This window comes from Oreochromis aureus, linkage group 3 (genome assembly GCF_013358895.1).
Source record: "Oreochromis aureus strain Israel breed Guangdong linkage group 3, ZZ_aureus, whole genome shotgun sequence".
Taxonomy (NCBI): domain Eukaryota; kingdom Metazoa; phylum Chordata; class Actinopteri; order Cichliformes; family Cichlidae; genus Oreochromis; species Oreochromis aureus.
This window is the reverse complement of record NC_052944.1, coordinates 44,584,414-44,726,878: the sequence shown is the minus strand read 5'-3', so window position 1 is coordinate 44,726,878 and position 142,465 is coordinate 44,584,414. Positions and strand designations below refer to the sequence as shown.

The following is a 142,465-nucleotide window of genomic DNA, read 5'->3' as shown; positions in this document are numbered from 1 at the left end:
TCAAAGTGATTCATTCATTTAAAGGAACTCTAACAGAATGAGGTCCGCACAGTGGCCACACTGAAAAGACAAGATAGATAATTACATGTTAAAAGTGAAATCACTTCCTATCTGCGTATAACAAATCTATATTTCTGTTCTTCTTTAAATATTCTGCTTAGAGTACGCTGTTTCTTTCTACAGAGGTAAATGTAAATGATTCATGAAGTTCTTCCATTTTCTGAATTCATTTGTTATTTATAAAACTGAAACTGGTTTTTAAGTAAATCACACCTGAGAAGACTCTGCAAACATAAACTTTGATCCAACATGCGTTTGTTCCCACATTGAAATCTAACTCCATCTCAGACTTTGCACCAACAGCAACATGACCCCAGCTTTCAGCACACAGAGTGAGTGAATTCAGTCAGAGCCTCAGTTGTTTACAGCTCTGTTATATTCAGTCAGGCATTTCTGACCCCTTCACATTTTTTTTCACCATGTGGGCTACAGATTACTACAAATTAACAGAAACAAGAATAAAAAAACCAAACAAACTTATAATAATTATGGAATTATTATCTATAATGTAAATTATGGAAACACTTTACATTATAGAATGACTATGATGCAACCCTCAGATGAATAACTACAAATGGCATTTTGCAAAGATGCAATTAACAAAAACACTTCGATTGAGTAGCTTGTAGAATCACTTTAGGTGAACTCAGATCGATGACTCCAAGTTGCCTGGGCCTTGAGATTGCAAAATAGTCATGAGGGAAATGAGATTCAGCTCATTGTTTTTATTTTTAAAACATTAAAAGAATACAGTGCCAACAGTAAGTCATGAGGAACTAGACTGTAATCTAATACATCTGAACTTTGCTCTGTTAGTATAACCAGTCTGAACCATGAAGGCGTGTCAGCACCTGCAAAACATATATAAAGCATTCACATGCTGCAGAAAGTGAAGCTGCAGACTGAAGCACAACGCTGATGAAGATTTTTACTTTTTAAATTACTTTTAAATAGAGAAAAATATTATACATGGACCCATTATTCTTGATGATTCTTTATTTGGTGATTGTTGGAAGTTTCCACACAGACAGACTGAAATCGTTCTCTTTGGAGAGTCAAAACTGAGAAAGAAAAGACGGAATAGTTTAAGGATAGAGTTCTGTTACCTTTAGCATGATAATAAAATTAAAGAGATGACACACTGGTCATCTGAAAAAAGAAAAAAACATGTCTTATATAAAATAGCTACTGACTCGTGGTCTGTTATGAAAGTCCTGAGCTCTGTAGGTGCAATTAAGAGCTCAAAACATAAAATCTATATGGAAAGCAAGTAAAGTTAAGTAAAGTCTGGAAATGGTCAAAAATTCTTAAGCAAGGATCAGACGTGGTTTCAAAAGAGGAAATAATGAAACCAAACAATCTGATGAATATATCGAATTAAATGTATGAACCCTTCCTCCATCTTTTTCTTGCTTGCATAACATTTTTTTTTTGAAAAATCTTATTTATAAATTCAGAATCAGCAAATATGGTTTGAACTACTTGTTACTACTACATGCTGTTTTGGGCTTTTTTTCATTGTTTGAAATTGTTAGAAAATCTCATTTAAAAAATTTTCAATTATAAACTGTGTATCAAACGTAAAACAAAACAAAACATAACATAACAAGAAGTATGGCTGTCCAGCTTTTCATGTGTAAATTGCTGATGGAGAAGAAGCAGAGCATTTAATGGTGACGTCTCAAAGAACTGTGGAGTGACAGCATCACATTTGTTGATGTGTGAACCCAAAGAGCATCTATTGTTTCATTTGTGATTTATTGTATTGCTTGTTTCTAAAACAACTGACATCTCATACTCCAATTCAACTATCATATATAACAGCTCACTGCATTTATAATGAACCAATGTCCATCATGTCCTGACACTCACCAGCTCCGGTATCAACCTGCTGGAAGAAGAGCAAACAGCCTCACTACAGATCGAAGAGTCTTTGGCAATACACTTCTACCAGAGTGCTGCGGACAAGGCCTTACAGAGTCCAAATGGACACCTGGATTTGTTCCTTCGCTTCCTCCTGGGTCTCTCACTGCAGACCAATCAGACTCTCTTACAAGGCCTGCTGACACATAGGAAGCAGCCCAGAGACCATTCTGTTAGGGTGCCTGGGTCATCGACACAGTGTTTTGTGGTTTTGATTCTTAGATTTTGTTTATTTCATTATGTTCTAGTTTTCTTTGTTTAATGAGTTATTGCATTATTCTAAGTTTAGATTCTCCGTGTGGTTTATGTGCCTTTGTTTATTTCTGTGTGCTAGTAGTTATGTTTAGCTTCCTCTGTGTCTAGCCGTGTCTTGTGTTTTGTAAATCTTGTCTCTGTTTCATTCCTCCAGTCCCTAGGGTTAAGCTTAAGTGTCTTGAGTTCAGTCTGTGTTTCCTGTATTATTTTGATAATCCCTATCCTGTGTGCAATATGTTGGGTTTTGCTTCCCTTGTCTCATCAGGCCTGATTTGTCCCAGCTGTGATTCCATACTGTCTCCCATTCCCCGTTTGCTCCCTCTGTGTATTTAAGCCCTGTGTTTTCCTTGGTCTGTGTTGCTCCCTCATCCAATACTGTGCAGTCTGTCTGCCTGCTTAGTTTGTTTCTAATTTCAACTTAGTTTTTGTATTCTCATTTCAGACAGCTTTTTGTTTTTGCCATCCAGCATTAGAGCTGTGTTTGAGTTCACCTTTTAACCTCTGTGAGTCTGCACTTTTGTGTCCACCATTCCTGCCTGCACACAGCACATGACACAATAAGGAAAAAATCCACTACAAAAAGATCAGTCCATCTGTAGTTCTGTGGTTGCCTCCATAACAGACAAGAAAGTCCTGGCTTCAAATCCACTGGGAACTTTCTGTGTGGAATTTGTATGTTCTCATCATGTCCATCTGTGTTGTGTCCAGCTACTCCTGCTTATTAGGTTAACTGGTGATTGTCATCTGTCTCTCTGTGAAAGATTGGCACCTTTAACTCATTACAGTTGGGTAGATGGGACAGATCAGCTCTAGCCCAACTGTCAAAATATTTACTAGTCATTAGTCAACTGATGATTTTGAATTTACACATAACATCAGTCCTGGTTTTCAAGTTTCTGCATTGGATGAGTTTGAAAACTATTATGCAAACAAAGTAAAAATCAGTAGGCTATAAAGTCTTTTTCTGCATTTTTCAGTCATCCATGAAAATTTTAAATTTAAAAAGAACAGCAGCCTTATGAGTGTTTTGTTTTCTGGTTTTCTCTCTTTGTGCCTCTCCTCTGTCGACTCTTTATGTGTCTGTATGTTCTATGATGGTTATATAAGGCAGCAACCCCACTCCACAAATATGCCTCCTAAATTGAGTTCAAATGTTATATTTGTATTTGAACAATAATGTGAGAATGTCAAACTGACTTATGAAAAATAAACACATGCATAAATAAGCTTGATAACTGATTAACTGTTACATAAACTTTAATGAATATAAATACAAACATGCATACACAGAGTAAGTGATACAGAATTTCCATGCTGAATTGTATTTGTTTCTCTATTGTTTTTATACTTAAGTATTTACTATTGAACACACAAGCGGTAACTTTTATCTTGCTATTCAATTTTATTCAAGTCAATTCAATTTTATTCATATAGTACCAAACCACAACAGCAATTGTCTAATGGCACTTTATATTATACCATAAATAACCTGCAACAATACAGACAAAACCCAAACAATCAGACAACCCCCTATGACCAAACACTAATATGCAAAAAACCCACTGTTGTTGCTTTTTTATTATAGCTTTTTAAGACTGCTTCTAATCCACACAACGATTATATCATTCTATTACAAATGTATACTGTAATATACAGGAAATGTTTTATGTGTATCCTATGTGTGTCTAATCAAACGCAGGAAATAGGGCACAGCAGGGGAAGACTGTAAAGTAATCCGAGGAATGCAAAGAGAAAGAGTAATAGAAATTACTATTAGGGTACCATTAGAATTAGGATCATATTGAGAGAAAAAAAAATATTATTGATCATTTTGAGAATAAAGTCAAAATGTAAAGGTTTCATTACAAACTGCCACGGTTGCTGTACCCTCTGACTTAATGAAATCTGACCTCAGAATCTCTTTTAGCAACAAGGAATGAAATGAGTTCACTTTTAACCACTGAGGGGTGATCAGGATAAGGACGTTTAAGAGTTGTACAGATTTGTCTAAAATTAAATGGCTGGTAAAGGTCAGATGAAAGATTTTTAACTATTACACCCTCATGCAACAGAGGGGATGAATGTTGTATCACAAGATGACTGATCCATTTGTTTCATTAACTCACCTCATAAAGAAGGCATTTTGTACAGAGTATCGCAGCGGTGCCAGTCTGTGTTAAAACAACAGTAATCTCCTGATTTTAACTAATCAAGAATAACAATGTTTTTACTTGAAATTTCAACTTTGTTCTCAAAATGATCAATGATATAGGCAATTTATGTTGAAGCAGCAACAGTTTTCAACTATTCAATTCAATTTCAAATTTTCTCTCAAAATGAACATTGATGATCAATTTTTTTCTTAATGTACTCTAACACACGTGCTCTTTAACTTCATTGCATGTTGTTCTTACAGCACACAAATTTACCCTTTCTGTATAAAAACAGCAGAGGCAACAAGAGGTTGCTGGGAAGACTAAACCAGGGACTCCATGACATTAAAATACATCCATTAAGTCCTCCTGTAATATACACTACAGCCCAGTTCAGATCCCAAAAAAATTTCAACACCAGTATTCCCAGTATGGTCACAATGGTGTAAAATGCCCTCTTCTTTGACTGGTCAATCCTGTCTCTGTTCCTGTTCTCTTCTCTTGGGCCTGGATGAATTAAAACACAGAGAACAGAAAGGCTGCAGAAGGAGGAGACGATTAAAAACAATATCAAAACACATATATTCACAATGACGTGGATGATATCTTTTACCATTATAAAACCTGCTATTGCAAAGCAGAGCAGCCAAACACAGCCTATGCTGATATTCCTGATTCTGACCCCTCTTTCTTTCCTTAAGCTCAGATAAGTGATGGGATGAACAGCAGCCATGTAGTGCTCCACACAAGTCAGCATGTGAAAGAAAATCAGTCCAAACCAGCAGACAGAGTAAAGAAAGAACGCCCAGGATAACATGTTTAAATATTTCATGACGCTACCACAAAAGCTGAAGACACACGCTAAGACAGCAAACAGGTCCATGATGACGATGTTGTAGGTGAAGCAGTCAGAGTGACTCAGTACTTCCATGAAGGTGGAGCCTTTTTTCCTCCATTCTTGGAGACCATGTTGGAGGATGAAGATGCAGACAGGGAGGATGAGGAAGATGGCGGTGATGTTAAATCCACGATAGATGAAGGAGCTCGGTTCAGAGATGAGGCAGTACAGATGCGAAGAGGACTGAGAGGAAAATGATGAGTTTGCCAACATCTGAAAAAATAAATAAATATATATATATATATGTATTTTAAATTGAACTCTACTACTCCCACTTTGACTCAGTTAAAAAAAAAAATCCAAAATGAGACATTTATTTATCAACTTTTTATTTCATTGAATTTAATATATAGGTAGATTTTTTTTTTTCATTCATAAAATGTTTTTAAGTACAGCATCATTGCCCAGCCTGAAGTGTGACAATGACAAACTGGGAAAAACAGTTCAGCAATGGAAATTATTTTGACATACACATGCATAACATAGACACACACACTTAAATCTTCACCCATGTCATGCATTTCTTTATTGACTACCACACACTACACAAAATGCAAGATGTGCCTCATTTGGCTTGATTCACCTGCTGCAGTTTATTTTGTCCATTCATTAGGACAAAACGTGTTTCGTATTTAAATCATGTGCAGAGCTTGGCATATTCAAATGAACCAGAGGCATTAAAGGCATCATCTGTCACTTTCTCAGCTCTGTTGTGATCTTAGTTTTGCATGAGATATTTCCTCAGTAGCAGGAAATATGCAAAGCTGCATGTGTTTAAAGCACATTAAAATATCCCTCAAGAAATCTTTTCAAGTTTTTTTATTTTCTTTCACAATATGGTGAACTTAAACTTAAAGAACACATATAAACTTTGTGGTACCCTTCTTTGTTTCTAGTTGTGTTTATTTCATGCATAAGCATGACATATTACTACATGAAAGATGAGAAGGCATTTAAACTGTCTATCCGCAGTGTTCATGGTGCACAGTTAGTCAGAAAACTGCAGAATTTTTTAAAAACCCATACAGTACTATTACAAATAAATATTGTTTTGGTAATTTCACTTAATTTTATAAAAATCAAACGAACACCAACCTTTCATTATGTTCTCTTCTCTTCTCTTCTCTTCTCTTCTCTTCTCTTCTCTTCTCTTCTCTGTTGACTCCTGTTCATGTGATTCTTTGCTCAAAACATATTAGAGCTGCACTCCACCCCACTCTGTCTCTCCAAGTATAATTCAAACATAGTGTATTTGCATTCAAATAAAAACATGTGACAATGATGAATTAACAATGAAATAGTTGCACGATTAATGAATTGATCAGAACCCTATGTTTACCTGTAATCCCAGATTGTCTTGCTGCATGCTCAATCACTCAGGTAAGTGAATCTCAAAAGGCTGATTCTGTTCATCTGGACGTAGCGTTTTCTCATCATCCACTCATTGTCTCATCGTGGATTTGTGTCATCTGCTTGTCGTCACTCATCCAAATGACTAATGGAATGTTTCGCACACTGAAAATGCAACGTCAAGATGAACAGAATCAAACTTTTGGGAGTGGAGCGAGTAATGTTGTACATTCATTTTATTCAATAATGTATCAGCACATGCAGTAAGGTCGGGTATCGTCACTGATTTCTAGAATCAATTCCAATTCACAAGTTCCCGATTTGATTTGATTCAATTTTGCCTCAGACGGTCAGAAATATTATAATTCTGATCATTTATTAGTACTGACACTTGTGAGACTTCAGAACTGTAAACATCACAGCAGATGCCTTTGTGTCAAAGTAACTGAGGATAAAACACAGAAAACATGAAGGAGATTTTTCTAGGCTCAATTTTTATAGCAGATAACCTTAAAAATATTCTGCAGTAGAACTAAAATGGAAGAAAATCATGAATCAACATATGAACATTACCTGATGCTGCTGAAGTGAAGCAAAGCAAAGTTAGAGGTTGAATTAGAGATACAGTTAAATGTTTTGCAATTTGGCATCATCGTGGATTTGTTGCAGGTCATTTCTAAAAAAACCCCCAAAAACAAAACAACAACAGCAGCTAACAGCACTGTACACAGCAGTAGACTGGTGTGTGATAAGGAAGCGCATAATGCAAAAAACAGAGATTTGAAATGGGAAACTGTGCTTAAAGTACACTGAGAGAGAGAAAGCGCTGTGCAGAAAGTGTGATTTTATCGTTGTGGAAGTAAAACAGCCAAAGTAAGAGGGAATTCATCACAATGTTTATCAGACGTTGAAGTTTGGATCTTCTTTTGCTGCTGGCACAGTGAATTTTGGCCGGAGTGATCAAACCTGCAGCTTCAGAATCTGTGAGATGTCGACTTCCAGCCCCGACCGCTTCTCTGCATACTTGCCTTTGGGAGAGAAATCCAACATCTCACAGATTCTGATTCGCTGGGTCTGCACTTTGTGTGGAATCTGTTCACCTGCTCTCATTTACAGTTTTAGCTGTTTGGTGGTTCTTGAAATAGTTTTCTGAGTTTTATATCATGATATGTGCTGCGTGGCAGGCAGGATTGGACCCAAACTCATAAAACAGTCCAAAACATAAACTCACAAAAACTAAACTTAGAAAACTGGAAACTAGAAGCAAAAGCACTGGGAAAAGAAAACTCTAACACCCTGAAACTAGAAACACAGGGAGATTCACATACATGAGGTGGTATGATGCGACAAAGGGCTACGGCAAACACAGGGCTCAAATATAGAGAGGATATACAGAGGAGTAATGAGGGAATGGGAAACACAGCTTAGACAAAACGAGACAAGGGAAGCAAAACTAGAAACACTGACATGAAACACAGACTTTCAAAGAGGAAACAGGAAATATAACACAGAGATGCAGACTAGACACTGAGGCAGAGAGACCTGACTGACCGGGGGAACATGAAGCACAGAGACAAAGGGTAACCAAACGTGAAACACAAGGGGTACAGAAACAGAAACTCCAAGCTTCTCTAACACTACTCAAGAAGTATAAATCAAACACAAAACACTGGGTCACCTGAGATTCTGGCGTTTATGCCAAAATACATTTATATTTAAAAATCGATTCAGGATTTAATGAATCAATTTGGCTTTATTCAACTTAAAACATGTACCTCGCCCCGCATTCCAAGGGCTGCAACCTGCAGCTGTTGTATTAACAAAAAAAAGGCGTGGCAGCTCATTAGCTACACTTCACCTTATAATCAGAAGAATTTTCTTCCTACATACATCATTGTCATTTAATGTTGGATGTGATACAGTCAGAAGAATTTTTCATCAAAATACTTAAGCAATGATCACAGCGTCTCAGAAAAGGTTTTACTTGCAAGCAGTTGTGCTCTCTACAGCGCAGTGTAGAGAGCAGTGGACAGAGTAGGACTAAAGCACACTATGTCTTCCACTTATTTATAGTGGGGTTGAATTCTGAGTTTTACGAGTACTTAAATGTATGGAACTTTCCACTGCCCATGCAGACATGCTGAGAACGGTGGTCTTAATTTTATTTAAACAGCTCTCTTGCTTTCATTTCCTTCAAACAGCCTTTTTTTCCGTTTCACAAATCCCCTTTCAAGATTGATACTATTGATATTTGGATCAATCCGCCCTGCCCTCTTGGTGTAAGGCTGAAGTCATTTAATGTGGCAAAACAAAACAAAGATAAGATAAGCTGGTGAACTTGCAGAACAGTTACAGATAAATCAGTTATAATAAATGCTTTAAATAAGTTGCTAATGCTAGAGGCTCTGATCAGGCGTCCGTGTGGATCTTCTGCATTGAGGATAAGTTATTTCTTGTATAGTACATGTGGCATAACTCCATCTTACACTTTAATGTTCATCTGCATTCATCTGGGAGTTGTCAGAAAACACAAGGCAGTCTCCGATGACTTCTCAGAGCAGCAGTGTTCTGTGCAATAAAGCATCTCAGATCAGCTGGTGCCATCTTGAGGTCACAGTTGGTTATTGTGTCTGAAATCTGTTTAATTGTTCCTGTTTTCCTGTCACGCTGAAAGGGAGAAGTATTTCTTGTGTTCTTCACACATGTTCATTTTGTTCTGATGGTCCTGTGATCATCCATGGAGACAAACTTCACATAAATGTGTTTAGCCTGGTTAGTTTTTCTCAGTACAGCGGCTTGATTTTTCAGAAAAAGGATCTTTTCATCATGAATTGTTTGTTGATTGTTAATGTTTGTTTTTATTAGTTTTTTTAAAAAATCATTCATAAAAATGATTCCAAAGACAAAACAAAGAAAAGACAGAGTTAATCATGTGATTATGGCAATCCAGTATTCAGAAATATTAATTACAGAGAAACAATAATCAAAGTTTATATTGGACACAGTTTACATATCACAATGCATCATTCTAGAAACATTATTTCTTCTCCAGTGTACTTCTATTTAATAAAGTTCTATATATCCTATCTCTCCTTATACTTTAGTTCCATCATCAAGGTTATAAATGTAATTTTGTATTCACATTGCCCATACACATTACATGTATTCAAAAAACTGCCAATAAAATAAACAGTGTGCTGCTGGTTGGTCAGATAGCTTTCTAACTTCTGACATCATCACAGATTAGAAACTTGATGAAATTTTAAATGTAGTTTGGGGATCATTCAATGAGAAACAGTAAAATGATTTTCCAGGTGAAAAAGTGGACGGCAGAAACAAAGAAAGAGTGAGAACAGTGTGAGTAATAAAGATCTTTGGAACAATAAGGCAGCAGGAGGACAGCTGCAGTTTAACAGGTTTGTAACAACATTAAAATATAATTATAATGAATTAATTTACACTGACACCTTCTACAGCAGAACCTTCAATTTACCAACCACAGTGTTAATGAATGGAAACATCCTGTCAGTGAAATTGTGTGTGAAGGTGTGTATGTGTGTGTTAGTATCAGGATCAGAGAACGACAGCTTTCCTCTGTTACAGTTCAGATTCACTCTGATCCTCTGAAACTTCTTCTGTACTGAGAAAGCAGTGTCTGCAGCTGATGGTGACCATGCGTAATATTTACCTTCATAGAACCTTATTCTCCATAATCCAGACAATCTGTCTCCCTTCCTATTCTCAGACTCTGCAAACACACCCAGGTTCCACCATGTGCTGTATTCAACCTCAACATCCCAGCTGTGATTACCACAGTCAAAGCCTTCAGAGCCCAGGACAGAGTAGAACCGATCAAACCTTTCTGGATTATCAGGAAGCTGTTGTTCATCTCCTCGTCTCACACTGGTCAGATCCTCAGACAGGATGAGTTCTGGATGAGCAGTGTTTGGGTCCAGAATGATAGGAGTGTAGGAGACCATGTCCTTCATGTTGTTCCAGATGTTGAAGGTCAGATTGGCCAGGTGTTTGGCCTGGTCTATCAGAGCTCCTGAGGGCAGCTGTGGATCATCCAGCAGGGGGCAGCACTGGACTCTTTCCACTGCAGCCTTGTAGTTGTGCAGGAATGAGACGTCTTCAGCTCTCAGCTCCTCCTCTGTGGCTCTGACTGTGTCTGAAAGAGCTGCTCTCTCTCTGCTTAGAGCCTCCATGTTCTCCTTCATCATCCCACTCTTCTGCTCTTCTTCCTCCCTCAGTGCAGCCAGCCTGTCCTCCTCTTCCTCTGCTAGAAACTGGTGAAACTTCTTAAACTGCTTCTTAATCTGACTCTCTGTGTGTCGGGCCTGGACATTAATGTGTTTTGCTATTTGATCAAACTTCACTTGAAGTTCTGCACAAACCTTCAACTTCTTCTTTAAGGACTCCAGAGTTTCCTGAAGTTCCTTCTTGTGTTGTTGTGCAGCTTCATCGATGGGTCTGAATCTGTGGTTGGTGTGTTTTTCTGAGTCTCTGCAGATGAGACACACTGGCTGCTGATGGTCCAGACAGAAGAGTTTGAGTTTCTCATAGTGCAGACTGCAGAGAGCCTCTGAAGCTCTCTGATCTCCGTCTTCTAAGAACAACTCACACAGGTTCTTTAAAGCCAGGTTTACAAGTGGATCATTCCCTGAAGATCTTCTCTGACAAACTGGACACTCATGTGTTGTTTTCTTTCTCCACCATCTCTTCAGACAGTCTTTACAGAAGCTGTGGCTACATGACAGAATAACAGGATCTCTGAAGACCTCCTGACACACCGGACAGCAGAGATCGTCCACTGATCTGGAAGCCATTGAGTCTGTGAGTGAAGCTGAAAACAGCAGACAGGAGTTTTTCTCAAACTCACATTCAGTGTGTGGAGCGTCAGCAGCTTTAAGCAGCAGTGTGGGAGTTTTCCAGTTTTCTCTCCTGTAGCTCATATGAAACTTCTAGTTTGATCTGAACTCAGTCTGATCGTCTCTGCGTCTCTCTTTACTATGTATGAATAACAGCCTAGTTTTTCTCAGGTGAGTCATGTGAGGGGCGGAGCTTGGCTGTTGCTTCACTCATAAATAAGAGTGTTTCTCATTCCTGAGTTCAGATATTTCACCTGCACATGTCCCAACATGAAGACCTTTTCTGAATCTTAGAAAAGAAAGTCTCATTCAGTGGTGCTGCAGAAACTTCACGTTCAAAAGGGACGTTTTTCTGGTTGTTTAGCAGACTCATCAGCAGATTATAATGCAGGAAAACAAATACGGATCATTTCATGTGTTTAGTCCTGAGGACACTAGTCATTGGCTCATATATCAAAACCTCTGAAGTCTCCTCATTTCTCAGCCTCTCTTTCAGCTTTTAGGAGACCCGATGAACTTCAGTTAATTTCATTTCAGCTTATTTAGTGAGAAATATTTAATTATGATGCTGTGAATCTTTTTAACACTGATGTTTGAAATTTAAGTTCAGCTAAATGTTTTTTTTTTCCTATGGAAAATTTCACACTTCCTTTGAATATCTCACATGAAAAGCCTTGGAATAGTGTTGCAATTTGGAAGTGTCATGGTCCGGAGTCTGTGACTCCGTGTTTATGTTAAGTTTATTATTATTCTGTGGTTTTGGTTATCTTGGGTTTTTGTACTCTTCTGTTTCATGTTCCTATGTTGGTGTCCCCCAGTCTGTGTTCAGTCGGTGTGTTTCCTGTTTTACTTTGAAGGTCCTTGTCTTATGTGAGTGTGTTCAGTTTACGTTTCCCCTGCCTCATCAGTTGTGATTTCACCCAGGTGTGCTTCCGTCTCCCATCCCCTGATTACTGCTGTGTGTATTTAAGCCCTGTGTGTTCTCCTGCCTGTTGCTGGTTCGTCTGTGTTATTTGGTGTTTTCGTGTCTGTGAATCTCCTGCCGTCATCCTGTGAATTCTCCCTGCAAGTTGCTTTCTCTCGTGTTCAGGTTTGGTGTTTAGGTTTTAGTTTTCCCAGTGTAGTTTATATCTATGTTGGGTTTTTCGCCACACTCTCCTTTTGTTTGTTATCACTCGGGTTCTGTGTCAATAAAGCCCTCTCACTTCACTGCATATCCACATCTTGGATCCTTTGTTAAATTCCCACGGCTTAGGAAGACTGCTGCGGGAAAAGGAACATCTTCCAAATTGACATCCTGTAGAAACCAGTTAAATAGTAGTAATAAAGCCAGTAATAAAGGAATCATCTTTTAAAATTAGGCTGCTGCATAACTAGTAAAAAAACTGAAATGGTGGTAAACTGCTGTAAGAACACTTTGTTTTCCTACTAATAATCTTTGCACTTAACGAACATGTATCCAGATAGTCAGACATCAGTTTAGACAGTTATATTTATCTTTATTCACAACTCAAATAAATAACACGGAGGAAACCAGACAGAATTTGTCTTTTGGATTCCTGAAATAAACAACCAGCATTCCACACACAGATATTAGGAGTTGCAGGTATTTGAACAGCCACTGAAACATATTTAACTAATCATGTCAGCATGCTCTTATTTTGATAGTTTAGTCAGCAGAACCTCGGCCCTGTTTCTTAACACTTCTTATCTGTTTTTTGCTTTTTAATAGAGCTCAAGCGCTATGAAGATCTTGATTCCTGTAAATAAAATCTGTAAACCGGTCTCTTCTCTCTGGATTCTGCTTTGCAGTTGCAAACACTGGCATCATGGCACAGAACAATAAACCATCAAAAGCTCTCCCCCCGCTCCTCCCAGGATTCATTTATTACCTGAAGAGAACAGGTGACCGTATCCCACCCTGTTGGACTCCATTCATAAACATCCTATGGCACCAAACCATGAAGTCGTCCTTTAAACTGCTTCCTGTGAAGTAGACATAGGATCTTCTTCCTGGAAAGGGACAGCAGCTCTTCTTTCTGGGTGTCCTCCATTTACGAAAGCTGCTGACAGGCTAAGCTGAGGAGCTCTTTCCCGTGATGCGTTTCAACAGAGTCCACTCTGACAACCACTTGCCTTTGAAAGGTGCTAATTATATTTCAGAAAACATGAATGGCAGAAAATATTACATTTTAATGGGCCAGTCATACAAGAGTGACCAGAAAAACACAGAAATTGTCTGAGCACTATTCACCCACTCCATTTTCCAGCACTTATGGAGTCACCAGGTGAGTAATGGGAAACCACACCCATTCCAGCAATTACCAGAAATTGATATCACTATGGTGCCAAATGTGAATAAGTGGTTGATAAAGCGTGAAGAAATTAACCGAAGTGTTATGCAGAGCAGGTTCACAAAACTTTTAAAAACCAGTCAGTTAAATCAAACTAAAGAGTGTATTACTGCTGGAGCAGTAAAACTACTGCACAATAACAAAACTCCAAGTTATTCTCCTTTGTTTAAGTGAAAATAATTACACATTTGGTCCCTAACATGTCTAAAGAAAATCAAGTACAGCTCTAACAGTCCCCTTAAGTTTGTCCACATTATGAAATGCTGATGGAGTGAATAGGAGAAACCTGCAGCACAGCTCTCTTGGTGTCAGAAGAAAAGCACTGGCAGCTCATAAGCTGGGCTTAGTCCCATCAAGGAGCTCTTTAAAAGAGGAGTGGTGTCCTGAAACTTTAACATCTGTCCTTGCCGTAACACACCTGAATAAAATTTGTAGGTCATTAGCAACTGCAGTCCGAGGTGGCAGCCCCTAACCCTACTCACGTAAATTTAAATAAAAGTGCAATTTAAAAAAATGTATTTCTAAATCTACTTTTATTGCACCATGTTCATTCACGCTTGAGGTGCTCTAACATGAATCAAATAGCTGAATTGCCACCTCAACATGCAGTCAAGTTTTATAGTCTTGCTAAAGACCTACAAATTTTATCCAGGTGTGTTGCGGCAGGGACAGATGTAAAAGTTTCAGGACAATGGCCTTCGAGGACTAGAGTATGAACCCTGTGGTTTAAAAAGTGTAGTCTGTGATGAATATTACCCAGCAGGCAGTGCAGAGCTAGGATGGATCCATTAGGTTTGGAGATTTGGTAGTTCTAACTGCATCTATTCTGTGGCTGTCTACTCTGATATAAACCCAGCCCTGTGTAGTCTCGCAAGCCCAGTGTCCTACCACAAACACCCGTTGCGGCAGCTCCCCTCTAGATCAGTGTTCTTGGAATATGACTGGGCTTAATATAGTGGTTTGGAAAAGCAAGCCATGAGGGTCTGTTACTTTTAGAAGGCTGGAGTAACCTGTAAGAGTCACATATAAGATGTAAACTAGTGCTCAGATTTTTATGTTTCACGGAGGGTTGAAAAAGTCCACTATTTAGAATTTTGAATGCAGGATATTTTATTAAAGCAATTAAACAGGAGCAAAGCAGGAGAAGGCAAAGTAAAAATACATTGAAGCTTATGTGTAAGTTCAATAAGGTCTATGGTCTCACATATGTCTGCTCCCAGATGTTGCCGGCTAAATCTGCAGGCTTCACTTCCACTTTCCCACGCTGTCAACCTGTTTGTGACATCACTGGTCTAGTCCAATCATCTTTCTCACGGCCTTCTTCAGGCCGTTTAGCATTCCTGCCACATATCTGTGTTTCTTCCTTGCAGATGCCTTTGTGCAACCCAACCGGACATCTTTTCCTTTTTACTAGGGCTCCATTCAAGCCACCACCTTTATCTCCACCAAGAGCGTCTGGGCTCCAGGGGGTCCTGCTCTGCTCCCTATCACAGCTGGGGTTTGGAAACGGGCCATCAGAGTCTAAGCGCCAAATACCTCCATGTAAATTCTGTACATCAACAAAGCATGTCCATTTTTTTCTAATGATCTCTCCTTATTAAAATAATAATCTTCACACAATCAATTCATGTGAATTATATCTAATTAACCTACTCTGAGCTAATGCTGATTTTGTGCTAAGCACCCAAACACCCCTTGGAAATGCACTCCCACAGGAATACAGTGGAAAGCACTCTTCTTAAATTCATTGCATGTTGTTCTTGCAACACACAAATTTACCCTTTCTGTATAGAAACAGCAGCGGCAACAAGAGGTTGCTGGGGAGATTAAATAGGGCATCCCATGACATTAACATGCATCCATTAAGTCCTCCTGTAATATACACTACAGACCAATTCAGATCCCAAGCAAATGTCAACACCAGTATTCCCAGTATGGTCACAATGGTGTAAAATGCTCTCTTCTTTGATTGGTCAACCCTGTCCCTGTTCCTGCTCTCTTCTCCTGGGCCTGGATGAATTAAAACACAGAGAACAGAAAGGCTGCAGAAGGAGGAGACGATTATAGACAATGTCAAGAGGCAAAAATTCACAATGGAGATGATCATATCATCTATCATTGTAAAACCTGACAGTGCAAAGCAGAGCAGCCAAACACAGCCTATGCTGATATTCCTGATTCTGACCCATCTTTCTTTCCTTAAGCTCAGATAAGTGATGGGATGAACAGCAGCCATGTAGTGCTCCACACAAGTCAGCATGTGAAAGAAAATCAGTCCAAACCAGCAGATAGAGTAAAGAAAGAACGCCCAAAATAACATGTTTAAATATTTCATGACGCTACCACAAAAGCTGAAGATACACGCTAAGACAGCAAACAGGTCCATGATGACGATGTTGTAGTTGAAGCAGTCAGAGTGACTCAGTACTTCCATGAAGGTGGAGCCTTTTTTCCTCCATTCTTGGAGACCATGTTGGAGGATGAGGATGCAGATGGGGAGGATGAGGAAGATGATAATGATGCTCAGTGCACAATAGATGTAGGAGCTCGGTTCAGAGATGATACAGTACATGTATAAAGAAAGGGAGGTGTTCATGGAGGAAAGGTGCGGATCCAAAGAGGAGTTAGTGGAGAATGATGAGTTTGCCGACATCTGGGGAAAAAGAATAGAATAAAATAGAATAGCTCTTTATTGTTATAATTTTTTTTATACATGTGCAACAAAATTGTGGGTGCTGCACACCAACTGTGCAGACAGAAAATGTAAATACTAAGACAACAGGAATAAAAAGAAGGAATAAAAGTCAAGTCATTGGAATAAACATGAATTAAATCTGTCTGTTTAGTCTCTATTTACCTTTTTATATACAACTTTTTCTCCTTTTAATTTTGTATTTAATTTCTTCCATTATAATATTTTGTAATTTTTCTTTTAGAAAAATATAACATTGAATAATATACGTTGTGGAGGTATGCAAAGACAACACGAAAGTTCGAGAGGCTTTTCTGGGAGGATCCTTTCGTTTTCGCCAGCGGTCCTGGCCACTATGGAACGCTGGCGGGCTCATTTCCCTGCAAAGGCACCACATCGTTGTGCTGCAGCCACCATCGATGAGTCAGAGGCCAACGGGAAAACTAGTGGGGGCACTATCGCCTGGATGCCGAAACTCCTGGTAGCCAAGAGAATGCAGTCTACTTCTTCTGTGAGTGAGTGGTAATCTTTCGCAGCCAGCAGTGGGGAGTTGGCGAGGCCAGCTCGCACTGGAGCTGGCAACTGTCAGAGGAGTAAAGAGGAATCTGCTGTCATCCATTCCTAACAAGGACAGCCAGCTCTCCATGAGCTCGAGAGCGGTACCATCACCCAGGCCCGACAGAGAGATTCTCAGCACGCTTTGCGACGGAGAGGGAGTAGCGCGGCAGCAGCAGCGGCTTGAGAGCGGTGTATTTCCCTTGGGTGGGGGGATCCTGGATCGCACAGTGGGTGGACAGCAGATCCAGCAAGGCCACAACATATTGTTATTTCGTGTCGTCGGCTGAAACGACAAACTGAGCTTTGATGTGCACTAACCATGAAGAAGGGTGTGAAACCAAAAATCTGACAGCTTAACCGCTACAGCAAAAATTAAAACATGTACCTGTGATATCACTTCCAACATAAATGAAGACAGAAAACTAAACAGCAGTGGCGTGTGTAGGGTTACTGAAGTTGGGCTAACTGATATATAATAATGTGCTATGTGGTGGCTAGCTACACAGCTATGGTTAGCATAATATAAACGAAACATCAGTCAAACAGTGTTTATGCTAGGGGTCAGGAACCTTTCTGATGATGAGTGCCATCTAAAATTTCCTCAGAAGCGAATGTGCCATATGATTGCATTAGCAATAAATTTAATAATCAACAGTTACACACTATATAGAACAACTTTATAGAATTATATTTGTTCGCAGATGTTGGCAGTTATCAGCAAATAGTTATCAGCTTTTTTGAAACAAAAAAAGACACTTTTTATCCATAACAAGAATCCATAACAGCATAAAATGAAAATGCTATTTATGGTCTCCTCACAACAATGATAAGAAAAATAAACTGGGGCAGAATGGCATGTTTGTTAATACAGAGATACACATGTTAATGTGATCTCTGGTCTCCCACTCAGAGACACAAGTCTCTGAGTGTCCAGCGTTCAGACGGCTACCTGAGGACACTATTCATGTGAGAGAAAACCTGCTCACACAGATATGTGGAGCTAAATACTGTCAATAAGGCCTCTGCAATGTTCTGAAGACAGTTAACCTTGTCAGGTAGTGATATCCAGCAGGTGAAAATGCAGCTCCATGAACACACACAGCTGTGGATTCCAGCTGTGTCTGTAGTTCTGCAAAGTTTGACCCCCACAGAGTCGAGCTTTTCAGTTCAATCAGCTGCATTTTGATGTCCTCTGTGTCCAGCCAGTTAATGCGAGACAAATGCAGCTGCTCATTAAAGCTTTCTGGTTTGATCAGAAAAGAAAACATTGGTCCATACACCTGAAAGTCCCGAAAACACATCGTGAATTCTGTCTCGAGTCTACGGATGTATCCGTGTATTTCCACGGTGCTGATGCTGCGCTGAGCGGACAGCTCCTGAAGCATTTGAAGTGTCGGAATGTGGAAATTTCAACGTCGCTTGAAAAAACTGACAGCTAGCAACATCCCTCTCACTGGTAGGCTTATAATTTTAGCCAATTATAAGTTGAATCTGGTAGTTGGGGTTGTTAGCGAAGATACCGTCATTAAGAAGCAGCACAACTAATGTGTCTACGCGAGCTAATTTGCCCGACCATTTATTTTTTTAATCACCTTCTCAGATTAATTCACTGCATGTCGTACCCAGGGCTGGACTGGGACAAAAAAATCGGCCCGGGCATTTTGACAAATTCTAACAACAGCTGATCAAGCTTAAACGTGCTGCTGTTGTTTAGCGTGACATCCGCTGGTTTCCTCTTTCTGGAGCAAAGTGGGTGATAAACAAACTAGAGAAATGGGACTTGCGTCAGAAATGCCGATCAGCTGATCATTGATCAGTTTCATGATTGAAGTAGGAACAGGAGAGAGAGGGGGAGAGAATGAGAGAAGAAGAGGCAGCTGACAGCGTAAAGACGCAGAATAAATCCAGCTTTGTGTCTTTTTCCATCCTAGCTGAAGTACGGGACAAACTGTGTTCCTTTGCGGCTCAATACGAATCGCGTAATATTTTCTCTAAATGAGGGACGATTCCATTTTTTATGGGACGGTTGGCAACTCTACTAACTAACCTTATATATCAAATAAAGTTCACTATCAGTAATGTCATGCTACCTAGTACGCAGTACGAGTTATTCAGCAACCCTACACACACCACTGCTGTTTATTTTTCTGTCCTCCTTTATTTTTGAATTGATAGCAGAGCTGTACTTTATAATTTTTGCTGTGGCGGTTAAGCAGTAGGATTTTTGGCTTCACGACCCTCCTTTGTAGTTCGCGCGCGTCAAAACTCAGTTTGCTAGCGTGGCTAACGCTAGCATCACCGCACGTAGCCCCGTTATTTTAAGGTCATGAGCCCTGTTACATTTATACAGTGTTAGAGCAATGGCTGCAACCTACAGCCTTTAAACTAGCGATTACAATGCTGACAGTAAACTCGTCAGTCCAGATGTTACCACATTACTTTGTGATACTTAGAGTTAAAACAACTGAGACAGGCTGATTAAAATAACAGCTGTCAGTTCTCTCATTCAACATATCAAGACTGGAGATCACACTACTGATTTCAGTTCATTTAATATGTGAGTGCACAGATTCATTCTCAACTGGACATAAATGATGATCAAAGGTTGTATATATGATGAATTCATCAAATCCCAGCCTCTAACACAGCGCGCTGAATCTTAGCTTTGGATGTCCAGTATATTCTAATCAGTGCAATGTAAGCATTCACTGAACCTACAGTATCTACTCCTGTGTGGCAAATGTGTGGTAAAGATACAGATAATGAAATTTAATTATTAATACAATATACATCATGAAAAATGAAAGCTGAAATTGATTCAGTTTAGTACTTTTCTCTGTATGTTCTGTGATTATAAAGGCCTTAAATTCTGTGATATATACTGTAAATGATTTTCACAGAGGTCTTAAAGTACTTAAATCACTGCTGATAGTCTGGTTGTTTATATTGTCACATTTTGTGTCTGTAGGGCTCTTTAATGACGATGTGCCAGACTGGGCTTCATCCACCTGCTGCTGTTTATTTTGTCCATTAGGACAACAAGTGGAAATAATTTAAATGGTGTGCAGTGTTTTGTATATTCAAATAAACCAGAGGCATTAACTACACCATTTGTCATTGTCTCAGCTCTACTGTGATCTTAGTTTTTCATGACATATTTTCTCAGTAGCAGTAAATATGTAAAGCTGCATGTATTTAAAGTACATTAAAATATTCTTTAAGAATTTTTCATTTTCTTTCACAATATGCTGCTGAAAAAAACTCTAACTTTGTTTAAACTTTGTTTTTTCTCTACTGGCGCCCTTCTTTGCTATTTGTTAAATTTTAATGAATAATTGTGATATATGAAGCCACCAGAAAAAGATGAGAATGCAATAATATTGCAATAAGATTACGGTACCACTGAATATTTAAAATATAGACTGTATATCCTCATCGTTCAGGGTTTTTTTCATCCACTGACTCAAAAGCTTTATGATATTCTGAAAATATGAACCAACGTGTACAGATTTAGTAAAAAAAAAAACTATAGTGTTTATAAAAAACATATAGTTCTGTATCATGTGTGTGATGAAAAAGGATTTTGAGTCAATGCATTCTGAAAACTGGACACACTCACACATTGCTTTGATATGTTTTTGTCACATATTCAAAGTGCTAATAGATCTTATGATTTCGAAACCATAAATCAACTTTTTATGACACAGTTAGTCATAAAACTGCAGAACTGGCAACATACACTGGAATTGAAAATAAACTTTGTTTAATGTAATTTAATTTTGTAATAATCAACACCAACCTTTGTTTTCTGGCCCTCCTCCCTCTCTGTCTGTTCCTGTGGGATTATTTGCTCAAAAAAAAGGAGCCACACTCCTCCCCTCTATATCTAAGTATTAATCAAATTGGTGTGCAAATAAAACCATGTGACAACAATGAAATAACAAATTAATAATTACTCTATCAATAAATTATTACAGTATTATAGGCCAACTACCTATACATACTTCACACACGAAACATTATGTTTATCTCTAATACTAGAGTGAGTAAGAGAAGTAAGAAGAGTTTATTTGATTCAAGAATGTATCAGCACCTGTGGTGCTGTTGTCCATTAGGATGAGCACTGCATAAAATGATGCGCAGACAATTTTCTGTGTGTATCCAAATTGAACAGCAGCGTCATTGCAAGTTTATGTGTGCTGTTCTGTTATTAAAATCTCACCTGTGACTGCAGTTCAGGAATGATGTGTATAAAAATATTTGATAAGCATGGTAAACAAATGTGAAGTTATATTAATAACCTTTTTAAAAAGCTTCAAACAATCATTTTTAATTAATCTGGAGAAGAGGTTTTCTCCTGGCAGCCCTTACAAATAAGCTATACTTAGTCAACCCTGTGCCCTTAACTGTAACTTTTAAACTAACATTTAACACTAACTGAGGCATCAAGTCTGAAATGTTGTTCTTGCTTGTTTTTTGCATTTCCTCTGAGCACTTCATACTTGGGTGAATTTGGCAGGAAGTCCACTCCTGGGAAGATTGTGGCATTGTGTTAACACACCTGAATGCTTCAGACCAGCAAACTGCTAAAACTTCTGCTTTACTAAAGGTGGCCACATGTGCTGGTGATCAGTTAATGATGTGCATTTGATTGACTTTATCAGCAAATGTAACCTTTTAATTCCTGTAGAAGCAGTAAGTATATATTTAGTTTTTCTGCACATAGTCCTGTGGAAACTTACTTTCTTCTTTTTAATTTCACTTTATTTTCTTTGCATGACTATATTCCACTTCTAAATTGTGGACACAGCATGCATAATACACATCAATGCAACTTCCCATTAAAGAAATGTACAAGAATTTAATGCTACAGTATGGCTTCCTATGCATATACATATATTTGGGAAAAGAAGAAGTTTTAACTTTGCTTTTCAATCTGGAAATAGCTGTGATGGATCTCCCGTCAGCAGCATTACAGTAACTAAAGACACCTGGTTTAAGCTTAAAGACCTTCAAGCCTGATAACTGAGAGACCCCACAGAATGTCTGAGATTTGCTGATGAGATAAAATAGAAAGCAACTTTAAGAATATAAAAAAAAATACAAGTAAAAATATTAACATTATCAGTTCTTTTTTGTACTGAGAACCAGTCAAGGGACATCAGTGCTGGAGTAATATGTTAAGAAAAACTGTATGAGTAAAAGCACTGACTGCTGTGCAGTGTTGGGTGTAATGCGTTACTAGGGCATACCTTAGAGAAGAAGAATGGGCAAGAATTTCAGTCTCTAGATGTGCAAAGCTGGTAGAGACAGACCCTAAAAGACTGGCAGCTGTAATTGCAGCAAAAGGTGGTTCTACAAAGTATTGACTCAGGGGGCTGAATAATTACGCACACCCACTTTTCAGTTATTTATTTGTAAAAATGTTTGGAATCATGTATGATTTTGTTCCACTTCTCACGTGTACACCACTCTGTATTGGTCTTTCACGTGGAATTCCAATAAAATTGATTCATGTTTGTGGCTGTAATGTGACAAAATGTGGAAAAGTTCAAGGGGGCCGAATACTTTTACAAGCCACTGTATGTTTTCTTCTTTAAATATATTCGAGTAAGAGTAAGCTTTCTGAACTCATTCGTTATTTATAAAACTCAAACTGGTTTTCAAGTAACACCTGAGAAGACTGCGAGTGTAAACTTTGATCCAGTGTTTGTTCCCACAATGACATCTAACCCGATGTCCTACTTTGCACCAACAGCAACATGACCCCACCTTTCAGCACATTTACCTTTCAGAAAACTGTGATGGTGTGTCGGTTTTCCATAATCAGTCTTCCTCGCGTGCAGTGTAGACACCATGGAGCCATCATGTTTCGTTTCTTGTAAGTGTGTTATCACAAAATGACATGAAAAGTACATTCTATTTTTCAGTCTCGAAATTTTATGGATGAAGAACATATTAGAAACTGATTGTAAAATGCAACCTTCAGATGAGTAACTACAAATGTCATATTACACAGTGTCGAAAATGTAATTAACGAAAACATTTTGAATGAGTAGCTTGTAGGATAACTTTTAGATGAAATAACTTGAATGACCCTGTCGCATAACCCAGTGAAGGGCACGCTTTAGCAGTAGAAGACATGGCCTCACAATTGACTCAAGAATACTTTGATATACAGACAAGTTCATGGTCAGCTCGATGACTCCAAGTTGCCCGGGTCTAAAGACTGCAAAATAAACCCCAATCGTCGCCCCTGCACCAGCAAATAACTAAATGTGCTCAAGACTTTCTAAAGTTGTTGTTCAAACATTTGATCGGATAATAAGAGTGATGAGAGGAATGAAATTTAGCTCATTGTTTTTAGTTTTAAAGAATTAAAGGAACACAGTGCCAACAGTAAGTCATGAGGAACTGGATTGTAATCTAATACATCTGAACTCTGCTCTGTTAGTATAACCAGTCTGAACCATGAAGGCGTGTCAGCACCTGCAATCAATACATATATAAAGGATTGACACACAGAAAGTGAAGCTGCAGACTGAAGAACAACACTGATGAAGATTTGTACGTTTTAAATTACTTTTAAATAGAGAAAAATATTCCTAAAAGGTTGTTGTTTGAAATTTTTACCCAGAGAGACTGAAATCATTGTCTTTGGAGAGTCAAAACTGAGAAAGAAAAGACTGAATAGTTTAAGGAGAGAGTGCTGTTAACTTTAGCATGATAATAAAATTAAAGAGATTGTTACCTGAGCTCATGCAACCTTCATAAATTTAAAGAAATGTAATGTTGTTTTTAGTTTTTAGGAGGCTTCATACCTTAGTTTGTTTAATATTTTGACACACTGGTCATCTGCAAAAAAAGAAAAAAAAAACATGTCTTATATAAAATGGCCACTGACTCATGTTCTGTGTTATGAAAGTCCTGAGCTTTGTAGGTGCAATTAAGAGCTCAAAACATAAAATCTATTTGGAACGCAAGTAAAGTAAAGTAAGCTCTGTAAAGGGTCAAAAGGTCTGTGGTTCATAAGAGGAAATAATTGAATCAAAGTCATCTGATGAATGTACTGAACTGAATGTATGATGAAGAGCGGAAGAGAAAACAAAATTCATAAACATTACATTTCAGCCTCTCTTTATGACCCTGTGCTCATCTTTACCTGAAAGTCTCATCTTTCCTAGGATGCTCATTTTTATGGTCTTTTGTCGCTTGCACATTTTTTTCTTTGAAAAATATTACTTGTAAATTTAGAGTGGGCAAATATAGTGATAATACTTGCTACTACTACATGCTGTTTTGTGATTTTTTTTTTCATTCTAAGTTCAAAGATGTTTAAAAAAATCTCTTTTTTAAAATTTCAGTTATAAACTTTGTATCAAAAGGAGCTGCAAGACACAACGAAACAATCAGGTGACTGCAGATTGTGACCAACATGGAAAGATATCGCACTCAACACCTCACAATGACCGGCCTTATGAGTATTTTGTTTCTGAGTTTCCTCTCTTTGTGCCTCTCCACTGTTGACTCTTTATATGTCTCTTCTGTGCTGGTTATATAATGCCACCCCAGTCCACAAATATGCCTCCCAAATTTAGTTCAAATGTCAAACTGACAAATGAAAACAAAACATGCATAAATAATCCTGATAATTGAATAATTGTTACATAGACTTTAATGGATAGACATTCAAACATGCACACACAGAGCGTCAGGTTGGTATACAGAATACAGAGTCAGTAATACAGAGTTTTCATGCTGAATTGTATTTGTTTCAGTATTATTTCTATATTTAAGTATTTACTATTAAAGACAGATCCAATAGTTTTTTTTATCTTGCTATCCAATTATATTCAATTCAATTCAGTTTTATTCATATAGTACCAAATCACCAAAACAGTCACCTTTGCACTTTATACTATACAGTGAATAACCTACAACAATACAGACAAAGCCCAAACAATCAGACAACCCCCTATGAACCAGCACTAATGTGCTAAACAAACACTGTTGTTGCTAAAGCGATTAACAGTTTTTTATTAGTTTTTTAAAACTACTTGTAAAACAAATTTTGATATTTCTTCCACATTAATATTTTATCATTCTATTACAATTATAGTGATATACAGGAAATGTTTCGTATGTATTCTAATCAAACACAGGGAATAGGCCAGATGGCCAGATTTATGGTAAGTGTAAATAGAATGTATTTATGTATGTATGTATGCATTTATTTATTTATGAATAAATATAAATAAATAAAGATAAATGGCTGGTGATGGTCAGATGCAAGATTTTACACACTCATGCAACAGAGAGGATGAATGCTGTATCACAAGGTCACTGATCAACAGTGTTGGGCAAGTTACTTTGAAATAGTAATTCAATTATAGTTACTAGTTACTTCTTCAAAAAAGTAACTGAGTTAGTAACTGAGTTACAATATTCTAAAAGTAATTAATTACTTGGAAAAGTAACTATTGCGTTACTTTTAAAAAAACTTTTAACCCCCTGGGGTCCAGGGTATAATTGGCCATTTTTTCACTACTCTTGATTTTCTCTCCACATTTTACCTTTAAAAACTATTTGCTTTGCCTTGTTTGGTATCATTCTTTTTAGCACAACCTCACGTGCCTGAATTTACAGTTATGTTCTCATTTTGTCATACTGTATAACCAGAATTGATCTAAAATCAGACAAACAACATAAAATCAGAGTAGAAAAAGTTTTATTTTTACTGTAACAACCATAAACATGTTTAATGAATCATATTTCATAACTTCAAATGCAAATATTAATTGTCAGTTTTAAAATCCTATGCACAAGTTTTGCAAACAACAAAGTTATTTGCATCCATTTACCTTTTACCCTTTTTTTAAATAACCATTTCAAACTATTTACAGAACAATCAGCTGTTCTTCAATAAGATGCCACAAATTATTTGTGCCACTCCAAAAACATAATTTCTGTCCACTACAAAGGAGAACATCACAGCCTGATACCTGCAGGTCTGACAGCAGCAGGTGTATCACTGCTGTTTCTACCTGGAGACAGCAGTCGCCTCATTGTTCTGACACACAACACAAAACTATACACAACACTACACACTAACTACACAAGACAGCACATTAACTACACACTCCAAACACGCTAAACGTCACAAATCTCACATCTCAAAACTCGCTCTCTCTTTTTCTGCTCTCTCTCTCTCTTTCTCTCTCTCTCTTTCTCTCGCCGTCACTCCTAAAACTTCCCCTGATTTGTTTTGTGTTTTGCTCATAAGCAGAGAGTGCTTGCTAGCGCTAACGTGGCGAAACTATTGAGGAAAAAACGCCGCGTATATATTGTTTATCATGACTCTGGTTTTACGCGGCCTATCGACACAATTTAAAAACTGGCACCTTGTTGCTTTGTCTTTAAGTGGTCATGTGATTGACTTACCACGACCACTTTATTCTTCCTCAGTCAAACAGCAGCACTCGATTGTTTTGCCCCCTGAGCTCCAGGTGTTGTGCTAGACAGTGCTCGTGATTACCGTCCGCGGGAGCGCGCAGCTGCTTAAAGCTGTAGCGTCCAGATTACTTACAGCTACTTCCTGCAGCTGATATAAGATGCGGTAAGCTGAACACAGCTTCAACCGTCTGTTTGAAAAATAGTAACGGACCGCGTTTCCTTGTTAGTAACTGTAACGCCGTTGTAACGATAGGAATAGTAATTAGTTAGATTACTCGTTACTGAAAAAAGTAACGTTGTTAGTAACGCCGTTACTTGTAACGCTGTTATTCCCACCACTGCTGATCAATTTATGTAATTAACTCACCTCATAAACAAGGCATTTTGTACAGAGTATAACAGCAGTGGCAGTCTGTGTTAAAACAACTAATCTCCAGGTTTCAACTATTCAAGAATCACGATGTTTTTACCTGAAAATTCAATTTTATTCTCAAAATGATCAATAATATTGTTTTTTCTTCTTCTTAATGTTAGCCTAATACTCCTTTCTACATCTTGTACTGGTCTTTATTTGTGTGATCCAGAAAATGTTTTCAAAATTGTGCTCTTTAACTTCATTCCATGTTTTACTTGCAACACACAAATTTACCCTTTCTGTATAGAAACAGCAGAGGCAACAAGAGGTTGCTGGGAATATTAAACCAGGAACTCCATGACATTAAAATACATCCATTAAGTCCTCCTGTAATATACACTACAGACCAATTCAGATCCCAAAAAGATTTCAATGCCAGTATTCCCAGTATGGTCACAATGGTGTAAAATGCCCTCTTCTTTGATTGGTCAACCCTGTCCCTGTTCCTGCTCTCTTCTCTTGGACCTGGATGAATTAAGACACGGAGAACAGAAAGGCTGCAGAAGGAGGAGACGATTAAAGACAGTGACACGAGACATATATTCACAATGGCGAGGATGATATCTTTTATCCTTATGAAACCTGTTAATGCAAAGCAAAGCAGCCAAACACAGCCTATGCTGATATTCCTGATTCTGACCCCTCTTTCTTTCCTTAAGCTTCGATAAGTGATGGGATGAACAGCAGCCATGTAGTGCTCCACACAAGTCAGCATGTGAAAGAAAATCAGTCCAAACCAGCAGACAGAGTAAAAAATCATTGGCAAGGATAATATTTTTAAATTATTCATGACGATACCACAATAGGTGAAGATACACGATAAGACGGCAAAGAGGTCCATGATGACGATGTTGTAGGTGAAGCAGTCAGAGTGACTCAGTACTTCAATGAAGGTGGAGCCTTTTTTCCTCCATTCTTGGAGACCATGTTGGAGGATGAGGATGCAGACAGGGAGGATGAGGAAGATGGTGGTGATGTTAAATGCACAATAGATGTAGGAGCTCGGTTTAGAGATGAGACAGAGTACGTATAAAGAGATGGAGGTGTTGATGGGGGAAAGGTGCAGATCCAAAGAGGACTGAGAGGAGAATGATGAGTTTGGTGACATCTGGAAAATAAAATAATTGCACTCTTAGATTTCTGGGAAATTTAACTTTGACACAGTTAAAAAAAAGAAATCCAAACAGAGAGATTTAGTTATTGACTCTTTGTTTCATTCCATTTGATATGTAACTAGATTTTTTTTGTTGGTTTTTTTCCTTCACAAAATGTATTTAATAAAGCAGAGTATCAATTGCCAAGCACAAACTGAGACAACGACAAACTGGCAAAAACAGTTCAGCAATGAAAAAACATGCATAACAAACACACACACAAGCACATTAATCTTCACTCATGTCATGCATTTCTTTACTGACTACCACACACTACACTACATCGGGCTTGATCCACCTGCTGCAGTTTGTTGTGTCCGTTCATTGGGACAAAAAATGTGAAGTATTTAAATGATGTGCAGAGTTGTGTATACTCAAATGAACCAGACACAATAAAGGTATCATCTGTCACTGTCTCAGCTCTGTTGTGATCTTAGTTTTGCATTGCATCTTTCCTTAGTAGCAGGAAACATGTAATGCTTCATATCTTTATAGCATATTAAAATATCCCTCAAGAAGTTTTTCGTTTTCTTTCACAGTATGCTGAACTTAAAGAATATAAACACGAAAAGCTTTTGTGGTTCCTCTGGTGCCCTTCTTTGCTTCTTGTTAAATTTATTTAATTAATAACTCTAATATATTACCACACAAATCTCAGCAGAAAAACGAGAAGATACCTACAAATAGGTATTTCATGCATTGACTCAAAACCCTTATGATATAATATGTTCTGAAAATATAAAACAAGTTGTACACAGTTAGTTAGAAAACTGCAGAATAAAAAAATACAGAGCAATTAAAAATAAATTTTTTTTTTTGTAATGTCATTTAATTTGATAAAAATCAAAGGAACACCAACCTTATGATGCTCTTCTCTTCTCGCCTCCCTTGTGACTCGTGTTCATGTGATATTTGCTCAAAACAAGTTAGAGCTGGACTCCATCCCAATCTGTCTCTCCAAGTATAATTCAAATAAAGTTTATTTGCATTCAAGTAAAACCATGTGACAATGATGAATTAACACATTATGAATCGCTTCATCAATAAACTATTCTGCACAGCTGTTTTGTATGTAAGCTGTGGAGTGTGGCCAGGCTGGCAGAGTATCATAGCCCAACCACCTATATGTACTCCACAACAGAACTTTATGTGTATCTGTAATCCTAGAGTGAGTAATATTCTACATTCATTTGATTTAATAATGTATCTGCACATGCAGTGCTGTTGTCCATTAAAATGAACGCTGCAAAAAATTCAAATGATGTGCTGACAATTATTTATGTGTATCCAAATCAAACAGCTTCATCAGCCATGTGGTTTGTGAGTGTTTATGGGTGTAGTTTTGCTTTTCTAAATCACATCAAAATCTAAATAAATTCTAAATCGCACGCAAACAAAAACATGTTTGATATGATGGTAAACAAATGTAAGGTGAACCTTTTCAAGAAACTTAAAACTGGGCTTCATACAATAGGTTTACTTACGCAGGAGACGAGGTTTTCTCCTGGCAGCCCTTAATGGGCCATATTTAGTTAATGTTTTTCCCTTAATTGTATCTTTATCATTTAACACTAATTGAGGCGTTAAGAGTCTGAGCTTTTTCTGCAGTTGCTCTGAGCATTTTATAGTTTGACCTTGGGGGTGAATTTGGTGGAAAGTCCACTCCTGGGAAGACTGTGGCATTGTGCTAACATACCTAAGGCATCAAACTGCCTAAACCTCTGTTTTTATGAGAAGTGATGTCAATGCCGGAGAAATATTGTATGCATAAGAACACTGATCGCTCCAAGTTGAATGCACTGAAATTAGACAGCTCATATTTGTAGTAATTACAAAACTCATTAAAGACTTTGCTATTTTTTTTCCTCTGTAACTAAATTACTACTTTGTTCATTCACTGGCTCACCCAAAATTGGAATCCTGACACCATACCAGACTATATATTACTAAATATAGTCTATATACATTGTGAATATTAGACATTAAATAATTTAATGTATGTATTGTGTATGTGGTATATGAAGTGAAAAAGGAGAATATTGTTTTAAAAGTTCAGTCTAACTATTTCTAAAATTTCTAATGATCAACCAGTATGGTGGGGGGGACTAAACTAAAAGTTTAGTTTCTTTTAGTTTATTTTAACTTTGAGAAATTCTGTGTCACCTCCTGTCAATTTTAGAATCACTTATACAAAAAACAGTAATTATTTGAGATGAAAATATTGATATATTATCATCTCTGATAAGATTAACTGAATAGAAAGTCCGCAGTAGGAGGAGACGGTGAAAAACAATATCAAGAGACATGTAATCACAGAAGATATCATCATCACTATTGTGAATATAAATCCAGGTTGTCCTGCTGGGTCGAGGAGGTCATTTGGCAGGCTTATGTCACTTCGGATGTTGCCCTCCCTTCTGGAGTGCGGGCCAAATTGACCCAGAGTGTTTCCACCTCAGGGCCTAGTGGAGGGGCAATGTTATCATCTGCATTGACCTTCACTAAGGTTTACTGCCCTTCCATGGCAGCCAACCCAGTACCTGGGTGGCTCTCAGCGGGAGCCTTCGTCTCCACAGTTGGCCTAGCGTCTTGCGGGCCAACCATAGTGGTTTGCTTCATTTCAGTCCTTGCATCTATGTCTGGCAGGGCCTTGACTGAGCTGGTGTTTATATATGAAGATTTGTAAATAGTTAATTTGAAAAGACTGTGGTGGGCTGCACAGTCTCCTCATTGTGTGACCTTCGACTTCCCATGGAGTCGCTTACTGTAGTTCCGCACTATTCTCCTCAGTCGCCTAGAGGCCCTGCTGGGGAGAGTTTATAGCATTCCCGGTTACAGAGCAATTAAACACAGTTAAAGTAATCCAAAGTTATTCAAACATTGCTTGTTCCGCTTATGCATTTTGTCTCACAGTTTTGTTAGACGTTTTTAGTGGGAACTAACGATGGCCAAATGAAGCTTTCTGAAGCACCGAAGCTTGTACTGAAACGGTTCATTACTGGAAGCTTTTCAACACAGTTATCTTTGGTGACATCTAGTGGGCAAAAATATAACCATTGAATCAGGTACTGAGCCGTGACGTGCCAAATGAAGTGTTGTACATCATAGATCATGTGACTCTGTTCAGACACACCAAGCCTCAGCACAGTATTTCTGAAGCAGTGTGTTGATTTTTTTGACACATGCACCAGAACTTCAGCTTCAAACGGGCCATCACTAGTGTTGTTTTCCTGTCGAGTACAGCACTTTATTGTAACATGATAATTTGCTGATCGTAGGTTAGATCATAGGTGCATGCAGGTCGTTTCTCATGTGATCCGCCATTCTTCTTTTTCCCTTAAAGGTGTGCATGCAGAAGCCCAGTCATATGAAATTGCTGTACCAAATTTGTTTTTATTTGAACAGTTTTCGGAGAATGAACCCACAAAGTAAGACTCACCTCTTCTCATCATTCGCATAACGCAACGCAGAGAACACGACAATCAGGGTATCAGGCCAGACCAGCGACTCCAGATTCTGGCCTGTCAAGGTGAAAAGCGTTTCTCAGGAAGATGCAAGATTTATATTTGCTTGGCCACTTGTTCTTCTGAGTCACGACCTTTTCCTGTTTGTAGCCAGGCTAATTACTCTGACTGTGGTGACTTTAGGCCTGGGATTGAAGGCCAGAAGTACGTCTTCAGCCACCAGTCTAATTCAAAGCAAAACTAAACCTTGTGTAGCTATTTTTAGTGGGAGTGTGGTGGTTTTGTTGAACGTATTCCTTTCTGGTACGGAGGCCATTTTGTTGCGCACTTATTAACATTAATAATCTTTTCACTTTTTTCACTTAATGAACATGTTTCCAGAAATTCAGACATCAGTTTAGACAGTTATCTTTATCTTATCTTTATTCACCACTTAAATGAATAGAACTAAGGAAACCAGCCTGAATTTCTGTTTTGGATTCCTGAAATAAACAACCAGCATTTCACACATAGATGTTAGGAATTTTAGGTATTTGAACAGCCACTCAGACATATTTAACCAATCATGTTACTATGCTCTTATTTTGATAGTTTAGTCAGCAGTATTCCTTAACACTTCTTACCCATTGTTTACTTTTTATTAGAGCTTGGATTCTATTATAAACCGGTCTCTTCTCTCTGGATTCTGCTTTGGAGCCACAAAAACTGGTATAATGGCACAGAACAATAAACCATCAGAGGCTTCCCTTCCTCGTACACTCAGGATTAATTTACAACCTGAAGAGAATAGGTTACCATATCCCAGCCTGTTGGGACCACCCCATGAAGTCAAACAATGTGTGCTTCACATGAAGCAGTCATAGGATCTTCTTCTCAGGAAGGGACAGCAGCTCTTCTTTCAGGGCGCTCTCTGTCAGGTTGAAGGCTGTAGGGACAACCCCCATTAAGAAAGCCGCTGAGAGGCTGCTACACCCCACTTATAATCAAAGTATTATCTGGGGTGGGGGGGGTAACAAAGCGAAAAAGGAAACAAACTGCCACAAGGTAGATGTCATTAAAACATGATTTATTTCACAGAACTAATCAAGCAAGAATGAACACAGGGAAGCTCTGTTCGTCAGGGTCTCCAAGGCCAAAACAACAAACAAAACCCCCTTTCTAACTAGAAACAAACCAAGATCTCTCTATCAGAAAACAAAAATACATTGGCTGTGCTCACTGACTAGCCACAAAACAGGAGAAAACAGTTGAAACAAAAATGGCAGACAACCCCTACCTGCTTCTACTGTGAGTCACTATTATCTCTGTGAAGGCAATCAAGAGATTTAAAAAAACAAAAAACAAAGAAAAAACAAGGTTATACCAAATTTCACAAATTCACACACACAGCTATAGGCTGCTGCCCAAACCACTGCAGCTCACAGCTCAGGGAAAAAGGGGGAAAGAGTGGAAGCTCCTCATGTGTGGTTGAAGAGCTGCAATAAATCTCAGCTGCAGCTCGTGAGGCAGACCCAGGGCTGGACTGGGACAAAAAATCGGGCATTTTGACTACAGACCAGCCCACCAGGTACTAAAGCCATAAATCCTTTGAATGAAAACAAACGCTGTTGTGACAGTGATGTACAGTCTTGTTGGTATATGTATGATTTCTATACATTTTACATCAGATAAAAACTTTGGTTGTAAGATTCAGATAATTATTTATTAAAACTAGACATTTTAAATGAGAATAAGAAAGAAAAGTATTTCTTTGTGCCCCCCTCTCCCTGTTAATGCCCTACCTGCCCCCCTGGCATCACTTTGCTAGACCCGCCCCTGCACAGTTACCAGCTGTCAGCTACACAAAAAAGGATCCTGGTGTTATTTGTCTCTCAGAAACAGTTCATAACTTCCCTTCAACTCATTCATGTCACCTAAAAGGTAAACCTGTTTCTCCATCACCTGTTCAGCTCTGAAACAAACAAGAGAGACGGGACTTGCGACAGAAAAGCCGATCAGCTGATCATTGATCAGTTTCATGATTGAAGTAGCAACAGGAGAGGGAGGGGGAGAATGAGAGAAGAAGAGGCAGCTGTGCAGCGTAATGACAGAATAAATCCAGCTTTGTGTCTTTTTCCATTGTAGCTGAAGTCCTGGACAAATTGTGTTCCTTTTCAGCTCAATACGAAACACGTAATATTTTCTCTAAATGAGGGACGATTCCGTTTTTTACAGGACAGTTGGCAACTCTACTAACTAACCTTATGAATAAAATAAAGTTCACTATCAGTAACATCACAGCACCCACCCAGCTGTATAGAAACTCCATCATGCTAGCTAGTGCGCAGTACGAGTTATTGTAACTGACTGTAAAAAGTCAGCACAACGAAAATAAACTCCACCTAAACTTGGTTTATATCTGACCCAGATAGACTGCAGGTCAAATTTAAATAAAAGTTGTTGTTTGTTTGTTTTTTTCTAAAAAAAAAAAGTACTTCTAAATCTACTTTTATTGCACCATGTTCATGCACTCTTGAGCCTCTGTAACATGAATCAAATAGCTGAATTGCCACCTCAGGATGCAGTCAAGTTCTATAGTGTCTTGCTAATGACCTACTAATTTTATTCAGGTGTGTTGCAGCAGGGACAGATGTTAAAGATTCAGGATAACGGCCCTCGTGGACTAGAGTTTGAAAAATCTGGTTTAAAAAGTGTAGTCTGTGATAAATATTACCCAGTTGGCAGTGCAGAGCTAGGATGCTCTGCTCGCTATCACAGCTGAGGTTCGGTTCAGCAGAAACGGGCTATCAGAGTCTGAGCACCAAATACCTCTAAATTCTGTACATCAATAAAGCATGCCCATTTTTTGTAATGATAACTCCTTATTAAAATCGTCACATAATCAATTTGCATAAATTATACCTATCTAATTAACCTACTAATGCTTTGAGAGGCAAGACTGAGAAGAGAACAGGAACATCCAGACCTTCTTTTTGCTCATTACATGTTGTCCCTGCAAAGATGTGCTTATCTCTTTGTTCTGTGTTGATAATAATAATACAAAAAGAAAAGCAGCATCCCTTGGAAATTCAGTCCCATGGGAATACAGTAGAAAGCCAGATCTTATCTAAGTTATAATCCACAGGGAAACGGTGGAAATTATTGGAAGTTATTATCTGGCAGGAAAAAAAATGAATGAAAATCAAAAATGAGCAGAGACAAAGCCAGAAAATACAAAATCAATTAGTGGGCCACAAGGCATCAGTTGCTTTTCTGGAGCTGCTTGTCCCCCAGGGTCAGATCTTTAGATGTCATCTGCTCATCTCAAAAACTACAGGAAGAGACGACTCCAAATGTTCCCAGGCAATCTTCTTAAATTCATTGCGTGTTGTTCTTGCAACACACAAATTTACCCTTTCTGTATAGAAACAGCAGAGGCAACAAGAGGTTGCAGGGAAGATTAAATAGGAAATCCCATGACATTAACATACATCCATTAAGTCCTCCTGCAGTATACACTACAGACCAATTCAGATCCCAAGCAAACATCAACGCCATCATTCCCATTATGGTCACAATGGTGTAAAATGCCCTCTTCTTTGATTGGTCAACCCTATCTCTGTTCCTGCTCTCTTCTCTTGGGCCTGAATGAATTAAGACACGGAGAACAGAAAGGCTGCAGAAGGAGGAGACGGTTAAAAACAATGTCAAGAGGCAAAAATTCACGACGGAGATGATGATATCGTTTATCATTGTAAATCCTGACAGTGCAAAGCAAAGCAGCCAAACACAGCCTATGCTGATATTTCTGATTCTGACCCATCTTTCTTTCCTTAAGCTCAGATAAGTGATGGGATGAACAGCAGCCATGTAGTGCTCCACACAAGTCAGTATGTAAAAGAAAATCAGTCCAAACCAGCAGACAGAGTAAAGAAAGAACGCCCAGAATAACATGTTTAAATATTTCGTGACACTACCACAGCAAATGAAGATACTTGCTAAAACAGCAAACAGGTCTGAGATGAAAATGTTGTAGGTGAAGCAGTCAGAGTGACTCAGTACTTCCATAAAGGTGGAGCCTTTTTTCCTCCATTCTTGGAGACCATGTTGGAGGATGAGGATGCAGATGGGGATGACGAGGAAGATGATAATGATGCTCACTGCACGATAGATGTAGGAGCTCGGTTTAGAGATGATACAGTACACGTATAATGGAAGGGAGATGTTCATGGAGGAAAGGTGGAGATCCAAAGAGGACTGAGTGAAGAATGATGAGTTTGCAGACATCTGGGGGGAAATAAAGCTCTTTATTGTTATTATACATATACAACAAAATTGTGGGTGCTACACACCAACTGTGCAGTTGGAAAGACAAATAGTAAGACTGCAGGAATAAAAAGAAGGGAAAAAAGGCCAAATCAACAGAATAAACACAAATTAAATTTGTCTGTTTAGTCTCTATTTAGTTTCTATATTCAACTTTATTTCCCCATTTTTTCTTTCATTATAACATTTTGTAATTTTTCTAGCATGAGATTTTGAGAATATTGTATAATGCGGAAATTTTGTTGTTGCCTTAGACAATAACTTTGTTGCTATGGAACCCAAAAGCTGCAATATGTGGCCACATTAGAATTACTCAGAAGTAATTTGAAATCTTGTTATAATCAGCCATTAAGTCAAAAAGTTTGAGATAATACTATAACATTTTGGGATAACTTGACTGTTTGACTTACCTCTGTCTGTAGCTGTGGTGGAAGAAACAAGCATCCATAAACATCAGATAGTTATGCTAAAATGTTCTAAAGTAATTACATTAGACAAAAAAATCACTTCTGCTCTTTTTTCCTTTAAACTTTCCTTGTTTAATTTGTCATTTTATTTTTCAGTAATACTGGAAAATAGATACTTAAAGTTAAAGTATGTGTAGTAGGGCTGCCCACAAGGGACAATGGAGAAAAAAAACGAAGAATAACTGTTCCGGATCGCAAAAGTTCATCTTCTTTCTTTTTTTTCTCCAATGTCCCTTGAGGGTCTCTGTAGTTTAGTAAATTATGCAATACAGTACAAGATACTATTATTTTTCCACCAAGACTTTGTTTAACATTTGTCAGTGTGTCAATATGTGTCAAGCAAAATCTGAGAGAAACATCTGGGACAAAAGATTATTAAAGGTTATACCATATCAGATTGAACAGTAGTGCTGCTGTATGGTGGATATATCTCACAATTGACTTTCTGGGAAATCTGACTACTTTCCACTGACCTTCACTCTGTTTCTGAACCTCCTATATGTTTCTCTTCACGGGAACACCGTGTCTATATGCAATTATTTGTTCAGAAGATGTTTCAGCCCAATTCAAATATGGTAGAAAAACTGAAAACATTGCAAACTTGGAAAAACAGTTTAGCAGTGACACTGATTTTGAGAAAAAGCATGCATAACATAGACACACACAAATCAACCATTTCTTCTTTGACTACCACACACTGCACAAATATGCACTATGTGCCAGACTGGGCTTCACCCACCTGCTGCTGTTTATTTTGTCCATTAGGACAACAAGTGGAAAGAATTTAAATGATGTGCAGAGTTTTGTATATCAAAAAAAACAGAGGCATTAACTGCACCATCTGTCACTGTCTCACCTCTACTGTGATTTTAGTTTTTCATGACATGTTTCCTCAGTAAATATGTAAAGCTGCGTGTATTTAAAGTACATTAAAATATTCTTTAAGAATTTTTCATTTTCTTTACAATATGCTGCTGAAAAAAACTCTAACTTTGTTTAAACGTTGTTTTTCTTCTACTGGCGCCCTTCTTTGCTATTTGTTAAATTTTAATGAATAAGTGTGATATATGAAGCCACCAGAAAAAGATGAGAATGCAATAATATAGCAATATGATTGAGGCCTATCTAAATATTTAAAATATAGACTGTTTATCCCCAGTTTTCAGGGTGTTTTTATTACTCAAAAGCCTTATGATATTCTGAAAATATGAAACACCTTTAGATTGAGTCAGAAATATATAGTGTCTATAAAACACATACTGTATAGTTCTGTATCATGGATGTGATGAAAATGGATTTTGAGTCGATGCATTTTGAAAACTTGACTCACACACACATTTTTTGAGATTATTTTTTTTGTCACATATTCAAAGTGCTAATAGATCTTATGATTTTAAAACCATGAATCAACTTTTTATGACACAGTTAGTCATAAAACTGTAGAATTGACAACATACACTGGAATTGAAAATAAACTTTGTTTAATGTCATTTAATTTTGTAATAATCAACACCAACCTTTGTTTTCTGGCCCTCCTCCCTCTCTGTCTGTTCCTGTGGACTCCTGTTCCTGTGGGATTATTTGCTCAAAAACAAGGAGCCACACTCCTCCCCTCTATATCTAAGTATTAATCAAATTGGTGTGCAAATAAAACCATGTGACAACAATGAAATAACAAATTAATAATTACTCTATCAATAAATTATTACAGTATTATAGGCCAACTACCTATACATACTTCACACACGAAACATTATGTTTATCTCTAATACCAGAGTGAGTAAGAGAAGTAAGAAGAGTTTATTTGATTCAAGAATGTATCAGCACCTGTGGTGCTGTTGTCCATTAGAATAGAATAGAATTCAACTTTATTGTCATTGCACATGCAGGTACAGGGCAACGAAATGCAGTTTGCATCCATCCAGAAAGTGCTTTAGTCGTGATATAGATATATTACAATATAAATTAGCAATAATAGAGATGAGTAAGTATATTACAGAAATGGGTCTATTATGGTATGTTATAATGTACACAGTGTGAAGTATGTTATGAATATTCTATAACTATAAGTATGTACAGGCTGTAGTGAGTACAAGCTATGTACAGGCTATGAACAGGATATAAATATGAAATAAAAACTATACAGAAATCTGAGATATACAGTTATACAGAATGTGAACTATGTAAGTTATAAACAGTTGTGGTTTAAAAATTATCGTATGTACAGAATGATTATCTACACAGAACTATACAGTAGTGGTAAAGTGCTAGTGGTTGTGTGTGTGTGTATGTTCAGTCCATGAGTTTAACGTGGGTCAGATGTCAGGAGGCAGAGTTCAGGAGTCTGACAGCTGTGGGGAAGAAGCTGTTCCGGTACCTGGTGGTCTTAGTCCGGAGGCTCCTGTAGCGCCTCCCAGAGGGCAGGAGGGTGAAGAGTCCATGTGATGGGTGACTGGGGTCTCTGATGATTTTCCCAGCCCTTTTCAGACACCGCTTCCTGTAGATGTCCTTTATGGCAGGAAGTGGTGCTCCGGCGATGCGCTGGGCAGTTTTCACGACCCTCTGCAACGCCTTCCGGTCCGAGGCAGAGCAGTTCCCGTACCAGACTGTTATACAGTTGGTCAGGATGCTCTCGATGGTGCAGCGATAGAAGTTCACCAGGATGTCTGAGGACAGGTGGTTCTTCCTCAGAGTCCTCAAGAAGAAGAGGCGCTGGTGAGCCTTCTTGACCAGCTTGGAGCAGTTGGTCGTCCAGATGAGATCCTCGGAGATGTGGACTCCAAGGAACTTGAAGGATTAGGATGAGCACTGCATAAAATGAGGCGCAGACAATTTTCTGTGTGTATCCAAATTGAACAGCAGCATCACTGCAAGTTTATGTGTGCTGTTCTGTTATTAAAATCTCACCTGTGACTGCAGTTCAGGAATGATGTGTATAAAAATATTTGATAAGCATGGTAAACAAATGTGAAGTTATATTAATAACCTTTTTAAAAAGCTTCAAACAATAAGTTTTAATTAATCTGGAGAAGAGGTTTTCTCCTGGCAGCCCTTACAAATAAGCTATACTTAGTCAACCCTGTGCCCAGGCATCAAGTCTGAAATGTTGTTCTTGGATGTTTTTTGCATTTCCTCTGAGCACTTCATACTTGGGTGAATTTGGCAGGAAGTCCACTCCTGGGAAGATTGTGGCATTGTGTTAACACACCTGAATGCTTCAGACCAGCAAACTGCTAGTCTATACTAAGTATATACTTTTTTTCTGCATGTAGTCCATTGGAAACTTTTAAAAATTTATCTTTTTTTTGCATGACTATATTGCACTTCTAAATTTTGAAGCTGATCTATTACAATAAGTGATTATTTCAGCATTTGAGTAGATGTTTTGTAGAACTGAATGCTAATGGGGACTCTTTGTGTTGAAATAAACAGATATGTCTCTTACTTATGTGATGATTTGAGAGTTGAATGAATCAACAAAGGATGCAATGGCGGCAACATGCATAATACACAGTAATGCATCATTGCATTAAAGAAATGTAGAAGAATTTAATGCATATATGTGTATGCATATGAACCAGCACTGGTTCATATGCATACACATATATTTGGTAAAGCAGGAAAGTTTTAACTTTGCTTTCCCACCTGGAAATAGCTGTGATGGGTCTCCTGTCAGCAGCATTACAGTAACTAAACACACCCTCAGATATTTCTGGTTAAACCTTAAAAACCTTTAAACCCAATAACTGAGAGCACATAGAGAAAATATGACGTTTGCTGATCAGGTAAATTATTAAGCGACTTTTAGAATATTAAAAAATACAAATAAAAAGATTATCATTATCAGTTATTTTATGTACTGAGAACCAGAGAAGGTCTGTCAATGCTGGAATAATATGTTAAGAAAAACTGTATGTGTAAAAGCACTGAATGCTGTGCATTGTTCATTGACTGGCTCATCCAAAACTGGATCCTGGCACCACAACCCACTCTTCTGTTATTGTAACAGGAAAGTTCAGTTTAACTGCTTCTAAAATTTGTAATTATCAACCACTTTAGGAGGTTTTTGATTGATGAATCAGAATGAGACCTTATCTGTTGGCTTCTGTCTCAGCAACAACAAAATAAAGAATTTACAAAATTATAAAACGGCCAATTACCTGCCTCTTTATTACATGAAAGGTCGTCTCAGGCATTGTATTAAACAAGTTGAGCAGACACATGAGTCACTACATGAGCAAAGCCCCCAAATGCATTGGAAATAACAACAGAGAACCAAGGAAACTTGCTCCTGGTTGATAGAGCAGCACACCATATCCAACCCGAGCACCACCTGTACAGTCCATCAATCCATCTTCTTCCGCTTATCTGGGGCTGGGTCGTGGGGGCAGCAGCCCAAGTAGAGAAGCCCAGACCTCCCTCTCCCCAGCCACCTCCTCTAGCTTGTCCGGAGTAACACCAAGGCATTCCCATGCCAGCTGAGAGATATAATCACCATCCACACTGACCACAAGAAAACCTATGCCTCATTGCCTCACATGGATACTAGATTGCTTCGCACTGTATAAGGATAATGGTGCAACTGTGATATTTATCCAGAAAATGTGACTGTGGAAGAAAACACTGGAGTCCAAGTAAGTTACAGTCAAGTCTGGACTATATCAAGGTAAAGCACTGGCCCTGCTGCTGTTTGCATCGGCCTCAACCCTCTAAGCCCTGTTTTAGGAACAGGCTGAAAACCATTAAAACAGTTACACTGAAAATTTGGAGGGTTGTCGGTTGATTTACAGTCAGTCAAGGTGTTTAATTTTTAGACTTCTGTGTTGAATGATGCAGAGTGTTTTGCATGATGCAGGATTTTGTCCTGGACTTTTTGGGCTTTCCAGGTTTGAAGTCCAGTTCTCATATGTGATCTGACAAAAAACAGAGTAATAAAACACCTGAGATGCAGAATAGATTTTCGAATAACCTCCTGAAACATCACAGTTTGAAAAAAAATGGCAGTTTAAAAATAAGAAGCACACAGTTGTTTCAAGAGACAGGAAAAACAAAACCTGATGTACTGTGACAACATTACTGTGATAAGACCAGCAGAACTGCAGCATATTGCAGTTTCAGCAGTTTCATTCTGAAACCTGCATAACAAAAAAAGTCACCTCTGTGTTTTTGTCATCTGCATTTTCACTTGTCTTCAGTCCAGTGTTCCTCCTTGTCTTACAAATGTAGAGGAGCAGAAAGAAAACAACCATCAGCAAAACACCAACCAATGACATGCACACACCAGCAGAGAGCTGCAGCATTTATGTGTGCTGCCATCTTGATTCACATTTAAATGGTCTCTGATTGTGTTTTTAAACTGGCAAAGAGTTTCCAGAGAAGATACTTTAGAGTGCACTGTAAACAGGTCAAGGTGGTTGGAGTGTAAAAACAGAAAGCAGTTCTTCTAACCCCTAAAAAAAAGACTTGAGCCAGTAGTGACTATTCACTGGAATTAAATAAGGCTGGGGCATGCCTACAAAATGAAATCACCATGACTCAAACCAGATAGAAAGGATAGCTTAAACCATTTTCCCCTTGCAAAACAATCAGAAATGGACATAATAGGTTTACATTGAGAACTTCAAGGCACAGTAGTTTTGAATGTATTGAGATATTAATCAAACAACAAAAATAAATAGAACCCCCCCCCCCCGTACTTTCCTGTTTCGTATGTTTTTGTGCGTACAAAGTTGTTAAAACATTTAGTTTTTTTCACAGAGTCAAACAAGACTCAACTGTTCCCATTTTCCAGTCCAGTCCATTTCTACAGCATGAAACTCCTCCAGTCTGAATCAAATCTACACAGATCTCCATCACAGAAGGCGGGAGTGGAGAGGTCAATAATAAACATGAGGTCAGACACACTGAAAGAAATGTCAGTAAAGGTGAAACAACAATCAGATATGAAGACATGTTTAAAACATCAACTGCAAGAGACAAACCAATCAGAACAGTGCTGACAAAGGGAGTGGCTGGGATCGGGAAAACATTCCTGACACATAAGTTCACTCTGGATTGGGCTGAAGGCAAAGCTAACCAGGACATAAAGTTGAGATTCCCATTCACATTCAGAGAGCTGAATCTGCTGAAACATAAAAGGTTCAGCTTGGTTGGACTTGTTCATCACTTCTTTACTGAAACCAAAGAAGCAGGAATCTGTAATTTTGTAAACTTCAAAAGCCGTGTTCATCTTTGATGAGCATCGATTTCCTCTGAACTTCCGCAACACTGAGATGCTGATTAATGTTACAGACTCATGAATTTAATCATAGGGAATCTGCTTCCTTCTGCTCACTTGTGGATAACCACAAGACTCCAAATATTTAGACGCTGTCAGAGGTCAGAGGGTTCAGTAACCCACAGAAGGAAGAGTACTTCAGAAAGAAATTCAGAGATGAGAAGCAGGCCAACATCATGATCTCTCACATAAAAACATCAGAAAGCCTCCACATCATGTGCCAGATCCCAGTCTTCTGCTGGATCACTGCTACAGCTCTGGAAAACCTGTTAAAAAGCAGCGAGGAAAAGGGATTTCCCAAGACCCTGACTGAGATGTACATCCATTTCCTGGTTGTTCAGACCAAAGTGAAGAATATTAAGTATGATGGAGGGGAAAGGACAGATCCTCACTGGACTCCAAAGAGTACGAAGATGATTAAAGCACTGGGGAAACTGGCGTTTGAGCAGCTGCAGAAGGGCAACCAGATCTTCTATGAATCAGACCTGACAGAGTGTGGCATTAATGTCAGAGAGGCCTCAGTGTACTCAGGAGTGTTCACACAGATCTTTAAAGAAGAGAGAGGGCTGTACCAAGAGACTGTGTTCTGCTTCATCCAACCGAGCATTCAGGAGTTTCTGGCTGCTCTTCATGTCCATCTGACATTCACCAACTCTGGTATCAACCTGCTGGAAGAAGAGCAAACAGCCTCAATACAGGCTGAAGAGTCTTTGGCAATACACTTCTACCAGAGTGCTGTGGACAAGGCCTTACAGAGTCCAATGAGCAGCTTTCTGTGTGGAGTTTGTATGCTCATGTCCATGTGTGCTGTGTCCAGGCACTCCTGCTTCCTCCCAGTCCAACAGCATCATAGGTTAACTGGTGATATTAATTTGGCTGTAGGTGTTCATCTGTCTCTCTGTGAAAAATTGGCACCCTTAACCCATTACAGTTGGGTAGATTTGATAGACTCCAGCCCAACTCTCAAAATATTTATCAGTTATTGTTACATCATATAGTCATTTCTCAACTGATAATTTTGACTTTATACGTGAAACCAGTCCTTGTTTTCAAGTTTCTGCATTGGATGAATGTGAAAACTATTGAATACAAATAAGTATCAAGTCTTCTTCTGCATTTTTCAGTCATCCATGAAATTTTGAAATTTAAGCCGATTAAAATGGTTTAAAAAGAACAGCAGCCTCATGAGCATTTTGTTTTCGTGTTTTCTCTCTTTGTGCCTTTTTTCTGTTGACTCTTCATGTATCTAAATGTTCTGTGCTGGTTATATAACGCAGCAACCCCACTCCACCTCTATATGCATCCCTAAATTTGCATTTGCAAATGTGTGAATGTCAAACTGACAAATGAAAATAAACACATGCATAAATAAGGTTGATAACGTATTAACTGTTACATACACTTTAATGAATATAAATACAAACAAACCTTTATTTGTCACATACACAATCAGAGTACAACATGTGAAACGCTTGTGTGCGAGCTCCGGACAGGCTGCAGACGTAGCCGCGCAATTCCGAGACTTGTTTTTTTTAAGCATGGGGAGGTCTAGCCAGGACCCTTACTGGATGCCGGGTGGGAATCAAACTTGAAATCCCGCTCCAAGGGTGTGTAGTCTTACCACTACACTATCCAGCTGGTACAAACATGCACACACGGAGCATCAATTTGGCATACAGAATACAGAGTAATTAATACAGAATTTCCATGCTGAATTGTACTTGTTTCAGTATTACTTCTATACTTAAGTATTTACTATTGAACACACAAGCGGTAACTTTTATTATGCTCTTCAATTATATTCAGTTTTATTCATATAGTACCAAATCACAACAACAGTCACTTCATGAAACTTTATATTATAGAGTAAATAACCTACAACAATACAGACAAAGCCCAAACAATCAGACAACCCCCTATGACCAAGCACTAATATGCTAAACAACCACTGTTGTTGCTAAAGCGATTAACAGTTTTTTATTGTTTTTTTAAAAACTACTTGTAAAACAAACTCTGATATTTCTTCCACACTAATATTTGATCATTCTATTACAATTATAGTGATATATAGTGTATCCTAAACAAACACAGGGAGTAGGCCAGAAGGACAGATTTATGATAAATCTAAATAGAATGTATTTATGTATGTTTGTATGTATGTATGTATTTATTTATTCATAAAGATAAATAAAAGAAGATTCTCTTATTCTCAAAATGATCAACAATATTTTTTTTTCTTAATGTTAGCCTAATACTCCTTTCTACATCTTGTACTGGTCTTTATTTGTGTGATCCAAAAAATGTTTTCAAAATTGTGCTCTTTAACTTCATTCCATGTTTTTCTTGTAACACACAAATTTACCCTTTCTGTATAGAAACAGCAGAGGCAACAAGAGGTTGCTGGGAATATTAAACCAGGAACCCCATGACATTAAAATACATCCATTAAGTCCTCCTGTAATATACACTACAGACCAATTCAGATCCCAAAGAGATTTCAATGCCAGTATTCCCAGTATGGTCACAATGGTGTAAAATGCTCTCTTCTTTGATTGGTCAACCCTGTCTCTGTTCCTGCTCTCTTCTCTTGGGCCTGAATGAATTAAGACACGGAGAACAGAAAGGCTGCAGAAGGAGGAGACGATTATAGACAATGTCAGGAGACATATATTCACAATGGCGAGGATGATATCTTCTATCATTATGAAACCTGTTAATGCAAAGCAAAGCAGCCAAACACAGCCTATGCTGATATTCCTGATTCTGACCCATCTTTCTTTCCTTAAGCTTCGATAAGTGATGGGATGAACAGCAGCCATGTAGTGCTCCACACAAGTCAGTATGTGAAAGAAGATCTGTCCAAAGCAGGAGAAAGAGTAAAAAATAATTGGCAAGGATAAGATTTTTAAATTATTCATGACGATACCACAATAGGTGAAGATAGACGATAAGACAGCAAACAGGTCCAAGATGACGATGTTGTAGGTGAAGCAGTCAGAGTGACTCAGTACTTCCATGAAGGTGGAGCCTTTTTTCCTCCATTCTTGGAGACCATGTTGGAGGATGAGGATGCAGATGGGGAGGACGAGGAAGATGGCGGTGATGCTAAATGCACGATAGATGTAGGAGGTCGGTTTAGAGATGAGACAGAGTACGTATAAAGAGATGGAGGTGTTGATGGGGGAAAGGTGGAGATCCAAAGAGGACTGAGAGGAGAATGATGAGTTTGCTGACATCTGGAAAAAAAAATTAATTGCACTCTTAGATTTCTGGCAAATTTGACTTTGACACAGTTAAAAAAAGAAATCCAAACAGAGAGAATTAGTTATTGACTCTTTATTTCCTTCCATTTGACATATAGGTAGATTGTTGGGTTTTTTTTCCTTCACAAAATGTATTTAATAAAGCAGAGTATCAATTGCCCAGCGGAAACTGAGACAACGACAAACTGGCAAAAACAGTTCAGCAATGAAAAACATGCATAACAAACACACACACACACACACACACACACACACACACACACACACACACACACACACACACACACACACACACACACAAATCTTCACTCATGTTGTGCATTTCTTTACTGACTACCACACACTACACTACATCGGGCTTGATGCACCTGCTGCAGTTTATTTTGTCCGTTCATTAGGACAAACAATGTAAAGTATTTAAATAATGTGCAGACTTTGTATATTCCAATGAACCAGACACAATAAAGGCATCATCTGTCACTGTCTCAGCTCTGCTGTGATCTTAGTTTTGCATCTTTCCTTAGTAGCAGGAAACATGTAATGCTTCATATATTTATAGCATATTAAAATATCCGTCAAGAAGTTTTTCGTTTTCTTTCACAGTATGCTGAAAATAAAGAATATAAACACGAAAAGCTTTTCTGGTTCCTCTGGTGCCCTTCTTTGTTTCTTGTTAAATTTATTTAATTAATAACTGTAATATATTACCACATAAATCCCAGCAGAAAAACGAGAAGATACCTACAAATATCTCAAGTTGGTTTTTTTTCATGCTTTGACTCAAAACCCTTATGATATAATATGTTCTGAAAATATAAAAGATGTTGTACACAGTCGGAAAACTGCAGAATAAAAAAATATAGAGCAATTAAAAATAAATATTGTTTTTGTAATGTCATTTAATTTGATAAAAATCAAAGGAACACCAACCTTATGATTCTCTTCTCGCCTTCCTTGTGACTCGTGTTCATGTGATTATTTGCTCAAAACAAGTTAGAGCTGGACTCCATCCCAATCTGTCTCTCAAAGTATAATTCAAATAAAGTTTATTTGCGTTCAAATAGAACCATGTGACAATGATGAATTAACACATTATAAATCGCTTTATCAATAACTATACTGCACAGCTGTTTTATATGTAAGCTGTGGAGTGTGGTCAGGCTGGCAGAATATTCAATTCAATTCAATTCAATCTTTATTGGCAGACTTCATGTCCATAAAAAACAAGACAGAAACACACACACATATATATCTATATGTAGATAAATAAGTATATAAAACATTAGTAAAAATATAAAGCATTTGTAAAAAATTTGTAAAAATATAAAACCATAATATACATAAAACACAATTACTTAAAATAAATCAATAAATACACAAACACTTTAACCAGTGCTTTCTCAGACTGGATGAGTAACGGGAACCACTCAGTGTCGGATCTGTAAGTGCTAAAATTATACTGTTACTCGAACCATCCAGTCGTTCTCTAAAATTGTACATTAACTTTCTTAAAAGTGCTTTAAAAGTCCAAACACCCACAGCTACAAACATCTGACTGGCACTACCACTTCTAGGTATCCTGCAAAGGATTCTCATCGCATCATTATATGCAACATGCAGCTTCTGCATGCTACATTGTTTGTAGGATGACCACAAGGGGGCAGTATATAGCGGTGTGCAATACGCTTTAAACAAAGCCACTTTAACTGGAAGTGAACAAAAGCTGAATTTGCGTGCAATAGTATTTGCCTGCACATAGAGCTTACATCGTTGTCTGTAAATGTCATCATCATCATTCATTTCCTCAGTAATAAAGTGACCGAGGTATTTCACCTTTTTATGAACTTCAAGAGTTTTTTGGGCCAGTTTAAACAAAGGGAAATTTAGCTGTTTATCCTGCTTGGTTCTACATATCAAAACAGCACTTTTAGCAGCATTGTACTCTATGTCATATTGCACACCATATTCAGTACAGACATTAAGAAGATCCTGCAACCCAGCACTGCTTGGACTAAAAACAACCAGGTCATCTGCATACATAAGATGATTTATCAGTGTTTTACCTAATATACACCCAGTGTTACAGGCTCTCAGCTGCATGGACAGATCATCAACATATAGATTAAATAAAATTGGAGACAAAATCCCACCCTGTCTGACACCATTGCTGACACCAAAGGGGCAGAAATACTACTTCCCATTTAACCTGCATGCTCTGATGAGCGTACCAGTAAGAGAGAATCCTCACGATGTATTGAGGAACCCCCGTCTCTTCAGTTTATCAAAAGTTTTCTGTGGTTCACTCGATCAAAAGCCTTAGAGGCATCAATGAAACACATGAGGACAGATGAATTTTTAGCCCTATACAAACTGACTATTTCCTTGAGTGCATATATGCACATGTCAGTGCCGTGCTTTGGTTTGAAGCCAAACTGATTATCCACAGAAGAGATGAACACACTAACTCTGTCAAACAAGATTCTTTCTAACACCTTAGATAAAATACTGGCTAGTGCAATAGGCCTGTAATTATCCAAACAGCTCACTTTTGAAGCTTTGTCTTTCATAACTGGTACCAATAAAATACACAGCATTGAGTCTGGTAATATGCCATGAATCAGAAACCCAGTGAAACAGAGTGCTAAAAGAGGAGCTAGCCTTAAACTAGCATGTTTTAAATGTTCTGCAGTGATGTGATCCAAACCAGAGGATTTATTATCAGGCAACCTATGAATGGCTTCATATACTTCATGTGTCCTTACACTTATTGTGTCATTACTCATGTCAAAATTGTCCTCATATGGATCACTTTTTATACAGTTAAACAACGCGCTGTAATGCTGTCTCCATAATGCTGCAATGTTTTCTGCCCCAGAAACACCTTCAACAGTTGATGGTAAAGATGGTTTACAGTTATTAAGAGCTTTCACCTCTTTCCAAAACTCTGTCATATTATTACACAGCATTTTCCTGGGAAAAGAATCTGCTCTCAGCATTTGCTCATTTTAGTTATAAAGTTTAACAGCGCACTTATATCTGGCATTCGCACATTTTTTTCTGTTCAAATTCTGGGCCTTGTTTAGGTCTTCCAGCCATGGCCCAACATTTATAAGCTATACTGAGCTTCATCATGGTACATGGATACATGTTCTTTCCAGCCAGGTCTGATGTTAGGTTTCTTATGCTTATATTGTTTATCAAGCAGTGTACCACTTTCATACAGAGCAGTCACTATATCATCATACATGGAGCAGAGTAAATGTTTATGCACAGCATTCTTACAGTTGACATCCTTGCACAAAATAGCTTCTTTGGGCAAAGAAATGTTGTTCAGATGTATGTCGGTATTACTATGATAAGCTAAGAAATCATCTTCACTACATGCTGACCAGTCTAATTTTACACTGGTAGCAATATTAGCAATATTATTTCCAGTTGTTGCTGGCATTTGTTCCACATTCACAGTAAATCCAAAAGGTATATGATCTGACACAGTTACCTCATACCTAATAGTCATGTTTGCTAAAGCTGCATGTCCATCAGCTGTACAAATACAATGGTCCAGCCATGATGTACTATGCCAGGCTTCACTTATGTATGTATAGCTATCTGCAGGCAGTAACACTTTGGTAGACAGGATAAGATTGTTAACTTCACAAAAGTGAGTTAAGTGGTTAGCAAACCGAGAACTGCTGTCTGTGAGATCAGCATTAAAATCACCCAAAACATATATGCTGTAAGTATCGTTGTCTTGAATAAATGCATTAATAAAAGCCAGCCTACTGAGGTATTCTTGCTCATTTTGACATCATATAGCCCAACCTCATATATGTACTCCACAACAGAACTTTATGTTTATCTGTAATACTAGAGTGAGTAATGTTCGACATTTATTTGATTTAATAATGTATCAGCACATGCAGTGCTGTTGTCTATCAAAATGAACGCTGCAAAAAATTCAAATGATGTGCTGACAATTATTTATGTGTATCCAAATCAAACAGCTTCATCAGCCGTGTGGTTTGTGAGTGTTTATGTGTGTAGTTTTGCTTTTCTAAATCACACCAAAATCTAAATAAATTCTAAATCGCACGCAAACAAAAACATGTTTGATATGATGGTAAACAAATGTAAGGTGAACCTTTTCAAGAAACTTAAAACTGGGCTTCATACAATAGCTTTACTTACGCAGGAGAAGAGGTTTTCTCCTGGCAGCCCTTACAAATGAGCCATACTTAGTTCATGTTTTTCCCTTAATTGTAGCTTTATCATTTAACACTAATTGAGGCGTTAAGAGTCTGAGCTTTTTCTGCAGTTGCTCTGAGTATTTTATAGTTTGAGCTTGGGGGTGAATTTGGTGGAAAGTCCTCTCCTGGGAAGGTTATGACCTAAGGCCAGGGCTGGACTGGGACAAAAAAATCGGCCCGGACATTTTGAGACCGCCCCACCAGGATAGAGATTAAAAATGTGACGTCATTCACGGGTAAAACCGCAAAGGATTCTGGGAACTTGTGGCAAGCGGTACTAGTGCACGCAGGCTTTCAATTGAACTCAGTTACACAGCGATAAAAAGAAACCCAAAAAATGACAAGAAGCTGTTGTATTATTAACTGCAATAGCCGGTCGCATGACAGCCACGGGAAGCCGACGGGTAAAGAGATCGTTTTATCGGATTACGTCGTTGAAGAGAAATTGTTTAAGCCATGTTTCCGAAGTAAGAGCCGACGGATGGTCTGGATATACCAAATATAACGTCCCAGAACACTCCAGCTCACATGTTAGTCTGCTTCAAGCATTCCCACAAAGGTCAGTGTTTTGTAGTAGTTAATACGTCATTTTTCTTAACATAATTGGTGATATAGGTTACAAGCAAGTCTGGCGCTGAACAGAAATTGTCGCGCTATGCTTCTTTATTTATTGTGCATAAATAGTGAATTTTCCTGACAGAATATTGCGTTTCGCTTCTGTTATTACCATGGTACACTGACAAAAACATATACTTTTATTTACAGGATAAAACAGTTGTTTTGTATCACTAATTGTCCAGTGCGATTACAACATACAATATTATTGTCACCGCTATATTTCTGTAATGCGTACCTGAAATTATTTCCACTACTAATTAATTACCGTTGAGCTCAAAGGTTATATTAATAAACGGTTAATGAATGTGTATTTATGACGACGATTTGTGAGACTGGTAAACTTACCTTTGTTCGTACGATGGTCTTTCGTTCTACACGGTGCATTTCAAGGTCCTGTACCCATCCGTCGGTAAACTGTACCTGGGCTTGTTGCAGTGAGCTGAAGTTACTAAAAACTTCATGAGTGTATGCACTCACTCCAAGAACCGTATAATTATAAATATGAGTGTGGTGAAAGTTGGGCAGCACGCTAACGTCTTTTGTCCACTCTGTGTGCTCGTAAGGGTCTGACCCGCTCACTCCTTTGATTTTTTTCCTCGTATCTTTTCTTTGCCTTTTCGTCGAGTCTGTCTTTGTACGGACCAGCATTGTTCTCCTTAGTTTTGTACATTCCGTTTTTGAGTAGCAAAGAAAAACCAAGAAGGTATTGGAACCGGAGAATGAACGTTTTGCGGTGCTGCAAAAGCTTGCATTTGATGCGGTACTTGGATTATTTTGCCTCGAGTTCCCGGCATGCAATGCGCGAAAGTCACGTGATCTGTCAATCGCTATAGGAAAAACCATAAAGCCTTTGCCTGAAAACAGCTGCTTTGATGTACACTGCCTTGTTGGTATATATGTATCAAACTAATAAACTTAAACCTACACCATCCTCCCTATTCTGGATTTTAAACAGTACAGAGCGCAAACAAAAAGACTGCTTGGTCAAGTTAACCTCCTGAACTATCTACAACACATGGTAGATATCTTAAACTAAGACCAAGAACACTAGAGGTGAGACAGGATCATTAATTAATATTAAAATTAATAAATGACAGATTTAGTGATATTTTCATAAACACCTCCTTTCCTTTGTTTGTTCTCCATTTTCTTTAGTTTGTCTATAACATTGCTAAACAAGGGGGTGTGTGCATCCGGCCTCCTCGGCTGTAATTGGTCCAGCCCAGAGTCGATCATGACCAATTGGCCAATCCAACACCTTTCATTATATATACCCTACTGCTCTGTACTTCAGCTTCAAACGGGCCATCACTAGTATTGTTTTCCTGTCGAGTACAGCACTTTATTGTAACATGATAATTTGCTGATCGTAGGTTAGGTCATAGGTGCATGCAGGTCGTTTCCCATGTGATTCACCATTCTTCTTTTTCCCTTAAAGGTGTGCATGTAGAAGCCCAGTCATACGAAATTGCTGTACCAAATTTGTTTTTATTTGAACAGTTTTGGGAGAATAAACCCACAAAGTAAGACTCACCTCTTCTCATCATTCGCATAACGCAACTCAGAGAACACGACAATCAGGTTATCAGGCCAGACCAGCGACTCCAGATTCTGGCCTGTCAAGGTGACACAAAGCAAAAAGGAAACAAACTGCCACAAGGTAGATGTCATTAAAACATGATTTATTTCATAGAACTACTACAGCAAGAATGAACACAGGGAAGCTCTGTTCGTCAGGGTCTCCAAGGCCAAAACAACAAACAAACCTTTCTAACTAGAAACAAACCAAGATCTCTCTATCAGAAAACAAAAACACATGTGATCGCTGACTAGCCACAAAACAGGAGAAAACAGTTGAAACAAAAATGGCAGACAACCCCTACCTGCTTCTACTGTGAGTCACTATTATCTCTGTAAAGGCAATCAAGAGATTTAAAAAAAAACAAAGAAAAAACAAGGTTATACCAAATTTCACAAATTCACACACACAGCTATAGCCTGCTGCCCAAACCACTGCAGCTCACAGCTCAGGAAAAAAGGGGGAAAGAGTGGAAGGGGTATGTGTGGTTGAGGAGCTGCAATAAATCTCAGCTGCAGCTCATGAGGCAGACCCAGAGCTGGACTGGGACAACAAAAATGGCCCGGGCATTTTGACTAGAGAGCGGCCCCCCCAGGTATTACAGGAAAAGCCATAAAGCCTTTGAATGAAAACAGACGCTGTTGTGACAGTGATGTACACTGTCTTGTTGGTATATGTATGATTGCTATACATTTTACATCAGATAAAAACTTTGGCTGTAAGATTCAGATAATTATTTATCAGAGCTAGACATTTTAAATGAGAATAAGAAAGAAAACTATTTCTTTGTGCCCTGCTTTCCCTGTTAATGCCCTACCTGCCCCCCTGGCAAAACTTTGCTAGACCCGCCCCTGCACAGTTACCAGCTGTCAGCTACTTAGAAAAGGATCCTGGTGTTATTGGTCTCTCAGAAACAGTTCATAACTTCAACTCATTCATGTCACCTGAAAGGTAAACCTGTTTCTCCATCACCTGTTCAGCTCTGAAACAAACAAGAGAGACGGGACTTGCAATAGAAAAGCCAATCAGCTGATCATTGATCAGTTTTGTGATTGAAGTGGCAACAGGAGAGGGAGGGAGAGAATGAGAGAAGAAGAGGCAGCTGTGCAGCGTAAAGACGCAGAATAAATCCAGCTTTGTGTCTTTTTTCATCCTAGCTGAAGTTCGGGACAAACTGAATTCCTTCTCAGCTCAACACGAAACGCATATTATTTTTTCTCATTGCAGGACCATTCCATTTTTTACAGGACAGTTGGCAACTCTACTAACTAACCTTATGAATAAAATAAAGTTCACTATCAGTAACATCACTCACCCAGCTGTATAGAAACTCCGTCATGCTAGCTAGTGCGCAGTACGAGTTATTGTAACTGACTGTAAAAAGTCAGCACAACGAAAATAAACTCCACCTAAACTTGGTTTATATCTGACCCAGATAGACTGCAGGTCAAATTTAAATAAAAGTTGTTGTTTGTTTGGTTTTTTTTTCTTAAAAAAAGTACTTCTAAATCTACTTTTATTGCACCATGTTCATGCACTCTTGAGCCTCTGTAACATGAATCAAATGGCTGAATTGCCACCTTAGGATGCAGCCAAGTTCTATAGTGTCTTGCTAATGACCTACTAATTTTATTCAGGTGTGTTGCAGCAGGGACAGATGTTAAAGATTCAGGATAACGGCCCTCGTGGACTAGAGTTTGAAAAATCTGGTTTAAAAAGTGCAGTCTGTGATAAATATTAACCAGTTGGCAGTACAGAGCTAGGATGGGTCCATTAGATTTGGAGATTCGGTAATTCTAACTGCCTCTATTCTCTGGATGTCTACCCTGCCTACTCTGAAACCCAGCCCTGTGTGCTTAATATAGTGGCTTGGAAAAGCAAACCACAAGGGTCTGTTACTTTTAGAAGGCCGGAGTAACCTTTAACAGTCATATTTAAGATGTAAACTAGTACTTAGGACTTTACCTTTGCTGGTTCAAAAAGGGTTAAAATGCCCACAATTTTGAATGCAGGATATTTTATTAAAGGAATTTAGCAGAGGCAAAGCAAAAGAACTCAAAGCAAATATTAAATGAAGCTTAAGTTTGATAAGATCTGTAATCTCACATCTGTCTACTCCCAGGTGTTGTCGGCTAAATCTGTAGACTTTACATCACTTCCACTTTCCCATGCTGTTTGTGACATCACTGGTCTAGTCCAATCATCTTCTTATGGCCTTCTTCAGGCCATTTAGCATTCATGCCACATATTTTAAATCTCACTGCGTATTTGTTATTCACTTCCTCCCCATCACCGCCTTTTCCTTTTTGCTAGGGCTCCATTCAAGCCACCATCTTCATCTCCACCACCAGCATTTAGACTCTGGGGGGTTCCTGTTCTGCTCGTTATCACAGCTGAGGTTCGGTTCAGCAGAAACGGGCCATCAGAGTCTGAGCACCAAATACCTCTATCTAAATTCTGTACATCAACAAAGCATGTCCATTTCTTTGTAATGATAACTCCTTAAATCTTCACATAATCAATTTGCATAAATTATACCTATCTAACTAACCTACTCTGAGCTAATGCCGATTATGTACTGATCTTTGAGAGGCAAGATTGAGAAGAGAACAGGAACATCCAGACCTTCTTTTTGCTCATTACATGTTGTCCCTGCAAAGATGTGCTTATCTCTTTGTTCTGTGTTGATAATAATAATACAAAAAGAAAAGCAGCATCCCTTAGAAATTCAGTCCCATGGGAATACAGTGGAAAGCCCGATCTTATCTAAGTTATAATCCACAGGGAAACGGTGGAAATTATTGGAAGTTATTATCTGGCAGGGAAAAAAATGAATGAAAATCAAAAATGAGCAGAGACACAGCTAGAAAATACAAAATCAATTAGTGGGCCACAAGGCATCAGTTGCTTTCTGGAGCTGCTTGTCCTGCTGACCAGGGTCAGATCTTTAGATGTCATCTGCTCATCTCAAAAACTACAGGAAGAGACGACTCCACATGTTCCTAGGCACACTTCTTAAATTCATTGCATGTTGTTCTTGCAACACACAAGTGTACCCTTTCTGTATAGAAACAGCAGAGGCAACAAGAGGTTGCAGGGAAGATTAAATAGGTAATCCCATGACAATAACATGCATCCATTAAGTCCTCCTGCAGTATACACTACAGACCAATTCAGATCCCAAGCAAACATCAACGCCATCATTCCCATAATGGTCACAATAGTGTAAAATGCTCTCTTCTTTGATTGGTCAACCCTGTCCATGTCTCTGCTCTCTTCTCTTGGACCTGAATGAATTAAGACACGGAGAACAGAAAGGCTGCAGAAGGAGGAGATGATTAAAAACAATATCAAGAAGCAAAAATTCACAATGGAGATGATGATATCGTCTACCATTGTAAATCCTGACAGTGCAAAGCAAAGCAGCCAAACACAGCCTATGCTGATATTTCTGATTCTGACCCATCTTTCCTTCCTTAAGCTCAGATAAGTGATGGGATGAACAGCAGCCATGTAGTGCTCCACACAAGTCAGTATGTAAAAGAAAGTCAGTCCAAACCAGCAGACAGAGTAAAGAAAGAACGCCCAGGATAACATGTTTAAATTATTCTTGACGCTACCACAATAGCTGAAGATACACGCTAAAACAGCAAACAGGTCCATGATGACGATGTTGTAGGTGAAGCAGTCAGAGTGACTCAGTACTTCCATAAAGGTGGAGCCTTTTTTCCTCCATTCTTGGAGACCATGTTGGAGGATGAGGATGCAGACAGGGAGGACGAGGAAGATGATAATGATGCTCACTGCACGATAGATGTAGGAGCTCGGTTTAGAGATGAGACAGTACATGTATAAAGGAAGGGAGATGTTCATGGGGGAAAGGTGCAGATCCAAAGAGGACTGAGAGGAGTATGATGAGTTTGCAGACATCTGGGGGGAACAAAGCTCTTTATTGTTATTGTACATGTACAAAACAATCTTGGGTGCTACACACCAACTGTGCAGTTGGAAGGAGAAATAGTAAGACAGCAGGAATAAAAAGAAGGGAAAAAGGGCAAATCAACAGAATAAATACAAATTAAATTTGTGTGTTTAGTCTCTATTTAGTTTCTGTATTCAACTTTTTCCCCATTTTTTTCTTTCATTATAACATTTTGAGAATATTGTATAATGCGGAAATTTTGTTGTTGCCTTAGACAATAACTTTGTTGCTATGGAACTCAATAGCTGCAATATGTGGCCAAATTAGAATTACTAAGGAGTAATTTCAAATTTTGTTATAATCAGCAATTAAGTCAAAACGTTTGAGATAATACTACAGCATTTTGGGATAACTTAACTGCTTGACTCACCTCTGTCTGTAGCTGTGGTGGAAGAAACAAGCATCCATAAACATCAGATAGAAATGCTAAAATGTTCTAAAGTAATTACATTAGACAAAAAATGAACTTCTGCTCTTTTTTCCTTTAAACTTTCCTTGTTTAATTTTTCATTTGATTTTTCAGTAATACTGGAAAATAGATATTTAAACTTAAAGTACGTTTAGTACGGCGGCCCGCAAGGGACAATGGAGAAAAAAAAACCGAAGATGAACTTTTGCAAGATCGAAGGCTGCTCCAAATCCAAATTGTTTTCAAACCCCCCGCGGTCTTTCGCTACTCAGGTTTGAAGGATCGCCGGGATCTCGCTCCTGAGTTACTTTCGCGAGATCTCGCAAAAGTTCTTCTTTCATTTTTTTCTCAAATGTCCCTTGTGGGGCTCTGTAGTTTAGTAAATTATGCAATACAGTACAAGATACTATTATTTTACTACCAAGACTTTGTTTAACATTTGTCAACGTGTTAACATATGTCAAGCAAAATGTGAGAGAAACATCTGGGACAAAAGATTTTTAAAGGTTATACCATATCAGATTGAACGGTAGTGCTGCTGTATGGTGGATATATCTCACAATTGACTTTCTGGGAAATTTGATTACTTTTCACTGACTCTCACTCTGTTTGGTTCTCAACTTCTTCTGTGTTTCTCTTCACAGGAACACCGTGTCTATATGCAATTATTTGTTCAAAAGATATTTCAGCCTCACTCCACCTCCTGCCTCAAAACAATCAATTTAAATATGGTAAAAAAACTGAAATAATTGCATACTTGAAAAAAACTGTTCAGCAGTGACACTTATTTTGACAAAGACATGCATAAAGTAGACATACACACACAAATCACCCACTATGATTACTCTACACTAATGCAGACCTTCACGTCACTTATGTCTTGCATTTCTTCTTTGACTACCTCACACGGTACAAATATGCACTATGTGCCAGACTGGGCTTCATCCACCTGCTGCTGTTTATTTTGTCCATTAGGACAACAAGTGGAAAGAATTGAAATGACGTGTAGAGTTTTGTATATTCAAATAAACCAGAGGCATTAACTGCACCATCTGTCACTGTCTCACCTCTACTGTGATCTTAGTTTTTCACGACATGTTTCCTCAGTAGAAGGAAATATGTAAAGCTGCGTGTATTTAAAGACTTAGATCTTAAACACATCTAAACTTTGTGTTTCCTCGTTAAATTTAAATAAGAAGTGTGATATATGAAGCCACCACAAAAAGTTGAGAATGCAATGATATAGCAATATGATTAAGGCCTCTCTAAATATTTAAAATATAGACTGTCTATCCCCAGTTTTCAGGGTATGTTTTTTTTACTCAAAAGCCTTATGATATTCTGAAAACATGAAACACCTTTAGATTCAGTCAGAGAACTATAGTGTTTATAAAACACATAATGTATTGTTCTCTATCATGGTTGTGATGAAAATGGATTCTGAGTCAATGAATTTTGAAAACTGGACACAAACACACACATTTTTTGAGATGTTTTTTGTCACATATTCAAAGTTCTAACAGATCTTATGATTTTAAAACCATAAATCAACTTTTTATGACACAGTTAATTATAAAACTGCGGAATTGACAAAATACACTGGAATTGAAAATAAGCTTTGTTTAATTTTATAATAATCAACACCAACCTTTGTTTTCTGGCCCTCCCTCTCTGTCTGTTCTCTGTGGACTCCTGTTCCTGTGAGATTATTTGCTCAAAACACTAGAGCAGCACTCTTCCCCAGCCAGGGCTGGACTGGGACAAAAAATCGGCCCGGGCATTTTGACTAGAGACCGTCCCACCAGGTATTATAGGAAAAACCATAAGTCCTTTGAGTGAAAACAAACGCTGTTGTCACAGTGATGTACACTGTCTTGTTGGTATATATGTATCAGTCTAATAAACTTAAACCTGCACCATCTTCCCTATTCTGGTATTCTAAACAGCACCCGAAAGTAGACTGCTTGGTCGAGTTAACCTCCTGAACTATCTGCAACACATGGTGAAAACCTGAAATTAAGACAGAGAAGACTAGAGGTGAGACGTGACCATTACTGATTACTGATGACAGATTTAGATATATTTTCATAAACCATTCATTTACCACATCAATAAACAGCATGGCAGGGCAAAATATTTTTACTAACACGGCAACCTTTAAAAAGTGAAAGGAGATAGAAAGACAGGTGAGAAACAACAAAACTTAATTGACTTTTTGATGGCATTTTACACACAGTACTGGTACAGTATCTAGAAAATCTGGGAAAATACTGGCATCATATACAGTACTTATTTCTGAAGAAATTATGTTGGGACCTGTTGAGAATAGAAATATTTTACTGCTATTATTTGCTGCTATTTTTATAATCATCATTACCATTTCATGTTAATAGTGATGTTGTATTTAGATGCATTCAGATGTTCAAATATATTGGTATCATATTAGTCTTTATTACAGGTCCAGAAAGAACCACTTTAAACTGTGGAGTTGAATCTATAATTTTAATGTTTATGCAGACTGCAGGGTGAAAGAGTAACTCTGTGCTAAAAGAAGACAGGAAGTTATATGTTTTTGAAGTTACATGCTTTTGCAGAAGTGAAACTGAAAGCAGAGTGAGTGCAAGTTAAGAGCAGGGTGTTTTATTATACATTTTACACAGAAGTTAAGATCATTACACACAGGATGGCCGTAGCCTGGTTGCCTAAGTTGAGGTCAACTAAGGTGCAGAGAGCAGATGCAAACTCTGCACGCACAGACAGACGTGACATACACATACAGACACAAATAGTGAGAGGTCACGACACGTACGCAGTACACAGCATGCACGCCGCTTCGCACGCACGTGCACACACACATACACACCATAGTAGATCTATTTTGGTAGGGCAGAAGTGAAGATGTATTTTTGCTGCAAGTGCAAATTGTGCCGGCGTATTGTCAGATGCTTACAGGAAGTGCACCTGATGTTCGGGGAGATAAGGAGGCGCTCATGGTGCGACACCGGGATGGAGATGAGACATGATGTATTTTAAAATATGTTAAAAGTTAGCAGGAACATTTTGTGGTTTAGGCTGACGTAAGCTGTATTGTGTCTGTTTTTGCAAAAGAGGGGGCTTTGTTGTCTTACTCATATAAAACCTTTGTCTAATTATTGTAAGTTCAGTTCGACGCTGAAATCTGCACAGCATTGGACTCACACGTGTTCATTAAAATGTCGTCTAATTGTACCGGACCGGATCTGTGGTTATTTATGGATTCCTCTCTCAATATTTGAACCCTAACAGACCCTGAAAAAAATTACTATGTACAATAATGGATTTCTATACATTTTACATCAGATGAAAACGTTTGGTGTAAGATTCAGATAATTATTTGTTAAAAGGTAGACATTTTAAATGAGAATAAGAAAAAAAAGTATTTCTTTGTGCCCCCCTTTCCCTGTTAATGCCCTACCTGGCCCCCTGGCAAAACTTTGTTAGACCCGCCCCTGCTCAGTTACCAGCTGTCAGCTACGTAGAAAAGGATCCTGGTGTTATTTGTCTCTCAGAAACAGTTCATAACTTCTCTTCAACTCATTCATGTCACCTAAAAGGTAAACCTGTTTCTCCATCACCTGTTCAGCTCTGATGATTCAGTAAGGACATCTCCTGGTTTCATCTTCATGTTTCCCTCTCACCAGATAACCAAACCGATATCATGACCAGCAGCTTTTACAGCTGTGGCTCCAGCAAACATCAGCTGATACTAGAAATTAATATTAAATAAATTCTAACAACAGCTGATCAAGCTTAAACGTATTATTTTTCTAATGTCTCTTTTATTCTAAAACATTTAAAGCCTCCAGTAACTCTTCTTTTCGAATGATGCTTATTCTCATTACTTAGGTTTGGTTTATTGCTGTTGTTTAGCGTGACATCCGCTGGTTTCCTCTTTCTGGCGCAAAGTGGGCGATAAACAAGAGAGAAAAGCTGATCACCTGATCATTGATCGGTTTCATGATTGAAGTAGGAACAGGAGAGGGAGGGGAGAGAATGAGAGGAGAAGAGGCAGCTGTGCAGCGTAAAGACAGAATATCTCCAGCTTTGTGTCTTTTTTCATTGTAGCTGAAGTACGGGACAAACTGTGTTCGTTTTCAGCTCAATACGAAACGTGAAATATTTTCCCTGAATGCGGGACCATTCCGTTTTTTACGGGACGGTTGGCAACTCTACTAACCTTATAAATAAAATAAGATAAAACAAGTTCAACATCAATAATATCATAGCACCCGCCCAGCAGTATATAAACTCCGTCATGCTAGCTAGTACGCAGTACCAGTTATGGTAACTGACTGTAAAAAGTCAGCATAACGAAAATAAACTCCACCTAAACTTGGTTTATATCTGACCCAGATAGACTGCAGGTCATAACTTCTTACCTGAAGTTCAGTTCACCGCCTTGGGTCTCTGCTCCTCCTGCCTTTCCGTCATCCACCTGCCAGCGTGTTGCATCTGCTGGCCCCCACCACTTGCTATTGTTACTGAAGCTGTAGAAGCTCCGCAATAGCCACAACAATTGAGTTATTTTTATACATCTCCCAGCATCTGGCCAATCCACCACCTTTCAGTGTTTATACCGTTACGGAAAAAAAACCTGAAGAAAAAAAAACACAACCCATCGGCCCATAAAAATGAAAAATCACCATCGGCCCACCGGGCAAATGCCCGGTATGCCCGATGGCCAGTCCAGCTATGTCCCCAGCATTAGAGTAACTAAACGCACCCTCAGATAATTCTGGTTAAACCTTAAAGACCTTTAAACCCAATAACTGAGAGACCAAAGAGAAAATCTGACATTTGCTGATCAGGTAAATTATTAAGCGACTTTAAGAATATTAAAAAATACAAATAAAAAGATTATCATTATCAGTTCTTTTATGTACTGAGAACCAGAGAAGGTCCCTCAATGCTGGAATAATATGTTAAGAAAAACTGTATGTGTAAAACCACTGAATGCTGTGCACTGGAATTAGATTATCTACCATTACTACATTGTTCATTGACTGGCTCATCCAAAACTGGATCCTGGCACCACAACCCACTCTTCTGCTATTATAACAGAGAAGATTGTTTTAAAAGTTCAGTTTAACTGCTTCTAAAATTTGTAATTATCCACCACTTTAGGAGGTTTTTGATTTATGAATCAGAATGAGACCTGTTGGGATCTGTTGGCTTCTGCCTTAGCAACAACAAAATAAAGAATTTACAAAATTAAAAAACAGCCAATTACCTGCCTCTTTATTACATGAATGGTCATCTCCGGCATTGTATTAAACAAGTTGAGCAGGTACACGAGTCAATACATGAGCAAAGCCCTGAAATGCATTGGAAATAACAACAGAGAACTGTTACGGCCGGTCTAGGAAACCCGACCGCAACCGGAAGAATGATCCATGCCCTGCTCGACTCCAAGCAGCACATCACACCATAAATTAAAACATGAAATAGTTTATTTACAAACACAACACGAAAAATGAGATTACAGGAGTCACTCAGGCTTTGGGGTGGACCCACGCCAAAATAACAAACAAAAGGGGAAACTAACTCAGAGGAGCGACTGCTTACCTAGCCCCAAAATAACATAACCAAACAACAATCACTTACCTCCCTGACTAACTAAACATGAGAAAACTGTACCCAACAGAAAAGGTGGTCCACCCCTACTTCCTCCTGGACCAGCAATGCCACACAGGGCATGTCGCAGCCCCAACCAGTTGGGGTAAAACCGAGGATGGATGATTGCCGTCCTCAACCGCGGCGTCTTATACTTCGCCTCCAGAGCAGCATCCAATCCTGGCGGACCATCTTCGGGATCCACCACTCCTGGAGACACACCTGCACATTCACATTTGCATATCATAATCCCAACCTACGGTGGCAGCCGTAACAAGAACCAAGGAAACCTGCTCCTGGTTGATAGAGCAGCACACCATAGCCCAACCTGAGCACCGCCTGTACAGTCCATCAATCCATCTCCTTCTGCTTATCTGTGGCTGGGTCGTGGGGGCAGCAGCCCAAGTAGAGAAGCCCAGACCTCCCTCTCCCCAGCCACCTCCTCCAGCTTGTCCGGGGGAACACCAAGGCATTCCCATGCCAGCCGAGAGATATAATCACCATCCACACTGACCACAAGAAAACCTATGCTTCATTGCCTCACATGGATTCTAGATTGCTTCGCACTGTAGAAGGATCATGGTGCAATGGTGATATTTATGCAGAAATTGTGACTGTGAAAGAAAACACTGGAGTCCAAGTAAGTTACAGTCAAATCTGGAATATGTCAAGGTAAAGCACTGGCCCTGCTGCTGTTTGCATAGGCCTCAACCCTCTAAGCCCTGTTTAAGGAACAGGCTGAAAAACATTAAAACAGTTACACTGAAAATTTGGAGGGTTGTCGGTTGATTTACATTCAGTGAAGATGTTTAATGTTTAGACTTCTGTGTTAAAATGATGCAGAGTGTTATGCATGATGCAGGATTTTGTCCTGGACTTTTGGGGCTTTTCAGGTTTGGAGACTGGAGTCCAGCTCTCATATGTGATTTGAAAATAAAAAAACAGTAATAAAACACCTGAGATGCAGAATAGATTTTTGAATAACCTCATGAAACATCACAGTTTGAAACAAAACGCGTACTCTAAAATTTTCATAGTTGTTAAAACTTTTAAGGCCTTACAGAGTCCAATGAGCAGCTTTCTGTGTGGAGTTTGTATGCTCATGTCCATGTGTGCTGTGTCCAGGCACTCCTGCTTCCTCCCAGTCCAACAGCATCATAGGTTAACTGGTGATATTAACTTGGCTGTAGGTGTTCATCTGTCTCTCTGTGAAAAATTGGCACCCTTAACCCATTACAGTTGGGTAGATTTGATAGACTCCAGCCCAACTCTCAAAATATTTATCAGCTATTGTTACATCATATAGTCATTACTCAACTGATAATTTTGACTTTATATGTAAAATCAGTCCTTGTTTTCAAGTTTCTGCATTGGATGAATTTGAAAACTATAGAATACAAATAATTATCGTCTTTTTCTGCATTTTTTAGTCATCCATGAATTTTTGAAATTTAAGCCGATTAAAATAATTTAAAAAGAACAGCAGCCTCATGAGCATTTCATTTTCGTGTTTTCTCTCTTTGTGCCTCTCTTCTGTTGACTCTTCATGTTTCTGTATGTTCTGTGCTGGTTATATAACGCAGCAACCAAATGTGTGAATGTCAAACTGACAAATGAAAATAAATACATGCATAAATAAGCTTGATACCCAATTAACTGTTACATACACTTTAATGAATATAAATACAAACAAACCTTTATTTGTCACATACACAATCAGAGTACATTCCAGGACTTGTTTTTTTTAAGCATGGCGAGGTCTAGCCAGGACCCTTACTGGATGCCGGGTGGGAATCAAACTTGAAATCCCGCTCCAAAGGTGTGTAGTCTTACCACTACACTATCCAGCTGGTACAAACATGCATACACAGAGCATCGGGTTGTCATACAGAGTACAGAGTAATTAATACAGAATTTCCATGCTGAATTGTATTTGTTTCAGTATTACTTCTATTCTTAAGTATTTACTATTGAAAACAAAAGCGGTAACTTTTATCATGCTATTCAATTATTTTCAGTTTTATTCATATAGTACCAAATCACAACAACAGTCACCTCATGACACTTTATATTACACCGTAAATAACTACAACAATACAGACAAAGCCCAAACAATCAGACGACCGCTCATGACCAAGCAGTAAAATGCTAAACAACCACTGTTGTTGCTAAAGTGATTAACATTTTTTTAAATCTACTTGTAAAACAAATTCTGATATTTCTAACACACTATTTTATCATTCTATTATAATTATAGTGATATAGAGGAAACGTTTTTGTGTATCCTAAACAAAAACAGGGAGTAGGCCAGACGACCAGATTATGATAAATGTAAATAGAACGTATTTATTTATTTATAAAGATACATAAAGATTCTCTTATTCTCAAAATGATCAACAATATTTTTCTTCTTCTTCTTAATGTTAGCCTAATACTCCTTTCTACATCTTGTACTGGTCTTTATTTGTGTGATCCAAAAAATGTTTTCAAAATTATGCTCCTTAACTTCATTGTGTGTTTTTCTTGCAACACACAAATTTATCCTTTCTGTATAGAAACAGCAGAGGCAACAAGAGGTTGCTGGGAATATTAAACCAGGAACCCCATGACATTAACATGCATCCACTCAGTCCTCCTGTAATATACACTACAGACCAATTCAGATCCCAAAGAGATTTCAATGCCAGTATTCCCAGTATGGTCACAATGGTGTAAAATGCCCTCTTCTTTGATTGGTCAACCCTGTCCCTGTCTCTGCTCTCTTCTCTTGGGCCTGAATGAATTAAGACACGGAGAACAGAAAGGCTGCAGAAGGAGGAGACGGTTATAGACAATGTCACGAGACATATATTCAAAATGGCGATGATATCTTCTATCATTATGAAACCTGTTAATACAAAGCAAAGCAGCCAAACACAGCCTATGCTGATATTCCTGATTCTGACCCATCTTTCTTTCCTTAAGCTCCGATAAGTGATGGGATGAACAGCAGCCATGTAGTGCTCCACACAAGTCAGCACGTGAAAGAAGACCTGTCCAAAGCAGGAGAAAGAATAAAAAATCATTGACAAGGATAAGATTTTTAAATTATTCATGGTGATACCACAATAGGTGAAGGTACACGCTAAGACAGCAAACAGGTCCATGATGACGATGTTGTAGGTGAAGCAGTCAGAGTGACTCAGTACTTCCATGAAGGTGGAGCCTTTTTTCCTCCATTCTTGGAGACCATGTTGGAGGATGAGGATGCAGATGGGGAGGACGAGGAAGATGGTGGTGATGTTAAATGCACGATAGATGTAGGAGCTCGGTTTAGAGATGAGACAGAGTACGTATAAAGAGATGGAGGTGTTGATGGGGGAAAGGTGGAGATCCAAAGAGGACTGAGAGGAGACTGATGAGTTTGCTGACATCTGGAAAAAAAAAATTAATTGCACTCTTAGATTTCTGGCAAATTTGACCAAACAGAGAGATTTAGTTATTGACTGTTTATTTCCTTCCATTTGATATGCAGGTAGATTTTTTTTCTTGTTGTTTTTTCCCTTCACAAAATGTATTTAATAAAGCAGAGTATCAGTTCAGCAATGGAAAACATGCATAACAAACAAACACACACGCACACACACACACACACACACGCACACACAAACACACACACACACACTCACACACACACACACACACACAAATACACAAATCTTCACTCATGTCATGCATTTCTTTATTGACCACCACACACTACAAAAAATGCAAGATGTGCCTCATCGGGCTTGATGCACCTGCTGCAGTTTATTTTGTCCGTTCATTAGGACAAACAATGTAAAGTATTTAAATAATGTGCAGACTTTGTATATTCCAATAAACCAGACACAATAAAGGCATCATCTGTCACTGTCTCAGCTCTGCTGTGATCTTAGTTTTGCATCTTTCCTTAGTAGCAGGAAACATGCACAGTTGAGGCCAAAACTATTAGTGCCCCTTATGAAATTAGGCAACACTCCTCATTTCAATATAATGACCATTAACAACAAGTGTTTGTTTTTTAAAGTGTATCTGTGTCCAAAATAACAAGGTCCACTAATTGTAGTAAGGATATTTTTATTGATAGACTGAGTAGAAACAAGAAATGGCAAAAATGAGCCATCCAAAATTATTAGCCCCATGCCCATTAATAGTCAATACTGTATCCTTTTTGAGCCACAACTGACAACAATCTATTAGAGTAGGTCTTTACTAGGTTGGCACAGGTCTCCTGAGGGATTTTGGCCCATTCCTCCATTGCAAATTGTTCTAGCTGGTCTAAATTGTGTGGTTTCCAAGCATGGATATTCACTTTGAGCACTTGCCACAGATTCTCAATGTGATTGAGGTCTGGGCTCTGTGCAGGCCACTCCAAGATCTTGGTTTTGGTATCCTTGAAAAACTGTTGAACTAATTTTGATGTACGTTTGGGTCATTGTCTTGATGGAAGACCCAGCGATGACCTAAACCTAGACTACGAGCAGATTTCTGCATATTCTCCCTCAGAACATAATTTTCAACATAATTTTCTTTTTTCATGATGCCATGCACTTGAACAAGGCTCCCTGTGCCTGAGGCTATCGAGGAGATCCAGGCAATGTCATTTAATTTTATAAAAATCAAAGGAACACCAACCTTATGATTCTCTTCTCTTCTCTTCTCTCCTCTTCTCTTCTCTTCTCTTCTCTTCTCGCTGCACTTCACCCCACTCTGTCTCTCCAAGTATAATTCAAATAAAGTTTATTTGCATTCAAGTAAAACCATGTGACAATGATGAATTAACACATTATGAATTGATTTATCAATAAACTATTCTGCACAGCTGTTTTGTATGTAAGCTGTGGAGTGTGGCCAGGCTGGCAGAGTATCATAGCCCAACCTCCTATATGTACTCCACATACAGAACTTTATGTATATCTGTAATACTAAAGTGAGTAATGTTTGACATTTATTTGATTCAAGAATGTACCAGCACATGCAGTGCTGTTGTGCATTAGGATGAACACTGCAAAAAATTCAAATGATGTGCTGACTACTTTTTTATGTGTATCCAAATCAAACAGCTTCATCAGCCGTGCGGTTTGTGAGTGTTTATGTGTGTAGTTTTGCTTTTCTAAATCACACCTGTGACTGCAAACAAAACCACATTTGATCAGCATGGCAAACAAATGTAAGGCTACATTAATAACCTATTATTTTCTTGTAATAGGACAAAAACAAGAATCAGGGAGAGGAAGTGTTGAAGTAGTAATGAAGCACAAATACTTTTTAGTTACTAAAGAGTTACTAGACTTTTCAGGTACTGTTTAGTATAAAGTAAGTACAGTACAAACAGTGCTGTCAGTGTAGAGAATGGAAATCAGCCAGCATAGTTCATGAAACATCTGGTGACATCTGGTTGAATTCAGGTGTATAAATCCACAAAGAGCAGCATGTCAGCTGACCACAGCATGCACATTAACAAAATCTATTGGAGCTCTCAATAGAAATTATTGAGTTGAGATTATTTTTTTCCCACACCAAGCCATTAAAACTGATTTTAGGTTTCCCCACCTGCTGAATCCCACTTTAACCCTGACTGTACATATTTTAGCCAGAGTCACCCTCTACAATGTAGCTAACAAAAAATAGAACTTTTCAAAAATGTCCTTCTTTTCCTCATCTTCCTTACTTTTACTTCAGCAAGGAATTCAAATCAGTACTTCAGCTTTTAGTACAGATTTGATCATTATCTGTACTTCTACTTGAGCAGATCTTCACACTGGCTTTCAATAGTCACAAGTAAAATCATTGCTTTAAGTATGTCCTTTACCATTAAATACAAATGGAGCATTGCTTCATACTTTACTGGATTTCATTAATCTCCAGATTCAGATTTCTTGTTTTTAATCTCTTGTTAGTTGTAAGTCCACTGTATAACCACTCTTTATCCAATTCTAATACTGAGAGTGTTGAAGTCAGTGAGCCATCCAGAAATGTGCATTTGAACATATGTGGACAAACTTAAAGCATTGCTGCTCAGTGTTGTTTGTTTCATTTCCTAAACATAAAATCCATGTTTGTCTGTCAGATAACAAAAAGCAGAGGACAATGCTCATCTTTAAGTAAAGCAACATACACTCATTGGCTAACTACATGCAATTACCGTAACTTGCGGGCTATAAGCCGCTATTTTTTGCACAAGCTTTGAACCCTGTGGTTTTTAGTCAGGTGCGACTAATGTATGAACAAAACAGGAGTTTCCCTAATTTTAGCTTGTGCGGCTAATATTCAGGTGCGCTTTGTAGTCCGGAAAATACAGTATGCTTCATGCCCAGAGGCGCTCCACCCAGTAGGCTGTTGTCTTTCTGCTTTGGTTTGTGGTTGGTTTGTAGTTTTTTCTAATTGCAGTCACATGCTGGTTATAGTTTAGCACATAGTGGTTTTTGGTTCTCCTTTTCCTAGGTTTATGCTTAATAATGAACTTGGTAAAATTGTATGTGTGACTCTCTCTTCTTTGTTATGTCTTGTACAAGCCCGACATCACAGGCCAGGCTTTTGCAGCTGCTCCTGGTTGATGAATATGTTTTGATGCATTCTAAGGAGCAAGCACTTGCTAAGATTCAGAGGAGGGCATTTTAGGTTCAGGCCTAATTTACCTCCATGCTGTCTCTCATTAGTTTTCTCAAAGTGCTGTGAGTCATGTTCCTGATATGAAGGAAAAGGTTGATCCTGCTAAAATCTGTCACACTTGTAAGAACGAGGGACACTGGAAAGGGGAATGTAGCAATAAAAGACCTGAAGATGACCACAGCTTTGCAGGTTAGTGAGTGCTTTAAAAAAACAAAAGACAAATCATTCTGCGCAGCACACAATAGGGAGGGCATAACCAGGTGATGGAGAACAGCTGTGTGGGTCAGACACCACACGTTGAGCCCACCGCTCCTTCATTCACCTGTAGCTGAGCCACAAACCAAACCCTGCCACTTGCAAATTCATAGACCGCTGTGTTCATGTGAAGTCAATGGGTTTGTGTCGGCTGTACATACTTCTGCCTTGACTGATACAATTAATCATCTTCCAGGCACTAAGTGCTTGTACTGTTGAGATGTATGTTGTTTCAGACGGGCTTGTATCTTTGGATGGCCCTGCTCAGAATATGGATGTAGTAATTTAATGCAGCAAAAACCAGAGAACAACTGACACAATGGGAGGTGCTGTTTTATTCTCTCCTTGAAAGCACAGATGGCCTCTATTGAGACAAGTTGATGAATTTACAGCACAATAATAGTACGGTTAATATTAATTTATACACACATGTACATATGTGCAAAAAAAACCCCAATAACTTCTGTAGAGCCCAGCACAAATTAATCTGAATCCCAGTTGCCTGGTGACATCCTTTTCACTCAGTCACCAGTGTTGGGAAGGTTACTTTTAAAATGTATTCCACTACAGAATACTGAATACATGCCCCAAAATGTATTCTGTAACGTATTCCGTTACGTTACTCAATGAGAGTAACGTATTCTGAATACTTTGGAATACTTAATATATTATCATGCTGTTTACAACTACATGAATGTCCTATTGCTGTGATTTATTACTGTTACTGAAGGTCCGCGGCTCCTAAACGTAGTAAAGGGACCTCTGGCTAATACGTCGGGTTCGTGTAGGGCTGGTAGCCGAAAAGCTTTACTTTGTTGTCTGGGTCAACTTTGCTTGCGGGAGACAGAGAGAGGCGTTGAAAGGCTTCTCCAACGGAACTTATTTTTTCCGGAGGAAAACACGAACACAGTGTACAGTTGAGTCCCAGATAGCAAGACGACATTGAATCTACGTTGATTTTTCATCCAAACCGTCGTATATGGTCGGGGTTGAAATGGCAATGTTGTAACAACATTGAAATACTGTGGTAAACCGACGGTCTTACTATAGAGACGTTGTAACGATGTTGATTCACCGTTGTTTTTTTGTCATTGATATTTGATCTATTTATAGTCGACCAAGTGACAACAACAACGTCGAGAAAACGTCTATTTATAGTTGACGATCATTCGGCTCCGGTCACCATCAAAAACCATCGATTTGTAGTTGAGCATTAAATTGCATTGCAACTGATCGGGTATAAAGTACCAGAGAAAGTAGATTTATTGTTCATTTGTTATCAATGACTTGGTCTAGTTCACCAGCTTTAAAAATCGTGTCACGTGCAATTTATGTATAGTTGACCGAAATTAAAGCAGCGATCACTTGGACTATTCCGCAGCACCCCTCTCACATTGGTACATCCCCCCAGGTATTCATCGTCTTCTACAGTAGAGCGGGACATTTGATTTACTCTCAGCGGAATTGACCGGAGGAGGCTTCAGGTCATGCACTGCACTGGCCTGCACCACGATTAGTATAAGGTAAGAATGAATGATTTTTTTTTTCCTACTCGTTATTTCCATGTTTGCATTTGAATAACAGTAAAAATTAACGAGTTTTTTACTGTTATTTACGAGCCCGAAATTGTGTCTACTTCTTACAATCCGGCAACAAATAAATTGCACTGCGAACAAAATATATCAACAAAGAAAACATTTTCGTTTCATAATTTCTTCGTTATATTTCCTTACAAAGCTAGCTTTAACGCTTCGAGTTTTCCTTTGTTCTTGCCGTGGCCTCGGCGCTTGACCCAGACTTTCGCTCTGTAGTTGCTTAGTACTACAAAAAATTCTAAATCTGTGATATATGATTGATAAACGTAAAGTTAACTGTATAAACGTGTTCAATGACTTTGTTACTTTTGATGATTGGAGAGCACCCACTTCCATTCGCAAACGAAAACTTTAGACTCAGTTTGAATGCTCACGCGGCATGCCCACGTGACTGTACGTTGCACGGTCACCTAACTTTACGTTGCACGCGTACATGACTTTCCGTTTGTGCCTTGAATAATGAATAAGGCTACGTCCACACGTACCAGCGTATTTTTGAAACCGCTGATTTTTCTATGCGTTTGCACCTTTTGTCCACACGTAATGTATGTCTGGCCGTACATTGTGTTTGTATTTCCAGGCACATTTCACGAAGCAGAACGCAGTCGTCAGAGATATCCACATGAACGCTGTGATACGTCTGACCTTCAGTCCGAAAAAGAAAACCCGGACCAGTCTTAAAAGAAAGCACAAGTAAAACCTTTTTATTCACAAACATATCTTTGATTGTTAAGAATTTATGATCTTGTCTTTTATACATATCTGTGGTGCTTGCATACTGCAATATCACCACATATAGTCCAAAAAGTGGAAGTTTGTAAATTTTTAAAAAATGCAAAGCCGTGTACACTTGTGCACTTCAAAAATTCATTGTATACTGTACCTTCTTGCACGTCTCTGTTTCCTGTGTGTGTTGTTAGAAATCAAACTAACTTTAGGAAACAATATGCCAAAAGCATATTTACAATTACTTAGGACCGTTTTAATTTCTTTTCTTTAGACCAAATCCCTGTACACATATACGGACTCAGAGGATGAGCAGCCTACAAAAACGGTTTCCCAGGCCCCTCGAGTGAAAATACCAGGTAATAAAATACTGTCTAGTGTCTGTGTACATATCTGTGTCTGACACGAGGAAACTTTTTGACAAGTTGTCTGTATTCTTAAATACTTAAAAATTATCTTTTTCTAAACAGCCCTCATCACTCCAGTCTGCCCCCCAGCCCACTGATAGCAACCATCATAATGCCCCACCCAGCTTCCGGCACCTTTCGCCACTCCGGCACAAGCCGACACAGCTTTGCGATCTCGCCAGCATGCAGAGTCTGATGTCTTCCCTATAGATGGTATGCTTTTAAAAAAGCTTTAAAGCTGCATCACAATGTCATTGTACTCTTATCTAAAAAAAAAACCAAACCAATTTATACTCCTGAATGTCATCTTGTTGTGATTTTTTTTTTTCTTCTGTAGATTCCAGAGACTCTGTGAGGCCACTATTACAAGGCAAGTTTGAAAATCTTGGAATTTCACAGTTTACATGGTATAACAAATATATGTGACAGGCAAAAACTAGTAAACACTTTTAGCAGTTACAAGAACTAACAAATGAATATCCAACAAAAGGGAATAGAAATACATTGTACTGCCAATACTTTGGTTTATTCTTTGTATGACTTGAAAATCAGGCTTTAGGGAAAACTAAATGACATGTTTCTATCATCAATTACATGAAGTAAACACACAAGCACTTGCATACACATTTAAGACATGAGACACGCTAATTCCATCTCATAAAATGTGTCTATAGGTGAGACGGCTTTGCGTTGATTGGTGCTGCTGGACCACACTGGAGGTGCGAGTCCGCCCGTGTAATGGTTTATGCCATTACAAAGGAGCTGGCCTCTGTACTCAACTGGGCAGGGGAAAAACCAAGGACCAGACAAAGCAAAAAGGGCATTTAAAGAGACAGCGCTGTGCAGATGCATATTTGGTAAGTTTTAACATTTATTGTAGTTTTATGAGCCTAAAGTGAACAATAAAGGGATCAATTGATGTGCTGGGTGCGTTTCACATTTCCTATGTCTGTTTTTTGCTATATTACTTTGTCTTTCTTAATAACAAGACTTTCATGTCCGGTTAATCTGGAGATGGAGTCTTTGGTCTTCGGCTTGTTTTGTCCTCGGGTTGTACACTTTGTACAGCCCGAGGACCCCATGTTTATTTTGTTTTAAAGGATACACGGCACACCATGCTAATATCACATTTTCAGCTTATAGCTCTTTGGGAATCAAATGCGGCAGTTTGCTGATTTCCGCCTGGTGACTTTCATGTTTATCAGCCTAGGAGTTTACATACTTTCTCCCTGCTGAAGACAATTAACAAGAGCTTATTCGTGTGCTCTAATTCCCTTTTTTTGTCTTTGTTTTTTTGTGTGTGTGTCTATTTTTGTCCTAGATGGCCTGGCGCAGCAGGTAGGGGCGAACTCTATGTCTGAGTTGGTCTTTGCTCAAGCAGTCCAGAAATGGCTCAGATATGCTCCAGATAAATGATTGGTGGCATGCAGGACGCACATCATCCATCCCCATCCCGGAGTAAATAATAAAAAGTGACGTGAAACATAGAAATGTAAATAGGAAACTTTGTCTTTTAATAAAGTATTTTGCAAATGATACATGTCTATTGACCTTTTTTTGTTTTTTGTTTTTTTTTCAATAAAAAGCAACTGTACGAAAGAGGTGGAAAATCAATACCATAGCTCAACAGTGTTTCAATATCAGAATCTGACATTGTTTCAATGTCAACAGTGTTAGAAAATATAACGTAGAATCAATGTCAGGTTTCAACATTGATTCAACATCAAAACCTGATGTTGTTTCAACGTTAAAAATGGGTGCAAGAGTGATGTTGGGTCAACGTCACACTTCAACGTTGCTTCAATGACGTCGCCTGATATTGACTCAACATTGTTTCAATGTTTCCTTGCTATCTGGGGTCTTAATAGCTTACTTACAGCTGGGCTCGTCAGGCACTCTTCTTGGCTGCAGTGGTTATTATTATATTTACATGCTTCCAGCTCCCGTTTTTGCTCCGTGACAGCTCGGACTTTTCCTTTCTCTCCCTCCCTCGCTCACAGACACATAACGGGTATGGTAGTCCATTCTCCCTGCAGCACGGACTACACTGCCCATCAGGCTACATGCTTTAGAGCTATGCCTGTAGCATTCTGTCTATTAGCTTAGCACAACAACAACAACAAAAAGCGCTCTCACCCAGGAAACACGCAGAGAGAGAGCGCGTCACCCTGTAACCATGGCAACCGTAATGCTCCCGCCTGGAACAACAGAACGTAGCTGTCAAACAAACCCAAACAGTCCGGACCCGCGACAATATGAAACAGGGAAGTACCGCCGTGTATTCCATTTATTTCAACAAAGTAACTGTATTCTGAATACCACCTTTTTAAACGGTAACTGTAACGGAATACAGTTACTCATATTTTGTATTCTGAATACGTAACGGCGGTACATGTATTCCGTTACTCCCCAACACTGTCAGTCACATATTGTTAATACACATCCACAAATTACCTGCAAAACTAAATCACATCACATGTCTATGCTGGTCTGGACATTCTTCACTTTGTTAGGTTGAATCAGATCCATAAAGGACAGAACAAACAAGGCAGTCTCGATGTTTTCAGAGTAGAAGTGTTCTGTCCCATAAATGATCTCTGATCAGCTGCTGCCATCTTGTGGCCACAGTTGATTACTGTCTCTAAAAATCTGTCTCATTTTTCTGTTTTCCAGATACGCTGAGAAGAGAGCAGCATATTCTTGGCTCTTTACACATGTTTATTATGCTCTGATGTTCCTGCGATCCTAAATAGAAACAAACTACAGATAAGTATCTTTAGCACGACTAGTTTTTCTCAGTACAGCAGCTGGATTTTCAGAAAAAAGGATCATTTCATCATCTGTCGTTTGTCCGTGATTGTTAATGTTTGTTTTAAAAGTTTTTTAATGAATCTTAAACATAATTTCAAAGTTAAAACAAAGAAAATACAGAATTAATTGTGTGAAAAATGCATTTCTTTTTGATATATTGTAGAGATGGACCGATCCGATATTACGTATCGGTATCGGTCCGATACTGACCTAAATTACTGGATCGGATATCGGCGAGAAATAAAAAATGTAATCCGATCCATTAAATATCAAAAAAACACCTCACAAAACTTGCGACACGGCGTAACTCGGCTCATAACCGTAGCACGTAGGAGCAGTGTGCTCACGTGATGGAGCGGCTGTGTGTATTTGTAGCCTCGCTACCAAACCAGCATTTCATCTCCGAGGAAGTTATCCCAGAGAGAAGTAAAGCAAGTGTGTAAGTTCATCTCTGAATGTTTGTAAAGCGTTCCCATGTTAAGCTTAACAGCCGATATATGGAGCGACTGCCTCTCTCTCTCCCTCACCTTCCTGCGGCTACTTCAATCGTGAAACTGCTTAACGATCAGCTGATCGGCTTTTCTGTCGCGAGTCCGTCTCTCTTCTTTGTTTTTGGTCCACTTTGCACCAGAAAGAGGAAACCAGCGGCTGAACAACAGCAGCACGTTTAAGCTTGATAAGCTGTTGTTAGAATTTATTTAATATTACTTTCTACACCAGGATCCTTTTCTACGTAGCTGACGGCTGGTAACTGTGCAGGGGCGGATCTAGCAAAGTGTAGCCAGGGGGGCCGATAGGGCATGAACAGGGAAAAGGGGGCACAAAGACATACTTTTCTTTCTTATTCTCATTTAAAATGCCTAGCTTTTAATAAATAATTATCTGAATCTTACACCCAAAGTTTTAATCTGATTTAAAATGTATAGAAGTCCATTACTGTATATAGTAACTGTTAAGTCTAATATACCCTAGTAAGCTATAGTACTTTTTTCTTTGAGAAGGTACCATCTGTGAATTCTGCAATTCTGTTGAAGAAAGATGTTGAATCTATTTAATTATTCTTGAAAAATAATTTATTTCTGTGCATTTTTTTTTTCACCCTGCATCAAATTAAAGTTGATTACATCGATTAAGCATCATGAGGTGGAGGGTGGGTGGTTCCCTATTTTTTTGCTGGGAGTTTGCAACCCTATTAGTTAGGTTGCTTAATATTTCTGCTAAGTACTCTTTAAAATACCAGAATAGGGAGGATTAAGTTTATTAGATTGATCAGTGTTCCTGAACTATGAAATATTTTGGGTGCAGTGTATTTTTTTACATACAGGTATAACAGAATAGCTTTAGTGTTGTTGTTTATTTAAACTTGAGTATGAACTTATACAAAATGCAGCAAGATATTAAAAAAACAGTTTTATTGATTAAAAAACACACTATATCGGATTCATATCGGTATCGGCAGATATCCAAATTTATGATATCGGTATCGGTATCGGACATAAAAAAGTGGTATCGTGCCATCTCTAATATATTGTAATCCAGTATTCACAATATTATCAGAAGCACAAATAAAGCATTCCAAATATGTGAACTCAAACTAAAGATTTTTTAAAACTCATGTTGTCTATTGAAATGTTGTGACAAACCAACACCATATAAAACACTAACAATACTAAAATTCTGAGAATTTGAGATGAGAACATTGAAAAAAAGCTACATTAGAATATTGCACAGAAACATTAATCAAAGTTTATATTGGACACAGTTTATATAACATAATGCATCATTCTAATAAACATTATTTCTTCTCCAGTGTAATTTCAACACATTTCATCTCCATTCTTACACTTTACTTCCATCATCAAGGTAATAAATGTAATTTTGTATAAGCCCACACACGCTCTTTCCACTGGCTTCTTTTTATATACAGCTCAAATTATTTACAACTCTTGTGATTTTAGAATTACTGTTCTTGTGCTCTGATTTACAATCAGTTCCACCATAAATAACTATTATGGTAAATGACTGTTTTCAAAGAAATAATTGTTGTCATTTTTGGCAAGGTACGTCTCCTTTCTGTTACAAATCTAATTTGATGATAATGTTAACTGAAGTGAGAAAACTGTGCTCTAAATGGCTACCTTTAGATGCTCCTCACATTACATGTATTCAAAAAACTGCCATTAAAATAAACAGTGTGCTGCTGGTTGGTCAGATAGCTTTCTAACTTCTGACATCATCACAGATTAAAAACTTGATAGTTTGGGGGTCATTCAATAAGAAACAGTGAAATGATCTTCCAGGTGAAAAAGTGGACAGCAGAAACAAAGAAAGAGTGAGAACAGTGTGATTAATAAAGATCTTTGGAACAATAAAGCAGCAGGAGGACAGCTGCAGTTTAACTGGCTTTTAACAACATTAGAAATAGAATTATAATGAATTAATTTACACTGACACCTTCAATGGCAGAACCTTCAATTTACCAGCCACTGTGTTAATGAACGGAAACATCCTGTCAGTGAAAGTGTATGTGAAGGTGTGTATGTGTGTGTTAGTATCAGGATCAGAGAACGTCAGCTTTCCTCTGTTACAGTCCAGATTCACTCTGATCCTCTGAAACTTCTTCTGTACTGAAAGAGCAGAACCTGTAGGTGATGGTGGCCACGCGTAGTATTTACCTTTATGGAATCTTATTTTCCATAATTCAGTCATTTCATCTCCCTTCCTCTGCACAGACTCTGCAAACACACCCAGGTTCCACCATGTACTGTATCCAACCTCGACATCCCAGCTGTGAGTCCCACAGCCAAAGCCTTCAGAGCCCAGGACAGAGTAGAGCTCATCAAACCTCTCTGGATTATCAGGAAGCTGTTGTTCATCTCCTCGTCTCACACTGGTCAGATCCTCAGATAGGATGAGTTCTGGAGGAGCAGTGTTTGGGTCCAGAATGATAGGAGTGTAGGAGACCATGTCCTTCATGTTGTTCCAGATGTTGAAGGTCAGGTTGCCCAGGTGTTTGGCCTGGTTTATCAGAGCTCCTGAGGGCAGCTGTGGATCATCCAGCAGGGGGCAGCGCTGGACTCTTTCCACTGCAGCCTTGTAGTTGTGCAGAAATGAGACGTCTTCAGCTCTCAGCTCCTCCTCTGTGGCTCTGACTATGTCTGAAAGAGCAGCTATGTGTCTGCTTAGAGCCTCCATGTTCTCCTTCATCATCCCACTCTTCTGCTCCTCTTCCTCCCTCACTGCAGCCAGCCTGTCCTCCTCTTCCTCTGCTAGAAACTGGCAAAACTTCTTAAACTGCTCCTTAATTTGAGTCTCTGTGTGTCGGGCCTGGACATTAATGTGTTTTGCTATTTGATCAAACTTCACTTGAAGTTCTGCACAAACGTCCAACTTCTTCTTTAAGGCCTCCAGAGTTTCCTGAAGTTCCTTCCTGTGTTGTTGTGCAGCTTCATCGATGGGTCTGAATCTGTGGTTGGTGTGTTTTTCTGAGTCTCTGCAGATGAGACACACTGGCTGCTGATGGTCCAGACAGAAGAGTTTGAGTTTCTCAGAGTGCAGACTGCAGAGAGCCTCTGAAGCTCTCTGATCTCTCTCCTGTAAGAACGACTCACACAGGTTCTTTAAAGCCAGGTTTACAAATGGTTCATTCCCCGAGGATCTTTCACAAACTGGACACTCATGTGTTGTTCTCTCACTCCACCATCTCTTCAGACAGTCTTTACAGAAGCTGTGGCCACATGACAGAATAACAGGATCTCTGAAGACCTCCTGACACACCGGACAGCAGAGATCGTCCTCTGATCTGGAAGCCATTGAGTCTGTGAGTGAAGCTGAAAACAGCAGACAGGAGTTTTGCTCACACTCAGATTCAGTGTGTGGAGCGTCAGCAGCTGTAAGCAGCAGTGTGGGAGTTTTCCAGTTTTCTCTCCTGTAGCTGGACTCACTGAGTGGAAGCTGCTAGTTGGATCTGAACTCAGTCTGATCGTCTGTGCATCTCTCTTTACTGAGGAAAAGTAACATCCTTTTTCCTGGTATGAGTCATGTCAGGGGCGGAGCTTGGCTGTTGCTGCACTCATAAATAAGAGTGTTTCTCATTCCTGAGTTCAGATGTTTCACCTGCACATGTCCCAACATGAAAACCTTTCTGAATCTTAGAAAAGAAAGTCTCATTCAGTGGTGCTGCAGAAAATCCACGTTCAAAAGGGACGTTTTTCTGGTTGTTTAGCAGACTCATCAGCAGATTATAATGCATCAATAGTGAATCAAAACAGTAATCAGAAAAATACATTTTGGCCCCGACAAAGGCTTTAGGATGCCATCAGTGGTGGTCTAGCAAACACAATACTCACTGTGTCTGTAATCAACAGAACAGTCTTTCATGAGCCTCCACTTAAAACATCGCTTTATAGAGTTAAGGCCAGCAGCCTTTAATCTGAAAGTTTGTCTGAATGAGGTATAAAAATAGCTGTCTGCTTTTTTTCCCCCCTGGATTTCATCATTCTCCACATACAGATCTCTTCCCTTTAGTTCTTATTAGATGTCAGTCCACTGTATAACCACACTGATTGGACCCTTAGGCAGGCTGGTTCTGTCCCGTGTTTGACACTCATGCTGTACACTCTCGTTTCTCTTTGTGAGTCTGTGATGAATATTACCCAGCAGGCAGTGCAGAGCTAGGATGGATCCACTGGGTTAGGAGATTTCAATTCAATTCAATTCAATTTTATTTATATAGCGCCAAATCACAACAACAGTCGCCTCAAGGCGCTTTATATTGTACAGTAGAACTTACAATAATAGATACATAGAAAAACCCAAGAATCATATGACCCCAATGAGTAAGCACTTTGGCGACAGTGGGAAGGAAAAACTCCCTTTTAACAGGAAGAAACCTCCAGCAGAACCAGGCTCAGGGAGGGGCGGGGCCATCTGCTGCCACCGGTTGGGGTGAGAGAAGGAAGACAGGATAAAGACATGCTGTGGAAGAGAGACAGAGATTAATAACAGATTTGGGAGTTCTAACTGCATCTATTCTCTAGATGTCTACCCTGCCTACTCTGATTAAAACCCAGCCCTGAGTAGCCTCGCAAGCCCAGTATCCTACCACAAACACCCGTTGAGGCAGCTCCCTTCTAGATCAGTGCTCTTGGAATATGACTGGGCTTAATATAGTGGTTTGGAAAAGCAAACCACAAGGGCTTGTTACTCTTAGAAGAACCTGTAAGAGTCATATATAAGATGTAAACTAGTACCTAGATTTTTACCTTTACTGTTTCAAAAAGGTTTACAAAGGTCCACAATTTAGATTTCTTTATGAAGGGTATTTTATTAAAGCAATTTAGCAGGAGCAAAGCAAAAGAATGCAAAGGAAAAATCAAATGAAGCTCATGCATAAGTTCAATAAGGAAGATCTATGGCACATGTGTCGAACTCCAGGCCTCGAGGGCCGGTGTCCTGCGGGTTTTAGATGTGTCCTTGATCCAATACAGCTGATTTAAATGGCTAAATCACCTCCTCAACGGGCGTTTATCAATATGCGTACTTGTGCGTACTTGCATTCTCGTGTACTCGTGAAACGTCATCAGTCGGAGACCAAGTACTGTTCCAATTGGCACGCATCACGCCGAGAACGCGAAAAGTCCCGGATGTGTTCTCGATCCGCCCATTTCATCGAGCATGCATCGGTGTAGACTTGGGACAGCTAAATATCCCAGAATGCATTTCGTCCAAAACTCAACAGCGGACTCCCGGCACATCTCCCCCCCCCCGCCCCCGCTCGCGGACTTGAGAATTGAGAAACATCCCACGAGTCCGTGCTCGCGTTCTCGGCAGGTACGTACTCCCGTGCGCTCGGCGGGTACGCTCACCGAGAACGCGAGTACGCACTTCAGCATTTCTGGGCATTGATAAGCGGCCAACATGTCTTGAAGTTCTCCAGAGGCCTGGTAATGAACTAATCATTTGATTCAGGTGTGTTGACCCAGGGTGAGATCTAAAACCTGCAGGACACCGGCCCTCGAGGCCTGGAGTCCGACACCCCTGATCTATGGTTTTACAGCTGTCTGCTCCGAGGTGTTGCAGACTAAATCTAGGCTTCACGTCCACTTTCCCACGCTGTCAAGCTGTTTGTGACATCACTGGTCTAGTCCAATCATCTTACTCCCGGCCTTCTTCAGTCCGTTTAGCATTCACGCCGCATACTTTAAATCTCACTGTGTATCTGTCATTCTCCCTTGCACATGCCTTTGTTCAACATACCTCCTCCCCATCACCACCTTGTCCTCGTCACTCAGGCTCCATTCAAGCCACTATCTTCATCTCCAACAAGAGCATCTAGACTCCAAGGGGGCCATCTCTACTCCCTACTCTACTCACAGCTCGGCTTCGGTTCCGCCAAAACGGGCCATGAGAGGCTAAGTGCCAAATACCTCTATCTAAATTCTTTACATCAATAACGCATGTCCATTTCTTTTTAATGATCTCTCCTTGTTAAAATAATAATCTTCATAATCAATTCACATGAAATATATCTAATTAACCTACTCTGACTTAATGCTGATTATGTGCTGATCTCTGAGAGGATAGAGATTGAGAAGAAAACAGGAACATACAGACCTAAAGATGTGCTTATCTCTGTGTTCTTTGTGTAATTATAATCGAACAAGAAAAGCAGCATTCCTTGGAAATTCACCCACAGGAATACAGTCGAAAGCCAAATCCTATCAACGTTATAAACAGTGGAAATTATTGGAAGTTATAATCTGGCAGGAAAACACCTGAATGAAAATCAAAAATGAAAATGCAAAAATGAGCAGAGAAACAGCCAAAAAATACACAATTAATTAGTGAGCCCACAATGTTCAGGCATCAGTTGCTTTTCTGGTGTTGCTTGCCCCCCATGGTTGGATTGTCGGATGATGACATCTGCTCATCACAAGAACTACAGGAAGAGACAACCCCAAATGTTCCTAGGCGCTCTTCTTTATACTCATTGCATGTTGTTCTTGCAACACACAAATTTACCCTTTCTGTATAGAAACAGCAGAGGCAAAAAGATGTTGCTGGGGAGATTAAATAGGGCGTCCCATGACATCAACATGCATCCATTAAGTCCTCCTGTGATATACACTACAGACCAATTCAGATCCCAAACAAATGTCAACAACAGCATTCCCAGTATGGTCACAATGGTGTAAAATGCTCTCTTCTTTGATTGGTCAATCCCTTTTCTGTTCCTGCCGTCTTGTCTTGGGCTTGAATAAATTAAGACACGGAGAACAGAAAGGCTGCAGAAGGAGGAGACGATTAAAGACAATGTCAAGAAGCAAAAATTCACAATTGAGACGATGATATCATCTATCATTGTAAAACCTGACAGTGCAAAGCAAAGCAGCCAAACACAGCCTATGCTGATATTTCTGATTCTGACCCATCTTTCTTTCCTTAAGCTCAGATAAGTGATGGGATGAACAGCAGCCATGTAGTGCTCCACACAAGTCAGCATGTGAAAGAAAATCAGTCCAAACCAACAGACAGAGTAAAGAAAGAACGCCCAGAATAACATGTTTAAATATTTCATGACACTACCACAATAGCTGAAGATACACGCTAAGACAGCAAACAGGTCCATGATGGCGATGTTGTAGGTGAAGCAGTCAGAGTGACTCAGTGCTTCCATGAAGGTGGAGCCTTTTTTCCTCCATTCTTGGAGACCATGTTGGAGGATGAGGATGCAGATGGGGAGGATGAGGAAGATGGCAGTGATGTAAAATGCACGAAAGATATAGGAGCTTGGTTTAGAGATGATACAGTACATGTATAAAGGGAGGGAGGTGTTCATGGAGGAAAGGTGGAAATCCAAAGTGGACTCAGTGGAGAATGATGAGTTTGCCAACATCTGGGGAAAAAGAACAAAATAGAAAAGCTTTTTATTGTTATTGTACAAGTACAACAAAACTGTTGGTTCTACACACCAACTGTGCAGAAATAAACTATAAATAGTAAGACAGCAGGAATAAAAAGAAGGAAAAAAAAGCCAACTCATTGGAATAAACATAAATAATTGATAATAACAATCCAACAAGAAAAGTAGCATTCCTTGGAAATTCAAACCCAAAAGAATTCAGTGGAAAGCCAAATCTTACTACGTTATAAACCACAGGGAAAAGTGGAAATTATTAGAAAGTTTTAATCTGGCAGGAAAACAACTGAAATAAAAAAATAGTGGGCAGACAATGTTCAGGCATCAGTTGCTTTTCTGGTGTTGCTTGCCCCCCAGGGTCGGATCTCCAGATGATGTCATCTGCTCATAGCAAGAAATACAGCAAGAGACAACCCCAAATGTTCCTAGGCTCCTCTCTAATACTCATTGCATGTTGTTCTTGCAACACACAAATTTACCCTTTCTGTATAGAAACAGCAGAGGCATCAAGAGGCTGCTGGGGAGATTAAATAGGGCGTCCCATGACATTAACATGCATCCATTAAGTCCTCCTGTAATATACACTACAGACCAATTCAGATCCCAAACAAACTTCAAAACCAGTATTCCCAGTATGGTCACAATGGTGTAAAATGCCCTCTTCTTTGATTGGTCAACCCTGTCCCTGTTCACAGTGGAGACGATGATATCGTTTATCTTTATAAAACTTGCTATTGCAAAGCAAAGCAGCCAAACACAGCCTATGCTGATATTCCTGATTCTGACCCCTCTTTCTTTCCTTAAGCTCCGATAAGTGATGGGATGAACAGCAGCCATGTAGTGCTCCACACAAGTCAGCATGTGGAAGAAGATCTGTCCAAACCAGCAGACAGAGTAAAGAAAGAACGCCCAGAATAACATGTTTAAGTTATTCATGAACATACTACAATCACCAAAGACACACGCTAAGACAGCAAACAGGTCCATGATGACGATGTTGTAGGTGAAGCAGTCAGAGTGACTCAGTACTTCCATGAAGGTGGAGCCTTGTTTCCTCCATTCTTGGAGACCATGTTGGAGGATGAGGATGCAGACGGGGAGGACGAGGAAGATGATAATGATGCTCAGTGCACAATAGATGTAGGAGCTTGGTTTAGAGATGATACAGTACATGTATAATGGAAGCGAGATGTTCATGGAGGAAAGGTGCAGATCGAAAGGGGAGAAAAATAAGTTTGTCGACATCTGGGGCAAAAAAAAGAATAAAAAAAGAATAGAATAGAAGAAGTGGGAAAAAAGCCAAATCATTGGAACAAACATAAATTAAATCTGTCTTTTTAATCTCTGTATAGTTTGTATATACAACTTTTTCCCCCTTTTTGTGTTGTCTTATACATTAACTGTGCTGCTATGGAACCCCAAAGCTGTAATATATGGCCAAATTAAAATTACTCAGAAGTAATTTGAAATTTTCTTACAATCAGCCATTAAGTCAAAAAGTTTGAGATAATACTACAGCATTTGCAATAACTGTTTGACTTACTTCTGTCTGTAGCTGTGGTGGAGGAAACAAGCATCCATAAACATCAGATAGAAATGCTAAAAGTTTCTAAAGTAATCACATTAAATTATGGATTTGAAATAATTTTAAGAAATAAAGAAACTTCTGCTGTTTCTTCCTTTAAACATGTATTAATTTATTTTTTCAGTAATACTGGAAAATAGATTTTTTTTAACTTAAGGTACGTTTGGTGAATTATACAATACAGTACATGATACTATCATTTTACCGCCAAGACTTTGTTTAACATTTGTCAATGTGTCAACATGTGTGATGCAAAATGTGAGAGAAAAATCTGGGACAAAAGATTATTAAAGGTTAAACCATATCAGATTACATCAGTGGAAATAAAAATGAACGGTAGTGCTGCTGTATGGTGGATATATCTCACACTTGATTTTCTGGAAAAGTTGACTACTTTCCACTGACCCTCTCTCTGTTTGTATCTGAACTTCCTCTGTGTTTCTCTCACAGGAACGACGTGTCTATTTGCAAGTATTTGTTCAAAACATATTTCAGCCCCACTCCACCTCCTGCCTCAAAACAGTCAATTTAAATATGGAAAAAACTGAAACAATGGCAAACTTAGAAAAACAGTTCAGCAGTGACAGTTATTTTGACAGAAACATGCATAATGTAGACATAGACACAAATCAACCACTAAGATTACTCTACACTAATGCAGACCTTCACTTCACTCATGTCCTGCATTTCTTCTTTGACTACCACACACCAGACTGGGCTTCATCCACCCGCTGCTCTTTATTTTGTTCAATACGACAACAAGTGGAAATAATTTAAATGATATGCAGAGTTTTGTATATTCAAATAAACCAAAGGCGTTGAAGGTCTCACCGCTACTCTGATCTTAGTTTTGCATTAAGTATTTCCTTAGTAGTAGAGAGATGGAGGTGTCGATGGAGGAAAGGTTGAGATCCAAAGAGGACTGAGAGGAGACTGATGAGTTTGCTGACATCTGGAAAAAAAAATTAATTGCACTCTTAGATTTCTGGGAAATTTGACTTTGACACAGTTAAGAAAAGAAATCCAAACAGAGAGATTTAGTTATTGACTGTTTATTTCCTTCCATTTGATATGTAGGTAGATTTTGTTTTTTTTTCCTTCATAAAATGTATTTAATAAAGCAGAGTATCAATTGCCCAGCACAAACTGAGACAACGACAAACTGGGAAAAACAGTTGAGGAATGGAAAACATGCATAACACACACACACACACACACACAAATCTTCACTCATGTTGTGCATTTCTTTACTGACTACCACACACTACACTACATCGGGCTTGATGCACCTGCTGCAGTTTATTTTGTCCGTTCATTAGGACAAACAATGTAAAGTATTTAAATAATGTGCAGACTTTGTATATTCCAATAAACCAGACACAATAAAGGCATCATCTGTCACTATCTCAGCTCTGCTGTGATCTTAGATTTGCATTGCATCTTTCCTTAGTAGCAGGAAACATGCACAGTTGAGGCCAGAATAATTAACCCCCCTTATGAAATTAGGCAACACTCCTCATTTCAATATAATGACCATTAACAACAAGTGTTTGTTTTTTAAAATGTATCTGTGTCCAAAATAACAAGGTCCACTAATTGTAGTAAGGATATTTTTATTGATAGACTGAGTAGAAACAAGAAATGGCAAAAATGAGCCATCCAAAATTATTAGCCCCATGCCCATTAATAGTCAATATTGTATCCTTTTTGAGCCACAACTGACAACAACCTAAGCCTAGACTACGAGCAGATTTCTGCATATTCTCCCTCAGAATGTCAACATAATTTTCGTTTTCATTATGTCTTTTTTCAAAGACATGATTCCTTTGTCTTTGGCATGGTGAGTAACAGCACTCCCTCTCATGTGTTCAAGAGCCCTGTTCCTTGGAGTCTTTTTATGTTGATTGGATTTTGTTAGGAACCCAACTGATTGCACAGGTGTGGGTTCAACACTGATTGGTTAATTGGTGTAGATGTGTTTTGAAAGCAAACATTCATATGGGGCTAATATTTTTGACCACCTCATTTTTTTCCTATATTTGATATAAAGCAAGACTAAAAATGTATTTTATATTACCAAATGTACCAAAAGCTAGTAAATAGCACTGGTTAGTGTTTGATTATATCAAGTTTCATCAATGTTGCAAACTTTGGAAAGAGGTTTAGGGAAATGTTCCATGATTCCTGGGGGGCTAATAGTTTTGGCCTCAAGTGTAATGGTTCATATCTTTATAGCAATATTAAAATATCCCTCAAGAAATTTTTCTTTCACAGTATGCTGAACTTAAAGAACATAAACACAAATAGCCTTTGTGTTTCCTCCCCTTCTTTGTTTCTTGTTAAATTTATTTCATTAATAACTGTAATATTTTATCACATAAAGCCCAGCTGAAACATGAGAAGATACCTACAAATATTTGATATATAAACTGTTTATCCCCAGTTTTCAAGGTGATTTTTTCATGCATTGACTCAAAACCGCTTTTCTTTCCAAGCTCCTTAGACTACGATGACCTGGATGACTGAGAACCTTCACAGACAAGTTGTACACAGTTAGTCAGAAAACTGCATATTGAATATTATTGTGCAGCACGTAAGATCGACAGCACACAGTGTGCTTCGAGGTAGCAGCCACAAAGGGTGTAGTTTGTATGTGTGAGCACCCGTGTGTACACCTGTGAGCATGAACGTGTTTGTTTTTAAAAGGTTCCTTCATGTAATGATCTGCTAGAGGGTGTGGGGGGCCACAGCCCCATCCTCCAGGGCATGAAGCAGGTATGGAGGAGATCCAGGCAATGTCATTTGATTTTCATAAAAATCAAAGGAACACCAACCTTATGATTCTCTTCTCTTCTCTTCTCTTCTCTTCTCTTCTCTTCTCTTCTCTTCTCTTCTCTTCTCTTCTCTTCTCTTCTCTTCTCTTCTCTTCTCTTCTCGCTGCACTTCACCCCACTCTGTCTCTCCAAGTATAATTCAAATAAAGTTTATTTGCGTTCAAATAGAACCATGTGACAATGATGAATTAACACATTATGAATTGATTTATCAATAAACTATTCTGCACAGCTGTTTTATATGTAAGCTGTGGAGTGTGGCCAGGCTGGCAGAGTATCATAGCCCAACCTCCTATATGGTACTCCACATACAGAACTTTATGTGTATCTGTAATACTAAAGTGAGTAATGTTTGTGTCAATGGAAAATTGTACTTAGTAGTCAGTATAAGCTTTTAATGATATAAGTCTACATATGATAGAATACTTTCCCACAGCGACAATAGCTGAAAAAGCAGTTTCACTCTTACCAGGAAGAGGAGAGCTGAAGCACTCTTATCTTCACTCCCTTCCGAATCCCACAACACACATACACCTGCATACGCACTAACATTGCTCTGTCTATGAACAGACGTATTCACTATTGTATTATTTTTGCATATAAATAAAGACCGGGGTGGTAACAGAGCTCTGTGACCGCCCTTGCAAGTAAAACCTGCAGTGTGTGTGTCTTTACTCTTAGACTCTCAGCTGAAGAAGTGTCATTTAAAATAAATCTCTTGACAATTTGACATTTATTTGATTCAAGAATCAAATAAAGGACATGCAGTGCTGTTGTGCATTAGGATGAACACTGCAAAAAATTCAAATGATGTGCTATTTTTTATGTGTATCCAAATCAAACAGCTTCATCAGCCGTGTGGTTTGTGAGTATTTATGTGTGTAGTTTTGCTTTTCTAAATCACACCTGTGACTGCAAACAAAACCACATTTGATATGATGGCAAACAAATGTAAGGCTACATTAATAACCTATTATTTTCTTGTAATAGGACAAAAGCAAGAATCAGGGAGAGAAAGTGTTAACAAGCAGGGATGAAAAATGTCTCACTGCATCAGAAACAGGTAAACACCGATATGGATCAGCCTTCTCCACGAGGACAGAGGACAGACCAACACCACCAACATCATTAATATCCCACAGCTTCACCTCCACTCCCGTCTTACCCTAACACACACACACACACACACACACACACACACACACACACACACACACACACACACACACACGCACAAACACACGCAGAGGTGGGAAGTAATGAAGTACAAATACGTTTTAGTTACTAAAGAGTTACTAGACTTTTCAGGTACTGTTTAGTATAAAGTAAGTACAGTACAAACAGTGCTGTCAGTGTAGAGAATGGAAATCAGCCAGCATAGTTCATGAAACATCTGGTGACATCTGGTTGAATTCAGGTGTATAAATCCACAAAGAGCAGCCTGTCAGCTGACCACAGCATGCACATTAACAAAATCTATTGGAGCTCTCAATAGAAATTATTGAGTTGAGATTATTTTTTTCCCACACCAAGCCATTAAAACTGATTTTAGGTTTCCCCACCTGCTGAATCCCACTTTAACCCTGATTGTACATATTTTAGCCAGAGTCACCCTCTACAATGTAGCTAACAAAAAATAGAACTTTTCAAAAATGTCCTTCTTTTTCTCATCTTCCTTACTTTTACTTCAGCAAGGAATTCAAATCAGTACTTCAGCTTTTAGTACAGATTTGATCACTATCTGTACTTCTACTTGAGCAGATCTTCACACTGGCTTTCAATAGTCACAAGTAAAATCATTGCTTAAAGTATGTCCTTTACCATTAAATACAAATGGAGCATTGCTTCATATTTCATTAATCTCCAGATACAGATTTCTTGTTTTTAATCTCTTGTTAGTTGTAAGTCCACTGTATAACCACTCTTTATCCAATTCTAATACTGAGAGAAATGTGCATTTGAACATATGTGGACAAACTTAAAGCATTGCTGCTCGATGTTGTTTGTTTCATTTCCTAAACATAAAATCCATGTTTGTCTGTCAGATAACAAAAAGCAGAGGACAATGCTCATCTTTAAGTAAAGCATCATACACTCATTGGCTAACTACATGCAATTACCGTAACTTGCGGGCTATAAGCCGCTACTTTTTGCACAAGCTTTGAACCCTGTGGTTTTTAGTCAGGTGCGACTAATGTATGAACAAAACAGGAGTTTCCCTAATTTTAGCTTGTGCGGCTAATATTCAGGTGCGCTTTGTAGTCCGGATGTAAGGAGTAAATATTTAAACAAGACATTCTTCAGGCGAAATAAAGACACTCAAGACAGTTTAGATGGTAACAACGTGCGCACGCTGGGTGAGTGCTGCTGTCTCAGGCTCACAACCAGCATTTGTGGCAGTTCTTTATTTATAGCGTTTCAGAGTATGTGTGTGTGTGTGAAGTTTATGATCTCAGAGTGTGTGTGTGTGATTCTGAAGAATGGGCCCCTCTTTGTATTTGGGAGTGTATAGATAAGAACGTCCTGCTCTCCCCTTCCTGGGAGTGAAACGGCTCGTAGAGAATCAGGTACAGAGGAAATATACTGGGTGAATCATATCTGAGAACACTATGCTTTTGTCTTTCATTTAAGCTTCACTTCAGCGAAACAGTAAAACCATAAAATACGATTAAATGGAAAGAATAAATGGGTAAACAACTATTAACACTAAAATTAAAGATAAACTTTCAATAACGTACAAATGGCAGTGGGAATAATACTTGAAACATTTGAAAATCTCTTGACATATCCCTCCTGTTGTTAATTTGTTTTTACACATTTTAACTTTTATCAGCATACAGTCTCTGGACAGTGCATTTTTAACTGTTGCTTCATTATTAACAGGAGTGTCTTTTTTCTTTTAGTTACAGGTTGTTTCTTCATCTTCGTCGTCGGTGTTTGAGTCAGTGTCGGCGTGCTCCAGCAGTGTCATAATTTCTTTTTGGCCGACAGGGTCCGGTGTAATAGCTGTGGCTATCAGTCTGTTGCTCATGGATCTTATGCAGGGAATACAACAACAGCCACATAGGGTCAATATGGCTGCAAAAACAGCTATTGACACTAGGATTGATGACACTAGGCTGCGGTACTTTCCAAACACGTCCATCCAGCTGTCCCACATGGAAGTGTCCACTCCAGAATGTTCTTTCATTTTCTCGTTCAGGGTCTTCAGTCTTTCCAGGGCTCTGGTCAGACTGCCGTCAGCTGCAGTGTTGTTAGGTATGAAGGTGCAGCATTGTTCTCCACTTCTTTGTTTCTCGTTGCGCTGCGCGTTCTTCTGGGCATAGGCTGCAGCTTAAAAATGGTTCCCCTTTCAGGACACGTCACATTTGGAGCCTGCCGGTAAATCCTCGGGCAGTGTGGGTCACATGGGTTGCTGGTGCAGGCCGTGTTCATGCCTACCAGGGCCAGTGATAAGAATATTGTGAACACGAGCATGGAACACATTGTTGTGACAGTGGTCAGTTGGCATCCTCTTGTCCAGCATCGACGTCGTCTGTGCGGTCTCTCACCCTCAGGGGCATCCTGGTTTGCATTTAGTATTTCCATCTCCATCAGGTCTCCCTCTGTGAGCGTTTCTCCTCTTCTTGACCGTGGACACACCCTTGGCCTCCAATGAGTAGACACCCAGCAAGAGGAGCGAGTGTCTCAGTGTTGCCACTGATAGCCCTTCTCCCCACCAGTGAACACCAGAGGTTAGAGCGGTCTGCAGTCTAGACTTTACTGCTCACTTTTCTATTCGGGAGATTGTGGTTCTTGGATTGGTTCAACCCTTTTTCAACCTGCAAGAAACTGGAAGAGAATCACTCGGCAGTTGATTGTTCAAAACTATTTCTCTGTTTTCCAGCAACTTTGTCATCCACTCTGCTAGAGTTGTTTCTCTTATTGACTTGTTTGAAATTTAATGTATAGAAGTGTCTTTAACTAGTGTTTTTAACTAATTAGACTCCCTCCTGTTGACGCATGAACAACTTCATGTGTCACAAGAGCTACTGTTTTTGTATAAAGACTTCGGTTGTAACGGTTTCCCATCACATATGATCAGATCATCCTGTAGAATTGCTCCGCACCTCAACCATTTCTTTCGCTCTAGTAATGGCACAAATGTGTGGTTCATTTCTCAAGATATCCAGTGGAATTTGCATAGAGGTGTTGTCACCATAAGTGCGGCTACTGTTTGTACTGCTACTGATTTTGCTGCTTGGTCTGCAAAATTGTAAGCCCTCTGTCATGCCATATTTTCAAAATGGCGTACTGCAGATCAAATTCATCATTGATAAGTCAAACCAACGAAAAAAAAAACAAAACTAGTCAAAAAAAAAAAAAAAAAAAAAAAAAAAATATTCTTTCGTTAACAGAAATAAAAATAAAAACAAAAGTAAAACTATCTAAAACTGCAATGAGTGGTCACAAAATTAACTGATTTTGTAGCAAAAAAATGTGTTTAGTTTTAAAATCTTAAGTCAAAACTAAAGAAAAATAAAACTAACGAAAATTGCAAAACTATTAAAACAGTTAGAATAAACATATTGGCTGTCTCTGTGTCTCTCTGTCTGTCTGCGTCTTGACACAGTCAGCTCCTTTGTATGGGCATGTAGTTCCTGTTACACGTTTTCCTGTTACAGACACATTTCCCGTTTCTCCAGAGTAATCGAACTCTTTGTTGAATTTAACTGTTTTCATCTAGTCTGCACTTCCACCTAAATGTAAGTAGAAAGGTTATATCCAAGTTACTGAATGCTATTTTTATAGATGCAGTAAGGAGAACAGAGCACATTCCACGGGAGCTTCACTCCCATCTCTGGTGGAGGCAGAAAAAGGGAGCCAAGGTCATAACTCAGGCTCATTAAGAGTCAGAAAGAATGTGAGTGCTTAGTCTTGTGGCTATCGCGCATTGTATATAGCTTCTTTTCTTTGTTTAGTAGCTTTCTGCCTTCACCTGAGGGTGTACCCTAAGTATGTGACTCAGGTCTCCATAATCGGAGTTTATTTAAAGATAAATAAGATGATCCATTCATTGCTCGTGAGATCATGCACTAGACGTATGTTGCAGTATTTAGCTTTCTTCAACACTTAAACAAAATATCACTTCTTATCCATTACCATTCTCTCGTATTAAAAACAAACAAACAAACAAAAACAAACTAAGTTTAACTTTTCTGCTTTGTCACTTAAAACAAAGCATCGCTCTCAACCCAGCTCTCAGCTGGCTCGAAGTATCATCATCAAGCATGAAGTTGCATGAAGAGAGCTGTTTCAGAAGTCACAGCATGGGGCACTTTGATGATTAAAGTGTGTCCTAAAACAATGTCAGCTGACCTTTCACTGCCTCTGCTGCAGCTACACCAGCCTGCACACAACAGAGTCTAATTTGCAGAAGTAAAATGCAAGCAGACGTTGTTTTTCTCCAAATGCCTGTGTTAAAACAGCTTTCATGCAACCTGCACTTCCATCTACATGTAAGTAGAAAGGCTATTTCCAAGTTACTGAATGCTTCTTCTTCCTTTTTTCTCTGTAGATACAGCACTACATATTTTCTTAAGGCATTTCGGACAATTTCTATTTTGTTTTAAAATAATTCATATATCTCATACATGTTACATATGTCAAACTTCTAAGTTGGGAAAAACTTAGCATTGCTTACAGCTCGTAGCTCACAGCTCTAAAACTAGGCATCAGTAAATCATGTGCCTAATCATTTCGTGTCACTGTGATCCACAAGTATGATCACAGATTTGTTTTTCAAACCAACAAAACAAACAAACAAAAACAAGTTGCTGATGGCATGAAGGCCTTACACACGAGTTGGGACACAAAAAGAAAAAGAACTGCTGTCAGAAACAAAGGAGAAGTGTGAGAGAAAAAACTGAGATCACAGACTGCTGCATGTGTGAGCTTTTAATATCATGCAGCTTCTGCTCTGAAAAACAAAAGAAATTAATACAAAATAAAAGTGTGTATCTTGCTCATTAGCTTGGTAGTATAGGTTTGCTCTTCATCTTAACAAAATCTCATCTAAGATGACAGGTTTACAAGCAGGTCAAGTGTCTCTATGCACTTAATTAGTTTACATATTTTCTTTATTTTCTTCATCTCATATGTCATTATACTGAATTTGAGCAAACCTTAAGCTTGATACAGATTACTTTTAACAATTATCCACCTCACATCACAACTGACTGAGGTGCCTCTTCATATTTAATATTATTTCATTATTAATGTTATTATCTTTTATTTAACAGCAATAGTATATTACAATATTTTATTTGTGTCCACCAAGGGCTGAGGGTGAGCTGCAGTCTCACCCTTTCTCAAGCTGGAGACATTTTCCTTGGCTGAACAATGACACAGCCTTAATATGCCGTATGCATCTCTCTTTTTTTATTTGATATATTTTGTGTGAATTATCTGGTTTCACGCATTCCATTCATTCAGCTTGGTTGTCTTCCCAATATTATTTCATTGCTTTAATTTAAGTTAACCTTAATTTAACCTTTTGTTTATTCCACTTCATTCCTCTTTCCATGCTTTAAAATATTACAACTCTTGTGTATGCTTTGTTTTCTTTTTAGCATCCTTTTCAGTATTTATTTCTGCTTGGAGGGTTTCTTATAATTTAGTTATACATTTTCCCTCCCACGTGGGACATTTAGGTTTCTTTAGGATTTCTCCATCTGTTTGTGCTTATTTGTCCTGCACTGGGGCATTTCTTTTCTAACCATAGTTCATCTGCAGTCAATTCAGGCTTTGCGGGTTTATTTCCCATTTTTTGGGCTTAGAGTTATCAATAATATTTTATTGTAAATTGCTTATAATTTTATTTTTTTTATTGTATTTGGAAACACCTTGTTTTGCTTTTATGTATTAATACTGCCAACATACACTCTGTGTGACCTTCGCTGATATTAGAGTCGGGGGAGGTTATTAAGGCAGCCTTCTACCCTGGTCTAGACCCAGGGCGGCCTTAATTTTATGCGTTGAAGCGCAACCTTTGACCCCTTCTCACCAGTACATCGGTCAACACAGGAAACAGTAAGAGTGGTGCAGAAACCTGTTGTTTCTATTCAAAAGGTCACTCACTCTACAACAACACATAAACTTCACACGCGGTACTATAATCCTATTTTAATTGACACGTTCTTTATTTTCATTCACTCGTGAGAGTGAGATCCCTTTATTTTCATTCACTCGTGAGAGTGAGATCCCTTTATTTTCATTCACTCGTAAGAGTGAGATCCCTTTATTTTCATTCACTCGTAAGAGTGAGATCCCTTTATTTTCATTCACTCGTAAGAGTGAGATCCCTTTATTTTCATTCACTCGTGAGAGTGAGATCCCTTTATTTTCATTCACTCGTAAGAGTGAGATCCCTTTATTTTCATTCACTCGTGAGAGTGAGATCCCTGACTTCCAACCTTTTAAACTGCGGAGTGACCCCACACAGGACCGTCAAACTCCGTCTTACAGGCGAGCCCTTTCACTCATAAGAGTGAGATCCCTGACCTCCAGTCCTTAAAGGACGGGTCTTTTAAGAACCGTGTCAATCTAAAAACCGATTTTAGCCGCAATGTGTTGTTGAGTGTTTATATTCACCTGCTTCGGATGAAAATGCCGGTCAGAGAGAATCCTCCTCGCTCCCTGGGATCGTGGACCTCTTGCTAAAAACGCTGGCCAACGGCGAATTCACGTAGTTGGTCTTTACTGTTTCACTAGAAACAGGCTGTCGCGACAGACTTTGCAGCGTGGGTTCACGAATCCAGGAAACGACGAGGTCACTCTGTTGGCTCGAAGGACCAAATAAATGTGAGGAGTAAATATTTAAACAAGACATTCTTCAGGCGAAATAAAGACACTCAAGACAGTTTAGATGGTAACAACGTGCGCACGCTGGGTGAGTGCTGCTGTCTCAGGCTCACAACCAGCATTTGTGGCAGTTCTTTATTTATAGCGTTTCAGAGTATGTGTGTGTGTGTGAAGTTTATGATCTCAGAGTGTGTGTGTGTGATTCTGAAGAATGGGCCCCTCTTTGTATTTGGGAGTGTATAGATAAGAACGTCCTGCTCTCCCCTTCCTGGGAGTGAAACGGCTCGTAGAGAACCAGGTACAGAGGAAATATACTGGGTGAATCATATCTGAGAACACTATGCTTTTGTCTTTCATTTAAGCTTCACTTCAGCGAAACAGTAAAACCATAAAATACGATTAAATGGAAAGAATAAATGGGTAAACAACTATTAACACTAAAATTAAAGATAAACTTTCAATAACGTACAAATGGCAGTGGGAATAATACTTGAAACATTTGAAAATCTCTTGACACCGGAAAATACAGTATGCTTCTCACCCAGAGGCGCTCCACCCAGTAGGCTGTTGTCTTTCTGCTTTGGTTTGTGGTTGGTTTGTAGTTTTTTCTGATTCCAGTCACATGCTGGTTATAGTTTAGCACATAGTGGTTTCTGGTTCTCCTTTTCCTAGGTTTATACTTAATAATGAACTTGGTAAAATTGTATGTGTGACTCTCTCTTCTTTGTTATGTCTTGTACAAGCCCGACATCACAGGCCAGGCTTTTGCAGCTGCTCCTGGTTGATGAATATGTTTTGATGCATTCTAAGGAGCAAGCACTTGGTAGGATTCAGAGGAGGGCATTTTAGGTTCAGGCCTAATTTACCTCCATGCGGTCTCTCATTAGTTTTCTCAAAGTGCTGTGAGTCATGTTCCTGATATGAAGGAAAAGGTTGATCCTGCTAAAATCTGTCACACTTGTAAGAACGAGGGACACTGGAAAGGGGAATGCAGCAATAAAAGACCTGAAGATGACCACAGCTTTGCAGGTTAGTGAGTGCTTTAAAAAAACAAAAGACAAATCATTCTGCGCAGCACACAATAGGGAGGGCATAACCAGGTGATGGAGAACAGCTGTGTGGGTCAGACACCACACGTTAAGCCCACCGCTCCTTCATTCACCTGTAGCTGAGCCACAAACCACACCCTGCCACGGTGCAATAAGCAAGTCTACTTGCAAATTCATAGACCGCTGTGTTCATGTGAAGTCAATGGGTTTGTGTCGGCTGTACATACTTCTGCCTTGACTGATACAATTAATCATCTTCCAGGCACTAAGTGCTTGTACTGTTGAGATGTATGTTGTTTCAGATGGGCTTGTATCTTTGGATGGCCCTGCTCAGAATATGGATGTAGTAATTTAATGCAGCAAAAACCAGAGAACAACTGACACAATGGGAGGTGCTGTTTTATTCTCTCCTTGAAAGCACAGATGGCCTCTATTGAGACAAGTTGATGAATTTACAGCACAATATTAGAACAGTTAATATTAATTTATACACACATGTACATATGTGTAAAAAAAAAAAAAAGTGCAATTGAAAACAATAACGTCTGTAGAGCCCAGCACAAATTAATCTGATTCCCAGTTGCCTGGTGACATCCTTTTCACTCAGTCACATATTGTTAATACACATCCACAAATTACCTGCAAAACTAAATCACATCACATGTCTATGCTGGTCTGGACATTCTTCACTTTGTTAGGTTGAATCAGATCCATAAAGGACAGAACAAACAAGGCAGTCTGATGGTTTCAGAGCAGAAGTGTTCTGTCCCATAAATGATCTCTGATCAGCTGCTGCCATCTTGTGGCCACAGTTAATTACTGTCTCTGAAATCTGTCTCATTTTTCTGTTTTCCAGTCACGCTGAGAAGAGAGCAGCATATTCTTGGCTTATTACACATGTTTATTATGCTCTGATGTTCCTGCGATCCTAAATAGAAACAAACTACAGATAAGTATCTTTAGCACGACTAGTTTTTCTCAGTACAGCAGCTGGATTTTCAGAAAAAAGGATCATTTCATCATCTGTCGTTTGTCTGTGATTGTTAATGTTTGTTTTAAAATTTTTTAATGAATCTTAAACATAATTTCAAAGTTAAAACAAAGAAAATACAGAATTAATTGTGTGAAAAATGCGTTTCTTTTTGATATATTGTAATCCAGTATTCACAATATTATCAGAAGCACAAATAAAGCATTCCAAATATGTGAACTCAAACTAAAGATTTTTTAAAACTCATGTTGTCTATTGAAATGTTGTGACAAACCAACACCATATAAAACACTAACAATACTAAAATTCTGAGAATTTGAGATGAGAACATTGAAAAAAGCTACATTAGAATGTTGCACAGAAACAATAATCAAAGTTTATATTGGACACAGTTTATATAGCATAGTGCATCATTCTAATAAACATTATTTCTTCTCCAGTGTAATTTCAACACATTTCATCTCCATTCTTACACTTTACTTCCATCATCAAGGTAATAAATATAATTTTGTCCCACACACGCTCTTTCCACTGGCTTCTTTTTATATACAGCTCAAATTATTTACAACTCTTGTGATTTTAGAAATACTGTTCTTGTGCTCTGATTTACAATCAGTTCCACCATAAATAACTATTACAGTAAATGACTGTTTTCAAAGAAATAATTGTTCTCATTTTTGACAATGGAAGTCTCCTTTCTGCTACAAATCTAATTTGCTGATAATGTTAACTGAAGTGAGAAAACAGCATTTGAAATAATCAATTCAGTGATCTCATTTGCAAACACTGATTAAAATGAACAGAGGGTAATATCCATCAGCCACACAGACCATGCTACTGCACATCTGATTCACAGATCAGTTCACTGCAGTGCACAATGAGCTGCTTTATACTGACTTCCTTGTAATTTTTTAAAACCTCTCTTACTGAAGTTGGACCAGAGCAGACAACAGTAAAGCTGTAGCTTCAAAACTTAAAAAAAATATACATACACATATATATATTTATATATATAATCATTTCAACACCTGGATTATTGAGCATGCATCATAACATTTGTTTTAGTATCATTTAACACGAGTTTATTTCTGTTCAGAGTTTTCTACAACCTCCAACTCCTCATTAAACTTATTAACTGACGCTATAGCTGCATATGTAAGTCATCAGCAAAATGAGCATTTGGAGCCCTTTTAATACGAAATTTCTAACAAAAAGTGCTCTAAAAAGCTACTTTTAGATCCTCACATTACATGTCTTCAAAAAAAACTGCCAATAAAATAAACAGTGTGCTGCTGGTTGGTCAGATAGCTTTCTAACTTCTGACATCATCACAGATTAAAAACTTGATAGTTTGGGGGTCATTCAATAAGAAACAGTGAAATGATCTTCCAGGTGAAAAAGTGGACAGCAGAAACAAAGAAAGAGTGAGAACAGTGTGAGTAATAAAGATCTTTGGAACAATAAGGCAGCAGGAGGACAGCTGCAGTTTAACTGGCTTTTAACAACATTAGAAATAGAATTATAATGAATTAATTTACACTGACAATGACACCTTCAATGGCAGAACCTTCAATTTACCAGCCACTGTGTTAACATATGGAAACAACCAGTCAGTGAAAGTGTCTGTGAAGGTGTGTATGTGTGTGTTAGTATCAGGATCAGAGAACGTCAGCTTTCCTCTGTTACAGTCCAGATTCACTCTGATCCTCTGAAACGTCTCCTGTACTGAGAAAGCAGTGTCTGAAGCTGATGGTGAATACGTGAAGTATTTACCTTTATAGAACCTTAATCTCCATAATTCAGACATTTCATCTCCCTTACATGTCTCAGACTCTGCAAACACACCCAGGTTCCACCATGTACTGTACCCAACCTCAACATCCCAGCTGTGAGTCCCTGAGTCAAAGCCTCCAGAGCCCAGGACAGAGTAGAGCCGATCAAACCTCTCTGGATTATCAGGAAGCTGTTGTTCATCTCCTCGTCTCACACTGGTCAGATCCTCAGATAGGATGAGTTCTGGATGAGCAGTGTTTGGGTCCAGAATGATAGGAGTGTAGGAGACCATGTCCTTCATGTTGTTCCAGATTTTGAAGGTCAGATTGCCCAGGTGTTTGGTCTGGTTTAACAGAGCTTGTGAGGGCAGCTGTGGATCATCCAGCAGGGGGCAGCGTTGGACTCTTTCCACTGCAGCCTTGTAGTTGTTCAGGAATGAGACGTCTTCAGCTCTCAGCTCCTCCTCTGTGGCTCTGACTGTGTCTGAAAGAGCAGCTATGTCTCTGCTCAGAGCCTCCATCTTCTCCGTCATCATCCCACTCTTCTGCTCCTCTTCCTCCCTCAGTGCAGCCAGCCTGTCCTCCTCTTCCTCTGCTAGAAACTGGCGAAACTTCTTAAACTTCTCCTTAATTCGAGTCTCTGTGCGTCGGGCCTGGACCTTAATGTGTTTTGCTGTTTTATCAAACTTCACTTGAAGTTCTGCACAAACCTTCAACTTCTTCTTTAAGGACTCCAGAGTTTCCTGAAGTCTCTTCCTGTGTTGTTGTGCAGCTTCATCGATGGGTCTGAATCTGTGCTTGGTGTGTTTTTCTGAGTCTCTGCAGATGAGACACACTGGCTGCTGATGGTCCAGACAGAAGAGTTTGAGTTTGTGAGAGTGCAGACTGCAGAGAGCCTCTGAAGCTGTCTGATCTCTCTCCTGTAAGAACGACTCACACAGGTTCTTTAAAGCCAGGTTTACAAATGGTTCATTCCCTGGAGATCTTTTACAAACTGGACACTCATGTGTTGTTCTCTCACTCCACCAACTCTTCAGACAGTCTTTACAGAAGCTGTGGCTACATGACAGAATAACAGGATCCCTGAAGACCTCCTGACACACCGGACAGCAGAGCTCGTCCTCTGATCTGGAAGCCATTGAGTCTGTGAGTGAAGCTGAAAACAGCAGACAGGAGTTTTTCTCACACTCAGATTCAGTGTGTGGAGCGTCAGCAGCTGTAAGCAGCAGTGTGGGAGTTTTCCAGTTTTCTCTCCTGTAGCTGGACTCACTCTGTAAAAGCTGCTAGTTGGATCTGAACTCAGTCTGATCGTCTGTGCGTCTCTCTTTACTGAGGAAAAATAACATCCTGTTTCCTGGGTTGCGTCACGTGAGTCACGTGAGGGGCGGAGTCTCAATAAAGGCTGTCGCTTCACTCATTAACTAGGGTGGTTTTCATTTCAGAGATCAGAGGTTTACCTGCCAGCATTTTTTTTTTTTTTTGGCTCCACTTCACCTGCAAGAGTTACAACGTGAAAGCTTTTATAAATCTTAGAAAATAAAGTCAATGATGCTGCATAAACTTCACGTTCAAAAGGGACATTTTTCTGGTGGTTTAGCAGATTCGTTAACAGTGGGATTGGAATGGAGGTAAAGACACACAGGTGATGTGTTTAGTGGTTAGAACACCAGTCCTTGGCTCATTAATTATAAATACTGTGGACTCTCCTCATTTCTCAGGCTCTCTTTCAGCTTTTAGGAGACCTGATGAACTTCAGTTTGTGCTCATATAATGAGAGTTATTTAACTATTAAACTATAACACTGATGTTTGAAATTTGAGTTTAACTAAATGTTTTTTTCTATGGAAAATTTCACACTTCCTTTGAATATTTCACATTAAAAGCCTTGGAATAGCATTCCAATTCCATATTTTAATATTTTAATAGAGCTCTGGCTCTTTTAAAAACTTGATTCCTGTAAATCTATAAACTGGTCTCTACTCTCTGGATTCATTATGGCACAGAACAATAAACCATCAGAGGCTTCCCCCCCTCATACACCCACGATTTATTTACAACCTGATATGAACAACTGACCAGATCCCACTCTGTTGGCACCACACCATGAAGTCCTTCATCAAACTATGTGTGCTTCTTGGGAAAATACATTTTGGCCCCTACAAAGGCTTCAGGACGTCATCAGTTGTGGTCTAGGAAACACAATACTCACTGTGTCTGTGATCACATGAGCAGATCTTTACACAGACTTCCATGAGCCTTCACTGAAAACATCGCTTTATAGAGTTATAGTGCAGTCAGCAGCCTTTAATCTTAAAGTATGTCTGAATGAGGTATAAAAACAGGTGTTTGCTTTATTTTTTACTGGAATTCATCATTCTCCACATACAGATCTCTTCACTTCATAAATCATAGTCTCTTCCAAAAACCTTCCATTGCTACAAATGTGTAAAAATATTTGTAACATCTACAGGGGCGTTGTGGGCGGTACCAAGGGACCTGGGCCCACCCACTTCAAGAACAGACCAATCGTAACTACCCTACAGGTTTTCTCAGGTTTCAATTATCAAAATAAATATTTCAATTAAAAAAATGACAGAGAGGTTGAAGTTAGTGCTGCGGTCTTGATCTGATCAAATAAATACAGGGCTAGAATTACGGATACTTGTAACATATACAGGGTGCTTAAATAGAGGAGAGCAGAGTGTCATGATTTATGAATCATTATCACTGTGTTAAATTTGAATTTCACTGACCACTAAATGACTGTGATTTTGTTTATTTCCACTGTTCATTAATATCTTATCACAACAAAACAGCTCTGACGGCTTTTCATGTTTTTTAAATCTGTTTTTTCCTGCACTGTAAATGTCTTTAAAGCACTTTGGGTTATTATGTAGAACAGAACAGCTCATCACACCTCAAATAAAATATAGGCTTTACCAATTGTAGATATTGTTGATCTGTTGAACCAGCTCCCCAATAAAGGAAGTCTGGACTGACTCTCTGTGTAAAAAGTTTAGTCTGTGATGAATATTACCCAGCAGGCAGTGCAGAGCTAGGATGGATCCACTGGATTAGGAGATTCGGTAGTTCTAACTGCTTCTATTCTCTGGATTTCTACCCTGCCTACTCTGATATAAACTCAGCCCTCAGTAGCCTCGCAAGCCCATCAGTTGCGGAAGCCCCCCCTCTAGACCAGTGCTCTTGGAATATGACTGGGCTTAATTACGGGTTTGGAAAAGCAAACCACAAGGGTCTGTTACTTTTAGAAGGCTGGAGTAACCTGTACGACTCACATATGAGATGTTAACTAGTTCTCAGGATTTTACCTTTACTGTTTCACAGAGGGTTGAAAAAGTCCACAATTTAGATTTTTTTATGCAGGATATTTTATTAAAGCAATTTAGCAGGAGCAAAGCAAAAGAACTCAAAGCAAATATTAAATGAAGCTTAAGTTCGATAAGATCTATGATCTCACATCTGTCTACTTCCAGGTGTTGTCGGCTAAATCTGTAGACTTCACATCACTTCCACTTCCCCATGCTGTCAGGCTGTTTGTGACATCACTGGTCTAGTCCAATCATCTTTTTCTCGGCATTCTTCAGGCCAAATCTCACTGCATATCTGTCATTCACCCTGGCAGATGTCTTTGTTCAACCCACCTCCTCCCCATCGCCACCTTGTCCTTGTCACTCAGGCTCCATTCAAGTCAGCATCTTCATCTCCACCAAGAGCATCTACACTCTGGGAGGTGCATCTCTACTCCCTACTCTACTCACAGCTGAGCTTTGGTTTGTGCCAAAATGGGCAATGAGAGGCCAAAGTGCCAAAAACCTCTGTCTAAATTCTGTACATCGGTAAAGCATATCTATTTCTTTCTAATGATCTCTCCTTGCTATAATAATAATCTTCATAATAAAAGCACATGAATTATAACTAATTAACCTAATCTGAGCTAATGCTGATTATGTTCTGTTGTTTGAGAGGTGAAATTGAGTAGAGAACGGGGACATCCAGACCTAAAGAAATGCTTATATCTGTGTTCTGTGTTGATAATAATAATCCAACAAGAAAAGCAGCATTGCTTGGAAATTCAGTCCAACAGGAATACAGTGGAAAGCCAAATCATATGAAAGTTATAAACCTTAGGGAAAAAGTAGAAATTATTACAAAGTCTTAATCTGGCAGGAAAACAACTGAAATAAAAAAAAAAAAATGAAAATGCTAAAATGAGCACACACAGCCAGAAAATTCAAAATCAAATAGTGGGCAGACAGTTTTCAGGCATCGGTTGTTCAGGGCTGCTAGATCTCCAGATGATGCCAATGCAAGAACTACAGGAAGAGACAAGTGCAAATGTTCCTAGGTGCTCTTCTTTATACTCATTCCATGTTGTTCTTGCAACACACAAATTTACTCTTTCTGTATAGAAACAGCAGAGGCAACAAGAGGTTGCTGGGGAGATTAAATAGGGCATCCCATGACATTAAAATGCATAAATTAGATCCTCCTGTAATATACACTACAGACCAGTTCAGATCCCAAACAAACTTCAATGCCAGTATTCCCAGTATGGTCACAATGGTGTAAAATGCCCTCTTCTTTGATTGGTCAATCCTGTCCCTGTTCCTGCTCTCTTCTCTTGGGCCTGAATGAATTAAGACATGGAGAACAGAAAGGCTGCAGAAGGAGGAGACGATTAAAGACAATGTCAAAAGGCAAAAATTCACGACAGAGACAATGATATCATTTATCTTTATAAAACTTGCTATAGCAAAGCAAAGCAGCCAAACACAGCCTATGCTGATATTCCTGATTCTGACCCATCTTTCTTTCTTTAAGCTCAGATAAGTGATGGGATGAACAGCAGCCACGTAGTGCTCCAAACAAGTCAGCACGTGAAAGAAAATCAGTCCAAACCAGCAGATAAAGTAAAGAAAGAACGCCCAGAATAACATGTTTAAGTTATTCATGAACATACTACAATCGCCAAAGATACACCCAAAGACAGCAAGCAGGTCCAAGATGACGATGTTATAGGTGAAGCAGTCAGAGTGACTCAGTACTTCCATGAAGGTGGGGCCTTGTTTCCTCCATTCTTGGAGACCATGTTGGAGGATGAGGATGCAGATGGGGAGGACGAGGAAGATGATAATGATGCTCAGTGCACAAAAGATGTAGGAGCTCGGTGTAGAGATGAGACAGTACATGTATAATGGAAGGGAGATGTTCATGGAAGACAGGTGCAGATCGAAAGAGGAGAAAAATGGGTTTGCCGACATCTGGGCGGGGGGGGATAACATAGAGAAGCTGTTACTATACATGTATAACAACATTGGGTGTGCTGCACACCAACTGTGGAGACATAAAATATAAATAGTAAGACAGCAGGAATAAAAAGAAGTGAAAAAAAGCCAAATCACTGGAATAAACATGAATTAAATCTGTCTGTTTAGTCTCTGTATAGTTTGTAAATTCCCCTTTTTGTGTTGCTTTATACAGTAACTGTGTTGCTATGGAACCCAAAAGCTGCAATATATGGCCAAAAATTTGAGATAATAATAAAACCGTCGGTGATAACTTGACTTACCTCTGTCTGTAGCTGTGATGGAGGAAACAAGCATCCATAAACATCAGATAGAAATGTTCTAAAGTTATTACATTAAATTATGTGTTTGAAATAATTTTAAGAAAAAAAATAAACTTCTGTTGTTTATTCCCTTAAACTTTTTTGTTTTATTTTTCAGTAATAGTGGAAAATAGATTTTTACATTTAAGGTATGTTCGATAAATTATGCAATACAGTGTATGATACTATCATTTTACCACCAAGACTTTGTTTAACATTTGTCAATCTGTGAACATGTGTGATGCAAAATGTGAGAGAAACATCTGGGACAAAAGATTTTTAAAGGTTATGCCATATCAGATTGAACGGTAGTGCTGCTGTATGGTGGATATATCTCACACTTGACTTTCTGGGAAATTTGACTACTTTCCACTGACCTTCACTCTGTTTGTTTCTCAACTTCTTCTGTGTTTCTCTTCACAGGAACAACGTGTCTATATGCAATTATTTGTTCAAAAGATATTTCAGCCTCACTCCACCTCCTGCCTCAAAACAATCAATTCAAATATGGTAAAAAAACTGAAACAATTGCAAACTTGAAAAAACCTGTTCAGCAGTGACACTTATTTTGACAAAGACATGCATAAAGTAGACATACACACACAAATCACCCACTAAGATTACTCTACACTAATGCAGACCTTCACATCGCTCATGTCCTGCATTTCTTCTTTGACTACCTCACACTGCACAAATATGCACTATGTGCCAGACTGGGCTTCATCCACCTGCTGCTGTTTATTTTGTCCATTAGGACAACAAGTGGAAAGAATTTAAATGATGTGCAGAGTTTTGTATATCAAATAAACCAGAGGCATTAACTGCACCATCTGTCACTGTCTCACCTCTACTGTGATCTTAGTTTTGCATTAAGTCTTTCCTTAGTAGCAGGAAATATGTAAAGCTGCAGGTATTTATATTACATTAAAATTCAAATATCCCTCAAGAATTATTTTCATATGTTTCATTTTCTTTCACAATAAGCTGCTGAAAAAACTCTAACTTGGAACTTAAAACACATATAACCTTTGTGTTTCCTCTACTGCCCTTCTTTGTTACTTGTTAATTTTAATTAATAAATGTGATATATGAAGCCACCACAAAAAGATGAGAATGTATTAATATTGCAATATGATTAAGGTACCTCTAAATCAGGGGTGGCCAACTCTAAAACCTGCAGGTGTCCTGCAGGTTTTAGATCTCACCCTGGGTCAACACACCTGAATCAAATGATTAGTTCATTACCAGCCTCTGGAGAACTGCAGGACATGTTGAGGAGCTAATTTAGCCATTTAAATCAGCTGCAATGGATCATGGACACATCTAAAACCTGCAGCTCCAAATATTTATAGACTGCCTATCCTCATTATTCAGGGTTTTTTTTAATGCACTGACTCAAAAGCTCTATGATATTCTAAATATATAAATTAACTTGTACAGATATAGTCAAGAAACTATTGTGTTTATAGAGCACAAGTTCTAACAAATCCTATTTCCAAACAATAAATCAACTTTTTATGACTCAGTTAGTTATAAAACTGCAGAATTGGCAAAATACAGTGGAACTGAAAAAAACGTTTTTTTAATGTAATTTAATATGAAAATAATCAACATCAACCTTTGTTTTCTGGCCGTCCTCCCTCTCTGTCTGTTCTCTGTGGGATTATTTCCTCAAAACGATGGAGCCACACTCCTCCCCTCTCTGTCTAAGTATTATTCAAATAGCATTCAAATGATGAAATAACAAATTCATAACTACTCGCTCAACAAATTATTGCATTATCATAGCCCAACTACTTATACGTACTCCACATTAAACACTTCATGTTTATCTGTTAGACTAGAGTGAGTAATAGTCAACATTTATTTGATTCAATAATGTATCAGAACATTCGGCCAATCATCCCAAGTTCCCGGTCCGATCTCGATTAGCTTGGCTCTGGTGAACACCAGATCACTAGCTAAGAAGATCTTAATCCTCCCTGATTTCTTCACCTCCTGGGACTTGGATTTTTCACTCTTGACTAAAACTTGGCTTAATCCTGGTGAGTTAAGCCCTTTCTCTGAACTCGTCCCCTCTCACTCCCAGTTTTTTAAACTCCCCGTGGGAAACTGGTCACAGCGAAGGTCTTGCAACTGTTTTAAATGCCAATGGCAGCTTTGAAGTACAGTTGTTTGTGTTGGATCTGGATTCGCCGGTGCTGTGTGCAATTGTTGATCGCCTTTTTCAAGTTTAACAAGGATTTCATTCAAGACTTTTCTGTCTTTTTATCTGGGATCTTGCTACGATTTGACAGCTTTCTAATCCTTGGGGATTTTAACATTCATGTTTGCTCCCCCCAAAAACCTCTGCAGATATGTGATATTAAAATTTGCAAGCTCAACTTCTCTGATCACATGCCTGTTATTATAATCCAAATATTGCTGCCATGTCCACCAGTTAATCCTCTTTTACCTGTGCATGAATTCCACATCATCACCCCTGCTACTGCTGGACACTTCTCTGCTGTTTATCAGAATTTTGGTGGTCCTCCCTCGGACAATTACTCCTTTAATCTGAGTGCTGATCATCTGCTCACTTTGTTCATTGCTACTTGTTCAAATGTTCATGACACTGTTGCTCCTTTTAAAGCAAAGTGCGTTAGACCTAAAACAGATCCCTGGTTAAAAAATGTCACTCGGGCCCTCAGAATGGCCTGCAGAAATGCAGAAAGAAAATGGAAAGATATCATCTCAAATAACAGTTACAGGCCCCGTGTCTTATTCAACACCACTGATTCTTTTATCAAACCTCCACCCACAACACACTTACCAATGTCTCAAGCCACCTGTCGATAAAGTTGCTACTATCAGGTCTCATAACACTCCTCCAGCTTATGATCCTTCTGTTCCCTGTATTCCTCTGTTACTTTTGATCACTCTGATCCTGTTTCTCTGTGCACTCTGACTGAAGTAGTCTCCCATCTTAAGCCCTCCATGTGTTACCTCGACATAATCAAATAAACTCTTTGACACTATTGGACCTAGTGTTTTATCCATTATTAAGGCCGCTCTTCCAGCTGATCTTGCACAAACCATACTGCAGCCATTTCTCAAAAAACCAATCTCTAAACTCCCCTTCCTGTCCAAAGCCCAGGAAAAAGTTGTTTTCCTTCAGCTCCAAGCTTTTCTGATAATTAATGACATCTCAGACAATCTCATTTCAGTCTGGTTTCAAAGCGCAACATAGCACAGAAACTGTGCTTTTAAAAGTTTTTACTGATCTTTTATTAATTGCTGACTCTGGTAACTCAGTCGTTTTAGTGCTTTTAGATCTAAGTGCGGCATTTGATACAGTGGCTCATGGGATTCTGTTATCAAGATTGGAGAGCTGTGTGGGTATTAAAGGAACTGCACTTGAATGATTCAGATCCTATTTAAATGATAGAAGATTTTCTGTCAAGTTCGGTGACTCTTCGTCCTCTTCCACCCCCCTTACATGTGAGATCCCTCAAGGATCTATCCTTGAGTACTTTTTTCCCTTTAAATGGGAAAACATTAGGCTCTATTTTCATAAAATATGAAATCTCATTTCACTGTTATGCCGATGATTCTCAAATCTACTTTGCTCTCAAAAAAGATACGCTTTAAAAGTTTTGCTAGACTGCCTCGATGACATTAAATCATGGTTTGCATTAAAATTTTTTGAATGTAAATGATAAAAAAAAAACAGATTTTACTATTTGGAAAAAGTGACCTTGGCCCTCCGGGGAAGTCCAGAACTCCCTTGGCAAAAATATCTGGCAGTGTTCTTTGATGGCAGTATTTCATTTAAGAAACAAATAAATTCTGCTGTAAAAGCCAGCTTCTTCCAGCTCAGGGTCCTTGTAAACATTAAGAACATTTTATCATCTGCTGAATTTGGGAAAGTGATTCATGCATCCATTTCATCCAGGCTTGACTGCTGTAATAGTCTTTATTTTGGTATCAGCCAGGCTCTGCTCTCTCGTCTTCAGCTTGTTCAGAATGCTGCAGCCCGACTCTTGACAGACACACATAAACATGACCATATTTCCCCAGTCTTTTGTTGTTACACTGGCTTCTGTACATTCCAGAATTCATTTTAAGATTTTGTTGCTTGTTTTGAAGCAATAAAACAAGCAAGAGTATCACTTCCTGTTCCAACACACAGTGGTGTTTTTATCTACGTTGACACTGCAGGTCTTAATGCTCAATTCTGATTTTTTGATCAAATCCCATTTTTTTGTCTGGTTGTTCATACTACAAATAAAATGTGACAGCAAACGCGCTCTAGTGTGAACGTTCACGGCCCTCAAAGCGGCCCGCAAAAGATGACGTCGCACACAACGCGCTCTGTTTAGACCCAGACCAAACTGTTTTGTTTGACTGATGGCCCTTAATATAAAGACTTGTTTCGGACTTTACGTTTCCTAATTTTGCTTTAAGTTATAAAGTTATTTTGTTATTTACATATGGCCTAATAATTATCCTTACTGCTGTTTTAGAGAGGAGCGCTGCTTCAAAGGATAGTTTCAGATTTCTGTCAGAATCTGCAGATTATACAGTACAAATAAAATGTTCACGTTTCTCCAACGTTGTCTTCCCAACAGTTTCACTAACATCTACACTGGATCACCAGGAAGAGTTCGCGATGTCTTCTCGGGCGCTTCTCCGGGGCTGATAATTTGCGTCTGTCTTGTGTCAGTGACGTAAAAAATGGATTTAATGCGACATGACCATTCAAACAGCAGTCGCTTTTTAAAACATCGGATATGCATCGGATTCAGTATCACATACGAAAGTGACCTGTGTCGGGTTTGAAAATATCGGATTTGTGCTGTTCACACTGACATACCATGATCGGATATGGGTCGCATAGGGTCAAAAAAGTCAGATTTGATGCGCTTTCGCCTGCAGTGTGAACGTAGCCTTAGAGTAGCTTATCTGCATAGCAATTTAATTGAAAACTTTTAGATACCGCCTTTTTTCATAGTATACTCTTCACGCGCTTCATCTAAAGCACACTCTCTGTGTACTCACTACCTAGTTTATTGCCGAAGTAGTCACTCACTGTGGGGGTGTCCAAATTCATGGGCTGCATCCTCCTGAGGCCGCATTTGTAGGCCGATTACGTCACAGCGACGCGACGAAGGCTGTCCAAATTCATAGACTCGTCCGAATGCAGCCGACAAATGCATCCTCCTTCTCCCCAAATTTGAAGGATCAGTCGGGTGTGTCCTCCGTGGCCCACCATATCCCAGAATTCCTAGCGCGGCCCAGCAAATTCCAGTTTCCAGCAAAGGCGGCTGCTACTAAGTTTTAATGTTACTCTTATTACTCTTTCTGGGTCACAATATAAACTTTTAACATATTTTCAGGTGAGAATGTAGCTGTGTAAACTTGAAATATCTGCTCGGTTTATCAAGACATCACATATTTGCAAAAGTGCTCCGACGTTTTTGGAGATGTGTGTTACCCACCAGCTCGAAGTTTCTGGGATGAAGAGGACAGGAAGGGAATCCACAGCTGCCCTCAGTGCAGGAAGACTTTCACACCGAGGCCTGTCCTGGAGAAAAACACCATGTTAGCAGCTTTAGTGGAGCAGCTGAAGAAGACTGGACTCCAAGCTGCTCCAGCTGATCACTGCTATGCTGGACCTGAAGATGTGGCCTGTGATGTCTGCACTGGGAGGAAGCTGAAAGCCATCAAGTCCTGTTTAGTCTGTCCAGCCTCTTACTGTGAGAAACACCTCCAACCTCACTATGATGCAGCTCCATTAAAGAAACACAAGCTGGTGGCCCCCTCCAAGAAGCTCCAGGAGAACATCTGCTCTCGTCATGATGAGGTGATGAAGATTTTCTGTCGTACTGATCAGCAGAGTATCTGTTATCTCTGCACAATGGATGAACATAAAGGCCATGAAACAGTCCCAGCTGCAGCAGAAAGGACTGAGAAGCAGAAGGAGCTCGAGGTGAGACGACTAAACATCCAGCAGAGAATCCAGGAGCGAGAGAAAGATGTGAAGCTGCTTCAACAGGAGGTGGAGGCCATCAATGGCTCTGCTGATAAAGCAGTGGAGGACAGTGAGAAGATGTTCACTGAGCTGATCCGTCTCATCCAGAAAAGAAGCTCTGATGTGAAGCAGCAGGTCAGATCCCAGCAGGAAACTGAAGTGAGTCGAGTCAAAGAGCTTCAGGAGAAGCTGGAGCAGGAGATCGCTGAGCTGAAGAGGAAAGGCGGCGAGCTGGAGCAGCTCTCACACACAGAGGATCACAACCAGTTTCTACACAACTACCCCTCACTGTCAGCACTCAGTGAGTCTACACACTCATCCAGCATCAATATTCGTCCTCTGAGGTACTTTGAGGATGTGACAGCAGCTGTGTCAGAGACCAGAGATAAACTACAGGACATTCTGAGAGGAATGGACAAACATCTCACTGACAGTCACTGAAGTGGATGTTTTACTGTCACCACCAGAGCCAAAGACCAGAGCTGAATTCTTAAAATATTCACATGAAATCACACTGGATCCAAACACAGCAAACACACATCTGTTATTATCTGAGGGGAACAGAAAAGTAACATCTATGAACCAACAACAATTTTATTTTGATCATCCAGACAGATTCACTGGATGTTATCAGGTTTTGAGTAGAGAGAGTCTGACTGAATGTTGTTACTGGGAGGTGGAGTGGAGAGGAAGAGGAGTTTGTGTAGCAGTTGCATACAAGAATATCAGCAGAAAAACTGGCCTAAATGAATGTTTTCTTGGATACAATGACAAATCTTGGGCATTATATTCTTACACAAACAGTTATACATTTTTACACAACAAAGTCCAAACTGTCCTCTCAGGTCCTCGGTCCTCCAGAGTAGGAGTGTACCTGGATCACAGAGCAGGTATTCTGTCTTTCTACAGCGTCTCTGAAACCATGACTCTCCTCCACAGAGTCCAGACCACATTCACTCAGCCGCTCTATGCTGGACTTCGGCTTTTAGATTATGGAGCCACTGCAGAGTTTATTAAAGAGATGTAAGATAAGTCTTTATTAGTCCCACTTTGGGGAAATTTGTTGTGTCACAGCAGAAAGTGGACAGTACAAAGTTACAGCAGCAAAAATGACATATATAAATTAGATATAGGCTAGCTGCTGGGATAGGCTCCCAGATTTTTTTCCCCAGATTTGAAGGATGGCTCGGGTGTAGCCTTCGTGGCCCAGCCTGTCCCAGAATTCATAGCGCAGCCCAGCCAATTCCTGTTTCCAGCGGCGATGCTTCGCTGCTCAGGTTAAACATGATATATAAGTCACTTAGGTAACTTCAGAAAACTGATTAAACAGAAGTGTGAGATGCTAGCGAGTTTAGTCCAATGTCCCGTAATATTTTAGGGAGCAAGGAGCAGATGGCTGAGTTGATTAAATTCCGTGAGACAACTGGTGACACAAATGTGAAGGCCAGACTGTCCCATTTCATAGCTGCTCACATCTGTTCTACCCAGCCTTCGAAGGACCCGCCCTACGTGGACCAGGTAGGGCGGGTCCTTCGAAGCATGCTACCCCTGAATTTGGACACAGCGAGAGTCTCCTGAATGCTGTGGGAGATGTTACCCAACAAGGATGACAGCTTAGCCACCATCCTCCTGTCACTCACCACCTCCACTGGGTCCAGAGGGCATCCTAGAACACAGCTTCCCCTCCGGATCAGCCTGTTCAGTCTCTTCCTGTCCCCCCAGTGGAGATGCTGCTGCCCCCACACCACAAAAGATGGCTGAGGCCACCACAGAGTCATAGAAGGTCTTTAGAGTTGGGCCTTTCACTCCAAAACACCTGAGGCTCTGCAGCAGGTACAGCCTGCTCTGCCCTTTTCTGTAGAGGGTGTTCAGATGAACACCAAGGTACCTGTAGCTATCCACAGCCTCAATGTCTGTAACTTTCATGTTTAGTGGCTGCAGTGGAGGATGTTTGTGCCTGCGGAAGTCTACCACCAGCTCCTTGGTCCTTCCAGTGTTTATCTGGAGGTAGTTCTGCTGGCACCAGTCCACATCAGTCTAGTTAGTGGTTTTATTCTGTAGTTGCTGTAGTCGAGCTGCAGTGATTCATCAGTTAGTCAATGATTGGAGAATTGATTGTTTTATATCAGAATCAAAATTAAAATACTTCATTTATCCTTAAGGACATTATGTGGGTTACAGTGGCTCCAAGAAGAAATTTTAAAAACAATAGCAATAACAGATTAAGGCTACGTCCACACGTACACAGGTATTTAAAAAAAAAAAAAATCCCATCCACACTTGCAGTTTAAAAAAAAACTATCTCTGTCCACATGTAAACATCAAACTCTGTCAAGAACATGCCAAATCCTAGCCATGTAGAAATTCTGGCCAGTCAAGAAGCCTGAACTCAGGAATGAACAAAATACATAAAGCATACATAATTGTAATTTAAAAAACAAATTTATTCAAAACCGACGTAGGTATTTAGGTTGTGGGAGCATCTGTGTTGAATGGAGAAGTTCACTCTGACACCTCCGTCTTTCTAAATGAAGGGACAGTGACTGCATGTGTACATGCAAGCATGTAAAACTGCAGACAGTATTTTGTTTATATCTGTGTGATATGTAGAATTTCATCTCATGTAAACAATAATGTGGCGTACAGCGTGACATCAGAAAAGGTGCAAACCTCTGACGTTGAGTCATACGTTGAGGGTTATCTAGGCACAACCCTATTGCTGGAACATTAAGACAATTCTACTACACTGGCAAAACAAGACGCAAGTCGGCAGGTTCTTTGGGTTGCTTGTGCACGGGGGAGACCCGAGTCGAGTGTTGTTCCGCCCACTTGACCTCCGTCGGACTCTCAGCCATGTGTGTGTGTCTATGTATAGGTAGGTGTGTGTGTGTGTGTGTGTGTGTGTGTGTGTGTGTGTGTATTGGGTCAAAGGGTGACCCTGTGAAGACTCCCCACACCTGCCGGCACCAGGGAGTCCAGCATTTCACTTAAACAAAGGGCTCTTACACTCAAACAGATATACGTGTGTTTGCTATACCATATATCAGAAAGAGAAGATACAACCTCTCTCATGACCTTAGGAGGTGTGTGATCTATGCCAGAACACCTAGAAAGAGGAGTGAACGTACTCACCTTTTCACAGTACACAGGGTTGTTGCAGACCTCCTAGGATGAGACATTCCCTCAACCTACAATGATTATATACTTCTAAACAAAAATGATTATATGTTTCAAAAAAAACATCATCGGTTCCATGATGCATTGAGTTTTTCCTTTCCAGTCACCTTTCTCACTCACTATGTGTTAATAGACCTCTCTGCATCGAATCATATCTGTTATTAATCTCTGTCTCTCTTCCACAGCATATCTTTATCCTGTTTTCCTTCTTTCACCCCAACCGGTCGCAGCAGATGGCCCCGCCCCTCCCTGAGCCTGGTTCTGCTGGAGGTTTCTTCCTGTTAAAAGGGAGTTTTTCCTTCCCACTGTCGCCAAAGTGCTTGCTCATAGGGGGTCATATGATTGTTGGGTTTTTTCTCTGTATTTATTTTTGTGCTATCTACTGTACAATATAAAGCGCCTTGAGGCGACTTTTGTTGTGATTTGGCGCTATATAAATAAAATTGAATTGAATTGAATTGAAATGAACCTTATTCTCCATAATCCAGACAATCTGTCTCCCTTCCTATTCTCAGACTCTGCAAACACACCCAGGTTCCACCATGTGCTATATTCAACCTCAACATCCCAGCTGTGATTACCACAGTCAAAGCCTTCAGAGCCCAGGACAGAGTAGAACCGATCGAACCTCTCTGGGTTATCAGGAAGCTGTTGTTCATCTCCTCGTCTCACACTGGTTAGATCCTCAGATAGGATGAGTTCTGGATGAGCAGTGTTTGGGTCCAGAATGATAGGAGTGTAGGAGACCATGTCCTTCATGTTGTTCCAGATGTTGAAGGTCAGATTGGCCAGGTGTTTGGCCTGGTTTAACAGAGCTTCTGAGGGCAGCTGTGGATCATCCAGCAGGGGGCAGCGCTGGACTCTTTCCACTGCAGCCTTGTAGTTGTTCAGGAATGGGACGTCTTCAGCTCTCAGCTCCTCCTCTGTGGCTCTGACTATGTCTGAAAGAGCAGCTATGTCTCTGCTTAGAGCCTCTGCCTGCTCCTTCATCATCCCACTCTTCTGCTCATCTTCCTCCCTCACTGCAGCCAGCCTGTCCTCCTCTTCCTCTGCTAGAAACTGGCGAAACCTCTTAAACTGCTTCTTAATTTGACTCTCTGTGTGTCGGGCCTGGACATTAATGTGTTTTGCTATTTTAGCAAACTTTACTTGAGGTTCTGCACAAACCTTCAACTTCTTCTTTAAGGCCTCCAGAGTTTCCTGAAGTTCCTTCCTTTGTTGTCTTGCAGCTTCATCGATGGGTCTGAATCTGTGGTTGGTGTGTTTTTCTGAGTCTCTGCAGACGACACACACTGGCTGCTGATGGTCCAGACAGAAGAGTTTGAGTTTCTGAGAGTGCAGACTGCAGAGAGCCTCTGAAGCTCTCTGATCTCTCTCCTGTAAAAAATAAACATGGGTGCTTTCATGTGTTTAGTGGGGAGAACACCAGTCATCGGCTCATTAATCATAAATCCTGTGGACTCTCCTCATTTTTCAGGCCGTCATTCAGCTTTTAGGAGACCTGATGAAATTCAGTTTGTGCTCATTTAGTGAGAAATATTTAATTATCTAACTATGATGCTGTGAATCACTGTTGTTTGAAATTTAAGATCAGCTAAATGTTTTTTTCTGTGGAAAAGTTCACACTTCATTTGAATATTTCACATTAAAAGCCTGGGAATAGCATCCCAAGTTGAAATACTTTTAATGTTCGAAAAGGAACTGTTGGGTTTATGTATTATTATTGTCATTTATGCTTAGAAGTATATAACTGTTTGTAGATTGATAGAGGTTTGATCCTTAGCAGTCTGTAAAGACTCTGTGTGCCTTCCAGAGTGTTCTGACATGCACACACACAGCCTAAGGTCACGAGAGAGGTCCTACCTTCTCTTTCTGATTCATACTATAGGAGGACACCTACTCTGTATCTGTTTGAGCATAAGAGCCCTTTGTTTAAGTGAACTGCTGGACTCCCTGGCGCCAGCAGGTCTGGGGAGTCTTCACAGGGTCACATTTTAGCACCACACACACACACACACACACACATACCTATACTATGGACACACTGGTACTCTTTGTTCACATGTACACCTAAGTACGATGTCATATGTTAATGAACCTATGCATATGCATGTAACCACAATAAACGGGAACTACAGGGAACCTGCCTGAGAGTCCAACGGAGGTCAAGTAGGCGGAACAACACTCGACTCCAGTCGGGTTTCCCTCGTGCACGAGCAACACAAAGATCTCTGGTGACTTGCGTCTTGCTTTTTGCTAGTGTAGCAGAATCGTCTTGCAGTTCCAGCAAATAGGTTTATGCTACAAACCTATCAGGAACATCTTCCAAATTAAAAGTCTAATAGACACCAGTTTAAAAGGTTATCCACTGATGCCAGTAATAAAGGAATCTGTTAGAGTGAATTGTTAAATGTTTGTCATTTTTATGCTTGCCAACTCTGATGGAAGGGATTCCACTGTCCTCCCCCCCCAGATTCTCGGGGTTCTGGGTAGGGGGCTGTAATGTTTTATTGCAGATACATCCTATCTGGAGGATCTACTTCTTTTGATGTAAGCTTCCTGCGTTTACGACCCTTTGGTCAGCAGGAGGTCTACCCCACCCACACACACACACACACACATTCCTACTTACATATAGAAGTTCACACATAAACATACAATGCCTTAGAACCATGGGGGCGTTGCTTTGCTGTTTTGTGTGAACTGTCTCTCAATAAAAAGCCAGCGAGAGGAGGCCATCATCGGGGTCACTGTCGTGCTGGACACAGATGAGAGGCCTCCCTTGCGCAAGTGTCGATCGAACACTGTTGCCTTGTTTTTCTTTCATGGGAATAAGTCCTGGATACAGCGGGGTCTGAGTTAAGACCCAACATTTATTTGGTCCTCCGAGCTGGAGCCTAACACATCGCATTCACTGAGGAGAGGAGAGGGCGCCACCGCAGTCTGCTAGCAGCCATCGTCTGGGACGATTGATGAAAGCCCTAGTACTTTGCTTTGTTCTAGGCCGGAAAGTTTGCGTCTGAACTCCCTCGGGATGGATGGCGATTGGCGGGAACCAGAGACTCTTCCCATGAGCGAAAACAACACGAACAGTGAGTAGAAAAGGCCTTATGCGTCACTGAGACTGCGCGGGCAGACGCGGGTCCAGGGGGCGCTGGTTTGCGCGGGTTACACGCGAACCTAAAACAATAGAGGCTACGTGACCGTGCGGTTTCTCGCAGGAGCGGGAGTGCGCCAGCCGTGCGGGAAGGTCGCAGGCTACTAAAAAAGCGGCTCCGTAGCTGCGCGGTTTCACGCGCGAGCACGGGAGTCGGTTGGACTGTGCGTTTAGGACGCAGGTCCATGAGAGCTGTGCGTGCAGACGCATAGCGATAGGCCTATGTTGTGTGTGTGCGGGCCAGGCGTGGTCTGCGTGAGTGTGGCTGATTGTTGTCTTGTAATGGAGACTAAACTGAGTAAGTCTGCCTTGAAAGAGGATGAAATACACTGCAAAGTTTTTTTATTGGGCAGCACGTGGTGTGTGGATCGTTGAAGAATAAAGTGAAATTGTGCTCTAAGCAGAAGTGAGTGTGAGAGTGTCTGACGTCACGGTGTGTGTGAAAAGGTATCCAGCTGGGGCAGACGTGATTCTGCAGGTCACCTGCCCAGCGGACAAAGAAATAACATAGTTATGTGGTGAATGATAACACGAAGAGTGTTTGGTGTTTCTCAGCCTGAAACAGCTGTAATGCTACTTTCTGTTTTGAGAGAAGGATAGTTTAAGAGAGAGAGAGAGAGAGATGTGTGTTGTTTTAAGCAGTGATGAGATTAATGAAAATGTGATGAGAGGAACACAAAAACATACAGAAAATACATTAACTATACTAACCCTACATGCATATACACAATAAATGATACTCATGAAGACCAGACAGCATCTTAAGCATGAGATTCTGTTTGTCATCTTGTCCAAGTCACTAGTAAGATGAAAGTGATACATAGACTAGTGGACTGAATATTATAGGAGGACAGATGACTGCATCATAGAGGAAAACAGAATGCTGATGAGGGGTTTTAAATGAGTGAGCTGTTTGTGAGTTTCTGGTGTGTGAAGAAGTTTTACCATGGCACACATTTGGTTACATGAGAAGAAACTTATTATGTGATGAGACAACAGGGTTATGCTGTATGTTGTGTATGGCTGATTGGATGAATGTTTGAGATTGATCTAGCTGTTGATTTGTCTTTTGTTATTAAGTTGAGCCTGCCAAATGGGTTGTTACGATTTATCCCCCTGGCATGAAAAACACGTGTCATGACTTAAACAAGGCCTTTCTTTCCTTTGCTTTCCTTTATTTTATTTCCTTTCTTTTTATTTTGTTACTTTCATGGTGCACTGAAGGTTTCGTTTGATGATCTCTGTTTGAGCAGAGATGCACGATTAGAACAGAAGCGCTATACGACTCGTTGTCGAGAAAACTGTTGCGAAAGTGAGCTTCTCCAAAAATTAAAATGGGCTTGGGAGAAAGCCACTTATTTGGGACAATCAAAAAACAAGTCCCTGCAAAAAAGGATTCAGCGACGGAATCCGATTCTAAAGTTTTCTTTTTTTTTTTTTTTGAAATGACGTCATTGCTGGCAGTAGAAACTTATTGCGTCACGAGAGGTTCTGCTGTCAGCAAATAAAAAAATGAGTGGAAAAACTGACTGACAAAAGCTGACAAGACTGACTGACTTAACACCATTGTGTGAAGTTAACCCCCACCTGGCAAAGGTGTGGCTGTATCTCTGTGTGTGTCTCTATTGCAGGAGCAGAAGGAGAACACAGGAGGAAACATGGGTCACATGACTATGTGAACTCTGCAAATTTAACCTTTTTAGTTTAAAATTTTCTGTGTCTGTGAATTTACCATGGGTGTGTCATTAACTACTTTGTGTTGCTCACAGAGATTACTGTGAGAAAGAGTGTATACTGAATGCGCATGGCGCTAACATTTACCTTTCTTTTTACAGCAGATGGTTAATCATGTGATTTGATCATGTGATTTATAGCAGGATTTCTATCACAGGATTACTGAGATTTTGTGTGAAGAAAACTGTGGTTACAGGCTGTGTGTTGATGATGAAATTACACTGTGTTGTTGAGAAAATGTTGAAAATTACAGGGAAGAAGTGAATACAGTGTGGGATATATTGTGTTTTTCTCACAGTAGAGTGTTAACTTTATGACCATTCACAGCTCCTCTGGAATTTGGATGGCCAACACCTGACCACCAGGATGAACTGTGTGTTAATGTTTGTTTTTCTTTAAGAGTGCTTGTAAAGGATTCAGCACAGACAGACAAGTGACAATTGAACAAATGTGCAGTGGTTACAGAATAGTTGAATGTGGGGCTCATTAGCTGGCCACTATTGAGCTCACAGTGATAAAAATGAGTGGAGTGACAAACTTAAGGAAAGTCACCGATTAAATTGTGGAATAAATTGGGATGATTCATGATTTGGGACACATTATGATAATAATAATAGTGATTTAATGACTGGAGAAAACTTGCACATGATATTTGTCTTTTATGCTGAATACTTTATTACTCGTATGATCTATAGTTTGTTGGAAATGTGAAGTTTGATTTAAAGACTTTGTCTTCCAGGATACAGGCTCCAGGTGGAGCTGGGAGTTAAACAAGCTAAAGATTTAATTGCTGACTAATGTTTTTACACAGGGTTACAGGTTGGAGTGAAGCTGCTCCAAGGGACAAACCCTGGAGATTGTTTTAGGGAGACTGTGCCACATTCTTGTACATGTCTCATTGGGGAGTTGACACATGGCGGAAGCCATGTGGCGAGAAGAGTGTCATTTTTAATTTGCAGATGTCGTGAGGTGCCATGACGAGAAAGAGTGACTGAGGAGATCGTCCATAAGATGGGAGCTGAAGCCTGGAGAGAGGCTTCAGAAGGATCAGAGATCACCTTCAGCACAGAGAGCTGTGCTACTGGGCTTCCAGGAGATCGTCATGAGGAGACTCTGCACAGCAAAATCTTAAATAAGCTGAAAGACTTTCGGCGTTGGCGTTGAGGAAGACAACTAAGGTGTACGACGTGCTCTGCCTTTAAAATCTTCAGCAACGTTGAATCGTGAGAACCTGAGGGAATGTGCCAAGCTCCAAAAGTGACAGCGCAGAGGAGGTCCAGCGATGGACTTGTGGTTCTGTGAACAGCACAAATGCCAGGTGACTGTGAAATAACTAACAGCACTTTTCCAACAAGTGAAACCAGTAACTTCCTATCCTAACAGATTAGCTCTAGTTGCTTGTGCTTTACCTCCATGCATGAGATCAGTATGTGCAGCAGCTTAAGCTGTGCAATGTTCCAGGAAATAGTTTATTTCACCTTTTTGACACTGTTAGTTCCACACGAGGTAGATGTCTACTACTGCAGACTAAAATTACATTTCTGTCACCTACGAACGCTTATCTTTAATGTTACTGTTACTCTCACAACCATACATATTACCATAAAGTGATGCACAATTCTGAATCCGTCAACCTTTTGCCAACGAAAGAAGAGGGCACTTCTCATGAGTGTAGAGACCACGTAGAGAAGGAGTTTAAGCCGAGGGATGACTTAATAGATGTGCCACTTGGTGAGGGAAAGGTTTGGTTTGTTGATGGTTTGAGTTTTACAACAGTAGAGGGACAGGCTAAAACAGGGTTTACTGTAGTAGATAGTGAGAAAGTTATCTGTACAGGACAACTAGCCTGTTTCATATTTGCTCAAGCAGCAGAGATAGTTGCTTTAACGGGAGCGTGTAAAGCTGTAGAGAAATAAGATGTGACAATATACACTGATAGCCAGTATGCATTTGCTACATTACATTTCTTTGTAGTACAGTGGGTGAGATGAGGTGTGACAGCCTCTACAGGGAAACCTGTAGAACACGCCAAACTCTTGCAAAATCTGCTGGAGGCAGAGTTTTTACCCAGTAGGATTGCCGGTTGCAAATGTGTAGCACACATGTGAGGAAAGATCCAGTTGCATTAGGGAGTGCTTTTGCAGATAAGATCACAAAAGAAGTGACTTTAGGAGAACATGGTGTTAACATTTTAGCAATGCAACACCACCAGACGTTGCCTATTATGCGAGGTGCACTGGTAGACATGCAGGGCCACTCACCTACTGCAGGGAAACAGTTGTGAATTACAGTAGGAGCGAGCTTGCAGGATGGTGTTTGTTATCTGTGTGATAAACCAATACTGCCTTAGAAGTTGTATAAGACTGCTGCTATTTTGCGCCATGGGCTTTGCCATGTCGCAACAGGAGGGAGATGAGTAGTTTATACTTTAAGATTAAATACCCTTAAAAAAAAAATTTTGCAGGTCATGTATGATATGTTGCAAGCACAATTCTCGGGGTAATTTGAGACCTGTGGCAGGAAGACCGGGTACAAAGGGGGGGGAAAGCCTCCAGGGCCCCTCGTCTCAATCCGGTGAAGAAACCAACTGAGCCACAGGTACTCATCAGAATGGCTGGGAATGTGCTGTGCGCCTTCTTGTGCCTGTGGACCCAGAGTGGGATGACAGGAGCGCACTGGGACAGAGCAAATCACACCCAGTACCCGCATGGGGTTTTCAACAACTACTGGTGGCAGTTTGTGAACACAACCGCTCACACAAAAGAACGAGACCAATGGCTATGCTTGTGATGCCACTGGCTACACATTCTTCTGGACTGTGGCCATATAGCATCACTGAGAGCGAGACAGTTTGTTTGGTTGCCTTGGCAACACATCCAGGAGTAAACATATTTGGAACACTGCCAACTTTTCAACTTCTGAACCTGAATGGACGGTTGATTCACCAGTAGCTGGGACGGTGAACTGCTCTGGTACGACAGACTTGATAGTCTGACTCAAAGTATCTGACTTGCTGCAGGACATTGAAAAGCTAAATGAACTGGAAACAGGCCAGTTGCCTATGTGTACTGAAGGGCAATGGATTAGTCCAAGTTGGAGATTTACCATGAAATTTGTGCAACATCACGTATTCTTTGTGTCCTCTGCAAGAAGGATGCAAACAGAGAAGCCTTTTGTCTACATTTACATCATGAACACTTCCCTAAGCTGGTTGAGGTTGTGAGCCAAGAAGATCAAAACACCTTGATCCAATTTTCTTTACAAAGCTTTTCCTGTGGTGACAACAGGACAGGAGAAGAGTTGTAAATGCGGATAATTTACCAGTTGACTCTAACCCCCACAGGATGCCTATAGTGAAATGATCTGGGGGTTGATTGGAGTCATAAAGAAGGGTGTTGACCAGGCTACAGCTTTGAAGTTAGCTGAGAGCCACATGGACAAACGATAAAGTCAACTGATGTGTTTGAATGTCTATGTCTGTATACAGTTGGATTGTAGTGACATATGATTTTTGAGTATGTTGATTATTCCTTTTGACTGTTACATTCAATTGTTTACTTGCAGGAATACATAATGAATCGCACGACAGGAGTAGATGCATCACAAGGCTGGATAGCTTGGTTAATGTCTGGTCCTTGGTGGCATCTTCCTTTGAAAATATTAATTCCTGTTTTTGGACTGTTGACATTTGATTTGCTTATGTATAGGATGCATTTTACCGTGTATAAGATCAATGCGAACTAAGATGATTTCTAATACATTTGTTAATTATGTACTTTTAGAACAATATGAATTGACTGACATGAATGATATGACAGAAGCCTGTGTATAAATGACTCCTGCGCTGAAATTGTCAAGCAAGAGGTGCATGGATAAGAATATACTACACAGGAATAATTTGGAGCATAAAAATCACAAAACAAGAGGGAATGTTAGAGTGAATTGTTAAATGTTTGTCATTTTTATGCTTGCCAACTCTGATGGAAGGGATTCCACTGTCCTCCCCCCCCAGATTCTCGGGGTTCTGGGTAGGGGGCTGTAATGTTTTATTGCAGATACATCCTATCTGGAGGATCTACTTCTTTTGATGTAAGCTTCCTGCGTTTATGACCCTTTGGTCAGCAGGAGGTCTACCCCACCCACACACACACACACACACACACACACACACACACATTCCTACTTACATATAGAAGTTCACACATAAACATACAATGCCTTAGAACCATGGGGGCGTTGCTTTGCTGTGTTTTGTGTGAACTGTCTCTCAATAAAAGCCAGCGAGAGGAGGCCATCATCGGGGTCACTGTCGTGCTGGACACAGATGAGAGGCCTCCCTTGCGCAAGTAATCGATCGAACACTGTTGCCTTGTTTTTCTTTCATGGGAATAAATCCTGGATACAGCGGGGTCTGAGTTAAGACCCAACAGAATCATCTTTTAAAATTAGGTTGTTTCAGCTCAACAGTCCATTAAATATTTACTGCACAAATAGTGAAAAAAATGAAATGGTCATAAACCGCTGTAACACTTTTTTCAGACATCAGTTTAAACAGGTATCTTTATCTTATTTTTATTCACAACTCAAATTAATAACACGGAGGAAACCAGACAGAATTTGTCTTTTGGATTCCTGAAATAAACAACCAGCATTCCACACACAGATATTAGGAGTTGCAGGTATTTGAACAGCCACTCAAACATGTTTAACCAATCATGTCAGCATGCTCTTATTTTGATAGTTTAGTCAGCAGAACCTCAGCCCTGGTCCTTAACACTTCTTACCTGTTTTTTGCTTTTTAATAGAGCTCAAGCGCTATTAAAATCTTGATTCCTGTAAATAAAATCTATAAACTGGTCTCTTCTCCCTGGATTCTGCTTTGGAGTCACAAACACTGGCATCATGGCACAGAACAATAAACCATCAGAGGCTCTCCACCTGCTGAGGGCCCAGTGGCACCAGTGTCTGGCAGCCTCGCCTCTGTCAGTGCGCCCCAGGGTGGCTGTGGCTACAACGTAGCTTGCTATCACGAGTGTGTCGGTGGGTGATTGAATGAATATGGTGTAAAGCGCTCTACAAATAGAGGCCATTTAACACTCTGCTTATTGCCCTCACATTAAAAATTTTTGTAATAATAATTAAAAAAAATATTTCTCCACTTCATTATGAGGGCCGCAAGTAGAGGTGACATGGGCCGCGAGATTGAGACACAGGCATTACAGCCTCTTAGTGCGTGTTTTGTTTGAGTTTCCACTGGCGTGGAATTACCAAAAATAGAGAGAGCATAGCCTAATATATGAAACAGGAAAAGACCACCGTATAATCTATTTATTTCAACAAAGTAACTGTATTCTGAATACCACCTTTTTAAACGGTTACATTAACGGAATACAGTTACTCATATTTTGGTATTTTAATACGTAACGCCAGTACATGTATTCCGTTACTCCCCAACACTGCACTAATTTATACTCATTGTGTGTTGTTCTTCCAACACACAGCTTTACCCTTTCTGTATAGAAACAGCAGAGGCAACAAGAGGTTGCTGGGAAGATTAAATAGGACATCCCATGACATTAACATGCATCCATTAAGTCCTCCTGTAATATACATTACACACCAATTCAGATCGAAAACCAACTTCAACACCAGCATTCCCAGTATGGTCACAATGGTGTAAAATGCTCTCTTCTTTGATTGGTCAACCCTGTCCCTGTTCCTGCTCTCTTCTCTTGGGCCTGAATGAATTAAGACACGGAGAACAGAAAGGCTGCAGAAGGAGGAGATGATTAAAGACAATGTCAAGAGGCAAAAATTCACGACGGAGACGATGATATCATTTATCTTTATAAAACTTGCTATTGCAAAGCAAAGCAGCCAAACACAGCCTATGCTGATATTCCTGATTCTGACCCATCTTTCTTTCCTTAAGCTCAGATAAGTGATGGGATGAACAGCAGCCATGTAGTGCTCCACACAAGTCAGCATGTAAAAGAAAATCAGTCCAAACCAGCAGATAGAGTAAAGAAAGAACGCCCAGGATAACATGTTTAAATTATTCATGACACTACCACAATTGCCAAAGATACACCCAAAGACAGCAAATAGGTCCATGATGACGATGTTGTAGGTGAAGCAGTCAGAGTGACTCAGTACTTCCATGAAGGTGGAGCCTTTTTTCCTCCATTCTTGGAGACCATGTTGGAGGATGAGGATGCAGATGGGGAGGACGAGGATGGTGGTGGTGATGCTCAGTGCACGATAGATGTAGGAGCTTGGTTTAGAGATGAGACAGTACACGTATAATGGAAGGGAGGTGTTCATGGAGGACAGGTGCAGATCCAAAGTGGACTGAGTGGATAATGATGAGTTTGCAGACATCTAAGGGAAAAAAGAATAGAAAAGATCTTTATTGTTATTGTACATGTACAACAAAATTGTCGTTGCTACACACCAACTGTGCAGTTGGTAAGACAAATAATAAGACAGCAGGAATAAAAAGAAGGGAAAAAAAACCAAATCATTGGAATAAACATAAATTCAATCAGTCAGAGTTTTGTAAATTCAAACAAACCAGAGGCATTAACTACACCATCTGTCATTGTCTCAGCTCTACTGTGATCTACTGTGATGACATATTTCCTCAGTATCAGGGAATATGTAAAGCTATGTATTTACATTTCATTAAAATTCAAATATCCATCAAGAATTATTTCTGATGTGTTTCATTTTCTTTCTCAATATGCTGCTGAAAAAACTCTGACACATATAGCTTTTGTGTTTCCCCTACTGGCTCCCTTCTTTGTTACTTGTTAAATTTTAATAAATAAGTGAGAGTAAGTGAGCCACCACATAAAGATCAGAATATATTAATATTGCAACATAATTAAGGTACCTCTAAATATTTATAGACTGTCCATCCCCAGTGTTCAGGGTGTTTTTCATGCACTGACTCAAAAGCCTTATTATATTCTCAAAATATAAAGCACCTTGTACAGATTTAGTCAAAAAAGTCCTAACAGGTCTTATGATTTCAAAACTATAAATCAACTTTTTATGACACAGTTAGACATAAAACTGTAGAATTGACAAAATACACTGGAATTGAAATGAAACTTTAAAAAAAAAAAAGTAATTTAATTTTATAATAATCAACACCAACCTTTGTTTTCTGGCCCTCCTCCCTCTCTGTCTGTTTGCTGTGGACTCCTGTTCCTGTGGGATTATTTGCTCAAAACACTGGAGCAGCACTCCACCCCTCTCTGTCCAAGTATTATTCAAATTAGTGTTCAAATAAAACCATGTTGCAATGATGAAATAACAAATTAATAACTATTCAATCAACAAACTATTACATTATCATAGCCCAACTACTTATATGTACTCCACATTAAAAACTTTATGTTTATCTGTAATACTAGCATAATATTCAATATTTATTTTATTCAATAATGTATCAGAACATGCGGCCATGTATCCCAGCCGGTCTCCGGTTTGATCTCGATTAGCTCGGCTCTGATGAACACCAGATCGCGAGCTAACATGACCTTAATCCTAAAACTTGGATTTTTCACTCTTGACTGAAACTTGGCTTAATCCCTGTGAGTTAAGTCCCTTTTCTGAACTCATCTCCTCTCACTCCCAGTTTTGAAGAACAGTTATTTCTAATGGATCTGTATTCGCCTGTGCTGTGTGCACTTGTTGATCGTCTTAACAAGGATTTCATTCAAGACTTTTCTGTCTTTTTATCTGGGATCTTACTAAGATGTGACAGCGTTCTAATCCTTGGGGATTTTAACATTCATCTTCGCTGCCCCCAAAAACCTCTTGTGAATCGTATTGACTCTTGTAATCTTGTTCAGATAAACCTCTTTTACCTTCACATCATCACTCCTGCTACTGCTGGACATTTCTCTGCTGTTTATCAGAATTTTGGTGCCCCTCCCTTGGACACTCACTTTGTTCAATGCTACTTGTTCAAATATTCTTGATATTGTTGCTCCTTTTAAAATAAAGTGTGTTACACCTAAAACACATCCCTGGTTAAACACCCCCTGACCAGACGGTGTTTCACCCTCCTGCCTCAAGACCTGTGCTGAACAGCTGGCTCCCATCTTCACTCGCATCTTCAACAGATCCCTGGAGCTGTGTGAAGTTCCATCCTGCTTCAAACGCTCCACCATCATCCCTGTTCCCAAGAAACCCACCATCACAGGACTGAACGACTACAGACCTGTCGCCTTGACGTCTGTGGTCATGAAATCCTTCGAACGACTGGTGTTAGCCCATCTGAAGGACATTACAGGCCACCAGCTGGACCCTCTGCAGTTTGCCTACCGGGCAAACAGGTCGGTGGATGATGCAGTGAATATGGGGCTGCATTACATCCTGCAACACCTCGACCGCCCAGGAACTTATGCCAGGATCCTGTTTGTGGACTTTAGTTCGGCTTTTAACACCATCGTGCCTGAACTTCTCTCTTCCAAACTCTCCCAGCTCAGCGTGTCTCCAGCTACCTGTCAGTGGATCACCAGCTTCCTGACAGACAGAAAGCAACAAGTGAGGCTGGGGGAGATCACCTCTGAAACTCGGTCCCTCAGTACTGGTGCCCCTCAAGGATGTGTCCTCTCACCACTACTGTTCTCCCTCTACACTAATGACTGCACCTCCAAGAACTCGGCTGTTAAACTCCTAAAGTTTGCAGATGACACCACCGTCATTGGCCTCATTCAGGATGGTGATGAGTCTGCATACCGGCAGGAAGTTGAGCGGCTGGTACTCTGGTGCAGTCAGCACAATCTGGAGCTGAACACTCTTAAAACTGTAGAGATGACAGTGGACTTCAGGAGACATCCCCCAACTCTGCTCCCCCTCATCATATCAGACAGCCCTGTGTCGACTGTGAAGATCTTCAAGTTGCTGGGTACCACCATCTCCCAGGACCTGAAGTGGGAGACCAACATCAACTCCATCCTCAAAAAGACCCAGCAGAGGATGTACTTCCTGAGACAACTGGGGAAGTACAGTCTTCCACAGGAGCTGCTGATCCAGTTCTACACTGCAGTCATTGAGTCTGTCCTGTGCTCCTCCATCACAGTCTGGTATGGTGCAGCCACTAAACAGGACAGGTGCAGACTGCAGCGGACTGTACGGGCAGCAGAAAGGATCATCGGTGCCCCCCTGCCCTCCATCCAGGATCTGTACCTCTCAAGAACCAGGAAACGGGCAGGGAAAATCATCACAGACCCCTCACACCCTGGACACAGACTTTTTGACCTGCTGCCCTCTGGCAGACGGTACAGAAGCCTGCAGACCAGGACCACCCGACACAGGAACAGTTTCTTTCCCCTCGCCATCTCCCTCCTAAACAGTTGACCTGTCACACTGCTCCCACTGCCAGACTGCAACTGCACCTTATGTACATTCTGTAGTATTCATTCCACCTCATTTCATTTCTGTATTTTATGTACATAAGTTTAGTTATTTATAGTTGGTTTACACAGCTTTGTGTATGTATGTGTATGCATGTGTAATGTATATATAGACGTGTGTGTGTGCGTGTGTGTGTGTGTGTGTGTGTGTTTTACATTGCTGTGCTTGAGAGCCACCATCTACCGGAACCAAATTCCTTGTATTTGTCTGCACATATACTTGGCCAATAAACACGATTCTGATTCTGATTCTGATGTCCCTTGCGCTCTCAGAAGGACCTGGAGAAAAGCGGAAAGAAAATGGAAAAAAAGATGAACTCCAGATCTTGTCTTTTTATTCATCCTTTTCTTTTGAAAAAATTATTTTTGATCTTCATTTTTAAAAACATACTTTTCAAAGAGTGTTTTACATGTCCACTTAGGCAGACAACATACATTTTGACTTATGAATTTGACATACTTCAAAGTTATTTTTGATCACTTTGATCCTGTTTCTCTGTGCACTCTGGCTGAAGTAGTCTCCTTGACATTATCAAAGAACTCTTTGACACTACTGGACATAGTGTTTTAGCCATTATTAACGCCTGTCTTCTAACAGGAACCATTCCAGCTGATCTTAAACATGCCTTAGTGCATCCATTTCTCAAAAAAAAAGAAATCTTGATGCAACAGTTCTCTCAAATTTTAGACCAATCTCTAGTTTTTAGACATAAGTCAAAATTTTGTGATAATAATAAAACAGTTTGCAATAACTTGACTGTCTGACTTACCTCTGTCTGAAACTGTGGTGGAGGAAACAAGCATCCCTAAACATCAGATAGAAATACTAAAATGTTCTAAAGTAATTACACTAAATATTGGATTTAAAATAATTTTAAGAAAAAAGAAAATTCTGCTGTTTCTTTCTTTAAACTTTTCTTGTTTTGTTTTTGTTTTGTTTTTTATAGTAATACTGGAAAATACATTTTTAAACTTAAGGTGTGTTTGGTGAATTATGCAACACAATACATGATACTATCATTTTACCATCAAGTCTTTTGACATTTGTCAATGTGTCAACATGTGTCAAGCTAAATGTACAAGAAACATCTCGGACAAAAGATTATTAAAGTTTATATCATATCACACTGAATCAGTGGAAATAAGAATGAACAGTAGTGCTGCTGCATGGTGCATACACCTCACACTTGATTTTCTGGGAAATTGGACTACTTTCCACTGACTCTCACTCTGTTTGTTTCTGAGCGTCCTCTGCGTTTCTCTTCACGGGAACACCGTCACTATATGCAATTATTTGTTTGCCAGACTGGGCTTCATCCACCCGCTGCTGTTTATTTGGTCCATTGGGAAAACAAGTGGAAAGAATTGAAATGATCTGCAGAGTTTTGCATATTCAAATAAACCAGAGGCATTAACTACACCATCTGTCACTGTCTCACCTCTACTGTGATCTTAGTTTTGCATTAAGTCTTTACTTAGTAGAAGGAAATATGCAAAGCTTTTAATTAATTTAAAGTACATTCAAATATCCCTCGAGATTTATTTTCATATTTTTCATTTTCTTTCACAATATGCTGCTGAAAAAACTCTGACTCAGAATTTAAACAAATAAAACCTTTGCGTTTCTTCTACTGGTGCCCTTCTTCGTTACTTGTTAAATTTTAATTAACAATGAGTCAGTGTGATATATGAAGCCACCGCAAAAAATGAGTGAGAAATATGATTAAAGTGGCTCTAAATGTGTAATATAAACTGTCTGTCCCCAGTGTTCAGGGTGTTTTTTTCATGCACTGACTCAAAGACTTTATTTAATGCTTAAAATATAAAACAGCTTATACAAATTTAGTCAGGAAAACATACTGTATAGTACTGTATCACGTGTGCGATGAAAAAGCATTTTAAGTCAATACATCTTGAAATCTGTACACACACAGACACACAGACACACACACATATTATGATTTCAAAACCACAAATCAATTTTTTATGACACAGTTAGTCATAAAACTGCAGAATTGACAAAATACACTGGAATTGAAAATAAACTTTGTTTAATATAATTGAATTTCATAATAATCAACATCAACCTTTGTTTTCTGGCCCTCCTCCCTCTCTGTCTGTTCCTGTGGGATTATTTGCTCAAAACACTGGAGCAGCACTCCTCCCTTCTCTAATTATTATTCAAATTAGCGTTCAAATAAAACCATGTTGCAATGATGAAATAACAAATTATTAACTACTCACTCAAAAAACTATTACAGTATCATTGCCCAGCTACTTATATGAACATTATGTTTATCTGTAACACTAGAGTGAGTAATAAATAAGCAGATGAGCTGCCTCTGATTGTGCCTAGAAGCAGACTAAAAGACAGAGGTGACTTTGCAATTGCTGAACTTTGGAACAGTCTGCCTCTTCAAATTAGGAATTCTCCAACACTTGAAATTTTTATATCCTGTCTTTACTCACTAGCGTTTAATTGTGACCTAGTTTTTGTTTTGTTCTCTTTGTATGTGTTTGTTTTACTTTCTACATCACTATGGTCAACATGTGTTGTTTTTAAATGTGCTAAATAAATTGAATGATTAATAAGTTATTATTAATTTATACACACGTGTATTAAATAAAAGCAGTGTTATTAAAAATATAGATGTGTGTAATGCCCAACAAAAAGTTCTCTGTCACATCCAAAATCAGAATCCTGTTGCCTGGTGTCATCTTTTTCACTCAGTCACAGATTGTTAATACACATGCACAAATAACCTGGCACACACAGATCAAGTCACGTGTCCATGTGGGTTTCTTCAAACTTGTCCTCAAATGTAGCTGAGTTCAAGTGCTTGTAGAAAACTGGGACATCTGGGCTTCTTCTTCTTCGTTCTTTTTAAAAAATACATATATATTACTGACTCTATTATTGCTAGATAAACAGAACAGCTCATCACCCCTCGAACAGAATACAACATGTAGAAATTATACATATTGTTGATCTGTGGAACCCGCTCCCCAATACAGGAAGTCTAAACTGACACCGTGTTTAAGACAGGAGTGGTGTCCTGAAACTTTTACATGTCTCCCTGCTGCAACACACCTGAATAAAATTTGTAGGTCATTAGCGAGACTTGACTGCAGTCTGAGGTGGAATCCTCTAACCTCACTCACGTAAATTTAAATAAAAGTGTAAGTTTAAAAACAGTACTTCTTCATCTATTTGTATTGCACCATGTTCATTCACTCTTGGGCTGCTGTAACATAAATCAAATGGCTGAATTGCCACCTCAGCATGCAGTAAAGTTCTATAGTCTTGCTAATGATCTACTAATTTTACACAGGTATGTTGCAGCAGGGACACATGTAAAAGTTTCAGAACACCGACCCTCTTGGACTGGAGTTTGGAACCGGTGGTTTAAAAAGTCTAGTCGGTGATGAATATTACCCAGTAGGCCCTCCCTGGTAGTGGGAAGTTTTGGCTCTTGTGGCACGGCCATGGTCAGATCTCCAGATGATGTCATCTGCTCATCGCAAAAGCTACAGGAAGAGACAACCCCAAATGATCCTAGGCGCTCTTCTTCGTACTCATTGCGTGTTGTTCTTGCAACACACAGCTTTACCCTTTCTGTATAGAAACAGCAGAGGCAACAAGAGGTTGCTGGGAAGATTGAACCAGACACCCCATGACATCAACATGCATCCATTAAGTCCTCCTGTAATATACACTACAGACCAATACAGATCCCAACAAAATTTCAACGCCATCATTCCCAGTATGGTCACAATGGTGTAAAATGCTCTCTTCTTTGATTGGTCAACCCTGTCCCTGTTCCTGCTCTCTTCTCTTGGGCCTGGATGAATTAAGACACGGAGAACAGAAAGGCTGCAGAAGGAGGAGACGGTTAAAGACAATGTCAAGAGACAAAAATTCACAATGGCGAGGATGATATCTTCTATAATTATGCAACCTGCTATAGCAAAGCAAAGCAGCCAAACACAGCCTATGCTGATTATCCTTATTCGGACCCCTCTTTGTTTTCTTAAGCTTCGATAAGTGATGGGATGAACAGCAGCCATGTAGTGCTCCACACAAGTCAGCATGTGAAAGAAAATCAGTCCAAACCAGCAGATAGAGTAAAGAAAGAACGCCCAGAATAACATGTTTAAATTATTAACGATGATACTATGTAAGCCGAAGATAGACCCAAAGACAGCAAGCAGGTCCATGATGACGATGTTGTAGGTGAAGCAGTCAGAGTGACTCAGTGTTACTTCCATGAAGGTGGAGCCTTTTTTCCACCATTCTTGGAGACCATGTTGGAGGATGAGGATGCAGATGGGGAGGACGAGGAAGATGGTGGTGATGCTAAATGCACGATAGATGAAGGAGCTCGGTTCAGAGATGAGGCAGTGCAAGAACAGAGGGAGGGAGGTGTTCATGGAGGAGAGCTGCAGATCCAAATTGAAGAATGATGCCTTTGCCAACATCTGGGGAAAAAAGAATAGAATAGCTCTTCATTCTCATTTCACAACAACAAAATTTTGGGTGCTTCACACCAACTGTGCAGAAATGGAATATAAATAGTAAGACAGCGGGAATAAAAAGAAGGAAAAAAGCCAAATCATTTGAATAAAATTACATTTTGTCTGTTTAGCCTTTAAATGGTTTGTTTATTCAACTCTCCCCCCCCAAAAAATGTGAGAGAAACATCTGGGACAAAAGATTATTAAAGTTTATATCATAATGTTTCTGAGCTTCCTCCGTGTTTCTCTTCATGGGAACAATGTGTCTATATGCAATTATTTGTTCAAAAGATAGTTCAACCCCACTCCGCCTCCTGCCTCAAAACAGTCAATTCAAACATGGTAAAAAATCAAACAAAAACAAAAATAACTGAAACAGTGGAAAACTATGAAAAAACCGTTCTGCAATAGACATACACATACAAATCAACCACTAAGATTACTCTACACTAATGCAGACCTTCACTTCACTGATGTCCTGCATTTCTTCTTTGACTACCACACACTGCACAAATATGCACTATGTGCCAGACTGGGCTTCATCCACCCGCTGCTGTTTATTTTGTCCATTAGGACAACAAGTGGAAAGAATTTAAATCATGTGCAGAGTTTTGTATATCAAAAAAAAAAAAAACAGAGGCATTAACTACACCATCTGTCACTGTCTCACCTCTACTGTGATTTTAGTTCTGCTTTACATATTTCCTCAGTAGAAGGAAATATGTAAAGCTGTATTTAAAGTACATTCAAATGTCCCTCGAGATTTATTTTCATATTTTTCATTTTCTTTCACAATATGCTGCTGAAAAAACTCTGACTCAGAATTTAAACACATAAAACCTTTGTGTTTCCTTCCTAAACTGTTCGTCCACAGTGTTCTCTTTTTTCACGTACTGACTCAAAAGCCTTATGATATTTTGATAATATAAAACAACTTGTACAGATTTAGTCAGAAAACTATAGAGTTTATAAAACACATACTGTATAGTACTGTATGGATGATTTGTGTTATATGTGATGAAAAAGTCTTGAAAACACAAAGTTTTTGAGATGTTTTTATCACATATTCAAAGTTCTAACAGTTCTTATGATTTCCAAACCATGAATCAACTTTTTGTGACACAGTTAATCGTAAAACTGCAGAATTGACAAAATACAGTGGAACTGAAAATAACTTCTGTTTTATTTATTTATTTATTTTAATCTAATTTAATTTTATAATAATCAACACCAACCTTTGTTTTCCGGCTCTCCTCCTTCTCTATCTGTTCTCTGTGGACTCCTGTTCCTGTGGGATTATTTGCACAAAACACTGACGCCACACTCCATCCCTCTTCTTCCAAGTGTTATTCAAATTGGTGTTGAAATAAAACCATGTGACAATGATGAAATAACAAATTAATAATTACTTGATTAATAAACTATTACAATATCATAGGCCAACTATCTATACATACAGAACATTATGTTTATCTCTAATACTGGAGTGAGTATAGTTCAACATTTATTTGATTCAATAATGTATCAGCACATGTGGTGCTGTTGTCCATGTTACGGCCCCTGGCCTTGTAAGAAGCTAGCCAGCCTATCTCCAAGCAAATTTGAGTGTTGCAACCTGTGGTGCAGAGAAAGTCTATTGGACCATCTGAGGGATGCCAGGCCAATCAGCGACTGATTGGGCACACCTGTGTCTTTAAAAGGCTGAACATTCATTCAGGGGCTGCTGTTTTGGACTGAGTGTGCAGTCGGCCCTGTATGCTGTAATTTTAATTTAACACAAAAACAAAACACTGCAAACAAATCCACAGAACAGAAACCAAACTCAGCAGCCAAACAGTTTGTCCTCAGTGCAGGCTGAAATTCAAAAAACTTTCAGAAAACTCAAATCCCTCAGCTTGGATGGGCTGATTTGGTTTCTCCTCTGTTAGTATCTGCTTCTTCTTTAAACTGCAGTCAGATGCTGCTTTGTTTACTGGAGTCAGTCATATTTATGTGTTTTTGTGATGCACTCGCACTCTCCTGCTCACCGCTGTCTACCGTTTCACTCGCTGACTGAACGGATTCTCAATCAATGGTAGTTGGCTCTTCTGATTCACTGCAAAGCCCTTTTGCACATGACACATCACTACTCCCTGGAGCCCCACCTGGAGCTCATTATCATGGCTGTATTTAAGACCAGCGTAGACCCGACTCTTCGCCAGATCTTCTGCTAACCAGCATTGGCATCAAAAACTGAGCTCACTATTGGAGCTCGGAACAACCCCAGATTTTGTGAAGCTTAGACCACCCAAACAAATAAATCCACAACATCATCAGCAACCAACTTCTGTTAGTTACAAAAATTAAAGAATTTACTAAATCAAACTACCACATCAGATTTGAAGTGTGATTAAGTTTCAGGAACAGGCTGAAAGACATAAACACAGTTACACTGAAAATTTGGAGGGTGTCAGACGATTTTCTATCAGTGTTTAATTTTTAGACTCCTGTGTTTAATGATGAAGAGTAGGTTTTTGTCCTGGACTTTTCAGCTTTGGAGATTGGAGTCCAGTTCTCATATGTGACCTGAAAAACAAAAGAGTAATATTAAACATAAGACGCAGAATTGAAACAAGTGAGAGTTTAAAAATAAGAAGCACTAAGTTCTTTCCAGAGAAAGGAAAAACAAAATCTGATGTACTGTAACAACGTTACTGTGATAAGAAGACCAGCAGAACTGCAGCATATTGCACTTTCATTCTGAAACCTACATAACAAAAAAACTCACCTCCATGTTTTTGTCATCTGCATTTTCACTTGTCTTCAGTCCAGTGTTCCTCCTTGTCTTACAAATGTAGAGGAGCAGGAAGAAAACAGCCATCAGCAAAACACCAACCAATGACACGCAAACACCCAGAGGAAAGAAGGACTCAGGACAATTTGATGAAGGTGCAGAGACTCCTGCAGTGAAACTCTGACTCTGTGCTGTTGTTCTTGTTGTTGTTGTTGTTGTTGTGGTTGTTGTTGTTGTCGTTATTTGTGGTGTGGAGGTAGGTGGGTTTGAAGCTGTGAACAGTAAACACAAAAAAATGGAATACCAAATCAGTGGTGATGCACAAAAATCCAAACATTAATCAAACACAAAAGGCAGCTTTTACATTATAATGAAGCCTTTCAGATAGTTTCAGATAAGTGATCTCAGTCTATTCACATCAGCTGATGAGGTCATACTCTTCAAATGATTAAATTAAATTTTTAATTAGCACAGACTAGCACAGACTATTTAAGTTGTTTACAGATGGTTACAGTGGCTGTGTAGCTTTTCAAGGTTAAACTATGGCGACAATTTCAGATTTTTTTTTTTATTTTAGATTTACAATCACAATTTCTGCAGATGTTTTTACAAATGATACACACACTTTTTTAACAAGTTTTTAGATTTTAAATTACTAAAATAACATGAGCTGATATAAAACTTCATCATTAATGTTTCAAGCCATATTTGAGACACTTTAAAGCAGGTTTAGGTTGTCAGATAAGCATAATACCATCACTGCAGTATTACTGTAACACATGTGTTGAGGTGGCATCAGCCGGGAAGCTATTATTTAAGTCTGAACAACAATTATTATTATTAGTGATACAAATACTTTGTTTTTGTACTGAAAGAAAATTTTCAAGTGTCCGTAGTTTACTTGAGTAACTTTTTACTTTTACTCCCCACATTTTAACACAAATTTCTGTATTTTCTACATTTCAAATACAGGCTCGTTACTTTTGTTTCAACTATATCATCTTTTCTACTCTGGAGTTAAAATGGACCGGAACGAGTGCAGGTCCTTCAAACTAGAGCTAGCACTACAAAAGAGGAGGAAGAATGAAGGGAGTTACTTTTTTAGTGGCAGGACATTTTAAATTCAGCATTACTGTCAGCTCAACAAATATCAGCAAACACAGAAATCAGAAAAATGGGAAGGTTGTGTCAGGAAAGGCATCCGGGACGAGATTTGGAGCAAATTTTGAGTTTTTGATTTTCCAAAAACCAAACAAAAAACTTATCAAAGAATAAAAAAAAAGTTTGTACTATTTTGAAAAAAAAAAAAGAACACACAACTTACCATCAATGACAACAACATCATCACTGTTGTATAAATCTGGAGACAGAGGGTTTCCATAACCACAGCTGTACCGTCCTGTGTCTGACTTGGTCAGCTGTGTGATGGTTGCATACAGTCCAAACAGAGATCCTGCTCTGTATTTGATGCTGTATCTGCCACTATTAGCTCTGTTATTAGTTGTGTCAATGAGGATCTCCCCTTCATTCTTACACTGATTCTTACAAAAGAACTTTCTCTTTCCAGATGGACTATCGACACATGTCAATGTGATTGCTTTTCCCTCAGTTTGTGTGCGATAAAAACCAACGTTTTTATCCAGATCTTTGAAAAAGAAGAACATTAATTAGTCTGTGTTTCCTGAAAGTAGTTGCATTATGATCATATTTCCTGTATCATATGAACAGTTGCTAGAGTAATGTCATATCAGCTGACCCGGGTCAGTTTCAGCTGTTTTATGCTGTACCATGACAGTAGCTGTCATTAAAAGTAGTAACTTATAATTAATTAAACTGCTTATAGTAAAAGTGTTCAGATTTTCTATAGGAGAGCTAGTCAGGGGATCTCTACACTTTGACTTCAGTGGCTGTTAGTACAAACTCACCATTTGAAACTCTGATCTCAAAGTCTGCGTATGAATCTGGATCAGAAGATGTTCCCAAACCACACCTGTACATTCCTGAGTCAGACTTGATCATTTGTGTGAAGGTCACAGACACAATTCGTCTTCCTGAAGCTCCATCTTTATAATTAATGCTGAGTCTCCCACTCTGAGCTGTGCTTCCATCTGTTTTAATGACGATATCTTCATTTCGCTCACATTTTTCCTTACAGAAGAACTTTGTGCTTCCAGTCGAAGTTAAGTGGCAGTTAAGTGAAGCATTTCCTCCTTCACCTGCAGACCAAATATTGTGCTTTGCCTTGACGAGCCCAGCTGGATCTGTCAGATCAAAAAAATAAAAAAGGGAACTGTATTAAATGCACATATTTGCAGACATGCTTTGATTATCTAACAAGATACAGGTCAGCATGAAAGAGACATGAGGTAATCAGTCCTCACCTGACCAGAACCAGAAAAAGAGAATATGGAGGATTTTCATTCTGGTTTTGAACTTGATGCAGAAAAGTTGTTTAACTTCAGAAGAACAGCGTCGAACACTTCACTCCGTCTGTATCTGTCAGATCAGTCAGAAAATTGTAGTTGCTCTGTGAGTTGCTTCCTTTTTGCATCACTTCCTTTAACTTTTTTAGTTGCACCCAAAACATGCAAATTAGGATAGTGATGTGACCAAATCTATACAAAAATGACATATTATCAATCTGTTTATATGTTTATAGATCTATCTTTCTTTGATGCAGTGACTGTGATTAAACAGAGTTTCAGACTAAATTTGACATCCTGCTGACAGCTGGTTTATGAGCTGAGGGGAACAGAGAAAGCACATTTTGTTTTTCGCGTTGGGCTAAAAAACTTGTTTTTATATAATTATGAAGTTATTCTTAGTAAATCCTAATCAATCTGAGGTCAGAAATATCAGTGCTACACCACACTTAGTTGAGCAATATGCAGGGCAGTGACAAACATCCTAATGCTTGTTCAGTTTGAGGAACTTGTTTATTTTGTAGCTAAAACTTGAGGACTTGCTGGATTTTGAATAATGTCTCCTGCTGAATATGGAGTTGAGGAGATGCTGCAGTGGTAAGTCTGACACAGCTGTTCTCATCTCAAGAGTCACAGTATTGTATTCTGTATGTATCAACCTTCAATAAACAGAGGCCTTAAAGTGTGTAAGGAACTTCAGTGGTTTACTGGATGGTGAAGGTCTTGGATTTGTCAGTTACAGAAGAAAGCATATGTGTTAATTTTCCTATAACACAGCTGGGTGCCACGCCTCAGTGTAACAGGAACTGATGCTAAGATGACACAGTAGCAGCTAAAAGCAGTAATGGCAGCACTGACTTTATAACAGTAATTATTGTTCTTATGTCTGTGGCTATTTGGTGTTTTGGTAACATTTTCTTTTTTAATAATATTCAATATTTTGATGATCACACAAAAGTGCACAATTCATGATTAGGATTATTGGTTATTATTATCAGTACTGTTACTGTTGTCTGGTAAATAGTAACGTTTTAGTGTATTACATCACTATGTCACTGTGGTGCTATGTAGCAGGCTGGAGTTGGATCCAAACACAAGACTCGAACACAAAAGGGAAAACTAAAAGAGGCAGCTTTTATTTCTGTAACAAAACACTCTAAACTAAATACATGAAAACAAAACCTAATACTGGAAACTGGGAATTGGGAACTGGGAGGAAAATGAGGAGATGAGATGGCCACAAGGCCCAAAGGAAAACACACAGCAATGTGGGACGATACGACAACAGGCAGAGGAAGACATCGGACTAAATACATAGAGATAACGAGGGGATGGGAAACAAAAGGGAAACACAGCTGGAACTAATCTGACATAACAAGACAAGTAGGAAGCAATACACAAAACACAGGATACGGAACAATCAAAATAAAACAGGCAAACACCAGGACTTGACAGGAAACAGTGACGAGAATGTAGCCAACAGAATGGAAACACAGAAACGAACATGAAGACCAGGTAGACTATACATGAAATGAGGAAACCAGGGGAGGAACAATAACAAAAACCTAAAGACAAGAGCTATAAATATAACCTGAGCAAAAATACACTATGAGAACTAGAAATGCAAATGATTGAACTGGAAAATTAAACAATGCCAGAAAAAGCCTAAGAAACAGAAACACTGGGTCGTAATAACAGTACCATGACACAAACAGTAAGTAACAAAAAGACAAAACTCAACATCTGACAAGCTGGAACTATTTTCTTGTCTTTCTTTTTTCATCAGAATTTTCAATTTTAGAATTCAGTTCAATTTTATTTTATTTATACAGCACCAAATCACAACAACAGTCGCCTCAAGGTGCTTTATACTGTAAGGTAGACCCTACAATAATACTTGAGCTATGAGCAAGCACTTTGGCGACAGTGGGAAGGAAAAACTCTTTTAACAGGAAGAAACCTCCAGCAGAACCAGGCTCAGGGAGGGGCAGCATTGGGGTGAGGGGAGGAAGACAGGATAAAAGACATGCTGTAGAACAGAAGCAGAGATCAATAACAAATATGATTTAGTGCAGCCAGATCTATTAACACATAGTGAGTGAGAAGGCTGAAGAAGAAATACTCAATGCATCATCATCCCCCAGCAGCCTACTTGTTTTTTTTTTCTTTTTCCACATTTACAGTTTTTCTTTATTGACATTTTCTTTTGTTGTCTTCGTGTACAGTTGTCATTGTAAATGTGAGAGGAATAAGTTTGCATTTAAGCTCCAATAAAACACTGTTTAACCGTAGACAACAGTGTGTTAACAATTGGGGGGTAGAAATGTAAAGAGATTTTAAACTATGCAGACTTATCGTAGATTTTTATTAAATGTAATATGAAAACAGTTAATTCCTGGCTAACTTCATGGTCACAGATTGTTGTTTACAGTTTTCACTTCAATAATTAAATAATTAAATAATTAAATAATTAAAATAGATAAATAAATAAAATAAAAAGATGTATCATGGATATGATCAAGAAAGGAAGCGACCAAGACTGCGTTCTGTGCTGCTCCCCTGCTCTTTGTATCTTCTTTAGGAAACCACAGTGTGTAACTATTTGCTACCCATGAGGTCAGTCAAGCACCTGGGGTAAAGAAAATGCAGAAGTGAGAGTGAGGCAGAACTGAAAAAACAAAACAAAAACACAAAAAACATGTCAAATGTCAAAAAAAAAGAAAAAAAAAAAGAAAGGAAAATGTCAGTCAGAGACCGGGGGGTGTTCTATGAAGCGAGAAAAGGTTAGTGAGGTGTGTCGAGCTACAAGTGAAAGTTTTCAGTGTCATTTAGGGTGGCTCTCTTTCTACCTGGTTAGATACAATTAGTTTCAGTTGAGTTTTATTTATGTAGCACCAAACTCAACAACAGTCATCTCAACTTTACATTGTAAGATAAAGACCCAACAATAAAAGAGGGAGGGTCAGCCATGGCGAACGGTTGGGAGTAGATCACCATGGTAACTAATGCTGAACACATATCCTGGTCCAGGGCAGGTTATGTTTATACTTTCAGTTTAAAATCCACTGGAGGGACACATTTTGAATTTAATTTACAGTTCACTTTAGGTGCGGTACACATTCTGATGTAGGAACACATTTTATATATGCAGCTTGGTAAACAAAGTCTTACTAACAGTACTGAATGAAGCCCAGCTGGGAAATTACAGCAGCTCTGATGATGGGTCTCATTTACACTGCTGGAAATGCAGCGACACAGATTAAAACTTTCACCAGTTCCTCTTCGTGGCTATTGGTCACCAAGAACATCAGTTCAACCAAAAAATGACCTGTCCACAAACTAAGTTTTTTTCTTTTTCAGTCTCTGAACAGATTTCCAAGCTGAGCACACTGAGTGTAAAGTCTGTACTAAACAGCAGTAGGCCTACCAGAGTGATCTCTGTGGTTTGTAGTGATCAGACTGTGCCACCCACAGTGGAAAACAGAAAATGAGACAAGCAAACGGTGGCCGTTTGATTTGACTGGTAAATCAAGCTCTCTTTTTACCATGACAGACAGCCTATCTCTCGCTCCCCTCTCCTCTCACTTGTGAACAAGACCCCAAGAAACTTCTACTCCTCCACTTGGGGCAGTAACAAGCCCCTGACCAGGAGCGGAGACTCCACCCTTTTCCTGCTTAGGACTGTGGCCTCAGACTTGGAGGTGACTTGATGTCATAGCAGGTGGTTTATACAGATACACAGAGATATAATAAAATAGGATGAAAGGTTTTGGCTCCATAATAAACAGCAAGGAAATAATAATATGTAGTTTCACTTTTTATCTTGGATCCACATACACAACTGCCTGAATGCCTGACAAGCATGGGGTGAGATTACATCAGTTCCTGTTTCCCTTTGTTCCACTCTTTGACCTAGTTCTCTTCTGTACAGATACTAGCATGCAGTCATGTAGTTCTGTTGGACTGTTTACTGCAGTAATGTTTGAGAGCAGAGCCGTAGCAAAGTTTTTATGAGTTAAGGATAATCTGGAACTCAATTTGTGATGGAAGTTTGGCTTTTAAATTTGATCTTTGTAGAGTGTGGTACACTCTGGATAGGTTGTGAATCCATATTAGAGTTAACAGAGACAGACGTTACGAGCCAGTATTTTAATTTATGTATGCTATGTGCTCCAAATGAACTGTGATTGGCTATTATTATTCATGGATAATGTGTATAAAAAGAATAAACAATAATTGCATTATATAGGATATTATATAGGTGTAGCAATCAACTCTACTTAAAATATTTCATTTACTTCTGTGTTAAACCTTTTAACTCTAACTCTACTGCTTTCACAGCGTCATGTGGGCAAATACATCGCAACAGCGCCATCATGTGGTTTTATGGATTAAAAACAAAGTTCATTTAGTTCTAAACTGTCCAGCAGATGGAAACTATTGTATTACCGGACAAAAGGACAGCAGGTGTTTAATGGAGAGCAACTTTAGATTTTGTTGACCTGATGAATCTCTCTGAAAGTTTTTATCTAGATATAAATTCCTATCAGTACTGACAGGTCGTTTCTATAACAAAACAATTATGGAGTTGATCTTTTTAATCATTTGTCTGTATAAAAACTATGTTTAAATACATCAAAAAAAACTTTCAGTTCTTTTTGTGTATTATAGTGTAAATAATCCAGCTCAGTTTACTGTCCCATCTTTTTCTTTTGTTTCTCTGTTTATGTATCAGCAGTTTGGTCTGATTTATTACAAAGAGCTTAACAGTCTGTCAAATGAACACACAGACA

At 39.2% G+C, this 142,465-nt stretch overlaps 5 protein-coding genes and 1 long non-coding RNA gene across 10 annotated transcripts; 2 read left to right on the top strand and 4 right to left on the bottom strand.

Moving 5' to 3' along the window:
- Window positions 1–8,523: 8,523 nt before the first annotated feature.
- On the bottom strand, window positions 8,524–11,612 carry LOC116313312 (nuclear factor 7, ovary-like). Its single transcript, XM_031730953.2, has 2 exons — window positions 11,522–11,612; window positions 8,524–11,485 (listed from the first exon to the last, which is right to left on the bottom strand). The coding sequence occupies exons 1-2, from the start codon at window positions 11,592–11,594 to the stop codon at window positions 10,110–10,112; spliced, it is 1,449 nt and encodes a 482-aa protein (XP_031586813.2). The 5' UTR covers window positions 11,595–11,612; the 3' UTR covers window positions 8,524–10,109.
- A 55,625-nt stretch (window positions 11,613–67,237) lies between these two features.
- LOC120438165 lies at window positions 67,238–95,524 on the bottom strand. 5 transcript variants are annotated; one of them, XM_039608599.1, is made up of 4 exons: window positions 94,799–95,524; window positions 88,216–88,332; window positions 87,167–87,290; window positions 80,746–82,723 (listed from the first exon to the last, which is right to left on the bottom strand). In XM_039608599.1, exons 2-4 carry the CDS (start codon window positions 88,293–88,295, stop codon window positions 81,815–81,817), a joined length of 1,113 nt encoding a protein of 370 aa, XP_039464533.1. In that variant the 5' UTR covers window positions 88,296–88,332; window positions 94,799–95,524; the 3' UTR covers window positions 80,746–81,814. The 5 variants fall into 5 exon arrangements, 2 of the variants coding, with proteins under 2 accessions (XP_039464533.1, XP_039464534.1); XM_039608600.1 differs by having other exon boundaries at window positions 87,167–87,286; XR_005611710.1 differs by lacking the exon at window positions 80,746–82,723 and adding an exon at window positions 82,732–85,284.
- Window positions 68,594–91,169, top strand: LOC120438211. The gene is made up of 2 exons (XR_005611723.1): window positions 68,594–68,694; window positions 89,416–91,169. It is a non-coding gene; the product is annotated as an uncharacterized LOC120438211 (long non-coding RNA).
- On the bottom strand, window positions 76,232–78,831 carry LOC116329914 (nuclear factor 7, ovary-like). The gene has a single exon (XM_039608598.1). It carries the CDS (start codon window positions 78,637–78,639, stop codon window positions 77,269–77,271), a length of 1,371 nt encoding a protein of 456 aa, XP_039464532.1. The 5' UTR covers window positions 78,640–78,831; the 3' UTR covers window positions 76,232–77,268.
- Window positions 95,525–110,024: 14,500 nt separating the features above from the next.
- Window positions 110,025–110,717, top strand: LOC120438198 (tripartite motif-containing protein 29-like; the record flags this gene model as incomplete). The annotated part of the gene is made up of 1 exon (XM_039608652.1): window positions 110,025–110,717. A coding segment is annotated over one exon (693 nt), but the record flags the coding sequence as incomplete, so codon positions are not given.
- A 22,904-nt stretch (window positions 110,718–133,621) lies between these two features.
- Window positions 133,622–137,768, bottom strand: LOC120438166 (polymeric immunoglobulin receptor-like). Its single transcript, XM_039608601.1, has 5 exons — window positions 137,631–137,768; window positions 137,175–137,510; window positions 136,574–136,894; window positions 135,244–135,521; window positions 133,622–135,041 (listed from the first exon to the last, which is right to left on the bottom strand). The coding sequence occupies exons 1-5, from the start codon at window positions 137,668–137,670 to the stop codon at window positions 134,955–134,957; spliced, it is 1,062 nt and encodes a 353-aa protein (XP_039464535.1). The 5' UTR covers window positions 137,671–137,768; the 3' UTR covers window positions 133,622–134,954.
- Window positions 137,769–142,465: the final 4,697 nt, after the last annotated feature.

Excerpts from the sequence above, each read along its gene's own strand:
- LOC116313312 (XM_031730953.2), bottom strand. The coding sequence starts at position 11,594 with ATGAGCTACAGGAGAGAAAACTGGAAAACTCCCACACTGCTGCTTAAA. Across the intron at positions 11,486-11,521 it reads TGACGCTCCACACACTGAAT|CTTCACTCACAGACTCAATG; the intron begins GTGAGTTTGAGA and ends TGCTGTTTTCAG.
- LOC116329914 (XM_039608598.1), bottom strand. The coding sequence starts at position 78,639 with ATGGCTTCCAGATCAGAGGACGATCTCTGCTGTCCGGTGTGTCAGGAG.
- LOC120438165 (XM_039608599.1), bottom strand. The coding sequence starts at position 88,295 with ATGATGTTGGTGGTGTTGGTCTGTCCTCTGTCCTCGTGGAGAAGGCTG. Across the intron at positions 87,291-88,215 it reads GTTTACCTGTTTCTGATGCA|ACAGAGTGGGGTGAAGTGCA; the intron begins GTGAGACATTTT and ends ATACTTGGAGAG. Across the intron at positions 82,724-87,166 it reads GAAGAGAAGAGAATCATAAG|ATGTTGGCAAACTCATCATT; the intron begins GTTGGTGTTCCT and ends CTTTTTCCCCAG.
- LOC120438166 (XM_039608601.1), bottom strand. The coding sequence starts at position 137,670 with ATGAAAATCCTCCATATTCTCTTTTTCTGGTTCTGGTCAG. Across the intron at positions 135,522-136,573 it reads TGATGTTGTTGTCATTGATG|CTTCAAACCCACCTACCTCC; the intron begins GTAAGTTGTGTG and ends TACTGTTCACAG. Across the intron at positions 135,042-135,243 it reads CAGATGACAAAAACATGGAG|GTCACATATGAGAACTGGAC; the intron begins GTGAGTTTTTTT and ends TTTGTTTTTCAG.